The sequence below is a fragment of the Mirounga angustirostris genome, unplaced genomic scaffold, assembly GCF_029215605.1.
Source record: "Mirounga angustirostris isolate CCGP_5_RB_7025 unplaced genomic scaffold, mMirAng1.0.hap1 SCAF_3, whole genome shotgun sequence".
NCBI lineage: Eukaryota > Metazoa > Chordata > Mammalia > Carnivora > Phocidae > Mirounga > Mirounga angustirostris.
The window spans coordinates 130,984,186-131,113,563 of record NW_026991711.1 but is presented as its reverse complement, the minus strand read 5'-3'; the positions used below and the strand labels follow the sequence as shown (position 1 = coordinate 131,113,563).

General features: G+C 36.0%; 1 protein-coding gene across 3 annotated transcripts; it reads left to right on the top strand.

Annotated features, from left to right (window-relative positions):
* The first annotated feature begins 36,052 nt into the window (after nt 1-36,052).
* On the top strand, nt 36,053-122,607 carry SCN7A (sodium voltage-gated channel alpha subunit 7). Of its 3 annotated transcripts, none has more exons than XM_064586643.1 (25): nt 36,053-36,359; nt 54,850-55,085; nt 57,869-57,981; nt 58,336-58,425; nt 59,728-59,856; nt 61,486-61,577; nt 67,237-67,443; nt 70,553-70,622; nt 72,344-72,485; nt 82,932-83,138; nt 89,738-89,828; nt 90,554-90,792; nt 92,118-92,291; nt 93,753-94,109; nt 99,209-99,646; nt 102,665-102,770; nt 104,761-104,915; nt 107,219-107,392; nt 109,618-109,725; nt 112,132-112,410; nt 113,394-113,447; nt 114,233-114,370; nt 115,926-116,030; nt 116,579-116,849; nt 119,550-122,607. In XM_064586643.1, exons 1-25 carry the CDS (start codon nt 36,350-36,352, stop codon nt 120,614-120,616), a joined length of 5,052 nt encoding a protein of 1,683 aa, XP_064442713.1. In that variant the 5' UTR covers nt 36,053-36,349; the 3' UTR covers nt 120,617-122,607. The 3 variants fall into 3 exon arrangements, with proteins under 3 accessions (XP_064442713.1, XP_064442714.1, XP_054362129.1); XM_064586644.1 differs by lacking the exon at nt 36,053-36,359 and adding an exon at nt 36,481-36,589; XM_054506154.1 differs by lacking the exons at nt 36,053-36,359; nt 54,850-55,085; nt 57,869-57,981; nt 58,336-58,425; nt 61,486-61,577 and having other exon boundaries at nt 59,782-59,856.
* The last annotated feature ends 6,771 nt before the right edge of the window (nt 122,608-129,378 follow it).

The window sequence follows — 129,378 nt, the reverse complement described above, 5'->3', positions numbered from 1 at the left end:
TTGAGGTGTTTTCAGTGCCAAAAGGATGGTTTTATGAAAGCATTGGATAGGACCCGTGGGCAGAAAGAGCTGTACTGGGGTTGTGAGGAGTAGCGCTGTTGTTGGGAGAAGGTCATTTACTACTGTCTAGTAAAATCTGTCATGAGACCCTTCAGATGTATATCAGTGGTCCCTATGATGGCCAACATATAACTTGCAGGGTAGAGATAAAGGAAGTTTCCAAAGGAATTTTTATATGTTAAAGGAGACTCACAGGATCCTGGAGGTCAGGCTAATGTTAAGCTAAGGTTAACTTTTGCCCTTAGCAAAGTATTTTTTTTTTTAAGATTTTATTGATTTATTTGAGAGAGAGCACACAAAGGGGGCAGGGAAGGGGCAGAGGGAGAGGGAAAAACAGACTCCTCCTTGAGTAGGGAGCCCAGCTAGGGGCTGACCCCAGGCCCCTGAGGTAATGACCTGAGCCGAAGGCAGACGACTGACTGAGCTACTTAGCCACCCAGCCCTTAGCAAAGTATTAACATCAGGGTAGTTGAGTTCCTAGAGGAAGATCACTCTCCCAAGGACTTGTCTCAAGGACTTGTCAATGGGCTGTAGGTTGTAAGGATATTTAATTTTTTTTTTCTTTTGCCTTTGTTCTCCACATCAGATTAGATGTACAACAAATGAAAAAAGATAAGCATCTATTAATTAGATACAAAACTGAAATTAAATTTTAGGTTATGGGTAAATTAATAGAAGACTGTATTCTAGTAGAAAGTATATAATTTGAAATGTGAATTGTAGTTTAGGGTGTGGATAAAAGGGAGTAATTAACACGGGAAATTGTAAACATTGCTTCTAATTTGCTAAAAAAGTTTGGTTTGAACAGTGTAATTCCAGAATGCCTTTTAGGTAGTGAAGTTTGTATATCAAACAGTTACATGCTTGGATTTATATCATTAACTCTCAGGAGCTATTGTTTTTTTTCCTCCAATAATCAAAACAATGGCATAAAATATGTGGTACTTCATGAATAAAGCACATATCTAAATCAATGTCTACAGGTATTTACATTTACATTGCCTCTTCGCCTTCTCCCACTATCAATCTCTTACTCCTCCAGGGGTAATTCAGTTTTGAAAAACTAAGATACACTGAAGCCACTTAAACCATCTCGGAAAACAAAACAAAACAAAATTGGATTTCTTTAGAATATTCCAAGAATTGCTTTAATTCTCTGTCCTCAGCAATAGCAAAATAATCGACTCTTTTAGGTGAATCAATACTAGTTCTTTTTTCCTTTGCCAACCTTAAAACAAAACAAACAAACAAACAAAAACCAGAGTTATGGTCATACCATAGGGGTATTAAATTCCTATTGCTGTTGTAGCAAACATCACAAACACAGTGGCTTAAAATAATACAAATTCATTATCTTCTGGTATGGAGGTCAGAAGTCCTAAAATCAAGGTGTCCGGGGACTGCATTCTTTTTGGAGACTCTAGAGAAAAATCTGTTTCCTCATCTTTTCCAGCATCTGGAGTCCTCCTGCATTCTTAGGTTCATGGCCCTTTCTTCTATCTTCGAAACTATCTCTGATTCTGACATCTTGTCTCCTTCTTATAAGGACTCTTGTGATTACATTGGATCCACTCAGATGGAGGGGTAGTCTCCCCAACACAAGATCTTTAATTTAATCACATCAACAAAATCCCTTTTGCCAGGTAAGGTAACATACTGACAGGTGTTGAGGATTGGGACATGGACATCTTTGGTGACGGAGGAGGATGTCATTCTGTCTACTAGAGTAGCATTTAGAAACTTGAGTCTAAATTTAATGTGGTCTAGAAAAGAGAAAATAATAGAGATGAAAAAGAGAAAAGCCTTTTTTGAAACAGTTTAACTTCCTTCCTTATCACTAAAACTACAATGAAAGAGGTCAATGTAATTTCTATGGGATATTAAATGGGAAATAAGTTCTGTTAAGGCAGAAGCTGGCCTTTTTTCGACAGTAATTATGTAATTATTTTAATCTGTTTTATGAGATAAACAATTTGTAGATGTAAATTGCCTTCCCTTTCCTATTATCTGCTTTATCTGTCCTTCTACAGTTATGTAAATGGCAGTCAGAGAAGGAGTTGAAAAAGAACATCACATTTAAAAATTTTGTAAAAGGTATCTATCTGACCAGCTTCATGATTATACTCTAGTCCAAGCCCCCAAACTTCACACGTAAATTATTATGCATCTAGTTAGTAGTGTTTTTTTCAAAGCTGCCCCCTACAGCCTATCCTAAATATTCTCTTTAACACATGCTGCTTAGGGAATCACTGTTTCTTCAACACCTTAAATCACTTACCACCTGATGGAGTGATTCGTTAATCAATTCCTTCATTCATTAATTTATTCTACTGATTTTTATTGGCTATTTTCTAGAGTATGTGAAACTGGGTGCATGAGGGAGTGTGTGACAAGCAAAAAAAAAAAAAAAAAAAAAGGAAGTGCAAGCGTTTTCACTGCCTTTTCCAGGCTCACCACCTCTGTGAATTATTTTGTGGCTTTAGGGAGACCATAGCATACTGGTTAATGATGAAGATCATAGACAGTAGACTCAGAGTTTCTAGGTTCAGACAGGGGCTCAACCATTCTCATCCTTCTGATCTTGACAAATTACTAACTCCTTTGTGCCTCACATTTTTCCTCATTAAAATAGAATTCTTTTAGCCCTTATCTACTGGGTTTTTTGAAGTTTAAATAAGCCAATCTATGTAAAGTGCTGAAACCAGTGCCTGACACATTGCAAAGCCCTCAATAGATGTTAGCCATTATTTCCCTTTCCTTACTTATTTCTATAAGGAATATCTCCTAACCAAGGAGCCCCATGCTTGTTCTAATAGTGAGTAAAAGGAAAAGCTGGAGAAGAGAAGGTGATAAGATTTGCTTTGGCTGGAGCACAGGATTTCTCTTGGGAGGAAATAGAGGAAAGATGGAAAAGAAACAGATGGCCAAGAGATATAAGAAATATTGAAAGTGAAATAAAGTAGGGAAATGATTTTTAAGAACATGCCTTAGTAAGATACTAAGCTTTTAGAAATTTTAAGAAGATTCAATAGAAACTAAAATTGTTTTTATTTTTTTTAAGGTTGCCAGATCATTTTTTCTTCATTAATTCATTCAGCAAATTATTAATGGAGCTAGAACTATATGTTCTATCTTGTGCTAGGTGCCTGTGATAGTCATGAAGAAAAAAACAAACTAGGGTTCTGTCTACATTTAGCTTTTGTTCAGGGAGATGACAAACATTGACTGAATAATGAGACATAGAAATGTTAAATTATTAATGTTGCAATTGCTGTAATTGTAAAAGTAGGGGAGTTTGATCCACTCAGGATGGTCAACAAAGCTTTTGTTGGTATCTGAAGGATGATTAAGGGAGGGAGCTTGGCCTGTTTTACGAAGGGAAGGAAGGGGTGTGGCACAGTGAGTGCTTGAAGTAAAAGGGGACAAGGGATAGAAAGATGTCAGACCATATAGGGCCATGTGAATCTTTCTATGTGTGTGTGAGTTTCCATGTGAGGCTTAATAAAGATTTTGGTTTTTGTCTTTAGGAGAAATGGGCTGATGTAATCAGTTTTATATTGTGAAAGGATTTTTCTTCAGAGACTGCTTGGAATAAAAGATATATGGACAGACCAGTGGAAGGCCACTGCATTCATACTGAGGAGAACTGAGAGTGGCTAGGATAGGGTAGTGATAGCATACAGGTGGATGAGTTTATGGATTTAAAAGCTGTTTAAGAGTGAACAAGTTCCACTAATAATGACAGAATAGGTGTGAGGTTCAAGGAGAAGGTGTGACAGATGACTTGTAATTTTCTGGCTTGACTAACTAGTTGGATAGATAGCAGCTGCATTCCTGGGAAGACTGGAAGAGACTAGAAATTGTGTTGGATTTATTTTTGACTCTGAAAAATCTTTCCCCAAAGTGAAAACAGGGTTTATCTAGAATTAAAATCATCACCCTAGAGATGAGCCAAGAATACTGATGAACTATGAATGTGTGATTTTGAAATTTACTGTTAAAAGATACGCAAAATGGGGCACCTGGGTGGCTCAGTCATTAAGCATCTGCCTTCGGCTCAGGTCATGGTCCCAGGGTCCTGGGATCGAGCCCCACATCGAGCCCCGCATCGGGCTCCCTGCTCCGCGGGAAGCCTACTTGTCCCTCTCCCACACCCCCTGCTTGTGTTACCTCTCTCACTGTGTCTCTCTCTCTCAAATAAATAAAATCTTTTAAAAAAAAAAAAAGATATGCAAAATGACCAGACTTGAATTTTAATTTGGAGGAAAAGGTATTAATCAAGGCAGAATATATAAAATATTCTGTTTAATGTTTGGTTTTATAGTGTTATTTTAGTTCCAGGCATATAATATAATAATTTAACAATTATGTACATTTCTCAGTGCTCATCAGAATAAGTGTACTATTAATTTCCTTTGTCTATTTCACCCATCACTCCAACCACCTCCCCTCTGGCAACCACCAGTTTTTTTCTCTGTATTTAAGAGTCTGTTTTTTTGTTTGTCTCTTTTTTCTTTATTCACTTGTTTTTTTCTTAAATTCCACATGTGAGTGAAATGATATGGTATTTGTCTTTCTCTTACTGATTTATTTCACTCAGCATTGTACCCTCTAGATACATCCATGTTGTTGCAAATGGCAAGATTTCATTCTTTTTTTATGGCTGAGTAATATTTCAGTGTGTGTATGTATTTATATCTCACATCTTTATGCATTCATCAATAAATGGACACTCTGGTTGTTTTCATATCTGGACTATTTTTTTTAATTTTATTTTATTATGTTATGTTAATCACCATACATTACATCATTAGTTTTTGATGTAGTGATCCATGATTCATTGTTTGCGTATAACACCCAGTGCTCCATTCAATACATGCCCTCTTTAATACCCATCACCAGGCTAACCCATCCCCCCACTTTCCTCCCCTCTAGAACCCTCAGTTTGTTTCTCACAGTCCATAGTCTCTTATGGTTCTTCTCCCCCTCCGATTTCCCCCCCTTCATTTGTCCCTTCCTACTATCTTCTTTTTTTTTTTTAACATATAATGTATTATTTGTTTCAGTTGTACAGGTCTGTGATTTATCAGTCTTACACAATTCACAGTGCTCACCGTAGCACATATCCTCCCCAATGTCTATCACCCAGCCCCCCCATCCCTCCCAACCCCCACCACTCCAGCAACCCTCAGTTTGTTTCCTGAGATTAAGAATTCCTCATATCAGTGAGATCATATGATACATGTCTTTCTCTGATTGACTTACTTTGCTCAGCATAATACCCTCTAGTTTCACCCACGTCGTTGCAAATGGCAAGATTTCAGTTTTTTTGATGGCTGCATAATATTCCATTGTATATATATACCACTTCTTCTGTATCCATTCATCTGTTGATGGACATCTTGGCTCTTTCCATAGTTTGTCTATTGTGGACATTACTGCTATAAACATTGGGGTACACGTACCCCTTCAGATCACTACATTTGTATCCTTGGGGTAAATACCCAGTAGTGCAATTGCTGGGTCATACAGTAGCTCTATTTTCAACTTTTTGAGGAACCTCCATACTGTTTTCCAGAGTGGCTGCACCAGCCTGCATTCCCACCAACAGTGTAGGAGGGTTCCCCTTTCTCTGCATCCTCGCCAACATCTGTCGTTTCGGGACTTGTTAATTTTAGCCATTCTGACTGGTGTGAGGTTGTATCTTATAGAGGTTTTGATTTGGATTTCCTTGATGCTGGGTGATGTTGAACACTTTTTCATGTGTCTGTTGGCCTTTTGGATGTCTTTTTTGGAGAAATGTCTGTTCATGTCTTCTGCCCATTTCTTGACTGGATCATTTGTTCTTTGGGTGTTGAGTTTGACAAGTTCTTTATAGATCTTGGATATTAGCCCTTTATCTGATATGTCATTTGCAAATGTCTTCTCCCATTCCAAAGGTTGTCTTTTAGTTTTGTTGACTATTTTCTTTGCTGTGCAGAGGCTTTTTAACTTGATGAAGTCCCAATAATTCATTTTTGCTTTTGTTTCCCTTGCCTTTGGAAACATGTCTAGCAAGAAGTTGTTGCGACCAAGATCAAAGAGGTTGCTACCTGTGTTCTTCTCTAGGATTTTGATGGATTCCTGTCTCACATTTAGGTCTTTCATCCATTTTGAGTTTATCTTTGTGTATGGTGTAAGAAAATGGTCCAGTTTCATTCTTTTGCATGGCTGTCCAATTTTCCCAGCACCATTTGTTGAAGAGACTGTCCTTTTTCTATTGGATATTCTTTCCTGCTTTGTCAAAGATTAGTTGACCACAGAGTTGAGGGTCCATTTCTGGGCTCTCTATTCTGTTCCACTGATCTATGTGTCTGTTTTTGTGCCAGTACCATGTTGTCTTGATGATGACAGCTTTGTAATAGAGCTTGAAGTCCAGAATTGTGATGCCACCAGCTTTGGATTTCTTTTTAACATTCTTCTGGCTATTTGGGGTCTTTTCTAGTTTCATACAAATTTTAGGATTGTCTGTTCTAGCTCTGTGAAGAATGTCATTGATATTTTGATAGGGATTGCATTGAATGTGTAGATTACTCTGGGGAGTATAGACATTTTAACAATATTTATTCTTCCAATCCATGAGCATGGAATATTTTTCCATTTTGTTGTGTCTTCCTCAATTTCTTTCATAAGTGTTCCGTAGTTTTTAGAGTACAGATCCTTTACCTCTTTGGTTAGGTTATTCCTAGGTATTTTATGGGTTTTGGTGCAATTGTAAATGGAATCTATTCCTTAATTTCTCTTTCTTCTCATTGTTAGTGTATAGAAATACAAGTGATTTCTGTTCATTGATTTTATATCCTACCACGTTGCTGAATTCCTGTATGAGTTCTAGCAATTTTGGGGTGGAGTCTTTTGGGTTTTCCACATAAAGTATCTTGTCATCTGTGAAGTATGAGAGTTTGACTTCTTCTTTGCCAATTTGAATGCATTTTATTTCTTTTTGTTGTCTGATTGCTGAGGCTAGGACTTCGAGTACTATGTTGAACAACAGTGAGGAGAGTAGGCATCCCTGTCATGTTCCTGATCTTAAGGGAAAAGCTCTCTTTTTTCCCCATTGAGAATTGTATTCGCTGTGGGCTTTTCGCATATGGCTTTTATTATACTGAGGTATGTTCCCTCTGTTCCTACACTTTGAAGAGTTTTAATCAAGAAAGGATGCTGTATTTTGTCAAATGCTTTTTCTGCATCAATTGAGAGGATCATGTGGTTCTTGTCCTTCTTTTATTAATGTGATGTATCATATTGATTCATTTGTGAATGTTGAAACACCCTTGCACCCAGGAATAAATCCCACTGGTCATGGTGAATTATCTTTTTAATGTACTGCTGGGTCCTATTGGCTAGTATCTTGGTGAGAATTTTGGCATCCATATTGTGTATCTATAAAATGTAAATGTAAAAATGAAAATTTAAAAAAGACTTAAAAACAATGAGTTGATAAAATGAGAAACTAGTTGAAAAGGGGAAAAAAAGGAAAAACCAAAAGAAAATTTTAAACTGAAAGACTAAAGACTCTTGAGGAAAAAACCTCAAATTCTATCTAGTATTTTCCCCTAGTGCAGGAGTTTTTCATTTCTGAGTGATCCATAAACTTGGTATTTGACTGATGTTCCTGCGGGTCTTCTGGGGGAGGGGCCTGTTACACAGACTCTGGGCGGAGTCTCACACTGCCCCTTGTCAGGGGGCTGGGCTCAGTGTAAACTGATTCAGGTTGCTCTTTGTGGCTTTTGTTCCCTGAAGGCTTTTCGCGCCACTTTAGAGGGTGAAAAAAAAACAAAAATAGCAGTGCCCAGATCTCCAGCCCGGACCTGAAAGATCAGGGCCCCCACTCTTCAGTGCACCCTCAGGGAACAGCAGTCAAGCACTTTTGTGTGCACCAAACTCTGCAGACTTCTGTGGTGCACACCTGCACCAATCCTCCCAGCGGAGGTGGGCGGGGAGGGGGTGTCACCTCAGCCCTGCTGCTTTCTGGGCTCCTACTCCGGGAGCATTTGCCTGATTGTGTGCCACTATCCTGATTTTTATCACCACAAATTACTTTTTCTGATTGGAATAGTACTTTATAGAAATAGAATTCTGAAACGTGCTCTTTTCTATATATCTTCTTTGGCTGAATATTATGATTTTGAGGTTCATCCAGATTATTGTTATTTAGCACTAATTTGGATATACCATAATTTATATATCCATTTGTACTATCCCAAAAGAGTAAAATATTAATTTAAGATAGACTCAATAAATCAAGGATCCATTGTGTAATCTCTGGAAAATTCATCCCTCCTCCTCCCAAAAGAGTAACACAATCTATAGGGAAGTTAATATAAGGGAAAATAGAAATATTAAAATATGTATTTGATTAATTCTTATTAAGTCAAGAAAGAAGAAAAAGGAAACGAACAGAAGGGAAAACTGGGGAAAAAGCATAAGCTAATAGATGGAGATTCAAATATGCCAGTGATAACATTAAGAGATGAAGATTTTCAGTCTGGATGAAAATAGACTTGACTATTTTCTAATTACAATAAACATACCTTAAATATAAGTAAAATAGAAAGGGGTGCCTGGATGGCTCAGTCAGTTAAGTGTCTGCCTCTTGATTTTGGCTCAGGTCATGATCTCAGTGTCCTAGGATTGAGCCCCATGTGGGGCTCCACACTCAGCTTGGAATCTGCTTGTCCCTCTCCTCTGCTCCTCCCTCTGCTCCTCCCCCAGCTTATGCTCTCTCTCTCTCTCAAATAAATTAATTAATTAAATCTTAAAAAGAAAAGAAACATTGAAAGTAAAAGGATACAAAAAGATATACCATGCAATATTCACCAAAAGAAAGAATGTGTAACTTTTCTAAAATCAACCAAAAATACTTTAAAACAAGAAACCTCAGTAGAAATAAAATGGTATTTCATAATGAGAAGAGGTTGAACCTACTGGGAAGATATCAAAATATTACATCTTTGTATATCCAAAATCTAGCTTTAAAATTAGAGAGCAGAGGCACCTGGGTGTCTCAGTCAGTTGAGCGTCTTCCTTCAGCTCGGGTCATGATCCCAGGGTCCTGGGATTGAAGGAACCCCACATCATCCCTGCTCAGTGGGAAACCTGCTACTCCCTGGCCTCTGGCCCTCCCCCTGCTTGTGAGCCTGTGCTCTCTCTCCCAAATAAATAAACAAAATCTTTAAAATTAGCAAATACTGAGAAAATTATATGAAAAATACACACATCCACACTCATCATAGGATATTTTTCCAAACCTCTTTCAGTGACTCATAAAAGAAGGCAACAAAAAATCAGGAAACATATAAAATATTTGAACAGCAGTATTAACAAAAGTAACTGACGTATAAAACATTCTACCCATTAACAACAGAATACACTTTTCCCCCCAAGAGCACATGGAACATTTAAGAAAATAGCTCAGGGTCTTGGACCATAAAGCTCAAGGTTTAAAAATCATACAGAATATTTATCTGACCACAGTGGAATTAAGCTAGTGACAAATAGCAAAACAAACAAAAAGGAAATCTCAAACTCTTTAGCAATTAAATAACGTACTTCTAAATAGTCCATTGAACAAATTATCAGTAATATTTGGGCTAAATGAAAATGAAAAAAGGAAACAGAAACTTATAGGATGCAGCTAAAGCAGTGCTAAGTAAAATGTATAGACTTAAATGCATATTGTGGAAAAGAAGAAACCTTAAATATGAATCGTTGGAGAATCCATCTAAAGAAGATAGGAAAATATCAACAAATCAAACTAAAATAAAAGAGAAGAAAATAAATAATAATGTGCACAAACAATAGAAAATAAATGAATGAGAGAAGTCAATAAAACCAAATTTAGTTTTTTAAAAACTTAAAAATTAGAAAAAAATAAATGACAAGACTAATTAAGAACAAAGGAAATTATCAAATAAAGAATTTAAAAATGAGATATTGTTACATACCCTGCAGGTATACAAAGGTAAGAGAGAGTATGATGGACACCTCTATTCCAATAAGTTAAACATTTAAATGAAATGGACTGGGGCGCCTGGGTGGCTCAGCCGTTAAGCGTCTGCCTTCGGCTCAGGTCACGATCCCAGTGTCCTGGGATCGAGTCCCACATTGGGCTCCCTGCTCGGCGGGAAGCCTTCTTCTCCCTCTCCCACTCCCTCTGCTTGTGTTCCTGCTCTCGCTATCTCTGTCTCTGTCAAATAAATAAAATCTTTAAAAAAAATAAAATAAAAAAATAAATGAAATGGACTAATTTCTTAAAAATTAGTAATTTTCCAAATTTGGCTTGGGAAGAAATGGAAAATGTGAATAGTTCAGTACCTATTTGAGAACTTGATTATGGCATTAAAGCCATTGTTTCACATGTGAACTTTTTTAGACATATACATAAACTCCTTCAGAAAATAGAAAAGCTACTTGAATCCTTTTATGAGGTCAAAATAACCACAAATCTAATATCTGATGAGGTTATTATAAGAAAGATAAATTATATGCCAATGTCTCTCAAAATCATAGATGCAAAATCTCTAAATAAAATATTAGCAAATCAAATCTAATAATACATGAAAAGGATAATATGCTGTTATCAAATTATATCTGCAAGGATGTAAAGGTAGTATGACATTAGTAAAGCAGTTTATTCCAAACTCTCTTTTCCAAGCCAGGGTTCCTTCTCTTAGCTGAATTCTGAACCATTTGCCTCTTTGCTTCTTTATTTTCCCAACTTCAGTTTTTTATCTTATGTTTTCCTTTCCCTTGCCTTTCAGAAGTCTTTGTAGTCTTTTTTTGTCTTTTTTTTTATTCTTATGTTAATCCCCATACATTACATCATTAGTTTTAGATGAAGTGTTCCATGATTCATTGTTTGTGCATAACACCCAGTGCTCCATGCAGAATGTGCCCTCCTCAATACCCACCACCAGGCTAACCCATCCTCCCACCCCCCTCCCCTCTAGAACCCTGTTTGTTTTTCAGAGTCCATCATCTCTCATGGTTCGTCTACCCCTCCGATTTTCCCCGCTTCATTCTTCCCCTCCCGCTACCTTCTTCTTTTTTTTTTCTTAACATATATTGCATTATTTGTTTCAGAGGTACAGATCTGAGATTCAACAGTCTTGCACAATTCACAGCGCTTACCAGAGCACATACCCTCCCCAGTGTCTATCACCCAGTCACCCCATCCCTCCCACCCCACCCCCCACTCCAGCAACCCTCAGTTTGTTTCCTGCGATTAAGAATTCCTCATATCAGTGAGATCATATGATACATGTCTTTCTCTGTTTGACTTATTTCACTCAACATAATACCCTCCAGTTCCATCCACGTCATTGCAAATGGCAAGATCTCATTCCTTTTGATGGCTGCACAATATTCCATTGTATATATATACCACATCTTCTGTATCCATTCCTCTGTCGATGAACATCTTGGCTCTTTCCACAGTTTGGCTATTGTGGACATTGCTGCTATAAACATCGGGGTGCATGTACCCCTTCGGATCCCTACTTTTGTATCTTTGGGGTAAATACCCAGTAGTGCAATTGCTGGATCATATGGTAGCTCTATTTTCAACTTTTTGAGGAACCTCCATACAGTTTTCCAGAGTGGCTGCACCAGCTTGCATTCCCACCTACAGTGTAGGAGGGTTCCCCTTTCTCCGCATCCCCGCCAACATCTGTCGTTTCCTGACTTGTTAATTTTAGCCATTCTGACTGGTGTGAGGTGGTATCTCATTAAGGTTTTGATTTGGATTTCCCTGATGCCGAGCGATATTGAGCACTTTTTCATGTGTCTGTTGGCCATTTGGATGTTTTCTTTGGAAAAATGTCTGTTCATGTCTTCTGCCCATTTCTTGATTGGATTCTTTGTTCTTTGGGTGTTGAGTTTGGTAAGTTCTTTATAGATTTTGGATACTAGCCCTTTATCTGATATGTCATTTGCAAATATCTTCTCCCATTCTGTCGGTTGTCTTTTGGTTTTGTTGACTGTTTCCTTTGCTTTGCAAAAGCTTTTTATCTTGATGAAGTCCCAATAGTTCATTTTTGCCCTTGCTTCCCTTGCCTTTGGTGATGTTTCTAGGAAGAAGTTGCTTCGGCTGAGGTCAAAGAGGTTGCTGCCTGTGTTCTCTTTAGGATTTTGATGGACACCTGTCTCACATTGAGGTCTTTCAACCATTTGGAGTCTATTTTTGTGTGTGGTGTAAGGAAATGGTCCAGTTTCATTCTTCTGCATGTGGCTAGAAGTCTTTGTAGTCTTAAATTGGGGTGCCTGTCAACTACAATTCCAAATCTCCTTCTAGAAATATTCAGGCAGCCTTGAGTTGGGCATACAGTGTTGGGGATACAACTCTCCATATTGGAGAATTTCTGGATTCCCTAACTCAGGCTTCCCTGGTGAAGTAGATTTCATATGACTTTCCATACCTTCCTCCAATGGGAGCTGAATAAACTCCTTTACCCATTGAAACTTGCATTAGGACTAAAACTGTCCTAAATTAAATATTGCTCAGCCAGCCACATCGTCTTAGATAGGATTACATAAAAATAGAATGTGAAGTAAAATCTTGTTTACCTGATTTTTATTGGTGATTGAAGTACCATGGGAGCTGAGTTCTGAGGTACTACAGTCACCAACAGGGCATAAGACAATAGCTTTTGCTTCAGGTTCTGATTTCTATAAAAGGGAGAACAGATACACAGGAGTGCTTAACTGAGGCAGGCACAGCTCTGTAACAAGGATGAGCTATTGCTGTGTCTCGCTGGATGTTTTCAGAGAAGCAGATTGGAACTACCGCATCTCAAATAGTCCAAGCCAGGAGGAAGTTCAGAGGGAATTTATTCTGGTTCTCTCTGGACCTCTATCCCTCATCAAAGTTTTCCTCATGGAGTATTACTTTGCCTTCACTTCCAGGTGTTTCACCTGGCTGGGTCAGCTCCCATCAGGAAGGTAAATCCCTCCACCTGCTGCATGGAAATGTCTTTGTGTCAGAAGGGGAAGGAGGAGCAAGCCTCACAAAATTTAGCATTAGGTTGTACTGCAACATTTGGGACAAAGTCCCCATAAAGTTATCAGATCTCCAGCAACTGGGACCAAAGAACTGGTCTCGGGAACATAAATGAGTTTGAGAAGCTGTGGTAGAAATAAGTGAATAGTGCCAGACACACCCCTATTCCCTGAGTTTGCCTGTTGAACTCAGAAATATATTCCATACTTCAAGGGTTGCCTTTTTAATAAAAAAATTATTTGCTAGTTTTCAGTTTGATACTCAAGAACACTGTTAGATTGAATCTCTGAGCTTTTGCAAATTCCGAGCTACCACATTTTCAAGACGTGGGACACACATCCTACCAGAGCATACCAGGTTAATATCCCCCAAGTAATTTATCATTAGAAAAATAAACTGTACATTGAAATTCAGAATATATTAATAAGACCAATGTTACTAGCAAGCTTTAACAATACCAATAATTTTACCCAGGTATATTTTTGTCTCATAGTTTCATAACACTTCTTAGAGCATTTCATTAGTTGTGTTAACATCTCCTGCATCCACTCTGTATTTGTCAGACATTATAAAACTTGGTGTGATGACTAAAAATGGATCCTGTTTATATGGTTATAAATAATATTCACTGTAAAACAAATTTAGAAGTACCTTTAAATGGGGCACCTGCGTGGCTCAGTCATTAAGCATCTGCCTTCGGCTCAGGTCATGATCCCAGGGTCCTGGGATGGAGCCCTGCATCGGGCTTTCTCCTCGGCGGGAAGCCTGCTTCTCTCTCTCCCACTCCCCCTGCTTGTGTTCCTGCTCTCGCTGTCTCTCTCTCTGTCAAATAAATAAATAAAATCTTTTAAAAAATAAAAGAAATACATTTAGAAAAGAATGAAAGTAGAGAACAGGTGATTAGAAGTAAAGAATAAAAATGACCAATATGCTCATTAGTTTTACAAGTTGTTTAACATTTCTCTTTTATTTATTTATTTTTAAAGATTTTATTTATTTATTTGACAGAGACAGAGACAGTGAGAGCAGGAACACAAGCAGGGGGAGTGGGAGAGGGAGAAGCAGGCTTCCCTCCGAGCAGCGAGCCCGATGCCGGACTTAATCCCAGGACCCTGGAATCATGACCTGAGCCGAAGGCAGACGCCCAATGACTGAGCCACCCAGGCACCCTAACATTTCTTTTATATCCAAGTTATGATGAAACTGGAAATGATGTTATTACCATAAGAGATTACTGCTCCCTTCTTTCCATTCCTTTTAGCATCTCCATTTAATCATGTTTAGAAGATGGATTAGAATTTAACTTGTCACTTATGGCTTTTAGTAAAAAGCTTGGAAAGAGTTGCTTTTCAACACTTTCTCCTCAGCAGTCCCAGTGGGCCTGTGAGGAGTATTATGTTCTTCCAACTCTTGGCATAATATTCTAAGAAGATGCCAGTGCTTAGTCAAAGCAGTTACATTAGGAAAAGGGAATATTTGGGAGAAAACAGAGCATCCCTAGGAAGGAGTTTGGCTGGTGCTGGGCAGTAATGTGTGGAGGCAGCTCTTAGGAGATGAAGGATACTAAGTGGAGAAGATAGCTCCTCCAACTGGTAGAAAACAAATGACTCACCATAGCACATACCCTCCTCAATGTCTGAGTGCTGTGAATTGTGTAAGACTGTTGAATCACAGACCTGTACCTCTGAAACAAATAATACATTATATGTTAAAAAAAAAAAAAAGAAGAAGAAGAAGATAGCAGGAAGGGAACAATGAAGGGAGGGAAATCAATGGGGGAGACGAACCATGAGAGACTATGGACTCTGAGACACAAACTGAGGGTTCTAGAGTGGAGGGGGGTGGGAGGGTGGGTTAGCCCGGTGATGGGTATTAAAGAGGGCACGTTCTGCATGGAGCACTGGGTGTTATACGCAAACAATGAATCATGGAACACTACATCAAAAACTAATGATGTAATGTATGGTGATTAACATAACATAATAAAAAAATAATAAAAGAAAAGAAATAGAGTAAAAAAAAGGAAGCAAATGACTGATGCTCATGGGTACCAAATGACTCCATTATTATATTCATGATCACTGCCAAGCCAGTATAGCACAGTACTTTAGTATATCAAATCCTGTGATCTGGGCTGCAGTTAAAATGTAAATCCCTGGACTCCATCCACATCTTCTAGTTTTGCAGTAAGTTCTTTTTAAGCTATTTTTTTATGCAAATAGAAGTTGGAAAACTATAAATTGGCTTAGAATCTAAGGGTTAAGAGGTTATCCACTAGGGATTGAGAACATGGACCATGGTAGGGGTGCCTGGGTGGCTCAGTCGTTAAGCGTCTGCCTTCGGCTCAGGTCAAGGTCCCAGGGTCCTGGGATAAAGCCGTGCATCACATCGGGCTCCCTGCTCAATGGGGAGCCTGCTTCTCCCTCTCCCACTCCCCCTTTTTGTGTTCCCTCTCTTGCTCTCTCTGTCAATAAATGAATAAACAAATAAATAAATAAAATAAAAAAAAAAAGAACATCGACCCTGGTATAAGTCTACCTGGACTCACTACTTATGTTCAGATGATAATCTTACTTCCCTTAAGAGCCTTTAGCTCAGCATATAATTTGGGCTCCATGAATCTTGGCTGTACTAACAGTCATCAGGGCAAAGCTCCGTATTTTCAGTGCCTTTGTTCCTTTTGTGCTGCCTTTTAATAAATTCATTTCACCTTTAAGAATACTCTAAATGATCATTTTAGCTGGACTTCAAACCTGCAGAATTGGGAATGTTTTTAATTTAAAAAAATGGTATTCTGCATTCTTCTGGAGTCAGGGGCCTATTTATTTATGGTCTAGTTACTTGCCTACACACAGGAAAGCCTAGAGTTACCTAAGTACAGGCATTATCGTTCAACCATGTTAAATGTCAGAAGAACGTAGGCTGAATTGCCCCCCAAATAACTGAGACCCAAGTAAGAAATTTAGGATTCTTTGAAGTTTCAAAATGAGTAAAGTATAACCAGATCTTAGTTGGACAGGGAATGAAGGAACTGGGTGAGGAGTGAGGAGCCCCACTAAAAAGAGAATCTAGGCTATTTTCAAACAAACAAATTGTTGGAAAGTACAATACACTGCATTATTCACATACTCCATTATGCCTCTGACTTCAATAAATAATTAACCCCCCATGAAATGAATATTGTATGTTTGAGATTGAGCTAAGAATGTATTATATATAATATTATCAATAAAATTTTCAACTATATATATATTTAAATAACTCGTTTTAAGTAAAATGAAGATATTATGTTTCAGATGTAATTGTGAGTTCTCAGATAATCATAATCTTCTTAGTCTCAAAGTCCCCAAAACTCACAGAATTACCTAAGCAGTAATATATTTCTTACATTATCTTCACTCTCTAAATGCATTTTTAGTTTTTCTTCCTTGCTCTTGGACTATTGAAAATCATTACAAAATGCAGCAAGACTAATTTTTGTGCCATTACAAATACTGATTCCTAATGACTATAAGGGGGGAAGCCAAAAAGCAATTGCTATTGATTATCTGCAGAAAATTCTTTTAGTCACAATTACAGCATTTGTATAAATTTCAAAATCTGCAGTTGTAGATGTCTCAGAAGACAAATTCTCAATTATCATTAAAATACAAAATATAATTTTCTAAAACAAGTGTTTTTCTCTTAAACAAGATCTTGATCTTGTAACTAATTCTGCCCTACAATGTTCTTTTTCTAGATCCCAATATAAATGGTCACTTTTTTGCAATTACCCTTCGCCAAAATATATTAAAAGTTTCCTTGTATTCTTTATTTTATTAAAATAAAGTTTGAGCACTGATTTTATATAAATTCCTTATTCTCTCTCTGGAATTTCAAATGTGATTCTTTCTCTGAAGCACTTTAGTGCTATTTTTTTTTACTGAAGTGATTTAAAAACCTTCTAATGTCCTTTCTGCCACCTTACCTGTTTCTCTTCTTTCCTAGCTTTTTCCTGTGCTTGGGTTTAGGAGAGCCTCAGTTATTTAATCAATGGATTCTTTGTTTTTCTTTTCTCTTTACACATCAATCCCTACTTCTAAACAAATACGGTCTGCAGAAATATAAATTCTTTGCTCTTATACCTCATGGCCAAATTTCTTGTAGTTTCAACCAAACTGACTTAAGGGGTTGTCAAAACTGCTGCACTGGTCAAAGCTTAGCTGTCACTTTTGACGAGAAGTGTTTTTGATCTTTGTCATCTAGAGCTGGAACAGTTTTTTTTGATCCCCCATATAATACCTTCTATTTGTTCTTTTAATGCACTTAGCACATTGTACTGTAAGTCCTATTTATTTGTCTGTATCCTCTATAAAACTATATTTTTCATGAGGGAAAAAAGGGGTCTGCCTTGTGGCTAACACAGTATCTGGCACATAATAGGTATCCTACAAATATCTGCCTTTGAGGAATTAAGAATGAAAAGGCCTGAGTGGGCAGGACATCTAGCACTCTATCATTGACATCTGTTATCTTCAATGTCCTTTATTAAATATATCTTAAATTCTACAATGAGAGAGTTGAACTAGATGCTATCTAGAGATCATTGTCAGCTCTGAATATCTAATAACATCTGATTTTTGCTGTTCTTTACAATTAATCTGAACAAGAAAAAAGGAAAGCTAAATGAAGGTGGGCATCACAGCAAATGTGTGGAAATGTATATATAAACTGAGTAATGAGAGGGAGAGAGTAGAAAAGGAGTAAGGGAAAGAAGGAGAAAAATAATGAGATAAAGAGAGCCAACACAGACTCTGAAATTTGATTTTAGATAGGAATTATTTCAGATATACCAATTGAATCAACTCAAACATATCATGTATAATTATTAATTTCACCAAAGTCACAGTTGCAATAAAATAGATCTATCTGAATCAAAATTTTCCACAACACCGTACCTCCTATAAGAAAAAGCTTAATAAAACCATGGGGATATAGGGTGGAGGGACATCGACTGTGTAGCATATAAGGCTTAATTTGAACAGCAGGGGGCACTAGGGCATTTTCTTAAAATATAATGTATCTAAAGGAAAAACTTAATTTGAAACTTTTTTAATCAGTCACATTTACTCAAATGCCCACCGTATGCAGATCTTTGAAAAATATATTGAGGAAAATTCCTTAAGAAATAATGTACTAGTTCATAACTATTTCAAATGGAATAATTATTAAATTAAACATCATTCCTGTGTTATCATATTTAAGTCAATGCTTACTAGTTCAATTAAAACAGACAGCTAATATATATGCCTCTTATAATAGCAAACTATAATTTCTATAATTTCTTCTTTTAATTGAGATACAATTGACATGTAACATATTTGTTTTAGGTGTATAACATAATTATTCAATATATGTATACATTGAGAAACAATTACAATAAATCTAGTTAACATCCATCCCCACACAGTTACAATTTGTTTTCTTGATGAGAACTTTTAAAATCTCTCTTAGCAACTAAATTACAATTTGTGGCTTTCCATTTCCTTTGGGCAAATGCTGTCTGAATAAATGCCAATAACTGAGTATTTAAACTGCTTCAAGGCATGAAAAGGAAAATCTTTGGGATTGATGTTTTTAGGAAATCATTTTCTATGAGAAAAAAACACAAGAAAAGATTTAGAGGTAGAAAGTATCATTGAGACCAATTGTTCTGACCCCTTTACTTTTGCAAATGAAGAGACTGAGAAAAAAATATCTTCTCGAAGATCACACTGTTTGCTAGCACTACACTGTCCACTATGGTAGCCACTGACCACATGTCACTCTTTGAATTTAAATCTATGGCAATAAGCCATCAAAAGGAATGAGATCTTGCCATTTGCAACGATGTGAATGGAACTGGAGGGTATTATGTTGAGCGAAATAAGTCAAACAGAGAAAGACATGTATCATATGATCTCACTGATATGAGGAATTCTTAATCGCAGGAAACAAACTGAGGGTTGCTGGAGTGGGGGGTGGGGTGGGAGGGATGGGGTGACTGGGTGATAGACACTGGGGAGGGTATGTGCTCTGGTAAGCACTGTGAATTGTGCAAGACTGTTGAATCTCAGATCTGTACCTCTGAAACAAATAATGCAATATATGTTAAGAAAAAAAAAAAGAAGAAGAAGAAGGTAGCGGGAGGGGAGGAATGAAGGGGGGGAAATCGGAGGGGTAGACGAACCATGAGAGACGATGGACTCTGAAAAACAAACTGAGGGTTCTAGAGGGGAGGGGGGTGGGAGGATGGGTTAGCCTGGTGGTGGGTATTGAGGAGGTCACATTCTGCATGGAGCACTGGGTGTTATGCACAAACAATGAATCATGGAACACTTCATCTAGAACTAATGATGTAATGTATGGGGATTAACATAAGAATAAAACAAAAATAAATATAAAAGTAAAAATAAATAAATAAATAAATAAATCTGAGAAAAACAAACAAAAAAATCTCTTGCAATAAAATAAAATTTTACAATGTGGTTTCTCCATTTCACTAGCTGTATTTCAAATACTAGCTGCGTATGGCCAATGACAATTTTTATTAGACAGGCAGATATAAAACATTTTCATCACTGCAGCGAGTTTCCTTTGGATAGCACTGGACTAGAAAAAGAGCTGGAATAAAAACAGATCTCTTGAGATGATGTGTGAGAGAAATTGAACCAGAAAAGTGTGGTGTCAGCAAGCACAAGGAAAATTACAGTTTCAAGAAGGAAATAATACAAAAGAGGTGGTGGCCAAATAGAAACTGAAAAGTGTCCACTGATTCTGGCATTTAGTGATTTTTCTTACAATTGTATACAGTACTTTCCCACTTCCAGTACCTAATATGACACCATGATTTTCCAGAGGGAAAAAATTGCAACAAAATGAAATTACTGAATTATAAGACATGATAATACACAATATCAGTTAATTGGCATTAAAACATGTACAATTTTAACTTTTGTAGTGTAAGCTTCGAAAAATATTTGTGAAAATATAAATTAAAGGAAAGATAAACTAATATGGCAATTTATGGAGACACTAACCACTACCTGTGTGTCTTCCGCAAGGTATTTTATTCATATAAGAGGCTCTTATTGGTGACCATGGCAAGAGCAAGTGGGAGAAAGAGCCTAAAACCAAATTCCAGAGTAGAATGAAAGAATGAGTGGAGAGGAAGCAAAAACATCAAGTATAAACTGTTCTTTTGAGAAGGTGGCAGAGGAAAGAGAATGGTAGCCTATAGTCGACCAGGAGTTTGCTTACTTTCAATTAATAAAGGAGCTTCAAACTGGTTCACAAATCTTATGAAACTAACTGTAAAACTTTTTTTTTAGTTTACTTATTTATTTATTTAGAGAGAAAGAGATAGCATGAGCGACGAGGAGCAGAGGGAGAAGGAGAGAGAGAATCACAAATAGTCTCCATGCTCAGTGTGGAGCCTGATGCAGGACTCAATTCTATGACCCCAAGATCTTGACCTGAGACGATTTCAAGAACTGGACACCCAGGTGCCCCTTAAGTTTATTTATTTAAGTAATCTCTATGCCCAACATTGGGCGCAAATTCATGACCCTGGGATGAAGAGCCTCATGCTCTATTGACCAAGCCAGCCAGACACCCCTAATTGCAAAACTTGTTAGGTTTGTGCATTTGTGTCTTTTTCTGTAGATGAAATGTGTAGCATATCTATAAGTTAGTCTAATGAGAGAATTTGAAGATGGAGAAAAAGATAAAAAGTGATTGATCAAGGTCCCAATAAGCAGGTAAGAAAAAGAATCAGGAAGAAAGGAGAGAAGTACGTCTTAGGAAGGAGTGAAGACCTCAATTTTGGTCATAATAGAGAAGAAAGCCTGGATAGAGAGAGAGACAGTCTTGAGTAGTCATATTAAAAAGTTCTGTAATACTGCTTCAAACTTCTTGGTTTCGAGGCACCTGGGTGGCTCAGTCATTGAGCGTCTGTCTTCAGCTCAGGTCATGATCCCAGGATCCTGGGATCGAGTCCCGCGTCGGGCTCCCTGCTCTGTGGGAGGCCTGCTTCTCCCTCTCCCACTCCCCCTGCTTGTGTTCCCTCTCTCGCTCTCTCTCTGTCAAAAAATAAATAAAATCTTTAAAAAAAAAACAACAAAACAACAAAAAAAAACTTCTTGGTTTCACCCAGGCTTTTCCCAAATATTTTTGCTAAATATGACTTCTATGTGGAAAAATTTTTCTGTTATATAATATATTACATTTTATGGAAAATGTGTAAGAACAGTGATTATAAACTAATTTAGCAACAAGTATTAATTAAGCAGTTAACATAAGCCAATTATGCTCAGTACTATGTTTTAATATTCTTACATAATATCTACTCGTACCAAGACCAGAAATATGCAAAGAAAGACCTAACTTTATAGGTATAAAACTTTAATAAGTATATCTTTAATAATTTTAGAAGAGGAGTGCAGATACCAACGTAAGGAATTAAGAATCACAGAAAATCAGGTAAATATAGCACCACCAAACTAATGAGGCTGCTATAATCAACTCTAAAGAAACAGAGATCTATGAAGTATCAAAGAATTCAGATTAATCCTCTTAAGGAAATTTAGTAAACTACAAGAAAACACAGACAGACAACTAAATGAAATTAGGAAAGCAATGCATGAACAAATGAAAAGTTTGACAAGGAAATAGCAACCACAAAAAAAAGAAAGAAAAGAAAAGAAATCCTCAGGTTAAAAATGCAATAGCTAAACTGAAGAATTCAATAGAGAGTTTTAAAAGTGGAATCAACCATGCAGAAGAACTAGTTACCTGCAGGACAGGGCACTGGAACTTACCCAGTTAGAGGAACAAAAAGAAAAAAGAATGAGAAAGAGTGAAGAAAGCCTACAGGCATTATGGCATATAATGGAAAGAAACAATATTCACATTATGGGAATTCCAGAATGACAAAAGAAAGAGATGGGGCAGAAAGCATATTTAAAGCAACTGTGACTGAGAACTTCTTAAATTTGGGGAGAGAGATGGGCATCCATATCCATTAGGCCCCCCAAAACCCAAATAGGCTAAACCCAAATAGGGTAACACCAAAACACATTATAATTAAATTGTCAAAAGTAAAAAGTAAAGAAAAAATTTTAAGAACAGCGAGAGAAAAGACAACTTACATACAAGGGAACCCCCATAAGACTACTGATAGATTTTTCAACAGAAGCTTTTTAGGCCAGAAGAGAATAGGATAACGTATTCAAAATGTTGAAAGAAAATAACTGTCAAATGAGACTTCTACAACCATCAAAGCTGTCCTTCAGAAATAATGGAGGGATAGAGATTTTTCCAAACAAAGAAAAGCTGAGAGAATTAATCACCCCATACTTGCCTCACAAGAAATGTTAAAGGGAGTTCTTTGAGTGGAAGTAAAAGAATGCCAATTAATGTAATAAAAGCATAAAAAGGTAGGGGCACCTGGGTGGCTCAGTCAGTTGGGCGTCTGCTTTTGGCTCAGGTCATGATCTCAGGGTCTTGGGATCAAGCCCCTCCTCAGGCTCCCTGCTCAGTGGGGAGTTTGCTTCTCCCTCTCCCTCTGCCCCTCCTACCCTCTCAAATAAGTAAACAAAATCTTTTAAAAAATAAACCCACAAAAAGGTAGTGTAAATATCACTGGTAATGGCAAATAATTTTAATACATTTAGTACATTTGGGAATCTTTTCTTTCCTACTAATCATGCACAATTTGTTTTCTGCCAACCTGTCCAAATCCTCATTGCACTTTGCATTAAGTAGTCACAATTACTAAGAATGCTGTCTGATTGCAATATGATGCTATTCCTTTAACCTGTCTATATTTATTTTACTCTAAAGGAGATGTTTGGAAATTGCATTGTTGTTCTGCTATTGTTCTAATTGTTCCTTAATAATCTGTAGTACAAAGTTGAATAACAATAAAATATAACATTTATTAAGCAATTACTATGTCAAGAGCCTTATATTCGTTGCATTGTTTAATCGTCCTAATGACTTTAGACATAGATATATTATTATCTTGTTTTACAGTAACACATGCAACAATTCTTAAATCTCCAAAGTCCTACTGAGCCACAGTGGAAAGCACAGTATGTTCTCTGATTCCTTGGGTGTTACATTCTGGAAATGTAGATACATACATGTAGATATATCTAGGAAGAAGATACAATTGAACAAATAGTGACACAACTAATAACCTAATTACAGTAAGTAGTATGAAAGCCTATAGCTGGGGTAGCTATCTCTATCCTTAAAGATTTAAAAACTGAAGAATAAACAGCTGAAGGGAAAATAAAGCAAGAGGCAAAATGGTTTGAGATACTGTTGGGGCAGAAGCTGACTCAGAATGAAATGATAGTTAATTCTTTCTGTTTTGAATAACATGCTGAGGGGAAAAAAACTGATTTCGTCACCATTTATAAACATTTCAGAATGCTGGATTCGGATGGTTCATCTCTTTACCTTAGCTGATGTTTGTTGCACAAATTGAGACAGTGTTGGCAGGATATGAACCTTCCTAAAATGTTTCATTGCAAGTTGACTGTTGGTTCATTCAAGATTTTTTCTATCCATCAGCTGTGATTTTGGGGGCAGGGGTGGGGAGCAGGGATCCCGAAAGACAATTGCATTCTGTTTCTGCAAGGGATGCAATTACTTCTGGAAGAGAGTTGCCAACAGAGGGGAGGTTAGAACACGGAGTCTGCAGACAGGCTCCACTGAATGTGGGGGTGGAGTTTGAACAGAAGTATAGGTGAATTTCTCAGGATATGGCTTTAAATGCAATATTCATATAACAAGAGAAGAGCCAAATTAAGATTTGGTAGTTTTTTGGAAGTTCCTCTCATTTTCCCAGATGAGAAGATGGAGGTGCCATCTTTTTGGAAATTCATCTCATGAATAGTTGTTTTGTGAAATCTCTCATTTCAAGTCTGTTTGTTTATAGGGTAAAGAGGTAAAACAGCAATGGGCAGAGAGAAAGGACATTGTTTATATCTTCATGATAGTATCATAACTTCCTGGGAAATTATGTATCAACTTATTTTCAGTTAATTTTGTTTTATTAATGTAAAACATAAACATAGTGTAAAAAGTTAAACAGTCTTAAAAGGCCCAAAACAAAACCCACCCATCTTCTTAACTTTTCTTCCCAGTAGGCAACCCTTTAAATCATTTTAGCTGTTTTTTTTTTTTTTTAAGATTTATTTATTTATTTACTTTTGAGAGAGGGGAGGAAGGGCAGAGGGAGAGAATCTTCAAGTAAACTCCCTGCTGAGCGTGGAGCCTACTGCAGGGTTCCATCTCACCATCCATGAGATCATGACCTGAGCTGAAATCAAGAGTTGGATGCTTAACTGACTGAGGCACCCTGATGCTATTTTCATATATAATCTTCTACCGAATTTATACATACTATATAGATCCTGCTCTCTTTTATTTAATCAATTTTAAATATTATGTATCACATTTCTACTATGGAAAAATTAGCATTTTCCCTCTCTTTCATCCCCTTTCCATGCAAACATCCTGCCAATGTGGCTGTATCACACTGATTAAACCCACATTGGTTGCTTTCATAATATGATTCTGCTAGGTCAAGGAGAGTACTGTGATTGTATGTCCTTACATATATGCACTTTTGTTTTTTGCAGAGTTAATATTTGAATAACTTTTAAAAAAATTTTAGCCATTGGTTAAGTTTTTCACACCCTTCAAAATCTCTGTAAAATGCCTCCATGTACTTCAATGTACCTTTTCATCTAATCTGGACTGGGTGCTCCTGGGACGTGCAGTGCATCTCTCACCCTGGCACATTCCTTCTCATCATTGGGAAATGCCCCTTTGTTTTGAAACCTGTTTATTGGGTCCCAGGAGCATTTTTGTATTGTTTCCTTCTTGGAGAGATCACATTTCTCATAATTTCTTAAGGAAGAATGCATAGATGAAAAAATGCATGGAAAATAAATTTTGAGAAGTCCAATGCCTGAAAACCATTTACATTCTTCTCTTATATTATTAACTGATGGTTTGTGTGTAAAATACTAGAATGGAGATCATTTTACTCTAGAAATTTGAATTTACCACTCCATTGCCTTCTAGATTCCAAAGCTGCTACTAATAAACTTATTTATAGCCCAATCCCTCACTGTTGTTCTTAATCTACAGAATCTATTAGAACTTCTCTATCTAGTTTTCCCACCAATGTTATTCTACTGCTACAGGATGTAATCCAGAATTCCACATTATATCTACTTGTTGTGTCTCCTTAGTCCCTATAATCTATGACATTTCCTTGGTCTTTCTTTGCCTTTAGTGACTTTGACACCTTTGAAGAGTACTGACCAGTTATTTTGTAAGACCATCCCTCAGTTTGGGTTTGTCTTGTGTGTTCTCCTGATTAAATTGAGTTTATGCATATTTGACAAAATACCACAGAAGTGGTATTGATGTCTTCTCAGTGCATTTTATCAGAACGAACATGATGTTAGCATGTCTTATAACTGGTGATGTTAATTTTGATCATTTCATTATGTTGGCCTCTGTCAGGATACTCCACCGTAAAGTTGCTATTTTTCCCTTTGTAACTAATACCTATTCTCTGACTAGGTTCTTTGAGATTATGGGAATACCATTGCTCATCATACTTTCATCCTAAATAATACTTTGTTATTTACAGCAGTTTTAGATTTACCAAGGAACATTTTTGAGAAGAAAATGCAGAGTCCCCACTTACCACTGCCCCTACTCTTCACACAGTTTCCCCTCTTATTTGCATCTTAAATTAGCATGATATATTTGTTATAATTAATGAACTAATATTGATACATAATTATTAACTAAAGTTCATAATTCAGATTTCTTTTGTTTTTTAACATAATGTCATTTTTTTCTGTTTTGATATCCCATCCAGCTTACCATATTTACATGTAGTTGTCATATCCTAATCTTCTTTTGGATGTAGCAATTTCAGAGACTTCCTTCTTTTGATATTCTTAACAGTTTTAAGTAGTATTGGTCAGGTATATTGTAGGTTGTTCCTCTATTGGACTTTACCTGATGTTTTTCTCTTAGTCTGGGGATATGTGTTTTGGGAGGAAGATGACAGATGTGAAGTGCCATTTTCATCAAGTCATATCAAGAGTGCCTACTGTCAACATGATTTATGACTGTTGATGTTGACCTTGATCACCTGGCCGAGGTAATGTTTGTTAAGTTTCTACACTTTAAAGTTACTCTTTTCCCCTGTTTTCGTACTTTACACTTTGGAAGGAAGTCACTATGCCCAGCCCACGCTTCAGGGGTGAGGAGTTATTCTCTCTCTCCTTTAATGTGGTTTATCTACATAAATTATTTAGAATTCTTTTGCATGGGAAATTTGTTTCTTCTCCCACATTTATTAATTTATTCAATCATTTATTTATATCAGTATGGACTCACGGATATTTTATACTTTGAGTTATAATTGAACACTACTTTTTTATTTTGTTGCTCAAATTGTTCTAGCTTTGGTCATTAGTAGCTCTTTTGGTTGGCTTCCAAGTCCCTTTGCTTTGACACACCCCCATTAATGTGAGGTGGGTTTTTTGTTTGTTTTATTTATTTTTTTTAACATTTCTTTATTTTCTGGTGCTACAAGATGCACCAGATTCATCATGTATATTTCCTGCCCTAGTCCTAGAAACAGCCATTTCTCAAAGGAGTCCTGGTTAATTTTATTGGACAATGATATGGCACTCAGGATTTGGGCAGTAGATATACTGAGCATCCCTTGCTCTTAACTCACTTTTTTCTGTCTAGGAGTTTTAAAATCGTTTCTTTATCCAAAGATTATAATATTTTATGATAATTTTCTTTCATTGAGGGATTATTTTCATTTAAACTGATTGGCTTTCTGTTGGTCCATTCACTTGGGAGACTTAGGCCCTTCCATTCAAAGAAATTGGTTTGTATTATTTATTTAACAATTTGCTCTCACTTATTCTCTCTGCTCTCTTCTGGAATTCCTTTCAGCTGAAGGTTGAACCTTTGGAATTTATTCTCTAATTTTATCTTTAATATACTGCTCTCCATCTCTTTGTACATTTTTGGTGGTTTCCACAATTTTATTATTCAAGCTCTTTCTACATTACCATCATCATCATCATCATCATCACCATCATCATCTGTCATAGATATAGATTCCAGGAGGTCATTTATATATTGTTCCTTTAAAGTAGGGCATCCTATTCTTTTTTTTTTTTTTTTGCATCCTAGTCTTGTTCCATGGATACATCACTCTTATTTCTCATGTTAATTATATTGTCTTTGAATTTTCTTCTATGCTTTGCTCTGTCTCTTAAGTCCACAGAATTACTTCTTTCAATAGATTTGTTTCAGTTCCTCTCTGCCATGCTAAAGACATTCCTCAGATGTTCAATGATTCTTGTTTAGTGATCCCTAAGTAACCAAATGGATACTCTATACATTTATGTATGTGTCTGAGGGTTAAGGGAATAAATCCTGTGGAATAGAAGGCTTTATTCTAGGATGATTCAGTAATCAGCCAACTTTTTTCTTGAGGACACCAAAATGCCAGAATCCATGGGTCTATCCTGTGGGAAAAATCAGGTTTTCTAGTGGAAGATCCTAGAATCTCTCTTCTGAAATATAAAATGTAACTACTAGAATTCTGGGTGTTGGTTAAGAGAAAGAACCTGGAGCAGAGGGGAGAGTCTTATCATTGAGAATATAAATTTTTATTAATGTTCCTCTTTTCAATCCAGCACCTCTCTTCATTCTCCTCTGTGTTTAGTATCCCAGATTTCAAGCCACTGCAATCCAAATTTCCTTGAGAACATATCTCCTACCATGATTGAGGAAGAGGGCAGTTAGCAGAGTGGGCTAGAGTTGGACCTCTGGTGGCCTAAAGATTTTCAAATAACTTCCTGTTTATAGCACCCAATCTTGCCCATTTGTATGATAACCAGGTCTCTTCAATTCCTGAGATTTTCTAGTTGTCTGCAGAAAGGATTAGTTTCTCTCACCAGGATCAGTCTTTATAGGCAACTAGATTAGACTTTCTTTGTTTCACTTTACTAAATCATTTATTTTAATTTTCCCATCTGCATTTCTCTTCATATATTGTATTTTGATGTTATAAATGTTTCATTGTTTCACTGAAGATTCTGTTAGCAATTTCTGGTTTTTGTACTCCCTGTTTTGAAATATTTGGGAAAGGAAAAGTTGTAAGAAGAGTTTTTGAGCTGGCATTTTATCAAACCAAAAAGTGTTAGAAATAAATAATGTAAAAAAACTATGAAACCTAATGCATTGGAGGAAACAAACTAGACTCTATAACTATTCGATTAGTCCTTCAATCTGAATTTCTTGCCTGACAATTGTAGTTTAGGTGGGGAGAAATGTTTATTGATGATTTTGGCTATGCATTTGTAAGTTCTTTAATCTTTAGAAGTCATAACATTTTTTTCTAATTTGCTGTTTGGCAGGGGCATGAAGTCTGAATAGAATGCCAATTGTAGATACAGACACGGCATGGAAGAAGTTGCTGGTCATCCCACAATATTTATTCTTACCTTTCTCTGTATTAGTAGAAACCTCAACTTTTGACTCCCAACTGAATAGAAACCAGAATGAATATCACATTTCTTAACCTTCCTTGCTACCAATTGTGTCTATGGGGTTAAGTTCTGGCTAAAATTATATGAAAGCAAGAATGTGTAAAATAAAACTTCTAGATTGTAATATTTAGTGGAATGGGCATGAATTCCATTTCTTCTATTCCCTTTTTCTACTGCCTGGAATAAAAATGTATTGGTGAGCCATCTGAATTATGTGAATGAGGGTTTAATACACTAGAGATAGCAAATCAACAAAATTGAAAGAGCCTCATTCGGGGATATTTTGGACTGCTTATACCTGGATTATTAGGTTTGAGAGAAAGAAAGTCACAGTTATTTTAAGTTTCCGTTACAGCAGTCAAATCTGACTTTTACATGTGACATGTATATACTCAACTATTTCACATATATATACCTAAATTATAATGGGATTTCTAGATAAATGACAACAAATTGCAAATTTGTAATTATCTTTATTTTCTATTTTATTTTTTCATTTGAAAATATTCTGGGCTTCTGCCAAGCCTGGTTAGGAATTAGTTGATACATGATTATTGGATACAAAATTGCAAAATGGAATGCATTGTGATCAGGAACATTTTGAACAGAAACATCAGATATATCTGTGATCTTTGTAATCTGATTCTTAGGACCGAGACAAACTATAAAGTATAGGTACAAAATGACCCACCATATACTATATGAGTGTGTGTTTTCCATATGAGATATTTGACAGTTTTCTCTGCTGATTTCCAATATTTATTTATTTGTTTACTTTTAAAGATTTTATTTATTTATTTGACAGAGAGAGAGAGAGCGCACAAATGGGGGGGAGGGGCAGATGGAGAGGGAGAAGCAGGCTCCGTGGAGGAGGGGCTCAATTCCAGTACCCTGAGATCATGACCTGAGCTGAAGGCAGAAGCTTAACCCACTGAGCCACCCAGGAACCCCTGATTTCAATATTAATATGGCTTTTTGCTGATATTCTTTATTTTTATTTTTTTTTTAAGATTTTATTTATTTGACAGAGAGAGACAGCAAGAGAGGGAACAAAAGCAGGGGGTTACAAGGGAGGGAGAAGCAGGCTTCCCGCTGAGCAGGGAGCCCAATGTGGGGCTCGATCGCAGGACCCTGGGATTAGGACCTGAGCCGAAGGCAGACGCTTATTGACTGAGCTACCCAGGTGCCCCGATATTTTTTATTGACTGTGCCTATCTTTGGAAGATTTTTGGAAGGAGTCAAATTGGGGCTATGAGTTTATATATATGTGTGTGTGTGTATATATATATATATGTATGTATATATGTATGCATATTACACATATATGTATGTGTATTACATATATATGTATGTATGTATGTCTTTATATATATAAACATATGTTATCCAGGTGTGTATGTATATACATCCAGGAAGCTAAGAAATTGAAATTGAAATCAGTTTAGAAAGTATCAACTGATAAAATGTTATTCTCCACCCTTTTGTAGAGGAGGACAAATAGCTTTAACCATCAATGGTCTATTCTTTCATTTCTGAGAATCCCTAATAAGCAAGCCATTTATTGTGTTCCTCTGACACTGTTAAATAACTCTCTATAGTTTTATTCATTGTCCAGATTCTTACAGTTCTGGAACCTGGGATAGCGTGGAAGACTATGGCGAGATTTTCTTAGAATACTTTTAAAGAACTCAAACATATAAATAGAATGTTATACATTTAAAAATAGTGGTAAAGGAACTGATTCTGGCTTTGCAGTACTGTCTTTCTGTAGGTATGTGAGGATGACAAAAAGTGAAACAATAGGAGTGCCTGGCTGTTTCAGTCAGTAGAGCATGTGAGTCTTGTAAGGGTTGTAAGTTTGAGTCCCATGTTGGTGTTGTAAGTTTGAGTCCTATGTTGGATGTAGAGATTATTTTAAAAAATAAAGTCTTAAGAAAACAAGCAAGTATTATGGATGGACTGTTTGTAGCCCTCTCCCCCACATGCACCCAAATTAATATGTTGAAACTCTACTCCTCGGTGTGATGGTAATAGGAGATGGGGCCTTTGGGAAGTGATTAGGATTAGACCAGATCAAAGAGTGGAGCCCTCATGAATGGGTTTAGTGGCCTTATAAGAATCATGAGAGAACTTGCTTCTTCTCTCAGCTCTTCACCATGTGACGATACAAGTAGAAACCAATAGTCTGCACCCTAGAAGAGGGTTCTCACTGGAACCTGACTATGCTGGATCTCTCATCTCAGACTTCCAACCTCCCAAACTGTGAGAAATCAATTTCTATTGTTTAGAAACCACCAAGTTTGTAGTATTTTGTTATAGCATCCCTAATTGACTAAGACAAAATGGATTCTAGGTATTTTCCTATGATATTGCACATGACATATGGAAAGCTAACTAACATTAGCTAAAAAGAAAAAAATATGAAGTCTTGGGGCGCCTGGGTGGCTCAGTTGGTTAAGCAACTGCCTTCAGCTCAGGTCATGATCCTGGAGTCCCGGGATCGAGTCCCGCATCAGGCTCTCTGCTCGGCAGGGAGTCTGCTTCTCCCTCTGACCCTCCCCCTCTCATGCTCTCTCTCTCTCTCAAATAAATAAATAAAATCTTTAAAAAAAAAAAATATGAAGTCTTAAGAACTTTAAAATTCAAATGATTCAAATCATTCAAATGACTTTCTGCAATATGATTTATATTATATTCACTCTGAACGATATCTAAGCCTGGATTTTGACAACAAACCCAAGCCAACGTCTATTCCTTATTACACTAGAATAAGGGTAGGGGAAGTTCCTCTTGGATGCTGAGGGCTTTAGTTCCTTGAGTGCCTTGGCATTCCCTATAGATATCATTGGATTTTCTTGTTTTTACCCTTTCTTTTCAGAGAGACCTGTGCTTTATATCAAGATTCTGCAACCAGGGGAAATTTTCCTACCTATATATTACAAAAGCATTAAAGTATATAAGTACCAGAGATTAGACAGAATGAAAGCAGATCAACAATTCTCATGTTCTTCATATTACGTGTGTTCTATGATCTATTTCTATGGTGAATCACTACATTTTTCTGGGAAGCACACAGTGGGTTAGGGGCATGCTTGGTGTTCATTCCTTTAGCAAATTTACTGGATTTGCTACATTACAACCCGTGTTCTAAGTGTTACCTCGTAGCAGGGGATAAACAAGTATTGTCATGCAGCCTTCATTCTGGTAGAACAAAACATAAAATAAACAAATAAGCAATTGATATTTAGCATGTTAGATAAGTGTTATGGGGAAAAACAAAGCAGTTGCTAGCTATGACAAGATTCAAAGTGTGGGAATTATAGCTGAGGTGGAGTGGAGAAAGAGATCCTCTATTAGGGAGGAAATCAGAAGCTAGGCTATTAGATGTTTCATCCAAATGTTGTTGGTATACAAATGGATGGGAAAGTTATTAATAATAGAAAGAGTCTGGGTAGAGGACAAGACTGTCAACCAGAAAGTAAATCCTTAATAAATAAGAATGCCCATAAAGTTAAAAGATGAATGCTGGGCTAGGAGAAGAAAAAGATGACACAGCTAGACACACATATCTTCAAAAAAGGAGTTTTGATTTGTTTGCATTTTGGGAGAATTGTTTAAGGTTTTACCAAACCTGGACGTGGTGAAATGGAGTGAGAATAAAAACAAGAGTCCCATCCACACTCCTGACGCTGACATCTTTGAGGTTAGAATAAACAACCCCCACTTAAGCAGGCTGCAAGGAAAATAATTCCCCTAGGCGCCTATCAGGTTTGAGTGTAGTGTGATGAAGCAGGTTTTTCTTTTCTTTTTTTAAAATTTATTTTATTTTATTTAAATTCAATTAGTTAACATATAATATATTATTAGTCTCAGAGGTAGAGTTCAGTGATTCATCAGTTGCATATAATACCCAGCGCTCATTACATTACATGCCCTCCTCCTTTATGCCCATCATCCAATTACCCCATCCCCCACCTCTCATCCCCTCCAACAACCCTTTGTTTCTTATAGTTAAGAGTTTCTTATGGTTTTTCTCCCTCTCTGATTTCATCTTATTTTATTTTTCCCTCCCATCCCCTATGATTCTGTTTTGTTTCTTAAATTCCACATATGAGTGAGATCATATAATTGTCTTTCTCGGACTGACTTGTTTCACTTAGCATAATACCCTCTACTTCCATCCACGTCATTGCAAATGGCAAGATTTCATTTTTTGATGGCTGTGTAATATTCCTGTGTGTGTGTGTGTGTGTGTGTGTATACACATACACCACATCTTCTTTACCCATTCATCTGTCGATGGACATCTGGGCTCTTTCCATAGTTTTGCCATTGTGGACATTGCTGCTCTAAATGTTGGGGTGCAGGTGCCCCTTCAGATCACTACATTTATAACTTTGGAGTAAATACCTAGTAGTGCAATTGCTGGGTCGTAGGGTGGCTCTATTTTTAACTTTTTGAGGAACCTCCATACTGTTTTCCAGAGTGGCTGCACCAGCTTGCATTCCCACCAGCAGTGTAAAAGGGCTCCCCTTTCTCCATATCCTCACCAAAATCAGTTTTTTCTTGATGAGGTAGGACATGCAGGTCTAGAGTTTCCACCTTCTGAATATGTACTCAAGAAACACAGCTTAGAAAACATGATTATAAGGTTCTTCTTCTTTTTTTTTAAATTTTATTATGTTATGTTAGTCACCATACAGTACATCATTGGTTTTTGATGTGGTGATCCATGATCCATTGCTTTCGTATAACACCCAGTGCTCCATGCCGTACGTGCCCTCTTTAATACCCATCACCAGGCTAACCAATCCCCCCTCCCCCTTCCCCTCTAAAACCCTGTTTGATTATAAGGTTCCTAAGGCAGAAGTGTGGAAAACAAAGAGCTTCCCTCTACTGAGCAATTCAAAAGAATCTCATCAACTCAGTATTAGGAGCATAATGATCGCCAAAATTTGTCAGATTAATTTAGTAATATTATCTAACAATGGTGGCAATGATGTAGGAAAAATGTTAGTGTTCAAAGCCGATGGCCAAGAAAGAATTCTTGAGACGTCTTTGGTACAAAAAGGTGGTTTTATGAAAGCACGGGGACAGGACCCGTGTGCAGGAAGAGCTGCACTGGGGTCATGAGGAGTGGCCCATGATATACTTTCAAGTTGGGAGGGGATTAGGGAGAGCATAAATCTCTAAGGAATTTTGGAAACAAGGTTTCTAGGACCTTGAGGGGGCTACCTGTTGTTGGGGAAAAGTCATTTATTACTGTCTAATAAAACTTGAGTCATGAGACCCTTCAGATATATACTGGAGGGTCATATGCTTGGGGGATGATTGCCAACATAAGATAAAGGAAGTTTCCAAAGGAATATTTATATGTTAAAGTTACAGGATCCTGGGAGTCAGGCTAGGGTTTTCTTTTGCCCATAGCAAAGTATTAATATTGAGGCAGCTGAGTTCCTAGAGGAATGTCACTCTGCCTGTTTCAAGGACTTGTCAGTTGGCTGCAAGTAGTAAGGAAATTTAATAATTTTCTTCAGCCTTTTTTCCCACATTAGCAACATATTTACTCCAGAAAAACAAAAAATGATTGCCCAGCTCAGAAGATCAATCCAACATCATTGGTTTCCCTTCTATTTGTCTCTTGTTTCTATTTTTGGTTTGCACAGCATCTTGTGTTCATTACACATTATACAAAGCAGTTTATGTCAAGTATATTATTTAAGCTTTAAAACATTTAATATTAAATTTGTTAAATGTTTCTTATGTTTTAATGACTGCAAGATGCTTAGATTTTCCTGGGTGAAAAGGGATGCATAAGTTGGATTGCCCCAAAAGAAAGTTCTATGCACTAGAACATTCACTTGTACTGCCATCACAAACTGTGGGAAAGAGAAGACGATAATCTATACATTTTTTTATTATGTTCAGTTAGCCACTGTATAGTTTGTTAAAAAGAAATCAAGTGGATGTTTGACACTATGAAGTAATTGTTAATTTTTAGTTACGATAATCGTACTGGGTTGTATTGAAGGGGTTGTATTTTTAAAGATCTTATTCAGAGTCTTAAGTTAATATAATTTTGGATAAAATATTATGATGTCTGGACTACTTTTAAGCTAATCCAAAGTGAGGGGGCAAGTATAGATAGAACAAGATTGGCTACGTGTTGATAATAGTTGAGGCAGTGTGATTGAGGTGGAGTGATGAGTACAAAGGAGTTTGTTATACTTTCTTTGTATTTTCGTATATGTTTGAAATCTTTCATAACAAGAGTGTAATTTAAACAAACAAAATACATGTAACAAGGCCTTTTCTGTGAGTCATGGAGGAAACATGCAGTCCCTGACATGGTTTGCATAGAACCAGTGTTAGTTTCGTTCCTCTTTACCCTTCTGTCTCATGCCTTGGAATATACAATTAGAGCTTCTTACAAATATACACGATTTCTTTTCCCTTTTCCTCATTTTTGTTATTTTTCTTGGTGTGTTGTAAAAATTTTTTTTCTTTTTTTTTATTACTATATTCAGTTAGCCAGCATATAGTACATCATTAGTTTTTGATGTAATGTTCAACGATTCATTAGTTCACCATTTTCAAACAAGATAGGGTTATAAAATGAGTGTTCTGTGGTGTAGCCAAGTTTCCAAACTCCCTTTGGGAAAGAAGGTCCAACAGCTCTTCTTTTCACCCCCAAACTTGATTGTTGCACCCAGTTTTTCCAAATATGCATGATTTTTCCTCTGCCCTTTGTATCTCAAGTTACCAGAGTGGGAAAGAAATCCAGAGTGAGGTTGTAATAGCTCCAACCCATTCACACCCATCCCCGACCCCCACACTCCTAAGCAATGTTCAGATCTGAATGCTGCAGGCTGACAATTGCCCCTGACAAGCTCTACTGGGACAGCTCGGTAAGGGGAGAGAGAAAGCAACTGGAGGTGAAGATCTGAGTTTGCCGCCTTCCTCTCTTCCTCTCCCCTCCTCTCTCTCTTATTCCCACCCCTCCAAAACCCTTAGCTGCATACCCCCTCTTCCTATCCTCTCCATCTTTTCATGCTCTTGCATCAGCTCCCCCTCCTCACGGATCCCCTCCTCTCGCCCCCTCCCTTCTCCAGCAGCTGTGGAGGAGACCCGAGCGGAGCAGCTGCCGGTCAGGCCTAAGCGGTGGCGGCTGCGGGTCTCTGTCTCCATCACCCCGCCCACGCCCGGTCTGCATGGCCAAGTCGCGCACCGGCCTGGGGATGAGGGCGGGGGAGACGGTGGCGTGGCCGGGAGATGGGAGGGAGGAGTGGGAAAGACATAAACACAGCATCAAGGCGGCAGGCGCGGCTCCACTGCGCATCTGGCCAGGAGGGCTCTCTGGGCCAGTGGCTGGGCAGCCACCCCAGGGACCCGGTTTCTAGCTGGGAATCCAGTGGGGCCCATTCACCGCCGAGCCGTCGTGACCTGTAGCATCAGCTGGTGAGGAGAGACGCCAGCCTAGCAGCACCTCCTAAGCAACCAGAACTGGGAAAGCCAGAGAGATCCGGGAAGAAAAAGAAGCCCAGGAGGAGAAAAGGGCTCCAGGGAGTTCTGCTTCTCAGAGTTCCCTCAGGTGCTGCTGGAGACCCGTCACATGGTAGCAAGTAAGTGCCTTTTCTTGCTGTGTGCCCAGCCCCAGGATGGTGAGAGCCGCCATCTGCTGCCACCCTTTCCCGCCCACCCCCAGCCAGCCCCACCCCATACACACCCTTAGAGTCTTGAGCAGTAGATTTAAGATTCTGGACCTGAATTAAGAGAGCTACTTCAAAGGCAGCATTGGTGTGTGGATGTTTACTCTGCACTGTGTCCCCGGTCAGTTTTCTCATCCCACCCGGTAAGCTTCTGAAGCCAAGATGCTTTACACTAACAGAGCAGAAATTAAGAGTTTCTAATTTCTAGAAACCCTATATGGCAATGACTTCTAGGTTACATGACACAATGATAGAATAGAGGGAATAAAAGCTTACTCAGGATGGAGTATACTTTGAAGGAATCTTGTCTCTTATTTTAAATAACTTAGTGATTTTAAAATTGGTGCTTTTCATATGTGAATCAACAGTATAAAATTAGAGGCATGGATTAAAAAATTAAAAAAAAACAAAAACAAAAAACAGAGCCATAGATGTGATGGGAAATGGTGTGCCCAGTTTAAATGGCTGGGCATTTTGGTATTGTTTGGATCAACAGGTTTGTTTCTGATTTTGTCTTGGTTAGCCTGTAAACTGAATACCTTCTGGAAGTTTTCTTCTAGAAGTGATAATGTATTCATTGTGACTCTTGTTATATGTTGCCTCCAATACTTAGGATATTGGTCAAAGCAGGACAAATGATAAAAATATGTGGAATGACACACTGATATGCTCCTTTTATTAATGGAAATGATGGAGTCAAATTTGGATATTGGCCAGAAAATTCTCTTGAAATGAGAAGTTTGGGTGGTATTTTTTTTTTTTTAAAGATTTTATTTATTTATTTGACAGAGAGAGACATAGTGAGAGCAGGAACACAAGCAGGGGGAGTGGGAGAGGGAGAAGCAGGCCTCCCGTGGAGCAGGGAGCCTGATGTGGGACTCGATCCCAGGACCCTGGGATCATGACCCGAGCTGAAGGCAGACGCTTAACGACTGAGCCACCCAGGCGCCCAGTTTGGGTGGTATTTTTGTGGATACTTTTCTTCCTGGCTATTGTTCAAGAGAGTAGTTTTTGGCAAAATAGAAAGAATCTGGGCCATGTAGTAAACAGAGTCTTGTGCACCATACCTGCTATTTTCCAGCTCTAATTAAAGTTTCTAAAATCCAGCCACTAGTTTTACAAATCAAGAAGATAAGACCCATAGGTAATCTGCTGAGGTTGGTTGGCTAATCAATACTAAGCTGAAGTCCAATAAAGACTTTGAAATTTAGAATTATAAAAATTGATTTTCATTTTTCAAAAATGAAATGAGTTATTTAACTTTTGATTAAGTTTTATTCTTCTTATTTGTAAATGACACATCAAAAGCTTACATATCCTGATAAGGACTGAACAACACAGATTACATGAAGGGTTTTGTAAATGTAATATCGTGTGTAACTGTTGCTTGTATAAGGAATTGTTTTGTGTTTTTATCCACTTCCTTATTCTAGCTCTCATTTTATGTTTATATAAAAATGAAAGGGGCTTTGACAGCCTCACTACAGTGCCCTAAAGGAAAAGAAATTCAAATCCAGGTTCTGATCTCTTGGTACCTCTACAGTTTAAAGTATATTCTAACCTGTGAGACTCCATCTTCACAAAATTGTGTGCCATGGTTAATAATTCATATTTAAATACTTTTGAATATTCTCAAAATAAGCTCTACCCTCTTCCTCTTTTTAGCTTTAAATTTTATTTTAGGTATGTGGTCATACTTCTTGGGACGTAAGTAGATTGGATATTGCTAAATTTATTTGGCCCATTAATTAATGTAGGAGAAAAGAAAGTTTAGGTATACAATATTCTACTCTTAACTGCTGGGATTCACTGTAATCCTGGACTCAGGGAAGAGGTACTGTGAGCCCCTTCTTTCCAGTCGATGTGTTTGAAAACAAGAGGAGAAAAACCTGAAATTGGATGTAGGCTCAAGAAAAGGGACGTATAGACCCCCAATGACATAGGCAGGCCCCACGACCTGCTGCAGTTTATCAGTCTCCACTAAGGAGCAGAAGGGAGAGCCAAACATCCTGGCATTCTGTCTCACAGCCTCCTGTGGAAGAGGCTCTGGTAGGGTAGTTGATATACACTCCGACTAATTTTGCCCAGGTAGGATGAATACAGCTTTAAAGCACCCTGGGAATGAAACAGCAATATTTTGCTCAATACCTTACTTAGGGAAGAAGTATCCTAATACATCTCAGTCCTAGATCTCGTTAGGATAGGATCTGTACCACAATGCGGCTACTCAAAGATTGACTGACAACCCTATGGCTAGCATCATAGACCCTCTCTTAAAAGCTTATGGTGGGGGCATTAGTATAAAAGCGATGTTCTTGATTTCTGGGACTCTTGTCCCACTATTTTTACTAACCAGTATCAGTTTGGTCAGCTGTGAGACGATATCTGTAAGTCCCACCCACACTGACTAGCTATTAACGATGTAGCCATCCACCATCATATGAACTTGTACAGATCTCATTTTTCCTTGAGTTGGCCCCTTTCTCTTCTATTAGTGTGGGTTGACCAAGGCCAGGTAAGTAAGTCATCACCTCTGCAATGCTGAAGGAGGAAACCTTTAAGGCTGAAGAGTAAGTTTTCACCTGAGGGCTTCTAGGGATGTTTTTCAGCTGGTCTGTATCTCTTAGCCTATCTGGGATCATAATTTCCATGGATTTGTTCATTCATTGCTATTTATAAATCAGGCTTATTCTAGTTGTACTCCATGCCAGTGGGAGATCCCTCCTTTGCCTTGCAAAGAGTTATCCCTGTTATATACAGAGTATTCCTGACTGGATTGACTCAGCCTATTGCTAGCTGAAGGTAACCACTCTGTGGACAGCTGTGGACACCACAATCATTGTGGTGGCAGGCAGGTGCCACACTGACTATATCAACATCAAACAAAAGGTTGGTCAAAATGCTGAAGCTAGCACCCCTCACCAACACCCCCCCAACCCGGGCCAGAGAAATTATGACTTTAAAAGTCCGAGATTAGTAGGACAGAGCATTTGGTTTTAAACTAGAACCAAAGGATGCTGATTTAGGAGCCACAGTACCTGGTTGAATATATGGTGCTGAGTGGAATATTTCTTCCCTTCTATTTCAAATGCCAGAGTGAGGCAATTGATCCACCAGTCTTTAATTCTCTGAGTTGTCCCAGAGGTTGCAGGGTCCAAGCACCTGATTATAGGCTCTAACTTTGGCTCTGGTCCATATCCAGTCTCACCCTAATGTTTCAAAGTTGCTCTTCAATATGAGAAGGAGTTGAATATCTATGTGTTTGGTTCTTCATTTGAAAAGCTAGAGTAGTTTTGAGGTGGGAGTAGATCCTGGAAAAGCAGACCAACTCTTTCAGAATGATCAGAAGTAGAGGTAAGTAGCCAGTTGTAAGAGACCTCCAGGGTTCCAGTAAATGTGACAGTTTTGGAATTTTTTTTTAAATTTTGTGTTCCATAGATCTAATTGCATCTAAAACCATAGGCGAAAAGGCCTCAGGATTGCTGATGGGTATAGAAGTTACATATATAACAATCTCTCCTTTGTATTACTCTAGCAGGGGCAAGAATTCATTCCTCCTTCCTGAGCTCTTAAATGGACTCTGGCCAGTTTCTTCTGGTCAGGGGTCTGACTGACTAGGGTCACAAGAACAGTTAGTTCTGTAAAGATTCTGGCATTTCCCCAATATTCTTGTTTTGGTGGGCTGGACAGGCACAGCTTGGAAGTTGTTATTGTATCCATAGAAATAAGTGAAACATGCTAGTGAACCATAAGGCTGCCATAGAGAAGTTCAAGTGGGCTTAGTTAAAACTGAGGGAGCTTTCCTTCATGTTCCTGGAAGCCTTCCCTGCCTCCATGACTAGTCATAATGGCTCACCCTGGTGAGACTCCATTTTACACAGTGACTTACTGTCTTGCACCCACTCAGGGCTTTCAAATGTCCACTGAGCTTTCTTTGGGCTAATTCTGGTAAGTGAATTTGAGACCAGACACTAAGATTTTGTCACATGATACCTTTGTCCATATTTCTTCTCTTCAGTATAAATTGTACCACTCTGAATGTATATGACCTGCACTCCTCCACCCTGGCAAGAAAATACTTGTGAAGACCTCAGCTCCTGATTATTTTAATGAACCATTACTAGAATCCAAGATTACTAAGTTTTGGGGGGGAATTCAGTCCTCAAAAGAGATCTTTTTATTTGAGGGACAGTTGGGACCTGTCTGTTGGGATTTTTGGTGGTACTCATTTATTTACAAGGGTGTTTTCCTAGTTTTTGAATCCAGAGGAATTCCTGGATTATAATTCTTAGGGACTATAATCAAAACAAAATGGCAATGCATACGTATGTTTCTGAAAGTTACTTATTTACCCTTTTCCTCTGCAGGATGATATATTCTAGGAATACTTGGCTGAAATTGTCAGAGGGAGTTGAGTCAGAATTAAGTGGGTATATTGAAGCCAAAATACACTGACCTGGGATCAGAGCAGGGCTACAGGAAGAATCCAGGTCCAAAGACAAAGGAGAAAGTCAGGCAAGATAGACTGTATGCTCAGGAGAGGTAAAAGTAGGAACAAGATCATCAAAACTAAATAAGAAGTAAGCAGCTGAAGTGGAAAAATAATCAAAAAGCAGAACACCAAGTCAGTTCAAGTCCAGAGGAGAGACAGCTACCAAATTCCAGGTGGATTGGTGCCACTCTGGTCAATCTGTTCTTTTTTCCCAAGCCTTCAGTGTGTAAACTCTCCATTTCTGGATTTTGGTAGTACATATACATGGTAAATTAAGTTCAAGTAGTATAGAAATATTAACCAGAAGGTGACAAAATCCCCTGACACTTTTACAACCCCTCTCCATAAATGTAGCAACTTCCTTCCTTCCAGAGGGGGATCATTAAGCATTCACTAGCATATATAACACTATGTATGTAATTCTTATAAAATACTTCAGTCAAAGGTGAACAATGCAAGCCAATTTCAACATTAGGTTTTTCACTAATTTATTTTGGGAATCTTTCCATCTGAGCACAGACATATGTATCTCATTTTTCATTATTACTAAATAGCATTCCATTATAGCAACATTTTGAAATTTATGGTATCGATTTCTTAGGTTAGACTATTTGGTTGTTTCTAGTCTTTGAAACTAAAAGTATAGTGTGATTAACATCTTTGCAAACATACTTTCTTCAAACTTCAACAAGAATATTCATAGGACAAGTTAATTGCTGGGCCCATGCAAAATTGCCAAACAGAAAAAATAATGTGCTTATTTACACTCCTAGATGAACTGTGTAAGGATGATGCCTGTTGCTTCCATATCAAGATTGCATCCATTGAGAAGAGTTTCAATGTTGTCTTCTAGACCTTTACTATAAAAATGATTGACTGTTTTAATCTTATCCATATCTGTCAGAATTTCATGAGCTTCAGTCATCTTTCCTCATAGCTTTCTGCTTCCTAAAAGACAATCATATTATTTTTGTACCCTCCATAAGAAAAAATCAGTGCCTCTCATATCATTTAAGCTGTAAACCCTGGAGAAAAAAAGGGGAGAGAGAGCTCTAAGGGAAAAGGCTCTATACCAGAGAATTTAGCCATCCCAGAATGTGGGAAAGATGAAATATAAACCATAATATATATGGGAAGTGCATTTAAGTGGTCTGAGTGAACAAAAATGTCAATCTAAATTGGTCACTTCACTGAAGCTGGTATGTTTCCTACACTCTCAACACTATAGATTCAGTTTAATGATCACATTAACTTTGTCTCCTTCACTTATGCATGTAGTACCTTCCAGTCTCTAGTTAATTTGTTGGATGTGAGGGCGATCTGGCTGCGACATCTGTCACCCCATTGATCGCCAGGGTTGATTTGGCTGATCTGGCTGGCTAGGCGGGTGTCCCCTTCCTCCCTCACCGCTCCATGTGCATCCCTCCCGAAGCTGCGCGCTCAGTCGAAGAGGACGACCTTCCCCGATAGAGGAGGACTGTTCTTCGGTCAAGGGTATACGAGTAGCTGCGCTCCCCTGCTAGAACCTCCAAACAAGCTCTCAAGGTCTAGTTAATTTGTTTATCAGCCTTGTCATTACTATCATTACTTTTTTTTAAAAGTTATCTGAATGTCATTGGTGCAATAGACTTGATGCATTGTCCATGTCTGATAGAGAAAATACTTTGGAAACTAAGTGAGAAGTCTTTTTACTCTTATCTCCTATTCTATGTCAGAGTGAAATTGGCATTTGGGATATTATCCTTATTCTGTGGATCCACTGTCTTATTTTTATTTTTGCTTCATTTTTCTTAATTTATATTATCTTGCTATCTGATCTACACCCTTGTAAGCTACTATAAATCTTTTTAGAAAATACATTAGGAGAACAAATATATATTATCTGGTATACAGTAGAACATCTCATAATTCTCTTTGGCAAAGCTACTCTAGCTCATCCTAGGATCAACTCCAGCTTCCCAGAAAGCATAAAGGTTGATCATTTAGATGCAGTGTTTCCCATTCCCTAAGGTGGGAGAAAAGTAAGGGAGCTGTGCCTGTCCTGGGCAATCATTTCCTACATGTGTGCAATCTGTCTCCCCAGCCTGACTGCATTATTGGCAGGCTCTACTTTGGGAATCAAACTAAGGGATGGGGAAGCAAGAGGGAATGACATAGGAGAGAGGAAAAACATTGACTTCTGGAATCCTCTTTCTTCCCTGTCCTTCATTATCTCTGAGAAGATGCAGCTGCAGTTGCCGATACAGAATTCTATCCACGTAGCCTCTTCCCTGGGAACTCAGCTAAAGAGGCTGAACGTTGGCTCACTGCTTGGATGGCGGCGTCATTCATCATCCCGCTAAAGATGATTTTGAAAAGGAAAAAGGATGTTATTAATAATTAGTTCTCAACAATAGGCATAAATCCAAACTGTCCTCCAAAACTGTGACTTTTGGCCATGCTACTTAAATATGAAATTAGATGTATTGGAAACAAGAGGAAGAGTAGAAGAAAAAGATAGATTCATTATCTTGGATGGAACTGGAAGCAATAGGATAAGGTGGATGTCCCAGTTGCATTTCTTTGATTTCAAACATTAGAGCTGTTTTGCCCCAGGACCTCTGTGGCAAAACGGCCACATCTGGTAAGATCATTGCCAAATAAACACAGAGAATGACTCTTTTAGAGCTGAGGGAAAAAAAACTACCCAAAGAGGTGAAAAACATATGGATCTTCTGGAGAAGTTATGTTCTAAAGCAGGTATTTGCCTTAGCAATTCTGGTATACCTTCATCTCTCATAGTTAGGAGCTCAGACAAGAAAAAAACAATCCCCCAAAATGTAATGATGTCTCGGCTTGCTTTATAAAGGTGGGTGGATGAAGCCTGGATATCAGCCAAAAGACTCTTTCTGTCTGGCAAGCTGCATTAGATTCATCTCAAGGGGCCCAAGCTCAAGATATTCTGATATTGTCTGTCTGGGTTGGGCTACTGCTTCCTAGATTTTCAATATTAGCACCAGGAGATTTCTAATATGCAGTCAAGAGCTGGTATAATTCAAATCAGCTGCATTAAGAGGATTTTCTTTCCATACAACTCTCACCTCTCACCTTCTCTGTCCTCTCAGAGGCCCCAGGATTCACATCTAGTCAGCTGCCCACGGTCTGGTACATTGTTCAAGGTCCTGTGCCCATCTCAAGCTAACCCAGAGCCAAACTAGGTGCCAGAGGTCTGTGGTTGGCCTTCCATGACAACTGGTTTTGAACTCTTCCATCTGGTCACAGATTTTGGGCAGAGTTCGTGGATCTCTGAGCTTAGTTCTACTGCTCAAAAGGTGGGCAACAATGAAGGTTCAAGGAAATCTAACAGTTTCACTGCAGGTTAAGAGGATGCTCATGGAGGTCAGCTAGTTGTGAATGTCCCCAAAAGCTCCAGGGAGAGTGCCAGTTTGGATTTTTTTAAACAGAAACCAGGGTCAAGTCTTGGAGCCGGTTGCATCAAGTACTTGAGGATTGAAGGCAAGTTATAGAATCTGGTTGCATGAGAGAGCCCCTTTGCATTCCTCTGGGAAGTAACAAAGGGTACTTTTCTCTCAATTGTTGAGCCCTAACATGGCCTCTGGTCAGAAATTTTTGGTCAAGGATCTGACAGATTGGGTTCACTATGAATACAATTCTAGGAAGATCCTGGCTCATTTACAACTTTCTCATTTTGTTGGAGTAACAAGGGATAATTCAGAAATTCTAGAGGTCAATTTCTCAAAGCAGTAGAAGTTTTGAGAACATCTGGAGAAATTTGGGGCGTTGAGGGGTTTGGAATGTTGGGTTAGACCCCTTTCACAGACTGATTGGTAGGGATCAAAACCTTTGTTGTCTTAGGAGATTCGAGTAGGAATATTTAAGGCAGAATCAACTTTACTTTTGTGTTCCTGGCAACCTCACTTTCTATTGTCTTTATCACTTTTATATATAGTGGCATTCCTTAGTGAGGCAGGAGACCCTCACTGAGATCCTATTCCCAGTCAGCTGCATCCATTCTTGGTGTTTCAACTGCCACTAAGTTTTCCTTCTGTTCATTGTTCTTCCTAAGTTTGCAATCAGATGCAAAAAGAGAGACTTTGTTATCTGACCCTGGTTATGAACTTCTAATTCTATTGTGTATATTGACTGTGTCATTCTGAAGCAGTCTGACTGCTCCTCTCTCAAGAAGAGAGACATTAATTTTTCTGAGATTATTGGAAATTTTGACATGTTGGAGATGATTTTAATTTCAGTCTTTGTTGCTCTTGAAGCTTAGTTTTCTTCTTTTTTTTTTTTTAAGATTTTATTTATTCATTTGACAGAGACACAGTGAGAGAGGGAACACAAACAGGGGGAGTGGGAGAGGGAGAAGCAGGCTTCCTGCCGAGCAGGGAGCCCAACACGGGGCTCCATCCCAGGACCCTGGGATCATGACCTGAGCAAAAGGCAGACGCTTAACGACTGAGCCACCCAGGCGCCCCCAAAGCTTAGTTTTCAGATATGCCCAAGATGACTTGGTTCTTATTTGTTTACAAGTCTGTCTCCCATTGTCCTTAAATTCAGTGACTATATTTTATTAATATCTCCAGCGCTGCTGTCTGGCACAGTGCTTGGCACCTAATGAGTATATATTCCACAAATGATTGCTAAATAAATTATGTCAAGAGCAAACACCATGGTTAAACTTACTGCCATAAATGACATATCAAAATGCAAAAACAGGTTTTAAAGAAAAATTGAAGCTCAATTTTTAAATATATCTGAAATTAAAATGGTAAAATATAGAATTATAAATGAAAATAAGAACATAGTTCTTCCTGCAAGATTACATATTCCAATAATGTGCTCCAAGGGGTCTGAGAGGGGTTAGGACAGGGGAACTAAGGAGGGATAGAAGTGAGCAATCGTGAAATCTGAAACCACCAAAAGCCCAGAACTGGGACCCAAAGTAGGTCAGTACTAGGTCAGACACACATATTGAGGAGCCTTAGCCGGAACTGACTAAACTCTGGGCAGAACACAATTACGGAGAATGTAAAGGTCAGAGCTATAAATCAAAAGTCATCTAAGTCAGGAAAGAGTAAATTCCAGGGGCGAGAAAAATAGTTGGAATGAAACAAAGTGATCACCAACTGGAGTGAAGAGATGCAAATACACAAAGAATCCAGAAATATAAATTAGCTATGCAATAAATAGAATGAAGCCTGAGCCAGTTTTGGAGACTGGAGCTTGTCTGCTTACAGGACTAGAAGGCTATTTATGTTATGTTAAGTCTGTCCGGCCAGCTGCCTTCCAATCTGTCCACTTACATAGAAATAGTTATACCCTTGGGACATTAAGTCATTGGGTAATAGTTGTGACATGATTTAGATTATACTTATGATAAAAAGAAATAGCATCAGCTTCTCCTAAAGCTGAGTGGAATCTAGGAATCTTAAGAGATGTGTGTTCTGCCTTATTTATCCAAGAGTCAATCTTCATCAATCTCAACCCTTCCAGCTATATCTCAGGATAAGAAAATAATGACACTTAGGGATAGGGAGGAGGGAGAAGTTTTATGAAGAACCAGAACTGTAAAGTTTGGTTGGTTGTCATCTCTAGCTTATTATAATGATGTTTACACCTAATAAGCTGGAGGCAATCGTTGGAAGAGGAAGCAGATAGAAGCAAGTAACTTGTAAGCAGCAGGAATAAAATCTAGAAGTCTGATGATAAAAGAGATACAAATAAGTAAAGCAGAAGAAAATGTAAAAAGCAGAACTCTTTGAGTTTTAAAAATTATTTAAGGATGTCATAGTATTGCAATTATTATAATTGAATATTATTATTACTTTGATTTATCAATAAGAAATTAAATAACGGGCACCTGAGTGGCACAGTTAAGCAACTCTTGGTTTTAGCTCAGGTCATGATCTCAGGGTCGTGAGATCGAGCCCTGCATTAGGCTCCACACTCAGCGTGGAGTCAATTTGAGACTCTCTCTGCCTTACCTGCTAAGATAATTAAATCTTTAAAAAAAAGAAATTAAATAACATTCTGCCCATTCTTTTTATAAATTCCATGAAATAATATCATAATTTCAATTAAAAAGATGGCTAAAAAATAAAATTACCATGCTTTAAAGGATTAAAAATAGTAATAGCTAGTATTTATTGTGAGGTAACCAGCAGACACTGTTCTAGGTACTTTATACTTACTTATCTCTCAATTCTCACATTCCCCTGTGAGGTAAGCACTTCCTATTCACATTTATGGTTTAGGAAACTGAGGGGTGGAAAGGTTAAGGGTTAAGTACTTTGCTCAAGGTCATAGTTAGAAAATGCTAAAGCCCAGGTTTGAATCCAGATAATCTAGCTCCAGAACCAAACATTTTTTCCAAATTTTTATTCTAAAAATATTTTAAACATACAGAAAAATTGACGGAACTGTGTAACGAACGCCCATACACTCAGAACCTAGAGTCTTCAATTGTCATTTTATAATATTTAGTTTATCATTTATCTATCTATGCATTCCTCAAGCCTCCTGTCAGTTCTTCATATTTCCATATTGCTTTTCAAAATAGGTTGCAAATACCAGCAGACCTCACCATAAACACTTCATAATTCATACATTTAACTAGAATTCAGTATTTGTTTACAAGCCTTTTGTTTTCTTATCTTTACTTATTTATTTATTTGGAAGAGGGCAGGGGGAAACAAAGAGAGAGAATCGTAAGCAGGCTCCAGGCCCATCCCAGAGCCCGATGCAGGGCTCCCTCTCACAACCCTGAGATCACAACCTGAGTTGAAATCAAGAGTTGGATGCTTAACTGACTGAGCCATCCAGGCACCCCTGTTTATGGGCTTTTTAAAGGTAAAACAAAGGAAAATGTACAAACTTTAAGGGTATCATTTGGTCAGTGTTCACAAACATGTACACCTGTGTGCTCTGACCTCCTAATAGGCTGTTGAACGTTATTATCACCCCAGAAAGTATATCATCCCTCCCACTCAATTCCTGTTCCACACCTAGAGATTAGTTTTGTCTGTTCTAGCACCTCATATAAAGTGGATCATGTAGTTTGTGATACTTGCTGGAAGGCTTCTTTCACTCAGTGTAATGTTTGGCACTTACTCATCTGTATGTCTATCATTACTTCATTTGTTTTTATTGCTGGGGTTGTGTTCTATTATATAATATGCCACAGTTTTTATTTTTCTGTCTATTCTCTTGAATATAATTATGCTTTATATTTTTTATAGTTTCCCACCTGTTTACCAATTCTCTTGCTCTTCATTTCTTCTTGAAGATCTAAATTTCCATCTGAAACATCTAAGAATATCTTTGTCTTCATTATTGGAAGATACTTTTGCTTTATGTGGAATTCTAGATTGACTTCTTTTTCTTTCAACACTTTAAAAACATTATTACACAGTCTTCTAGTTTCTGTATTTTTCTGATGAGAAGCCAGTAATCATCTTATTATTGTTTCCCAATGTATGCCACTTTTCTTTAAGTGCTTTCAATATTTCGACTATGATATCTCTTATTTCTTATCCATTTGATTTAAAACACTTATTAGTAGTGATACATATACTCACTTGCTTTATAAACTTTTTTAAATCACAAATGTTAAATGATAGGTAGATGCTTTTCAATGGGCTGTTCTTAATATCATTCTATAAAGAATTTCACATTTGCAAGTATACATAATCTATTATACTTTTTTGATTTCAACTATTTATATATCTATATAACCATATGACCATATTTGGTATATATATGTATATGTATACTAATATATACACATATATTTATGTGTGTACATAAAATATATACACACACATATACATTTTGTCTTTATTAAGCTCCAGATCCAAATTTCTAGTTAATATCTGAATTCTTGATTTTGGATATTTCAGATACACCTCAAACCCCAAAAATACAAAACATTACCTCTCTTATCCCTAATCTAAACTGGTACTTCTTCCATATTCCATATACCTTATATGGTATGACAGTAAGTCATATGATCCAGATATATATATGTGTGTGTGTGTGTGTGTGTATAAATATATTTTAGTAGCTGCACCTGAGATCATGTTGACTGCTTTATTCTTAGCTATCAAAATACTACTCTGAGCAATCTTATTCATAGAAATTGGTTTGAGGTCTACCAATGAAGTAAATTCCTTTTTTTAAAATATGTTCTCTAGAAAATACTGCTTTATTTATTTATTTTTAAAGATTTTATTTATTTATTTGTCAGAGAGAGAGAGAGCACAAGCAGGGGGAATGGCAGGCAGAGAGAGAAGCAGGCTCCCCACTGAGCAAGGAGCCTGATACAGGACTCCTTCCCAGGACCCTGGGATCATGACCTGAGCTGAAGGCAGATACTTAACTGACTAAGCCACCCAGCCATGCCCCAATGAAATAAATTTCTATTACTCAAATTGCTAGGATAAGGTATATACATTTTAATTTAGATAACTAGCTCCAGATTTCCTTCTAGAAAAGTTGTACTATTAACACTACCAAAAAAAGTTTATTAGAGTGCTTATTTCCCCAAATCTTAGCCAGTAGTTTGCTTCAGTAAATTAGGACTTCCTTTTTTAAATTATTATAAATATGTTCACTTAAGTTTTCTTTTTATAACTTTCATTGTTTAGATTTTTAAAAAAGATTTTATTTATTTATTTGACAGAGACACAGCGAAAGAGGGAACACAAGCAGGGGGAGTGGGGGAGGGAGAAGCAGGCTTCCTGCCGAGCAGGGAGCCCAATGTGGGGCTTGATCCCAGGACCCCGGGACCATGACCTGAGCCAAAGGCAGACCCTTAAGACACCCAGGCACCCCTCATTGTTTAGATTTTTTTAAACTTATTTTTCATTTAAATCACTGAACCATCCAAGTTTTATTTGGCTATAAGAAGTATATGGAACAAGGATAATGGACACTGCCCAATTCTGAATTTCCACATATATACTCCCCAAATAATACAGGATAAAAGAAAAACAAAACTACACAAAACCCACACCATCAGCGTAACCAGAAGGCAGAGAATGCCTGAACTTCAAAATGCCTATAATGAAAACCAAATTCATTTGCACACTCTTTCATGCTCCAAAAGCTTTATGGAAAGTAAGTTCTAAATTTGATTTAAAATGACTAACAGAAAGAGAATGCTCACCCTAATTGTGAAAATAATGGGGGGAAAAAACATTTTCCATGAAGTTCCCTGTATCAGTTATTTAATAACCTCTATTTTTCCATTCTTGTTTGAAGCAAACTATTTAGTTTTTATGTAGATTCTATATTATACTAATATTTCAAATTATGTTTAATGACAACAACAAAATTAGTCTGGGGAAAATAAATTCACGTGATAGATTAAAACTTAACCTCAGTAATACTAAATCTGGGTATCTACAAAAGAAAATAGGGGGAGGGGGCATAAGCAGAGTATACTAAGTCAGAGCCAAGATCACAGCCAACATCATAAGGCAGAACCAGGCCAGTGGGCATCGGAATACCTCTGCTCAGACAACCAAAAAGACAGCACTGGTCAATGATACTGCCTCTTTTGCTACTATCAACCCCAAAACTGCTGAAAGTTTCTGCTGAAATTTCTGCCTCTCTTGCAAAAAAGGGATTCTTCACTGCCTCTTTTATTTTGTGTCATTAAATCAAAATTAGAAATCTTGAGCTGATGCATTTGATTGGCTTGGCAAGGTCATGTTGTCATTCCTTAGATCCGTGAGACCCTGAAAAAGTCATTATCTACATTATCTGGTCCTTTCCACTTCTGTTGTAGGAGGTCTCCCACCATGATTCATACAATAACAAATTTTCTAAATCTATGTAGAAGATCACATGCTAGGCAGCACCTCCTCCCTTCCAAATTAATGTCCACTATGCTAGCTCACCTTCAATTTTCCAAAATTTTCCAAAATATTTGACTTTGACATTTACAAAAAAGAAAATTTCCAGACAATCTCACATGACATCAACTGGTCAGTTACTCAGTGAAACAAATTATCCCAGTAAGCCCACTGGTTTTTGGATATGTCTAAGGTAGCTATACAGAGATGTCGATTGTTTACACTTGTCTGAAAATTTTTAGCTTTTTTGTGGTGTAGTTTAAAGATACCCAAATTTAGATTTAGACATACCTGAGTTAGCATCTCCCTTCACCACCTAACTAGCTATACAGTGATGGAGAAATCATGAAACTCATCAATCTCTGCTCCCTCACTGGTAGAATGGTGACCACAAGGGTATGTGAGACTATGAGATCATAGAACTAAAAACATCTAGTTCAGTGCTTCTCAAATGGTAGTCACTCAGTAATTGTAACTATAAGTGAAATTGCCATTATTATTATGACAAATATTGACTTACTTCATATGTTTGAAATTTGTTTTAAGGAGAATATTTTTCAAAAGAATGCATCTCTTTTCCCCATACTGATGCCAGCTATGCTCCTTTCAACTGATGTCCAAGAGAATTGGCTTGTTTTTTAATCAACAATATAAAATATCAGTACAACTGGAACTTGTTAGAAGCCAAGTCTGAGTTGACTTTGATACAATTTTTGCCAAAAGCTTACTTTAGCTATTCAGTTTTTTAGAAAGACATTCTAATGGACAGATTAACTACTAATCTTTCTATATTTTTCAGGCTTTAGCATTATATTAAGATCACTCACAGGAAAGCAGTATGCTTTATAAATTCCCCACAGAAATGCTTTCACTGAATTATGATGTAATGATCAATAATTTAAAGTCTGCACTTAGCCATCTAAAAGTAGGATGCAAGCCAGTTCCATTTGATAAATGCTTGCCTTTCTTTGTCATACCGTCTAAGAGAATGCCCACTGTCTATTCATTCACTTAGTCAACAACCCAGAGTGGTTTCATTCAACCTTAAAATCATTACTAGAGATGGCTTCTGGGATAACTGACTGAGTTGGGAGAAACATTGGCAAAGTCAGTACTGTGGCCCAGGTTTTCTGTATACGGTCTGGTTTAATATTTATGACCTTGTGAGATACAAAAGGGATCCCAAAGTTTACATATGAAGAAAGTATGACAGGCTATGTTATCAAGGTCTCATAGCTAGTAGGTGACAGAATAAGGAACCAAAGATTGTTTTGCTATGTATGAGGTGATAACAGGAAAAAAAAAGATTATATTTGTACAATGGAATAAGAAGACTGGCTTGCAGAGGCACCTGGCTGGCTCAGTCAGTGGAGCGTGCAGCTCTTGATTTTGGGGTTGTGAGTTCAAGCCCAACGTTGGGCATAGAGATTACTTTAATAAATAAGCTTAAAAAAAAGGCTGGCTTGCAAATTTAATTTTGAGGTTTCAATGGAAAGTGTTCAAAAATATTTTCATTAATAACAGTGTCTTTGCAATAAGTTTGAACCTCCCTTTGTATCTACTTTTAGGGACAATATTCTTTACATATATAAGCTTAATAATATTTGTTAGCAGTAACAGTGGATCCTAAAAATATAAAATATAAGAAGTACTTTTATTGTAATCTGAAAAGAAAAAAGATGCTTTTGATTTTGTTAATTCAATGCTGCATAGGTTCAGTTTAGCTAATAGTTAGCCCAGACTTTTAGGTCATGTGATACTCTGAAAATTCAATCCAAAGATTTTAAGGTTGGAAAGTTCTAAAATTATAAGGTTGCAACCAATCAATATTTGGACCTATTTAAGTTATTCTACCCAACTGTCAAGAAGTGCATGCTTTCATATTGCTAGTTATAAAGAAGGATTAATGTCCAAATCGTCCTATTCTATGTCTTAACAGCTATTTAAAAAATACTTTATTATTTTAAGCCAAATGTATTCTGCTTCAGCTCAATGATCCTAGTTCATCTTTTCTTTTTTTTTTTAATAATACTTGAATCTAATTTCTCTTCTATGTGAGAATCATTGAGATACTTGGAATTGATAATGTTCCACTTGAGTCTTTTCTGCTTTCAACTAACATAGCCTTCATTCTTTTAACCGGTCTATAGATGGTGTGATTTGAGTCTAATCAACATTCTGATCCCGTTTGAAGACCCTTCAGTTTACATACAGGCCTCTCGGGTGTGGTTATGGAACGCAGCAAAATAAAGATTGCCTCCTCCATCTTCCTTCAAAACAGACAAAAGTTACATTAGGTTTTTTTGACAGAAACAAACCGGTATTGATTTATATTGCGATTATTATTAAGTAAAATCCCTTGGCAGTTTTCTCTGCAAAAACATATCTATTGAACATGTACAGATAGGTTGTTTTGGTTCAAATTTCAAAACCTTACATGTATTCCTGCTATATCTTATCCTATTAGATTTGGCCCATTATTCTAAGATATAAAATCTTATCACAATTGAAAATTCACATTTACTTCCCACCTATTGTGTGCCAATCACTGTACGTGGCATTTTCACCCATATTATTCTGTTTTATCCTTCTTTAACCTGAGAAGGAATCCCAATTTTATGACTGACGGGTTCAAGAACGTTAAGTAATTTTACTGAGACCACTAAGAACATTAATGACAGAATTTAGGATTTGAATGTAGGTCTATTTAATTCCAAGATTCATGAATTTTTTTTTATTTATATTAGTCTATAACCATGAGTCATTAAGAAACTATTTAATATGTATTTAAGGAATTCCATGTAAGGGATACAATTTTGAAAGCTTATTAAATATTCTAAAGGAAGATTTTATATGTAAGAGCAAACATCAGTTATCTGTAGCTTGTATTTATAAATTGTACTGATTCAAAGCGTTTTGACTTCCCTCAATAAAGTATGATATGTGAGGTGTGTTCAACAGGAAATAGGACGGAGAGAATCAGCAAAAGAACATATGTTTATGTGAGAGAATAAAATGAAATTCATGAATGGGGAATTGATGCATGAAATTATATTTAATGAAAACTAACTTCAGTGGCCTGTAGGATGACTTGAAATAGGCAAAGACTTAGAACTGAGAGAAACCTGTAGAGACTACTAGCACAATCCAGATATAGAATTATAAAGATGTCTACCTTGACATAGATATGTAAACAATGGATAATATTTAAATACATAATTGAAAATAATTGTAAGAAAATTATTTTGTGCAGAGGAATTGATGACAAACAAAAATGTCATGAATAATTTTCAAGGTATTAAGTTTGTGTATTTGTATGTGTGTTTGTTTTTACTATGGCTAAAAGGTTAAAGAACAATTCTAGTCATTCAGGAAAACAATGAATTTTGTTTTTACTTGTTAAATTGTTATTATTGGTGTAATTGTCACATGGATAATTGAGGGGAAGAGAGTGTTTTGGGAAATGGACTTGGTAAATATCCATGTACAGTAACTGAAATTCAGTGTTTGCCTATGTATTCACCAAAAACATGGATATAACAGAAAAGAAAGGCAGAATTTTAAAGGATATCAAAATTAAAATTTGGGAGAAAGAACTGAGTGAAGGAAGTAATCAGAGCGATAAGAGGAGACACAGAGGAATGGGGCCTAAAGCCAATGAAAATGAGTTTAAAGAAGAAAAGTTTAGTTAATGGTTAAATATAGCTGAGAGACAAAAAATTAGGTTTGGTCCCCCCAAATCTCTAGAGCTTTAGAACTCTTTTATTATGAGGGAGAAACTGATAAGAAGATTTCAATAAAACAAAGAGAATTCAGTGGATGAGTAAATGAAGTAGGACTGGTCACTCATGAACTTACAAACAAGTATAATATCAAGTACAACAAAACCTAGTTTAACAACTCCTATATCTATGAAACTGAGGAATTTTCTTTGAATACATGTATTCAGTTTGCTGTTCTCTTTTAATCATATCCTAACCATTTGTAATTTAAAATTTTTCTTTATATACCCAAATTTTATATAGAACTGAAGAAAATACATTTCTTGCAGGTACAAAATTGGAAATGGCTTCCCCAGAACCAAAGGGCCTTGTCCCCTTCACCAGAGAGTCTCTTGAACTTATGAAACAGCATACTGCTAAAAAGCACAGTGAGAAACAAAGAGATTTAAAGCCAAACGCTGACTTGGAAGTTGGAAAAGAGCTTCCATTTGTTTATGGGAATCTCCCTCGAGGAATGCTGTTGGAGCCCTTGGAAGATGCAGACCCATACTATAAGAATAAAAATGTAAGGATTAATTGAACTAATTGTGACTACATTTTCATTATTTTTTTTCAGATGTGCAAAAAGTCTAATTGGTATAGGATTTAAAAAGAATGAAGAATACGTCAAAGAGTTATTTTAAGTTATAAAAAACTGGATAAGAAATTTCACAAATATTTGGGATTTTTATCAAAACTGATTGCTTGCCTGGTAGGTTAGTTTGTTGGGAGTTACTCTACTTTTTTTTTTTTTTTAAAGATTTTATTTGTTCATGAGAGACAGAGAGAGAGAGAGGCAGAGGGAGAAGCAGGCTCCCAAGGAGAAGGGAGCCCGATACGGGACTTGATCCCAGGACTCTGGGATCATGACCTGAGCTGAAGGCAGACGCTTAACCATCTGAGCCACCCAGGTGCCTGGGAGTTACTCTACTTTTAATAGGTTATACTGTTATGCCCTAATGTAAATGACTTGTTTTATGGGAGCATGATGATTGGCTACTTAAGGTTATTGATTTTAAAATAACTATAATATAAAATTTTTATAATATGTACAATAATTTTAAATGTTCAACTGAATAAGCTTGTTCAGTAGATGGGAAAATAAAACCAATCTATATTTTATTTACCATTTTTATTAATTCATACATTCACATCCTGTCTTATCCCTGCAATGGCTTGAGGAGCCAACTAAATATTTGAACAATCCAAAAACAAGCACAAAAATGATAAAAATAAGAACAATCATGCTTAGTAAAGGCAAAGATCTGTGTGGGCTGACAAAGCTGGAAGAGTCTTCCTTAAGAAAAAGAATTTGAATTATAGCTTGGAGAGCACATCACATTTTAACAGTACAAAGGGAAGATCTTGATATTAATTGGAATAGGAAGAAACAGGGTGATGGTAGAACTCAACCCCTATTGCAAGTTGTGGGAAATAAAGGAATGAGGAAATGAAGATGTCAACATGGATTTAATGTGATGGCCAAAGAACTGATGTGATGAATGCAATGTTTAAGTAAGTTTAAATCTGAAGACCTCTAAATTACTATTGCATAAAAGAGATAGAGTCAGAAAGATGATATAGGAAAGAGGGTAATCCAGGCCTGAAGTCAAGAGGCCTGGATTATAGGAAGGTTTCAGAGGAGGGAAAAATTAACAAACCTGAGAAGAAACAACAGGATTTGAAGACAGACTAATAATGCCAAGAGCGTGGGGAAGAGGAGCACAGAGAGTCTTAAGCAGACTCCATGCTGAGTGCAGAGCCTGACCCTGGGCTTGATCTCACAACCCTGAGATCAGGACCTGAGCCAAAATCAAGAGTCAGATGCCTAACCAACTGCACCACCCCAGTGCCCCACACATATATTACCTCTTGTATGAATTTTGAGATTGTTCTGGAAAATAACAGAAAGCACATTTTAAATAATCAGATTTTGGGGGGCCCTTTTATTTTGTCTTTGCTTTTGAAATGGAAAGAGGGAAAATAACTACAATACATGCCAAAATGTCCACAGACTGTATATTGGAAAAGTGTTTTATTAAGGAGAATTATAACACAGTTGGTTTCCATTTAGAACATGTATTCATAAAATATCAATGCATATATATTTGTCTTCACTAATATATTTATATATATAGACACAAATATAAATGCCAATATACATTCACCATAGATACCTCTAATATATAATTATATATAACATACAATATACTTATGTATGTAATAGATTATATTTATATATATCATTTGGTATATTATATTGTATCATATTACATTGTATACTATATATTATATACTATATTATATTATAATGGGTATAATATTATATATAATGTATTTTTCCTCCATCATAAATGAATTTTCCAAGTGGATATGCATATACAGTAAAAGTGTATATCTGATATATATGCACACACACAAAGACATACACACACAGGTAGACACTTTCACATGTATCTATAATAGATACACACATATATACGCACACATATACACATATAACTCAGTTTTAGGATATTTCTGATCTTTCATTATTTCTGGATTTAACGCTTCTATATCCCAGTATATTACTTTTACATGATGTAACTTTCTGCTTTAGGTATGTTTATGTCAATGATAACATACAAGTGGGGTTTTATACCATAGATACTTACTAGTGATTAATAAAATATCTTAGTGAATTCGGTGATTTTTACTATTGTAATTGCATGCCTTATTTGCTTTGAAGTAAAATTAACCTTTTTTTATATTCATTAAATTTGAGTTTCTTTTTTTTTTAAAGATTTTATTTATTTATTTATTGGAGAGTGAGTGAGAGAGAAACAGCATGAGAGAGGAGAGGGTCAGAGGGAGAGGCAGGCTCCCCGCTGAGCTGGGAGCCCGATGTGGGACTCAATCCCAGGACCCTGGGATCATGACCTGAGCCGAAGGCAGTCGCTTAACCAACTGAGCCACCCAGGCGCCCTAAATTTGAGTTTCTTTAAATGCATCTTCATGAGCCTTTAGGATAATGATTTCTTCCTATTACATTAGTTCTGCAGGAAGACTTGAGGACTGGAGTGTGGCAAATGGCTTTGTTAGAACACTGGCAAAAAAAAAAAAAGTGGTAGATAATCCTAAATATCAGTGAAAATGTTTAAAAGAAGAAATCTTTCCATTTGATTTAGTCTGTAAAAGAATATCAAAATACAAGAAAAGTGTAACTGTTAGAATTCACAACTGAAATGATCATTGGCAATATGTTGCATAATGGATGAGATTATAGTTCCTACTTGTAATTTTACTTGATGTTCTTTTTTCATTTTACAGACTTTCATGGTATTAAATAAAAGTAGAACAATCTTCAGATTCAATGCCACGTGGTGTACATTTTCTCCTTTCAGTTCAACTAGAAGAATAGCTATTAAGATTTTGGTACATCCATATCCTTTTCTATTGGCTTTAGACTGTACTAATAACAAATGCAACTATTCTATTCAAATATTGCTGCAGTCTTTTTCTTTTTTGAATTGATATCTCATTTTAGGTCATATTGGAAACTGGATTATAACTGCACCAAGTGTTCCATATTTGAAAATACATTTAAAAATTATTTTCAAGTACACACAGCAGTAGTAAATATTAACAAATCTTAATCCTCCTTGATTTTCAATATGAATAGTATTCTTTTTGACATTTAAAAAGCTATTTTATCTCATGTATATACATATGAGCATGTTATAGAAACACATATTTCCAATATTATTTTTATCCATTATTCCTTGACTGTAACCTACCTTTTTCCGACTATTCATTTTAATTAGTGTCCTGACTGACTGCATATTTATGTCCGTGACTGAGATGCCAAAATGGGGCCCAATATTACAGTAAGTCAAATAATTTTATTATACATTATCTAATATATGATTATATCTTATATTTAACATACTGCATTATAGTACATTATATACTATATATTTAACATTTTACAATTTACTATTTATATTTAATGTATAATGTTCATTGTAATATAAACTCATTGTGCATAATATAATCTTTATATATATAGCACAACTAATGAATTTTCCAAGTATAACCAAATACACACATATATCAGTTAATAAATTTTAATGTTTTTCTGCCCTTTCATTATTCTTAGTTGGACTTTAAATGCTGCTATTTCCCAACATGTTAAGTCAACATGATATAAATGTTTGAACACTTAGCTATATGTTTATGTCTATCTATCATACAAATGAGGTTTTATTGTAAAGTTAACTAGTAATGATTAATATTTTATTTCAGTGCCTCAGATTTTCTTTACTATTGACATTCCACACCTGATTTGCTTTAAACTCAAATAACATTTATTCCTTTCCATTCTAAGAAAGTTATTTCTATTTCTTCCTTTCTGTTCTATTTCTCTTCTCTTTCTTGAGTGATGTGAATAGTTTGGCTTGCATTAGACCGCAATGATGGAAAGGTCCATTAAAAGTTCTAGAGAAGAAGCCTTTCTTTTTTTTTTTTTAATTTAATTTTTTTATTTGAGAGAGAGGGTGAGCATGAGTGGGGGTTAGGGGCAGATAAGTGGAGAAGTGGAGAAGTAGACTCTCCTGCTGAGCAGGGAGCCCAATGTGGGGCTCCATTCCAGGACACTGGGATCTTGACCTGAGCCAAAGACAGATCCTTAACTGACTGAGCCACCCAGGTGCCCCAAGAAGAAGCCTTTCTTGATGCTACATCTTAAGCTTTTATTCAATTCTTAAAACTAGTTAATTTTGGAAGGTAAATATAAAACTGATTCACCGCAAAATTCTTATATATGCATATAATAAAATTAGTTCTTTCATACTCTTGTAATTCAGTTAATTATTGTGTGATTTCCAATGTGGAATAAATTTGACATTTTGTATTTTCATTATTTACCAAAATATATGTAAAGATTATAACTCTAGCTAGGGCTTGTTGAAAAAAATTGATAGTCAAATTTCATGGTTAATGCTGTAAGATATAGCCCACCCTAAAAGCCCTAGCATATGGTTCAAGGAGCATAGACTTTTTGTTGTCTAGTTGGTTGGTGGATTGGTTGATTGGTTGTTTGGTTGGTTGCCAAACAGTTACCATAGACCTGTTATTTCTGACAATGCATTATTCTCACTTTTAACATTTATATGAAAAATTTTCTGCAGGAATACTTTGCTTGGAATTTACACATTTGAAATACTTATAAAACTCATTGCAAGAGGCATCTGGGTAGAACCTTTTTATTTCTTTGGTGACCCATGGAACTGGCTCGATTTCAGTGTAACTTTGTTTGAGTGAGTATTTCTTCAAATTACAAACAGTTTAATACCTTGCTAAGTAAATACTTTTCGTAAAGAAACATTAAGATTTACAAAGTTTTCTGCTTGCAAAAATTCTGTGAACAAAAAAATATTTCATAAATCATAGCCATAGTGACTCTCAGGCAGCTCCAACTGAACTAGCTCTCAGAATACGCAATAAAAATGAAAGGAATGGGGTATTATCTGTTTTCTATCTGAAGCAAAACAACAGAGGTTGAATTTTAGGATTTTAAGTGATTATTTTCAGTGCATAGAAAATCTCTTGGAGACTTACAAGAAGATCCTAACATGTTTGATTTCATCTCCAACCTACATTTTATTTAGCTACATTGCTTAAGACCAGTAAACACTAGATATCAGAATAAAATATCTTAAACACACTCACACACATTTTCGAGAGTGTTACACAAATTCTAATGATTTACATGAGTATTTTTTCAATGATTTCTATTTAGTGTGCTCTGTTTTATGGCTAAGGAAATGATCACTGGCACCAAACTCCTGTTAAATATAATTTAAAATGAAATGATAATCATTTTTAAGTTTGGGGTTGATTTTTTAAAGATTTTATTTTATTTTTTTTATTTATTTGAGAGAGAGAATGAGAGACAGAGAGCACGAGAGGGAGGAGGGTCAGAGGGAGAAGCAGACTCCCCGCCGAGCAGGGAGCCCGATGCGGGACTCGATCCCGGGACTCCAGGATCATGACCTGAGCCGAAGGCAGTCGCTTAACCAACTGAGCCACCCAGGCGCCCTGGGGTTGATTTTTTAAAACAAGAAATAGACTTCATAAAGCGCATAATCAGTGTCTGCCATGTTGTAAGCAATAAAAAATAGTAGCTAATATCATTGAAATTATTATCACTACTACTTTGATTACTACCATTATTTTGCTGTTGCCAGGACTGATAGATTATACTTAGCTAACACAGCTACTACTTAGCCCCGTGTGCCAGGTGCTAAGCTATGCACTTTACATGTATGAGCTTGTTTAATCCCGACAAAAAGCCTCAGCATTAGGAATTATTATCCCCACTTTAATTTTGAAGAAGCTGAGGCAAGAAGGAATCAGTAATTTTTGCATGTCACACAGCTAGTAACTTGGGAGCCTGGATTTCTACATAAGCACTCTGGCTACAGGCTGTGCCCTTAACCGCTATACACCCTGCCTTTGGCTATCATCACCGTCGTCATTACCATCAAGATCATCCTCATCATGATCATCATCAGAAGCTTAAGTACTTAAATCTCATTACTTAAAAAAACTATAGATTTTTCCTATTTTAACTACCTCTTCAGTGATTAAATAACAAAATATTTATGAACATAATATAGGGTGCCTGGTACAGAATTATGACTAATCACAGTGTCAAGCTTTTATAAACTATCATAATTTGTGGATTAATATTTACCTGGCTACCTTGCACTGTAAAAATCTTTGTCTTCCAATCAATAAGGCAAGTATTTGCAAAATGGAACAATGAGAGCAAGGGAAACGTTTGGATATGTGGTTTTAAAAATAAGTTTAAATAGTATAAAAAGTCAATGATAAGCAGCATAGACTCAGTATGACTTTTAAATAACTCTAATTTAATTCCACAGGCACATAACAAGATACTTAGCTCTCAACTCCATTACAATATTTAGAATTTCAAGAAATTTGAGAATTTTGAAAATTATTCCCCTAAACCAAGGTAAGAAATGGCATTTAGTTCTTGTCTTCATTTTGATTTATGTACTACCCTGTATTCTTTGGAACTCCCCTGTAATTGCTTGGAGAAATACTAAATTGAACAATGTTTCATCTTTGAAGTCAGCGAATTATCTGATCTATAAGTTTATTTCAGTCACTCCAGGAGAGCAAAAAAAAAAAAAAATCACATTTGACTGTTATTTATTTGAGATGGGTTCAATACTTAATGATAAAATATAGAGATTAATCAAAATATATTCTATTTTTTCTTATTTATCCTTCCATCTTAAATATGAACTTATAAAATTGTTCTTAGACTTCTGAGAGAGATAGCAATCTGGACAGATACCTAATATGCCTTCTTTTCTTCACTGCTTCTAAAAACCAGTTGAAATGAGCAAAGTAATATAAAATAAGATAAATTCCATTTTGCTCTGAGTGCTTGGATAGGGTGCATTCCACATGCCACAGAGTTAAAGGAGGTTCTGCTAAATAAGGTAGAGCTGTGACCACACTGATAGAAGATGCTGAGGACTAATTTACAGTTCCCATTCCTGAAGATATCCTAGAGAAGCCACCAACACCTTCTAATTTGTGTTAAGAATGGATTAAAAACAATCCGATACGAAAGAACTACACTCAGTGTTTTGGCTACTGAGTCAGAAGCATGAAATAGGTGGGCCAATAAACCCAGAGGCAAGTGTGATAATACCAGAAATGAGATCTACAGGCAATTTTTGTCCACTGCAACACCGTGAAGAAGGCCAGATATATGCATACCATGTACTTGGAGTCTAGCCTAGGCAAAACAGTGAAAAGATTGGATGATGGATGGTACATAGCCCTGTGGATATATTAAAACACTGAATTATACACATTGAATGTGTGAATTGTATGATTTATGAATTATAGCTCAATAAAGCTGTTTAACAACAATGGTCTGTGCATGGCAGCTTCACCAAACCCAGTGAAGAAAGCGCCAGCGAGAAGAGTTGCGGTGATAGGAATTCCCACCGTTCTACCTCCCTTACTACTCTCCACAAATTACTAGAACATAAAATTGTATCACCTGTGTCTTCAGCTTAGGCTCAGATGTGAAGATTATAGAACGAATCAGGTGAATCCAAGTCAATACAAGAAGAACATGTCTTAGTGGAGTTGGAAACAAACAGCCTGATAGAAATTGCTATTTTTTCAAGGGAGAAAATAATCAATGGACATACCAGCAATATAGAGCATATGAAACTATTTTGCAGTACCAAAAGGGAAACATGCTATTTAAGAAAATTAAAAATAATCCTCTTTTTTCTTTAAAAACTATGCCCTAAGGAATAGGGGCAAGCATAAGAAGTCATCTTTCTTGTAGTGCCTTCAAGATTGTATTTATTTATTTATTTACTTATTTATTTAAGAGACGGCACAAGCGGGGAGGAGCAGAGGGGGAAAGAATCTCATGCAGACTCTGCACTGAGCTCCACACGGGGCTTGATCCCATGACCCTGAGATCATGACCATGAGATCATGACCTGAGCAGAAACCAAGAGTCCATGCTTAACTGATTGAGCCACTCAGGCACCCTTTTGTAGTGCGTTCAGAAGAAAACCTAGACTCAAGCGAAAGATGAAAATGCTATAATAAAATAGACAAAAACACCTATCAGACAAAAGAGTGATAAAAATTATAATACCCAGGGTGCCTCGGTGGCGCAGTCAGTTAAGAGTCCGACTCTTGGCTTCGGCTCAGGTTGTGATCTGTAGGTCATGGTTTCTGTACTCAGCGGGAAGTCTATTTGAGATTCTCTCTCTCCCTCTGCCCCTCCCACTCCTGCTCTCTCTTTCTCTCTCTAAAAGAAATACATAAATCTTTTAAAAAATTAGAATTTTTTGGTGAATATTTGATGGTAATAGAAGCATTAAAATATGGTATTGTCTGTACAGTATTATGGTATGGTAAAACAAAACTGCCTGTGTGAAGAAAAATGAGGGAAATTCTATATCAATACAATAGAACCAAAAATGGATGGGTTAATGAAAAAGAGGAAACTAAGTTCCATCTTATGGATAGTTGGTGACCCTAAAAATGAGACCAGAATAAATGTAAAAGACAAATTATTCAAAAATACACTAGAAAATTTTTAAAAAATTTTAACTTGAGATTTTTCTCACAAATGGAAAAGGTTCATTTTTATAGTAGATAAAAAAACTAAAAGATATACTTAGACATTATAACAGTTTTTAAATTTAAACTTCTAAAAAATAAAAGTATTATAAAAATCCTACAAGCAAAAAAGCAATGAAAAATTGCCTATGGAAAGGTTATTTTTAGACCTCTTGATAATATTGAACATTAGTAGGCAGTGTAGTTTCAGAGCTTGGAGGAAGTGTAAACAGGAAGGTTATGAGACAAGTATTCTATACCTGTCTGTCATCCATATGTGAAGCTGAGAGGAAGATATTCTCAGTCATGCAAGAGTTCTGAAATTTTATATATGTATCTTTCCTGAATAACTGGTATGAAAACAAAACATTCAACAATGGGAAGATTTAATACCAGAAGTAATCACAGTGAACTCTGAAATCATTTCAACACAGAATGAATTTCAAATTAACTGTTGTTAGTGATATGTAAAACAAGATACAAATATTATAAATCCAAAGTAATAACAGACATGCCTAAATTAGAAACATATTTCATTTGTGTTTCAGAAAACTTTGAAATAGATGCCAAAATTATAAAAATCTAGTGATTTTTAACATTAAAACCTAAATTAATTTGGATGAATTCAGCATCTGCCTTCAGCTCAGGTCATGATCCCAGCGACCTGGGATCAAGCCCCACATCGGGCTCCCTGCTCAGTGGGGAACCTGCTTCTCCCTCTCCAGCTCTCCATGCTTGTGTTCCCTCTCTTGCCGTCTCTCTCTCTGTCAAATAAATAAATAAAATCTTTAAAAATAAAATGAAAATAAATCAGGCATATTCATCCAAGTCACCTCTGCTCCCCTTTTGCATGAATTTATGTTTCCTGACAAGCCATTATAAGGATTTGAATGTTACCTTTCCTGTAAATCATGAAAAATAATATGTAATGCAAAATACACAAATTGAACAATTATAATAAACTAATATAAACGCTGTATGTTAATTCAATTAAAAAAAGAAAATATACAAAGAACTCATGACAGTTGCCAAAGAACTCATTTGAGAGTTGCCAAATGAAAATATGTATATAAAATATACATATTTTGATGGGTATTAAAGAGGGCACGTACTGAATGGAGCACTGGGTGTTATACGCAAACAATGAATCATGGAACACTACATCAAAAACTAATGATGTAATGTATGGTGATTAACATAATAAAATAAAAAAATTTAAAAAATACATATTTTGGAAAGTTCATTATAGTAATCACAGAAATTACATTAAAGCAAAGTGATCTCATTTTTCTTTTAATAAATTGGCAAAGATTTTTTTAAACACCCCAGTTTTAGTGAAAGCTTGACTATGTATTTATATATTTGGTTTATACATTGGTTCAACATCTCTTAAAACAAATTGAACATAAATGTATTAATACTTACATATATTATGATACAGAAATTCTATTTCTAATATAACACTTTAAAAAAAGGCTTGCATATAGCAAAATAAAATTAATAGTACAACTCCAAGTGGCAAAAATAAGCTACAAACAAGTATTTCCATATGGTAGCAATTAAAATTTTATATTTAATCTAGATATCACATTTCTTTAACCACAGGAATAACTTTATTTCAACCTTATCCTAATACACTCAAGAAATCCAATCATCTGAAGAGGTCACTAAAAAATAGATTTTCAGGGCACCTGGGTGGCTCAGTCAGTTAAACATCTGACTCTTGATCTCACCACAGGTCTTGATCTCATGGTTGTGAGTTTGGGCCCCACAAAGTTAAAAACTCAAAAAAAAAATAATAGATTTCCAATTCTCACAATAATATATGAAACAGGTATTATTAGCCACATTTTAAAGATAAAACAGAAGCATAGTAATATTGATAATATCACAGAGCTAGTACATTCTTATCCATTGTTAAGCTGAACAGTTATTAGGATCCCAAATATAAACAGACCAACAAATAACAAGAGAGCAAGGGAAACAAGAGAAGAAAGGAAGGGAGAAAGTAAGGAACGGAGGGAGGGAGGGAGGGAGGAAGGAAGGTTAATACTGGTTTTATCTATGAAGTACAATTACATTATTTTTGTTTTTGTTTCTTTTTTTTTTGTTTACAGAATTGAGTTTTTTAAAAAAATTGAAGTGCAGTTGACACACAATGTTACATTAATTTTAGGTGTACATTGTGGTGATTCTACCAGTCTGTTATGCCATGCTCACCTCAAGTGTAGCTACCACTCTCACCATAAAAGGCTCTTACAACACACTGACTATATATCCCCATGCCTTTCATCCTGTGACTTAGTCATTCCATAACTGGAAGTCTGTACCTCCCACTCCCCTTCACCCATTTTGTCCATGTCCCCCACCGCCTCCCCTCTGGCAACCACCAGTCTGTTCTTTGTATATATGACTCCGTTTATGCTCTTTTTATTTGTTCATTTGGTTTATTTTTTAGATTCCACATATAAAGTGAAATTATATGGCATTTTCTTTCTCTGTCTGACTTATTTCACTTAGCACAATATACTCTAGATCCATCCACATTGTCACAAATGGCAAGATCTTATTCTTTTTTATGGCTGAATTATATCCCATTATATATGTAAATGCCATCTCTTTATCCATTCAGCTATGAGTGGACACTTAAGTTGCTTCCATATCTTGGCTGTTGTAAATCATGCTGCAACTAACACAGGGGTGCATATATATTTTTGGATTCGTGTTTTCTTTGGATAAATACCCAGCAGTGTAATTACTGGATTTTATAGTAGTTCTATTTTTAATTTTTTGAGGAACCTCCATCCTGTTTTCTACAATGGCTGCACCAATTTACATTCCCACCAGCAGTACATAAGGGTTTCTTGAACAGGTTTTATTTAATAAATAGAAAAATGAGTTCCTTAAATAAAGCCAGTTTTAAGGCTGAATTCTCAATTAGTAAGTGTTCTAATGTAAATACAGTCTACAGATATCACAATGGTGTGTTATTCTCATTCTTAATTCAAATTTGTTCATGTTTTATTTAATTAGCTCCAAAAGTTGAATTCTTAAAAAGTTAATGAAAGAATAGTATAGAATATTCTAGCATACTACTGTTATTTGAAACTATTTCTTGTTTCAACAACATTTGCAACCTATTTTGATTTATAACTCTACACTTATGTTTATAAACAGTGGTGGTTGGTATGAAAAGCAGTAACCACCTAAAAGTCTTATTCTTTATAGTAAAGAAAAACAAATAATTAATTTTAAAATTTGTGCCTGAATTATTTTAACAGATGTAATAAGCTAGCAATAATATAGAAACCTTAAAGTTCAGATTTTTATTTATTTTATTTTCTACTCATTTTACTTATTAGATCTAGATAATGGATGATGTAGATTATGAAACACAAAGCTGTTGATCTCAATGGAGTATGCATTTGCCATGGAGGAATTGTGCTAACAGCTGCTTACCTACGGTATTTTACTTTATCAAAAACAAACCTTTCTCTTTTTAGGTCTGAAGTCTCTCGTAGGGATCCTCATCCACTGCTTGAAGAAACTTACTGGTGTCATTTCTCTAACTCTGTTTTTTCTGAGTGTATTTTCTCTAATTGGGATGGGGCTCTTCATGGGCAACCTGAAGCATAAGTGCTTGCGATGGCCCCAGGAAAATGAAACTGCAACCCTGCACAACAGAACTGAAAATCCATATTATACCCGAGGTAAGACTCACTTGCCATCTATGTTAAAAAAGTTAAAATTTGGGGCACCTGGGTGGCTCAGTTGGTTAAGCGACTGCCTTCGGCTCAGGTCATGATCCTGGAGTCCCTGGATCGAGTCCCACATCGGGCTCCCTGCTCGGCAGGGAGTCTGCTTCTCCCTCTGACCCTCCTCCCTCTCATGCTCTCTGTCTCTCATTCTCTCTGTCTCAAATAAATAAATAAAATCTTAAAAAAAAAAAAAAGTTAAAATTTTTCTTAGCGAACAAGCAACCTTCACAGAAGTGTTGAACCAAACTCAACTTCAGAATGAACTTCTTGTAAATGCTGTACCTATACTCAAATACACATATCCCCTGCTTTTTGAAATTTCACATGTTGCCACTTAGCTTCTACTAAAGACCTACCGGAGTACCTGTTTTCTCTAACCAAAGGAAATCTGAAGATGATTTTCACTTTTATGATAGATGCTAAAAGTAAAAATAGCATTCAGCTTTTGTTTTGCAGCAAGCCATTATTAAGGTAGCATGCATCCTTTTAGGGAGAGTGGCAGGACCAAAGCTCCTTCCCCTGGAACCACACCCAGCCTCCCAGTGTCAAGCTGCCATAGCTCTGAATTGTGTCTGTGATCACGTATGCTTTATCTCAATTTATTTTGTGCATCTGTTAGCAAGATGTGTCCTAACGTATCAAAAAAGCTGAAGAGAGGTTATGTTTGGGGCCTAGGGATGCACACAAATTTTTCCCTATAAACTAATGGTAATTGCTTCTTTGCTTTAGGCCATTTCCGTTCACAAAAGGTTTCATTAGGAAGGCTCTACTTTCTGATAGTGGGGGAAAGCTGTGCTGATTTGGATCAGTTTCATTTATCAGAATTGCAAAATTCCAATCTTCAGACAGTTCAGTAAGGGAAACCTAAGTTTGAAATTGCTAAATTTTGCAAATTTTATCCTTTAAAATACGACCAAAGTCTTATTTGCAGTTGCATCAAAGTAGAATCCTCATACTACCTTTCTTCAATAAAGTTGTTTATTTAAAATATAAATTTAAGTTCACTCATTAGAAATTTTAAAATGACCTTATAAATAAAAAATAGACTACATTATAGAAATTCGTACTGTTGTTGGAGTTCAGTTACTGCTGCTCATTTTAAATGTTTTGAGTTATCCTTTGGTAAATAATAAACATACTTTAGGCAAATAGTAATAATGCCAGAATAAATATTGCTTAGCTCCTATATATAAGTAATCTGTATATAAGTAATACACATGCCTGATCATATATCTTCACCATAATCCTGCAGAGAAGTGAATGACCCCTGTTACAAACAGAAAAATGGATGTTCAGAGAAATTCAGTGAATGTTCTAGCATACTACTATTAGGTCCTTCTGACAGTATTTAGAAAAATATAAAAGTATATTTTTAAACTAATAAAAATAAATTGTTGATAAACCTTATGTAGTCCCCTTACATTTATTTTATTTGTATTTGGATATAATAAGTTCCAAAACAAATCTTAATGAATTTTACTCTTTAGTTTACCCCATAATATCATTATGATGCAAATAATACAAATTTATTGGTATGTGAGTATGTGAAATGTTTCCTTATTATATGTGTCTATTTCATGTTCTTGATTCTAGTGGTGAGGGCAACAGGAAATAGATGTTAAATCTTCGATTCCAATTGAAATACTCTTTGGTTTCTTTGGTTATAACAAAAATATACAAATTATAAAAAAAATAAACAATTTTTACTACTTCATTGTATTACTAAACAAAGTCCAGGTTCTTTTCATCTTAGTTAAAGTGTAATTTATATTATAAAGACATCACTTTTTAAAGATTACCACTTTAAAATTTGTCCAATTCTAGTCATTCCATTTCCTCTTAAAACGTGTTAGGACTTGCTGAAAATATTACATTTGTAAAATATTATTTAACCTAATTGCCACGTCAAAGTCCTTAAATTTAGAAGAATATTTGGGAGTACCTTTTTCTAGTAATGTCAAATTTCATTTGGTTTTTGACTGCCACTTAAAAGATCTGATCAATTGTTCCTAACTATGATTTAAAACTTCTAAAATTATTTTAGGTAACAAGTTAAAGTGACATTATTTGAGATTGGAGTAATTCAGTTGTGTGTGTGTGTATGTACATATGTATATGTATACAATTTTATACATACACACATACATTCAGGACTGATCTCATGTATTGGATCTCTGATTTGAATTCAGAACCTAAAATCAATGCTCCTAAGCATGCATGTTCCCAACCCTGGTAGCTCATATCTGTAAATACACAATTTACATTTTGAATGACAGCAGATAAGGATACCTAAATAAATTCTATGGGCTATGATTCAGATTAGTTGGGATTGTGGTGGAAATTAGGTGACATCAGGGTGAGTAACTGGCACTGGATTCTCAATGCAGAAAAATAAGCTTCGAAATAGGAAGAGAATGGCATTTAAACCTAGAGACAGAAATATGGTCTTCTGTTAAGGAAGATCATTAGCCCTTGGAAGAAAAGGTCCTCGGGGCGCCTGGGTGGCTCAGTCAGTTAATTGTCTGCCTTCAGCTCAAGTCATGATCCCAGGGTCCTGGGATCAAGCCCCGCATCGGGCTCCCTGCTCAGTGAGCCTGCTTCTCCCTCTCCCTCTGCCTGCTGCTCTGCCTACTTGTGCTCTCTCTCTCTCTGTCAAATAAATAAATAAATAATCTTAAAAAAAAAAAAATAAAGAGAAAAGATCCTCAGCTTTCAAACACTTTAGTCTTGGGAATTTTTCCTTCAGGGTTCTGGTCATACCTGGCTGGTTAGTATTCATTTCCCAGAACTCTAATTTTGAAAGTGATTCTCCTCTTTTTATGCTGGGGTTTATCACTTTTGGGGCAGTGAAGTAGGTGGATTGCCAGACATCTTTTGGCTTGTGCATCACATGCTGGGATAATCTTGTAGATTAAAAAAAAAAAAAAAAGGGTGGGCTATATGTTCCTTCCTTTTCACTATCGAGAGAGATGTTCATCTTCTATGCAGATCTAAATGGGTATCAGATATGCTCTTCACTCAAAATTAGATAATAGAATATAATTTCTGTCCTATTTTTCAGAAACAGAAAACTTTTATTATTTGGAAGGAGAAAGATATGCTCTTCTTTGTGGTAACAGAACAGATGCTGGGTAAGTGGTGTTAATGTTCTTGTATCAAGCCAGTATCATGGATCCATAGTATTTATTGAAAGATTATTGCTTTGGCTGATGTTTCTCATTTGATTACATTATCTCATTTTATCATTAAAACCATGCTGAGAAGTATACAACATGGAATACTATTACCCTGATTTTATAGGAAAAAGCAATAAACTGACTACTTACATGATTTATTCAAGGTCATGAAGTTAGCAAATGGCAAGGCTGGGACTTAATAAAGATCTGATTTTTTGTTTTCTGTGTACTCCAGAGCTAGTGGGAATTATCAAGAAAGATGATATAATCTTTTCTTGGGCCAGAAGCCTTTGAAGAGAAGAGATAGGAAAGATATGCTGTTATTTCACTTATTTTATAGCTTGTAGATCTTTTATGACTATAATTTACATTAATAAAATTCTTATTGCTCTTAAAAATTATACTTATAAATAATTCTTCAGTGATATGACAAAACTCTCAAGTCTTACTGTCCTATAATTTCAAATGAAGATAAAAGAAAGTAGAAATACAGTTCTTAGCAGTACTAGCATTCCCGTAATGCCTTATGTGACTTTCCTCAGATGGCAATGATTTGATGCCCACTGTAGACTCTGCTCTTTCTTAGGCTCTGGGGCCCAGATTAACAAAAGTCATATGGGGGTAGAGGAGCATGAGTTAATGTAGTTTATATATTCATGTGATTTAGACATTTTGTCTCTTGTTCAACGCTGCCCAGCAGTGGGCTTCCATTCTATTCTCAAGTCAGTATTGTGAACCCATCTCATTGTGTCTGCCACATCACACTCCAGCTAACCCTTTTCATGGACATCCCAAAATCAAATATGACCTGAAATGCTTGTTGAAATTATCTGATCGTGGATAATCAGAATCACAAGGATGTATTTCAAGATCAGAAGAGAAAGTCATGCAATGTTTCGCCTGTAGCCATCATACCTTGCTGCATGGTAAACAATCCCAAAAGTTAGTGCCTTAAGACAAGAAGAAAATGTATTTGTTCAGATTCTGTGGGTCAGCAATTTCACAAGCTTGGATGCACAAGTATATTTGAAACCTCTCTTTGCATCCCATTTGTTAACTATTAACAAAAGTCCAAAACAAGTCACATGGCCAGAATAACATTGGCAGAAACTACACAAGAGTGTGGATAGAGGGAAGCATGATTTATTTGGCCACGCCTGTAATAACCAATCACAATACTCAAGCCCCAGAAGATAAAAGTATGAAAAGTCCATGAAAGGAAATGAGATAAATCTTTAATCTGATCTTTCTACAAACATGCAAGTGCTGCTTATAAATTATCAATGTGATAAGTGTTTTCCCACCCTTAAATAATGGGATCCAAGGGCTTGAGGTGAGAGCATTTAAAAATTAAACCCTCAACGACTGTAGCTTTGTTTTATGACTGTTATTTCCCATCACATATGCTTTCACTTTGGTACTCTGTACCAAAGAAATCTTTAACAAGGCTTGGCAAAAAAACATTTGTGAGGCCCTTTTTCCTTCTAGATTACTAGTTCACTTATATTAACTTAAAATCTACCTCATTGGCTGCTTTTTCACTGGGCTTTGTTTAGACTAATTCCTGTGGAAGCAAGAGCTCTTTAATATTCATGGGTGGGTATTCTGTATTTATGATTTGGCCATAATCTGAAAGTTACTTAAGAGTAAGCAGTTTTTCTTTTCTTTGTCTTTAGTCAGTGTCCCGAAGGATATGTGTGTGTGAAAGCTGGCACAAATCCTGATTATGGCTTCACAAATTTTGACACTTTTGGCTGGGCCTTACTTGCCCTGTTTCGGTTAATGACACAGGATTACCCTGAAGCACTTTATCATCAGGTAAGAACAGAGAGAATCTGCAGTGCACATAAAAATGGTGCCATGCTCCTCCCTTTTAAAATAATGGTCGAATGTAATGTGGTTTATTAAATTTCTGTGGGGAGAAGAATTTGAGGACAGAAGAAAAGAGAATCAGAATTACTGAATGTCAAACTGTGTGCTAACACTGTGCCCAAGTCTGTGCCCTTATGTATATCTCATTTAATCTTTGAAACCATCCTGTAAGACCAAACTATATATGCTTTTTATGTGAAGACACTGAGATCAGAGCGGTTGGGTAACCTTTCCCAAGTTACAACACGCGTATCTTCTAGAGATCACTGCTCTGCTCTATGCTATCACACATTTGATATTAACTAAGGAAAGAGCATTGGTAAGTACTAATTCTTCAGTCAAAAAATTTGAACCTGTGAGATTACCATGTATTAAGAAATTGTTTATTTAATGCCTACAATGTGTATTTCACTTCAACTCTTCTATTTCTTCTCACATCCCTGTAATATTTAACCACGCTCTGATTACAACAGAAAGTTTGCCGTTATGAGACTTGAAATCAAATTCTGAGAGTCTCTCTTCATAACTGATGATTTATTTGCCATAGTTTCTCAGAAAGATATAATACACATTAGAATGGTGATTTGGTTTTTCTAAGAGAAGTTTCATCACAGTGGAATATGCAATGTTAGTTTAGCAGCATAGTTAATATCGAAGTATATTAAATAAAATAAATTACTTTAAGTTTCCAAAGTATGTACAGTTGAAGGAGAACACTCTTTTTTTTAAACATGTACATACACTCTATACTTTTTGTGATTGGATAGATAAATTATGGTGTTCGTGTGTGTGTAATGACCTGTACAGGCGATTAACAATGATAGGACTTTTAGCACAAAGGTGCGTGGTATGTTATTAAATGAAAATCAAGTAACTAAACAGACATGCAATACAATTATATTTCTAATAAAAGAAATACATGAAAATATTAAAATGACTTTTTAAAATGCAAACTATATTTTTCTAATTTTATAAGATGAGTATTTATTTATATTGTTATTTTCCAAACTGACAAGTATCAATGCCTCCTCCACAACACTAGGGACTTATTTCTAAAATAATCTTATCATGTTATCTTACTTCTAAAAATCCTTCAGAGGTTTCTGCATTCCTATGGGATGAAGTTCAAAGTCCAAATGCATGTTCTGTAGTGCCCTTTAAGATCTAGTTTCTGCATAGTTCTCCAGATGTATTTTCTAATGATATCCCAATATATACTCACTCTCTGCTTTATTTAAGCATAGAAAAGGCTTGCTGTTTCCTAAGTGAGCTTTTTCCCATAATTTCTTGTTTCAATGTATGTTGTACCCTCAGCCTAAATTCAAGTTTCTATCTTCAGTCTCATACCTCAAATTCATACCTCAAACCCAGAAGAAATCTTGAGCTTTTCCCCAAACTCTCCTTTCACAGCTAGGCAAGTCCTACAGCAGAATACCATGGCACTGTATAATTGCCTCTAATTGTAGTTATTTTATTTTATTTATTTATTTTTGAAAGAGAGAGAGAGTGAGAGCATGCACGCACGCACGCACACAGGAGGAGAAGGGGAGGGACAGTGAGAGAGAGAATCCTAAGGAGGCTCCATGCCCAGCATGGAGGCCCCCACAAGGCTTGAACCCACAAGACTGAGGTCATGACCTGAGCTGAAATCAAGAGTCAGACGCCTAACCGACTGAGCCACCCAGGCGTCCCTAAGTGTGGTTATTTTAATTTCTTGTTCAGTAATTTCTCACACTGGAGATACGCTACCTGAGAAGAAGTTTTTTTATCTCATTTTAATTTTTGAGTTCTCAGCATCAAACACATAGAAATTGTTAATGAAATTTTAATAAACAAAATATAAGTGAATATTTATAAATTGTATCACTTTATGTAATGTTTTGTTTTTTGGTTACAGCCCTCTAAGTATGTTAGCTAATTTTCTTGTTAGAATTGGTCTAAAGGAAATCCTTTCCCACTAGTAGTGAAATGAAAAATCAGTGTGGGAGTACCCTGGTGGAGTCCACATAGGACTTTCATCAATATTGTACTCTTGTTATTGACCAGTGTAGAGAAGATTTGCTTTGATTTGGATTGGATTTGTGCTCTCAGCATTGCCCCACACTGAGCTGACTATGGCTAGGGAAATTCAGCAATTATTCCCAAAGAATGTAGCTTATGTTTTAGAGAATACAATTCTCTATTCATTCATCAAATATTTATTTGAGGGCGCCTGGGTGGCTTAGTCGGTTAAGCGACTGCCTTCGGCTCAGGTCATGATCCTGGAGTCCCGGGATCGAGTCCCGCATCGGGCTCCCTGCTCGGCAGGGAGTCTGCTTCTCTCTCTGAACCTCCCTCCTCTCATGCTCTCTATCTCATTCTCTCTCTCAAATAAATAAATAAAATCTTTTAAAAAAATATTTATTTGATCCAAATATTCTTTGATACACCATGGGTACAGAAATGAACAAAACAAAGTGCCAGTCCTCATGGACATAAACATAATGTTATGTTTAACAATAGTTGACCTTTACTGCATTTGCCTTAGACTGCATCTTCACATGCACTGCTTCACTTGATTTTCATCACAAACCTAGGCTTTGATGCCATAATTACCCCAATTTTAAACTAAAATATACTAGAACCAGAACGTGTATACTTTTCCATCATCATAAAAGTGTATTCTTTTATCCTCCACCAGCTTCATATAATAGGAAAAGCAAAAGTTTTGGATTCAGGTCTTTCTCCATAGCTGTCAGATCTTTGACTTGTCATCTTGCCTAATTTTCATCTTCCTTCTGCATATAAGAAATAATAGTAAATACCACATAAATGTGCTGCACAGAATTAATGAAATAATAAGCAAAGCATGTATTAATGTGCGTGGTGGGCAGTATATCCCATAATATCTATTACTGACTCTTGAATGTACTACTGTAGATGATAGCTAGTTCAGTGGGAAAAATATTTAACCAAATCTTAAATAAGTGACTCTTTGGGGAAATAGATTTATTAAAAATACCTTTCAAGATAAATATACTATATATTAATAAGAAATTATTTTTGATTGAATGTTAGAACTTACTAATCTGTAAACATTTTTAACTTTGTTGTGTCAATATAATATTTTCTGTAAATAATACTTATCTATTGATTCAAGTGGATACTTAAAAATTAACACTAGTCTCATTTGAATTTTTTAGATTTTGTTTGTATACTTTTAATCAATGACGATAAATCAGTGACCTATATTACTTATATAGTGGGCTGTATAAATTACTTAGAATTTTTCAAAGTTTTAAATTCTCTCATCTATCTTAGGTAATTATTATGAAATAAAAGCTAGTCAATGCTCAGTTTTGAAATCTAAAATCTTGGTTTTTTTCTATCCATAAATGACTGCAATAAGTGAATTATATGACTTTCCCATGTGATTTGTCTAAATATCCTTCACCAAAGCATGTATTCTGACATGGAAAAATTTTCCTGTTTCAAACCTCTTTGAATAGACCTAAGTTTATGCCTTGTTATGATGTTTTCATAAAGTAATGATAAGAAACTAATCTCTAAATATTCGTTCTCTTTTACTAAGCTTCATATATTTAAAGATTTTACTGTAAAGGAAATAGTCTTTTTTAATTTTTTTTTAAGATTTTATTTATTTGACAGAGAGAGACACAGCAAGAGAGGGAACACAAGCAGGGGGAGTGGGAGAGGAAGAAGCAGGCTTCCCGCAGAGCAGGGAGCCCAACGTGGGGCTCGATCCCAGGATCCTGGGACCAAAACCTGAGCCGAAGGCAGATGCTTAATGACTGAGCCACCCAAGCACCCCTAAAGGAAATAGTCTTTACTTTAGACTGTCCAGCTTTCTTAATTGAGAAATGACAATGTTTTCCTTTCAATATGTTTTCTCTGTTAGTGAAGACCTAAAAGCCAGATGCCTAACTGAATTCTTTTTTTTTTCCAAGCTTCAGAGTGCATCTTTTATTCATTCAACAATCGTTTGATCAAATATTTTTTTTTAATTTTATTATGTTATGTTAGTCACCATACAATACATCATTAGTTTTTGATGTAGTGATCCACGATCCATCGTTTTCGTGTAACACCCAGTGCTCCATGCAGTACGTGCCCTCCTTAATACCCATCACCGGGCTAACCAACCCCCCCTCCCCCCCTCCCCTCTAAAACCCTGTTTGTTTCTCAGGTCCATAGTCTCTCATGGTTCATCTCTCCCTCCAATTCCTCCCACCCATTTTTCCCTTCCTTCTCTTAATGTCCTCCATGTTATTCCTTATGTTCCACAAATAAGTGAAACCATATGATAATTGACTTTCTCTGCTTGACTTATTTCACTTAGCATAATCTCCTCCAGTCCCATCCATGTTGATGTAAAAGTTGGGTATTCATCTTTTCTATTGGCTGAGTAATATTCCATTGTATATATGGACCACATCTTCTTTATCCATTCATCTGTTGAAGGGCATCCCGGCTCTTTCCACAGTTTGGCTATTGCGGACATTGCTGCTATGAACATTGGGGTGCATATGGCCCTTCTTTTCACTGTATCTGTGTTTTGGGGGTAAATACCCAGGAGTGCAATTGTTGGGTCATAGGGTAGCTCTATTTTTAAATTTTTGAGGAACCTCCACACTAGTTTCCAAAGTGGCTGTACCAACTTGCATTCCCACCAACAGTGTAAGAGGGTTCCCCTTTCACCACAACCTCTCCAACATTTGTTGTTTCTTTCCCTGTCCATTTTTGCCATTCTAACTGGTGTAAGGTGGTATCTCAGTGTGGTTTTGATTTGGATTTCCCTGATGGCTAATGATGATGAACATTTTTTCATGTGTTTGTTAGCCATTTGTATGTCTTCTTCAGAGAAGTGTCTGTTCATTTCTTCTGCCCACTTTTTGACTTGATTATTTGTTTTTTGGGTGTTGAGTTTGAAAGTTCTTTATAGATCTTGGATACCAGCCCTTTATCTGTAGTGTCCTTTGCAAATATCTTCTCCCATTCTGTGGGTTGCCTCTTTGTTTTGTTGACTGTTTCCTTTGCTGTGCAGAAGCTTTTTATCTTGATGAAGTCCCAAAAGTTCATTTTTGCTTTTGTTTCACTAGCTTTTGGAGATGTATCTTGAAAGAAGTTGCTGTGGGCGATGTCAAACAGTTACTGCCTATGTTCTCTAGGATTTTGATGGATTCCTGTCTCACATTGAGGTCTCTCATACACTTTGAGTTTATCTTTGTGAATGGTGTTAGAGAATGGTCGAGTTTCATTCTTCTGCATGTGGTTGTCCAATTTTCCCAGCACCATTTATTGAAGAGACTGTCTTTTTTCCATTGCATGTTTTTTCCTGCTTTGTCAAAGATTAGTTGACCATAGAGTTGAGGGTCCATATCTGGGTTCTCTATTCTGTTCCATTGGTGTGTATGTCTGTTTTTGTGCCAGTACCATGCTGTCTTGGTGATCACTGCTTTGTAATACAGCTTGAAATCGGACAACGTGATGCCCCCAGCTTTGTTTTTCTTTTTCAACATTTCCTTGGCGATTCGGGGTCTTTTCTGATTCCATACATATTTTAGGATTGTTTGTTCCAGCACTTTGAAAAATGTCATTGGAATTTTGATCGGGATGGCATTGAAGGTATAGATTGCTCTGGGTAGCACAGACATTTTAGCAATGTTTATTCTTCCGATCCATGAGCATGGAATATTTTTCCATTTTTTTATGTCTTCTTCAATTTCTTTCATGAGTTTTCTGTAGTTCCTAGAGTATAGATCCTTTACCTCTTTGGTTAGGTTTATTCCTAGGTATCTTATGGTTTTTGGTGCTATTGTAAATGGAATCGTTTCTCTAATTTCTCTTTCAACAGTTGCGTTGTTAGTGTATAAGAAAGCAACTGATTTCTGTGCATTGATTTTGTATCCTGCCACATTACTGAATTGCTGGATGAGTTCAAGTAATTTGGGGGTGGAGTCTTTTGGGTCTTCCACATAAAGTATCATGTCGTCTGCGAAAAGAGAGAGTTTGACTTCTTCTTTGCCAATTTGAATACATTTTATTTCTTTTTGTTGTCTGATTGCTGTTGCTAGGACTTCTGGTACTATGTTGAACAACAGTGGTGAGAGTGGGCACCCTTGACGTGTTCCTGATCTTAAGGGAAAGGTTCTCAGCTTTTCCTCATTGAGAATGATATTCGCTGTGGGTTTTTCATAGATGGATTTTATGAGCTTGAGGAATGTTCCCTCTATCCCTATACTCTGGAGAGTTTTAATCAGGAAAGGATGTTGTATTTTGTCAAATGCTTTTCCTGCATCAGTTGAGAGGACCATATGGTTCTTCTCCCTCCTCTTATTAATGTGTTGTATCACATTGATTGATTTGCGAATGTTGAACCACACTTGCATCCTGGGGATAAATCCCACTTGGTCGTGGTGGATGATCCTTTTAATGTATTGTTGGATCCTATTAGCTAGGATTTTGTTGAGGATTTTGGAATCCATATTCATCAGGGATATCGGTCTGAAATTCTCCTTTTTGATGGGGTCTTTGCCTGGTTTGGGGATTAAGGTAATGCTGGCTTCATAGAATGAGTTTGGAAGTTTTCCTTCTGTTTCTGTTTTTTGAAACAGCTTCAGTAGAATAGGTATTATTTCTTCTTTGAATGTTTGGTAGAATTCCCCAGGGAATCCATCAGGCCCTGGACTCTTGTTTTTGGGGAGGTTTTTGATCACTGCTTCAATCTCGTTACTGGTTATTGGCCTATTCAGGTTGTCAGTTTCTTCCTGTTTCACTCTTGGCAGCTTATACATTTCCAGGAAGGCCTCCATTTCATCCAGATTGCTCAGTTTATTGGCATATAGTTGTTGATAATAATTTCTAATAATTGTTTCTATGTCCTTGGTGTTGGATGTGATCTCTCCCCTTTCATTCATAATTTTATTAATTTGGGTCCTTTCTCTCTTCTTTTGGATAAGTCTGGCCAGTGGTTTATCGATCTTATTAATTCTTTCAAAGAACCAACTTCTAGTTTCGTTGATCTGATCTACTGTGTTTCTGGTTTCTAATTCATTGATTTCTGCTCTAATTTTAATTATTTCTCTTTAATGCATGGCTTAGGCGTTGTTTGTTGCTTTCTCTCTAGTTCTTTAAGGTGTAGAGTTAGTTGGTGAATTCGGGATTTTTCTCTTTTTTTGAGTGAGGCTTGGATGGCTATGTATTTCCCCCTTAGGACCGCCTTTGCAGTATCCCATAGGTTTTGGACCGATGTGTTTTCATTCTCATTGATTTCCATGAATTAAGTTCTTCTTTGATTTCTTGGTTGACCCAAACATTCTTGAGCAGAGTGGTCTTTAGCTTCCAAGTGTTTGAATTTCTGCCAAATTTTTTCTTGTGATTGAGTTCCAGTTTTAGAGCACTGTGGTCTGAGAATATGCAGGGAATAATCTCAATCTTTTGGTATCGGTTGAGACCTGATTTGTGATCCAGTATATGGTCTATTCTGGAGAAAGTTCCATGTGCGCTCAAGAAGAATGAGTATTGTGTTGTTTTAGGGTAGAATGTTCTGTAAATATCTATGAGGTCCATCTGGTCCAATGTGTCATTCAAAGCTCTTGTTTCCTTGTTGATTTTCTGCTTCGATCATCTGTCCATTGCTGAGAGTGGAGTATTGAGGTCTCCTACAATTAACGTATTGTTATCAATATGACTCTTTATTTTGGTTAACAGTTGGCTTATGTAGATGGCTGCTCCCATGTTGGGGGCATAGATATTTACAATTGTTAGATCTTCTTGTTGGATAGACCCTTTAAGAATGATATAGTGTCCTTCTGTGTCTCTTATTACAGACTTTAGTTTAAAATCTAATTTGTTTGATATAAGAATTGCTACCCCAGCTTTCTTTTGAGGTCTGCTCGCATGGAAGATAGATCTCCATCCCTTCATTTTCAGTCTGGATGTCTCTTTAGGTTCAAAATGAGTCTCTAGTAGACAGCATATGGATGGGTCCTGTCTTTTTATCCAATCTGCAACCCTGTGCCGCTTTATGGGAGCGTTTAGGCCATTCACGTTGAGAGTGATTATTGAAAGATATGAATTAATTGTCATCATGTTGCCCGTGAAGACGTTGTTTTTATAGATTGTCCCTGTAAGTTTCTGTTGTAGATCACTCTTGGGGTCTTTCTCCTTTTATAGAACCCCCCTTAATATTTCTTGCAGGGCCGGCTTAGTGGTCACATATTCTTTCAGTTTCTGCTGGTCGTGAGAGCTCTGCATCTCTCCATCCATTCTAAATGACAGCCTTGCCGGATAAAGTATTCTTGGCTGCATGTTCTTCTCATTTAGTACCCTGAATATGTCTTGCCAGGCCTTTCTGGCTTGCCATGTCTCTGTGGATAGGTCTGACATTATTCTGATGTTCCTCCCTCTGTACGTAAGGAATCTCTTCCCCCTAACTGCCTTTAAGATGGTTTTCTTGGTTCTAAGATTTGCAAGTTTTACTATTACCTGCCGGGGTGTTGGCCTGTTTTCCTTGATCTTGGGAGGTGTCCTCTCTGCCTCTAGGACTCTAATGTTTGTTTCATTCCCCAGATTAGGGAAGTTCTCAGCTACAATTTGCTCAAATACATCTTCTAGCCCTCTCTCTCTCTCCACTCCCTCCAGGATTCCAATGATTCTGACATTGGAACATTGGACATGGAATTCTGACATGGTGTCACTTATTTCTCTGATTCTATTTTCATGGATTCTGAGTTGTTTTTCCCTGGCCTCCTCTTTTCCCTTTTTATCTATTATACTGTCTTCCAGATCGCTTATTCTCTCTTCTGTCTCAGTTACCCTAGCTGTTAGATTATCTAGATTGGATTGGATCTCATTGATAGCATTTTTAAGTTCTGCCAATTCCCCTTTTATTTCTGCCCTTAGAGACTCTATGTTGCCATTAATTGATTTCTCCTTTCTAGCCATTGTCTTCACAATTGCTAGCCTGAATTCCATCTCCGACATCTTGGTTATATCTGCATCCATTTGTAAATCTGCAGCATAAGTCATAATCTCTGAGTCTTTTCTGTTTTGGGGGCTCCTCCTCCTAGTCATTCTGTTGATGGGTGTTTGAGGGAATGTATAGAGTCCAAATTATTGGCCAGAACCCAAGCAAGATGCACCTGTTTTCTTGGGACCTTAGGGTTGCTGGCCTCTTGTTTTCCCAGCCTGTCTTCTGCGGGAGGGGCCTGCCGCGCTGTTACTCAGGCAACCCTGTTTGGGCGGAGTTGCCCTGCGCCCCCGTGGCGGGGGATGGGCTCAGTGGGAATCAGTCTTTAGGGTTTTTGTTCTCTGGCGTCTTTCCCTGGCGGCTTTCCGAGTCTCTTCCGTGAGTCAGAGCAGAAGAGACCGTTTCCAACCCTCTGCCTCAGAGCAGAGAGACCTCAGTCTGTTCTTCAGTGAGCCCTCCAGGCCACACCGTCTCCGTTTCTGTCCGTGCTGCTATAAACTGCAGCGTCCTGGGTTGTGCGCCCCTCCGCAGCACCCCCAGTCCTGCCTCCAGGTCGGGGCACGTCTCTGTCCTTTGTGCTTCTAAAACCACCAGCTCTCCACCACTAGGGGTCCTGTCCCGGGGACTGCAGTTCGCGTGCGCAGGACTCCGCCGCTCGGGGTTTCCACCCCGGAGGTTGCAGTTCACCGGCGGGACCCCAGCGCACCGGGTTTCTGTCTCAGAGGCTGCAGTTTGCGTGTGTGCAACCTTCGCTCCGGGTTTCTGTCCGGGCGGCTGCGGTTCGCGTGCGTGCAACCCCGCCAGTCTGGTCCTCCACCCCGGGGGCTGCCCTAAAGTCCTTTCCCTGCCGCTACTGGTCTGCGAGTCTGTGCCCGTCCGCAGCGCGCGAGGCTGTCACTCACCGGCGGTGTAGGATCTGATCCCACGGCCAGGCGCCCTCCCGCTGCCGTTTATCCTCCGATATCTGCCCGCAGAATCTCGGCTCTCTGCTTCGTACCTCACAACCAACCACCTGCGATATTCTGTTTGTAGAGATCCAGATCTTCTTACATCTCAGGCTGGTTTCGTGGGTGCTCAGAGTGGTCTAGTAGATATCCAGCTCAATTCCGGGGACCAGTTGAAATAGGGTCCCCTACTCCTCCGCCATCTTTCCCCCCTCCTCCTCTGCCATTTTTCCCCCCTCAACTGAATTCTTTCTTTGGTTTTGTATCATGCATTTTTATATCTTACATATATATCTAAAATTGAAGAGCTTTTCTCTTATTTCTCCAGGTAGAGCCAGTAAAACTGTCCTGTGATTACATTCCACTTACAACTAAATTATTTTAATAATAAAAGTTCATTTTTTTCATTTAAAATAGGAGATTACAGGAAGACAAATAATATTTTCCTCTTTTGTCTTGTTTTCCAACTCTCCTTAGATCCTTTATGCTTCTGGGAAGGTCTACATGATATTTTTTGTTGTGATAAGCTTTTGGTTTGCTTTTTACATAGCAAGTTTGTTCTTGGGCATACTTGCTATGTCCTATGAAGAAGAAAAGCAGAAAGCTGCTGAAAAAGCTAAGAAGATTGAGCTAAAATTTCAGCAGACTTTGAAAGCACTTCAAGAAGGAGACGAAGCAGCCGAGGTATAAATTTTTCTTAGTACTTCACAGAATCACAGAATTTGAGTTATTTTCTCTCTTCGGAGTGTATTGCTTTCTACTTGGTGCTCAGTATCTGTGTGTCGTACATGGTAAGAAGATCAACGGGGATCTTTTGTTTTATCATTGTTTTTGTTTTTGTTTTTAAAGATGTTATTTATTTGACAGAGAGAGAGAGAGAGAGAGCGAGAGCAGGAACACAAGCAGGGGGAATGGGAGAGGGAGAAGCAGGCTTTTTGCCGAGCAGGGAGCCCAATGTGGGACTCGACCCCAGGACCCTGGGATCATGACCTGAGCTGAAGGCAGACGCTAAACGACTGAGCCACCCAGGTGCCCTCAACGGGGATCTTGATAAGTGGGCTCACTTTTGCTATTCAACATTATTTCCTCGGTGCACTGTGTTAAGAGTGATCAACATCTTTAAATATTTCTTTAAGACAGTTTTTGTTCCAAAGCGTGTATTACTACTGCTGATAAATGATGGATATATTAGTTTTCAAACTTGACTTCTCTTAATGCAGGTTTAGTTTATTAATTCAACTTGCTTCAGATAGTACATCAGAATTAACTGAAAAATTTCAGTATTCAACTCAAAAGTGATAATGCCTTCCATAATTTAGAAATCATGAAGTACTGAAAAGATGGATTTAAAGTATAGTACTAAAGTTGTAAAAAGAGCAAACAAATACACTTACTGTCTTTCTAGCTCTTCCGAGAAGAAATGCACTATGTATCTTGATATAAGGAATTATTTATCCATGGAATAATTAAATCCATGATTAGTAAAACTTAGTAAAGTTTTACTCTAATTTTCAATTATTTTAGTGTTGTTTTTTGAGTTTATTTTCAGATTTTAGCTTCATAACGAAAGATTCAATCTATGAATCTAAAAATATTGACAGAAGTAACATTAAAGAAGTTGTAGAAATTATCTTTAAAAAATCAAAGTTGTGCCATAAGTGTATTAAAGAAGAGGACCCAGGAGAGCAACCAGAAGTAGCTTTCTTATATTCAGTAGGACCTGGCAATCTCATACTTCTTTCTCACCTGGGGGAGGAATAGGTTTAGCCCAGTCTCCTAATACCCCTACCTGGAGCTGTAGAGGTGTATGGTAGGCAGGAGCCAAGTGGCCCAGGGTAGGTTACAGCCCCTGCCTGTTCCAGGTGTTGGTCCCTTCCCCTGTGTTGTAAAGAACCCTCTTGCCTAGGAGCTTGGTCTTTGGAGGGTGCTGGGCCCAAAGTGGCCACAGTCAAGTTGAGTGTTCCTTGACTGGAGTGGCCTAGTTACAGGACTTCACTTGGGAGAGGGAGCCATGCCCTGCCTCCTTTTCCATTCCACTCTAGATTTGTTACATTTTGCACTCTCAACACCTGCTCATAAAGATTGTTTACACTGGAAAAAAGAAGCAAACTCGATGGTAAAATCACAGACTAAAGGAACAGACAAAGGATAGAAAGAAGCTATACTGAGACCCTGTCATATGGAAGAGGATAAAAAGAGATGGGGAAAAGTAAAGAGCCAAGATACACTCAGGCATTAAGTCGAATGCATAGTAAGGCTGGCTAAGACGTTCATTAATATCAAAGGTAACTTCTGGGTCAAAAGGGGGAAAATGTTAACTTTCCTACATATAAAACTCTTTATTGTCATCATCAATGAAGAAGCTCTAGAAAAGTAATTCTACTAAAAACGTGGGAACTGAACAACATAATGTAGGATCACACCAATTATCTAGTATCTATTGATAGATGCTGTGTCTGCATGGTTCATAACATGCATACCACTGAAACAAGAAGCAATTATAGACAGTATGAAGAAAACATGTATTAAAAAAGGCTATTGAGTACAGCCATTATACCACCCATGAGGAAGTCACAGAAAAAATTACAAAAGATTTCTGTCTCTAGAAATGAGTGTGGGGTCCTTCTGATTGAATGATTATGGTCTGAATGATATGTTGAATGTGTAATTTATTTTGAAGTGGTATTTCAAATGTCAAGGGCTACACACAAATGTATCCGAGAGCACAATACTTCTCTTATCCCAAGATGAGATGCCCTATTAACTCTGCTTAGGAAGAACTTGAATTATTTCCCAATTTCTTAATATCTCCATTCATTTGGATCACATGAAGACTTTCTGGTTTTAATTAAAATCTTTCAATTGTAAAGGATTTTTTTTCATGGAAGAGCACTAGAACATTTTGTCATGAAAAACTTTTTTGGGGAAGTAAGAGTGAAGGTCATTTTCACAAGATTTACTTTCTTTTCCTTTTTTATTTATACTTAAGAAAATACTGGAAAGAGAAGAATTTAAAATGGCACATATTGAGGACCCTTGAGGTGACTTATCTGATTTAAGACTAATCAGGTTCTAATTTTGATGCTGGAATTACTGAGAGATTACTTAGATGCTTCATATTCTCACATTGTAGCAAAGCAGTAGATCATATTGGCTAAAAGCACAGTTTTGCAGTCAGATAAAAATAGATTTCAGTCTATTTTAGCCACTTAATAGATGTATGATATTTGCCAAGTCTGTTAACCTTTCTGAACTTCATCTTCTTTATCTGCAAGATGTATATAATTGTAGAATCTGTCTCAGAGGTTGATGTGAGATTCAAATGAAATAAATTCTTTTTTTTTTTTAAAGATTTTTTATTTATTTATTTGACAGAGAGAGACACAGTTAGAGAGGGAACACAAGCAGGGGGAGTGGGAGAGGGAGAAGCAGCCTTCCCACGGAGCAGGGAGCCCGATGTGGGTCTCGATCCCAGGACCCTGGGATCATGACCTGAGCCGAAGGCAGACGCTTAACGACTGAGCCACCCAGGCGCCCCAAATGAAATAAATTATTGTAAAACACTTGGCAGTGCTTAGAGTATACTGAGCAACTGAAAAAAAATGTAAATGGCTAATCATAGGAAACACAAGAAGGCACAGCAGTACATAATGGAGAATACTCCATCAACATAAAACTCTTAAGTCTTTGACTATATCCCCCTTTTAGGGGCAATTAAAATAATAATAATGATAATAGTAATAATAGTATATAATATTTATTGAGTGTCGAGTATGTTCCACACATATGATAAGCATCTTCATGAATCCTCAAATTTTATCTTAATTGAGGAGTTCCAGTTGCAAAGTTTGACTTGTATTTATTGGTATCTGATTTCTCAACACTTTACTTCATTTTTCACTATTTTATTACATCAAATACACAGGTGGCAGATGAAACTTTCTTAAAAATTGCCAGTCGCTTTCCAAACCTCGAGAATCAGATATACAACTGTAGGAATATAAGTATTTTTTAAAATATTGGCCCATCTAAAATGGCATCCTTATAGCTCATCTACCTAATTAAATAAGACATTATTGACAATCTACTCTATGCTAGGCACTTTACTAAGCATTGGAGATTTTAAAATGTTAATAAATACAAATATAGTATCTATCTTCATGAAGCTAATGGCCTAATGTAGAGATAGACCATAAAATTATCATAAACACAAAATTTTACCTCTCAGACTACCAGACATTGTGTGTTTCCTGATGTTATGAAACAGGAGACATAAAACACCACATACAATGTATTCTTGCCATAATCTGAGCTAAGTCTAGTAAGCCTCTAGATCTGTCTTTTTCTAGAGACTATAAGAAAGAGAAGAACACATTAATTTACGCTAAAAGGACACAATCTGCCAAATCAAGAATGTGAAAAATTCTACAGTTATAAGTGATCCATTATCATCAACAAATAAATCATATAGAAGAAATAAAGTCACAAGATAATCAGTAGACCTGTGAACAAAATACAATATGGGGATCTTTTTTTTATTTGATTGGAACAAATAAAATATAATAGAAAGTTTCTGAGCAATGAAAGAAAATGGAGCATGGTCTGAGTATTGGATAATATTAAGGAATTACTAATTTTCTGATTGTGATCCTAATGTTGTGATTATGTGTCTTACAAAGTTTATTCTGAGAATTATATGATATCTGAAATATTTTTCCTGAAATATTTTAAATAAAGTAGGGTGAATAATACATGAGAAATGAAGGGTATAATGTTACTAATTTTTAAGCCTGGATATTGGGTACCTGGTGATTCACTGTATTATTCTCTACTAAAAAAAATAAATGAAACCATGGCAAGTGCTATAAAAGTAAGAAACATGATGTTTTGAGAGCCTATAATAAAGGATTTCCCTGAGTAATAAAAGGGTTTTCTGAGAAACTGACGCTTGAACTGAGATCTAAAGAATGAGTCCATGCCAAGCAGGGGGACGGAACAGAGTAAGTCAGGATTAAAAAGGCCAGTGTAGCTGCAGTAGAGAGAACAAATCTGAGTCCAAGATGAATACTTCAGGTATTCATTGCTAAATGCTAGAAATACGACTGGATTCTTTCTTATTTGTATCTCCTCTCTAGAGAAAATTTAAACCAGTTGTGAGAACAAGAATCCCAGGTCCTTTTTCAGTCTAATTTTAACTTTGGATATGCCCTATTAGCTCTTAAATTTCCAAACAGGAGATTACTGAGTCACTGTCTTCTTAATTTGCATTATAAAATGGTCCTTTCCTTAGTAGTTGGCCAACTTGTGGGCATTCATTCAATATTTTTAAGAACTCTGTTTAGGTAACTATATTACTAGACTGATATGGAGTTTATTCATTTTATATTCTAAAATATATCCACAGTTCAAGCCAAGTAAGTAGAGAATTAAATGTGACTACATCAACAATAACATTGTTACTCTCCTCACTCTACCCACTCCACACAGATGATCATCTTTACTAAATTGCTTCTTGGGGTGATTCCATCAGACATTGTCATTATTAGAAACATCTCTAGGAGAGGCAATTCCTTTATATTAGGACTAGTAGAGGGTATTATTCAGTATATCACCAAGTATCATCTTTATGAAGAAACACCTGGGAAATCCCTGTTAGACCTTAATAACAGAACAATTATGCTTCTGTTGGTTTTTGACTCATGGAAATTTGAAATTGTATAAATTATAACTTGTATCTTATGTAACCTTGTAAGTCAGTTAAAAAATATTTTCTGGAGTAAGTTTAGTTAAGGTAAATAAATTAGCCTCACATCCTGAGTTTTTAGCTTACTTTTTCAATAAAAAAAATAATAATGAGAGAACAGAGATCTGTAGACCTGAAGAATCTGTCATTTTCATGATGGAATCAGTATAGAATAGAGTTGGTTTTTTACCTCCTCTGACTCTAGTATTTATGAAATTAGAGGGAACTTGACTGATACTGAATGAGATAAATATGATGATTCCTTGATATCTATTATGCCACTTCAGAAAGACCACAACAGAACCTGCCAACCAGGGTGTGCTGGGTATCTGTTATCTTGAGCCTCGATCACTAATCCCTTCAGTGTTGGTGAAGCAGCACCCCCATGCCATTTACCTCTGTTCCAGAGCAGCCTTGCCTATTCAAATCTATTTACTATTTATTTCACTTATTTAGCCACACCTATTTACCAAGTTAACAAACATACAAATATCATTCTCTTGTATGCCAAATGAAAAATCTGTTGGGAACCCTGTGGTGTAATATTATCTACCCATTGTCAGTTTTTTTTCTTTTGCATGTGCACACACACTCACACATACACACATGTGGAGAGGGGAGGGGCAGAGGGAGAGGGAGAGAGAGAATCTTAAGCAGGCTCCACACCCAGTGCAGAGCCCAGTACAGGGCTCGATCTAATGACCCTGAGATCATGACTTGAGCCAAAATCAAGAGTTGGACACTTAACTGACTGAGCCACCCAGGTGTCCCACTATTGTCAGTTTCTTAGAGTTTAAATTCAAATATAAGTTTTATACTTGGTCACTAGAAACATCTGAGCTCTATTTGTGTAACTATGATGGTATAGATGTTGTAATATCTACATCAAACCCTAAGAATGTGTTTCTAATGCAGGACTTCTTTGGAACTCTGTGTAACCGTATCGGCAAAACAGAATATCTTAAAACCATTACTCAAGAGACATGACAGAAAGAGTTGATTCCTTTATGGAATTATCTTACATGTTCTAGCCAAAACAACTCTTTTAAATCCATTCTTTTACCTCATACTATTCGAGATTATTTCATTATCACAAAACCAAATAATTTTGATTTTATCAAGAGAGTTTTTTTCGAAGTTATAAAATACCCTCAAGGAAAAATTTAAGGTGTTTGAGAAATACTATTATTCAGTAGCATGATTGCCAGCTGGATATTTTGCAATAATCCTAAAGTATACATTGAATGGTTTGTCAAATATGAGTAATAAAACCAGTATTTTCTGATTTCCTCCTTTTATAGTTGACCTCATAGTATGAAATGATTTTGTTGAGTTGCAAGTTATAAACATTCATTACACAAATGATCCTGTATCAGTTTAATACTGCCTATAGTGTAAAGAGTAGCAAAAGATGAAACCCAAAACGGTTTCTGGAAGTAAGAATCAGCATTTTAAAGAAGGTTATAAACCTTCTTATAGTTACAGTCTTGTAGCTACAAAGGGAAGAAGCCAGCACTAGACTCATCTAATTTCTTTTTAGACCAAGACCACACAAATAGAAATGAAGAAAAGACCACCAACTTCTATGATCTCTTCTTTGAATATGTTGACTGCTATCAGACATGAGGAAGGTAAAGTAAAAAATATTTAGACACTATGACTCACTTTTAAAGGAATCCTGCAATTTCTTTAGAATTTTAGATGATAACTAATATTTAAGGAATAACATAAGAATATTAAAATAAGCAATTCCATACACATGATATTTTAGACATTGGAAAGGAAAGAAAGGAATATGAAAATGAGCAAGTCCATACATATGATATTTTAGACATTGGTATTTTAGACATTGTTAGCACTCACCAAATAGTGCTAAGAAATTTTCTTTAACATTGAAAGCAACAAAGAAGTATTAACTTATAACTGAAAGTAGAGGTTGGATAATATAACAGTAATATATTAAGATCCTTTCTGTACTATCTGCTTTTTTATATATAACCAGTAACTCATTATCATGGACAATATTAAAAGGTATTATTTTGTAAGCATAAAAATCTAGAAATTACAAATCATAATACTCTCAGCTTTATTCCATATTTATTTTCTTGAGAGAAACTCCTATGTTTTGCTTCTAATACACGGTTTGTCTTATTTCATTTGTCTAACTCAGAAAGCATGAACAAAATAGAGGAAATTTGCTTTGCTCTGATTTTTATTAGTACAAAATATTTCTATTTGCTAATTCCAAATCAGAAGTCTAGTTTTAAACATCTCTTTGCATGCAAAAGTCAAATATTTTATTAGTTAGAACTTAAACAATTTGCTAATGTTTAACTTTTTTATTCCTTCATTTCAGAACCTAAAAAATCCAGGAAGAGATGCCCATTGTGTTGGTATAGATTTGCTAAAACTTTCTTGATCTGGAATTGTTCTCCCTGTTGGTTAAAATTGAAAGAGTTTATCCATATGATTATAATGGACCCATTTACCGATCTTGTCCTTACTGTATGCGTAATTCTAAACATATGTTTTTTGGCCTTGGAATGTTATCCAATGAGTGAAGAAACCAACAATATTCTCAGCATTGGAAACCTGGTAAGGCTCTTGTACATCATTTTCATTTGCGATTTCAACTTTTCTTCAGTCATCATAATCCCCGTTATTATATTTTATAACTCCAATATGTTACAAATGCATTATATGCCTATCAGATGAAGTATTATGTTCATACTTCCACAACCAACCACCCCCAGCTCTGCTTTGTAGGTGTTCTTTTTTTTTTTCTTTTTTTTTTTTTTTTTTTTTTTTTTTTTTAAAGATTTTATTTATTTATTTGAGAGAGAGAAAGAGCACAAGAGGGGGGAGCAGGAGAGGGAGAAGCAGACTCCCTGCTGAGCAGGGAGCCCGATGCGGGACTCGATCCCGGGACTCCAGGATCATGACCTGAGCCGAAGGCAGTCGCTTAACCAACTGAGCCACCCAGGCGCCCTGTAGGTGTTCTTATCATCGAATAGGTTTGTAGCTAAAGTTTAAAATTCTGCCATTTAAGTCTGAGATTCTAGTCAGTTGCTTGACAGTTAGGTTAAGTGGAAATATTATTTATTTCCTCTCCCTTCCCAAACATATCCTTTCTTGGTACCATAGCTCCATAGATCAGAGCAGGGCAGAGGTGAAATAACAAATACAAGTTCCTCACTGACACCTGAATTCTGAATCCTGACTATAACCATACCTGCCCTGTCTGCTCTAGCCACCTATCTTTGCCTTAGATGGGAACTTATCCTTTTTTTATCAATACAATGCAAAAAGCAAAACAGATTTCTGTGAGTTTAAAAACAAGTCACATTCAAGAAAATATACAATGTTTAATTTTCTTTGTTTTTATGGTGGTTGTTGCTTATTGCTGGGTATTAGTATAAATTGCCAAAGTGTTACCCATTTTGAATTATACATTTACTTGGTAACAATACAACAATTTAGTCATTTCTGCCAGTATAGTTTTCAAGAGACAGTGTTCATAGGCTTACTTTGTTTTTTGTTTTTTGTTTTTTTTTGTCCTGGTTCACATATGTACTTTTTAAATTCTTTTGCAGTTTAAAAAATTAAATATCTTATCATGTATTCCATATCCCAAAAGGAACCATTCAAAATGAAAAGATTTTCATCTTTAAATATTCTTTTGTTGTCTTTCAGGATGGTTTTTATTTAGTAATTGAAGATTTTGTATACAATGTTTGATGTTAGACTGTTAAATTAAAAATGTTTGAGTCTATCCTTTTAATACAGACTCCAAAACTAATCAGATCTTGACAGAGGAACTGTGAAGAATGTGTCAGTGAAAAGTTATAGCTTTTGTGTATGAGGGTTCTGATAGTGTAATTGGAAGCATATTCTCATCTATGTGTTTTGTTTTTGTTTAGATTTTTATTGGAATTTTCACAGCAGAAACGATTTTGAAAATAACTGCAATGCATCCATATGGGTATTTTCAAGTAGGTTGGAACATTTTTGATAGCCTGATTGTGTTCCATGGTTTAGCAGAGCTTTATCTAGCAAATATTCACGGGATGGCTCTTTTTCGAACATTCAGGGTGGTAAGTAGAATCCAAGATCTAAATTTTATTTTATGAAAATTTATCTCAGCTTCCTCAGGCACAACATGGGAAAAATAGTAATACCTGTCCCATTGGGACATTTGGAGTAATAAATGAATTAATTTTTATGTAAAGAGCTTAGAAAGTGCCAGGAAGAATAAGCATTTTCCAATGCTGTCATTTGACCAAAGCCTCAAGGGAAATAATCCACATATGTAGCAAGTTTAAGGTCTAGTTTTAGAAAGCAGGACCAGGGTTGCTGTACCCCTGGAACAGGATGATGTGGAGTCCCAGAAGCTGAATGCCAGTGTATGACTAAGGAACTGGAATCGGGTATTTCTAACTGTAGAGTTAGAAAACTTTATAAAAGACCAGTCAGACCAGGGAAATGTTATTATGAAAATTATTAAGAATGAGTATATGTCTGTAATGTAGGGTGGTAGTAAGAGTTAGAAAACTAGCCAAGGAAATAATGTTATTAGAAGAGTATGTATGGAAATGTTACGTACTTGATAAGTAATATATTCTGGTAAGAAGTGAAGGAATGTAGCAGGAGTCAATACAATTAAGTAGATTTGATCTCATCCAAATAATTCTTCAGAACACTGTCTTACGTCCTCACCCGTAGACCTATCTAATCAGTAAGATAAACATATATGAGATGTACCTATCATATTTATGGATGAAACAAAAAAAATATGATAAAAGATAGTATCAAAGTATCTGAAAGGCTAATATGGACTGAATAGAAATGATTCAGTTTTACATGGATAAAAGTGAAGCCCTACTCTTGAGTCCAGAAAGCCAACATATACTAGAAAAGTTGGGGAAGGTATAACATATATAAAAATGATGTTTCAGTTTTAGATGATTAAGTTCACTGTAATATGGTGACAAAAGTTTAAGGTAATCCTATCCTGTATCATTAGAAATAAAAAATCTAGTGAAAAGAAGAGAAATATTCAGACTAAACCTAGACTGCTGAGTTTGGTTTCTGATATGTTACTTTAAAGGAAAATACATAATAGAAACTTCAACGGAATTTAATGGGACCTAACAGACTCTTTTCAATATCATCTATATGTCAGAATGTGGGAGAATTTCCTATGTGTTGTGAAAAGCAAAATGAAGAATGGATAGTTGCCCTACCAGATATTAAAACATAAAACTAGAGTAGTTATAATCATATAATATTGAATGGAAATTGACAGATCAACAGAAGAAGATATGTATGGGATCTAGTGTAAAAAATACAGAATATGTATGATGTATTAAGAATTGTATAAAAATTAATTTTCAGTGGTTAGTATTAATAATACTTAAAACTGAGTATTACACTAAAGACTGTATGTGTATGTGTATAATGCTGATAAAAATTTTAAATGTACATCATAATAAATAGTGACCAGGTTTTTTGTTGTTTGTTTCTTATTTTTGTTGTTTCTGGCATTGCTGTATTAGTTGAGAATTTTCAAGTTGGCAAAATACTGGCTGACATTTAAGATTCTGATGCAGATTCTTAATAACTCCTTGGTGGCCCTGAAAGACTTGGTCCTGCTGTTGTTCATGTTCACATTCTTTTCTGCTGTTGTTGGCCTGACGCTGTTTGGTATGAGTTATGAAGTATGTGTCTGCAACATAGACAAAGACTGTCGACTCCCACGCTGGCACATGCATGACTTCTTCCACTCCTACCTGAATGTGTTCCGGATTCTCTGTGGAGAGTGGATAGAGACTTTGTGGGATTGCTTTAAGGTAGCAGGCCAGTTTGGTTGTATTCCTTTTTACATGATGGTCATTTTAATTGGAAACTTATTGGTAAGTAATCCATGCTTTTAAATTTTCCTTGAAAAACTGATGCAATGTAGTCTGGTATTTTCATGATATGGTTTTATGGGATCCAGGGGTCTATTAACTGTGTTGTCCAACATGGTGGCCTCTAGCCCCATGTGGCTGTCGGTCACTTGAAATATGAGTGGTTCAATTTGAGATGTGCTACCAGTGGAAATACCCACTGGATTTGAAGTCTAAAAGAGTGTAAATTATTTTATTAGTAATCTTTATATTGAATGAATTTTAAAATGATGACATTTTTGATATATTTAGTTAAATAAAATATGTTAGTAAAATTAATTTCACCTGTTTTTATTTATGCTCTTAATGTGGCTACTAGAAAGTTGCATATGTGACATGCATCATATTTCTGTTGGATAACACTGTTTTATAACCTTGCTACTCAAATAGCATTGACATCATGTGGGAAATAGTTAACGATGCAGACCCTTAGACCCCATCCCAGACCTACAGAAGTAGAAACCACATTTTAACAATAACCCCAGGTTATTTGTATGCACATTAAAATTTTAAGAAGCACTTAAATGTAACACTGGTTGTCAAACTTGGCTGCACATTGGAATAACCTGGGGAATTAATAAAACTATAGTAATGCCCTGGATCCATTCCCAGAGATTCTGATTTTATTGTTTTGTGGACATAGTGTGGTCATCAGGATTTTTTAAAAGTTTTCATTTGATTAAATTGTGCAGCAAAGTTTGAAAATCATTGGTTTATACAACTATTGTGCATTAACTAAGAGAGGAAGCTATCACTTTTAAATTCCCAGTAATTGAACTGGTGTTACATGGATTGAGTAAGTAGCTTTCACTTCCAAGAAAAGGGAATGGCTTATAAAAGAAATCTGCTCTTACAGGAAAAAAGAGGATTCAACATTTGGTTTTTATTCATAAAGTCATAGAGATAAAATACAGTTTCCAAAAGACTGAAAAAAAAAATCACAGGTTAGACTCCATTGTATCTATTGGTGACCTTCCTCGTGGCTTCTGTTTCACCTTGGTTATAACCCTGTCCACTTAGCACTGCTGACATTATGTTTAATTATTGATGTACTTATCTCAACCTTCCTTATTAAACCAAGCTCCACAAAGGAAAGGATCAAGACCATTCTCTATATCATCCAAGCCTAGAACAGGGTCCAACATGTATAAATATTTCAATGCCCTCTGTCTCTGTAGCTATCAGTACACTTTCAGATCCCACTGACATAACCCTATTCTTACTGGCTGAAACAAAAATCAACATATGTATCAGCATGCATAACTCAAAATGTCAGAGATAGATTTCACTTCAGTTGTGGTATGACACATATGTTCAAACAAGGTCATTAGAGACAGATCTTTGCATATCTCAGATTTGTCTTCTGTATGCCCCTTGCTGGCTAGTGGCCTCTGGTTTTTTTTGTGTGTTGTTTTTTTTTTTTTAAGATTTTATTTATTTGACAGAGAGAGACAGCCAGAGAGGGAACACAAGTAGGGGGAGTGGGGGAGAGAGAAGCAGGCTTCCCACAGAGCAGGGAGCCCTTTGTGGGGCTCCATCCCAGGACCCTGAGATCATGACCTGAGCCGAAGGCAGACGCTTAACGACTGAGCCACCCAGGCGCCCCTAGTGGCCTCTGTTTTATCAAGATGGCTGCTGCAGTGTAAAGCTTCATGTGTTCATATCATGTCAAGTCTAATAAAAGAGAAATTCTTGTTTCTTTCCTAGAAGTCACAGCAAATTTCTCCTCTTATCTTATTAGCTCTGAGTCACATGTCTATTTGTAAACCAATCTCTATTGCTCAAGGTGTGGAATACATTTATTATTTATTGTGCAGAGTGTAGAATATATTAATATATTATTATGTTAAGCTACTCAGAACCCTGTCCTGGAGCTGGAGTTGGTATCATTCCAATCATACAACTAATAATGAGATAAGGGTGATTTCCCAAATGAAATATAAGTTTCTGTTCCCAAAAGGAAGGGCCATTGTTGATGGCTATTGGCATAAATAACACACACACTTCACAAAGAAACAAAAATGCTGAGGCAGTTATATAATTGTACTTCTGTTTCTTTGTTTTTGAACTCCACTCTGTTTCTTATTTTTCTCTTTCCTACTGATCAGAAACTTGAAGTCAATAGACAGAGGGATTTCAGGGTAAAATGGAGTTACACGAGCCTCCATTTCCAATTGATTGGTCATTATATTGCTTGGCTTACTGAATCTTTTAAACTTTATTCCCCTCAACAGTCATCCACGTATGGGACATCATGATAATAACACTAGAGTAAATACAAGGGGAAAAAATGCAAGGAGAGAATCTGTAAGGCTGTAGATCTTTTCCCCTGTACTTCCAACTCATTTCATTATAGCATTGTAATTTCACACTAAAACTCAATATTGGTGTAAAAAGAAGGTATTTTGCATTTTTTAGATTTAACTTTATCTTATCTGCCCAACAAAATTCCAACAATGATTCAGCCTTAAGTGGAAACCTTAAAACATTATCATATACAAAAGCAAGTATTTAAGTGGTTTTTAAAATAGTTATATGCAGTGTTAAGTTGTAGAAAATAACAGAGTTCAGATCCAAGAAAACATAGGTTCAAATTCCAGTTCTATCATTTACTAATTAAATGGCTTTGTGCATATTACTCAGCGTCTTTAAGCCTGACAATCTCTAATAGGAGAATGAACATAACAATAATATATGCTTTATACAGTTATTGTAACTTAAGTAATATTAGCTAGCACTCTATAAATATTCAAAAATGTTTGTTTCACTTTCTTTAAACTCTAGAAAATTATAACTCCTACATTTATAGAATTTTGTTAATTAAACATTATTTAGAAGTTTCAGTCATGCAAACCCTCCAAGTGTTTTTACCTGCAATTTAAGTAGTTGCCACCAAGTGAATTGTGGTCTCTGGTTGAGGGATAGAAACACAAAAAGAAAAGAAATAGAAAACAATATAAAATGCAGTAGCTTTTTAAAAATAAAAAATTGATGATAAATATGTATGTTACTCAACATGTTTACATATTCCCAAATTAAATGTGTTAAGATATAATTTGACAATATTAAAATAGAATCTTCACGTATGTTAAATTCCTTGATTACTAATCAAATTATTACTTGTACTTTAAAAATACTTGAAAAATAACTACTTAAATAAGTCTTAAATCTTCTTTCTCTTCCCTACTACTTTATTTTGATAAGAGTTGCTCAATTCTCACCCAACAGATAGATATGCTTGAGGTAAGGGGGAGGGCAAATTTCAGGGGAGACATTTAAATGTTTTGTTTTATAAACATTATTTTATCTTTTATCTTTTAACACAAAAACAAAAAAAATGTTTTGAATCTCTTTATAAAAACACTATGACTAGAACAAATTTACTCTAAACTTATGTAATATAATCTTTGTTTCCCCCTTCCTTCTTTATTAATGCTCAAATAAGAAGTAGTCAGTCCTCTATAGTTTTGTTCATTTACACATTCTCTTTTTCCTTTTTATTCCTTTAAGAGACTACTTTTAATTCAGTGCACACTTGAACAATACAGTAGCATCTTGTAGTATTGCAAGATTTTTCTTTATGCCATAGTTCAGAGCATTTTGAATTTCATTTTCAGCCTTTTAACATTTTTACTGTATATGTAAATCTGCAGGTATTGTGTGTGGGGTATGTGTATCTAAGATATAAGAAATCTTAGATTGTAAGCTCTTAAAAATACAACCATAGTAACAAAATTTTCCTTGTCCAAATCCTATCACAAAATCTATTCTTTCATTCATTCTATAATTAATTTTGTCAACAAATATGTATTTATCACTTATTTTGTGCCTAGCACTGTGTTAGTTGTCTACTTAAGAGAAAACTTGGTTCCTGCTCACATGAAGCTTATAGTTATGAAATTCTTACCTAACCTCCTTTCCTTATTTCTCACCATGCTTAATAACCAAAGGAAGGAAAAGAAACAACCAATAACCTAAAATTATATTTGGTGTTGCCCTCCTAACATCCTGAACTCACTGTCTTTTAAGAATGATAGAAATGCTAATAATGTAATTCGTACAAGGGCCATAGAGCCTCTGCCCATATTATCTGTAAGTAAATTTTATCTTAGCATATATACATATTATTTATATATATATTCTTAAACATAATTCATGTCATTTGAACTGTGCCCGTTAAAAACAATATGTAAAACATAAAAGAAATTAAATCATAAAAAGCTCAGATATCCAAAGAGAGGCAGAAAAACTTCCATAACAAGCAAGATGCTCAAATTATTTTTTTAAGTCTAAGAGAATTATCAATATGAATCTCCAACTCTAAACTCCAAAAATATTATCTATGTCTTACAATTACAAACAAGATAAAAATATGATTCTCTGGAAACTAAACGTGGCTTGATCATATCTTTCAGTGATAATAAAGGTCAAAATATACACTGTCCTTGAGTTCAAATAATTTACAACTATTAGGAATGATTCTTCCCTCACTCATCTCTTTCTTATCTAACCAAATTTATTACTACAGAGAATCAATTAACCTACCCAGTCCCTGTGCTAGCATGTTGCAAGAAAATTTAGATGCAGGCTTCAGAGCCAGGAATAGCTTTCTCCCCGTGATATTCCTTGTGGGTTTGCAGAACTCGTGAAGATGTCATTGTATGTATTCCTGGGATAGTGCTGAAGTGGACAGCCACCTGAAGAGGCAGTTTGTTTTATCATCTTTGAAGAGGTAGCCTGGCTCAGTGAAGGAAAACAAGCTTTGGAATGAGACAGACTTGAGTCCAATGTATATGACCTTTGATATTTGACACCTGTAAGCCTTGCCTTTTTCATATATAAAAGAGAAACAAATGATAGAATGTTGTGACCCTAAAATGAGTTCTGGCTGTACAAACTCTTAGCACAGCACTTGACCCACTGTAAGAACAGTAGAGTTTACATAGCATTGTAGTTCGTATTCTGTTTGCAAATCTCAGGTTAGCTTTTTAAAAAAGATGTTTTATTGTTTAGAAGGAAACAAAAAGTGAGATAAACTTAACCTCATTTACTTCCTCACTTAGATAATTTACCTGTTCCTGGCATTGGTGAGCTCATTTAGTTCATACAAGGCTACAACAACTGAAGAGGACGATGAAGCAAAAAATCTCCAGCGTGCAGTGGCAAAGATTCAGAAAGGAATAAACTATGTGCTTTCTAAAATGTTATGCAAAAATCAAAATGTTTCAAAGGACACAATGGACAATGTAAATGCTGTATATGTTAAAGAGACTATTTCTGACCATACCCTTTCTGAATTAAGCAACACTCAAGATTTCCTCAAGGATAAGGAAAAAAGCAGTGGCACAGAGAAAAACACAATGACTGAAAATGAGAGTCAATCACTTATCCCCAGTCCTAGTGCCTCAGAAACTGTACCAATTGCTTCAGGAGAATCTGATATAGAAAATCTGGATAATAAGGAGGTTCAAAGCAAGTCAGGTGATGGGAGCAGTAAAGAGGTAAGATGTTTGAATATTCTGATTGCTATTGTTGATTTGAGGCATTATTGGTAAGAAAGTGAATTAGTGTTGAAGTTGCAGAGTTAGAGAACCCATTCGATCCTAGCTATAGCACTCCTTGCTCCTGATTGTATGCTCCTGATCAAGTTAATTTACCTGTCTAAGCTTCAGGTTCCTTCTCTATAAATTCAGGTAAAATTGAATCTATTTCTTAGGGAGGATAGGACTGAGAAAAATAGTTCAATGGTGCATAGAACAATGTCCAGTCTATAGTTAACACTTAGTAAAATTAGATAATATAATTGCAAAATTTGGTAAATTAATAAGCAGGCAGTATGGGATGATGAAAACATATTGAAGAAAACTAAGTTTTCAAAATCAATGTGTGTTATGAGAGAAATCATTAAACTCTCCTGGGCGTTATCATTTTTGAAATGTGAAACTGGACTACAGGAAAGCTAAAATACTTTCTTACTTGCTAAAATTATAGGATTCTTGTCACTTTATTTCTGCAACATTTACTATAACATATATAATTGAGTTGGCCTAAAAGAATAAAGAAAACCCACCAGCTTGAATTGTGAGCAGTGTGTAGCTTTATCAACTCCAGGACAAAACAAAGCAAAACAAAACAAAGCAGCAACAACAACAAAAAACACAACACATTCAAAGAAGTATAGATATTGCTGTTAACTTAGCTTCTAAAATGTACACCCTACTGGAATCAACATCAGTAGGAGGTGTAATTTAATAGAAAGCTACATCTACAGGGATCACATCTGCTCTGTGAGCTTCTTGCATTGTACCTCAGTAGGGAACCATCTCAGATCATTCACAGGCACTGAGTGGGGGAAGACAATGTCTCTTTCCACATCCCCAGAAAAGTCTCTGGCACCATCTTGTTGCCCAGATCTCTTCCAGCTTGGCAGCTGCTCTGCAATAACTTCTCAAATTGGCCTAACAGGAGTTGAATTGCAGTTATTCAAAATCCTTCCAGCTCCTAGTGAAGGCATCTATCTTTGTGTTAGAGAAACACTTTCACTCCTTAGCATGCCCAATATTTTTAGGTTCATTTTCCCTTAATTAATACCAGTTCTAGAAAACAGGGAAAACTCTCCTCCAGCTACACTTACATATCTTCACTTACAACTTTGACTACCATCTATTTCTGGGTAAAATTGCTATTTATCACAGCACATCATGTTGAGATGCTCCGGGAAACTTCTTGCCAATCTCATTAGAAAGTCTGGGATATGAACATATATAGGAAGGATGACACTAAACATAATTGTAAATGGTGAGGTTTCAGGAGTTGTAATTTATGCTGCATAATTTGCAGCAAAAAAATCAATGCTCCTGTTGATTGATTAGCTACTCATAGGTTTATTCAGTTATCTGTATATTTAGTTACATTTTTAATTTAAACACTTTAAAGATTATACAACTCATGAGTGCTTTAGGATGCTGATCTACCAAAAAACAAAGAATATAAAATCACATGTGATTTGATAATTCTGAGATACATTCTCTTCTTTCTTTGGTATTTAAACTTTCAGCCATTTTTTAGTTGCAACATAACTAAATTTATATAGTCATAAAAATAACATCGAACTTTACATTGGATTTTATAACTTTTGATAATGTAACAGTATAGCATGGTCGCTTTCTCATGCTACTAAGTAGTCTTCTAATAAAATTATTTATAATTTCGAATCCCAATTGATTTATTTTTAAATTTAGAATAATACATACTAAAAAACGTTTGGAAAAATGACATCAAATAGTTGATGTAAGAATTCTAAAATAACATAAATATAAGGTGTATGATTTTCAATTATTGAATGTTCAAGTGCTATATAATATTCATTTATTTATTGTTTACTTTCAAATCAGTACCTTGCTAGAGCCTTTATTTCATCAGAAATAAAGAAAATATGAGGAATTGAAATAATAAAAGCAATTTGTTTAAGAGTAATCTCCTGATGGATATATTTTTTTAATTGAGCACCAAATGTCTTACTGCAATTGACCATGTAAGGTCTAAGGCAAACAGAGCTTCCTAATTAGATATCCTTGACATTTATTGTGGATAAGACCAATCGGTAGGACACAATACTTATAATTTTCCTTTTGATATACTTTACTTAGATCTTTCCTTAATCTTTAAGAAATAAGAATGTTTCTTCCCATATGTTTTAATACATTTATCTTACTTTTTAATTATAAAATAATCTTCCTTATTAACTTTAGGATCTTGGGCATTTTAAAGGATGATACGTTGTATATTTATTTTAAAATGAAGTAAAATAAAGCATTGTGAGAAAATAATCATTTCAAATAAAAGCCATGCATTTCACATGCATTATTACCACATATACAAAGTCATGGCTATCTTATCCTATACAGACTTGAACTTCAGTCAAGAGCAGAGTGAGAAAGAATGTCAATCCCTGCAAATAGCCTCTCTCCATAGGGCTGGTACCACTTTCCCAGGTCTATTCCTGACCCTTATTCCTTGTGCCATTTCTTCATTTCACCTCAGGATAACTTCACATCAGTCCTATCCTGTGATGGTAAACACAAGCATATCTGGACTAGATTGTACAATACAAACTAAGTGCACTCTTGTCTACCCATCTTTAGCATCAAGGGGTAATATTCTGATACTGCTCATCTAGCTGAAAGGGCATATATGGAACCCTTGTGAATAACTTCAAGAGAGCTTTGAAACTCAAATCCTTTTGGGTACTGGAGATACAGTATTCTATACATCTTTAAGGAGAATGGTTTTATGAACTGAATGTTAAATATTTTAGCTTAAATGAATTTTTAATTAATTTTTTAAAACCTCAACTCACAGAGATATGTATGCATTTTAATGTCAATCCTGAAATTAGCCTGAAAAGTCTTTAAACCTGATAGAAGTCTTTCTGTACACAATTTTTCTTATTTCTGAAAATGACATGAACTCCAGTGAAGCTTTAATCACAGCTTTTTTGGTGGGACTTTACTTTTCAGAAGGTAAAGCAATCTAGCTCGTCTGAATGCAGTACAGTCGACATTGCTATCTCTGAAGAAGAAGAAATGGCTTATGAATGTGAGAAGCCAAAGCATCTGAAAAACGGTAAGAAAAAAATAAGTTCCTTTGGGGCGCCTGGGTGGCTCAGTCGTTAAGCGTCTACCTTCGGCTCAGGTCATGATCCCAGGGTCCTGGGATCGAGCCCCGCATCGGGCTCCCTGCTCCGCAGGAAGCCTGCTTCTCCCTCCCCCACTCCCCCTGCTTGTGTTCCCTCTCTCACTGTGTCTCTCTCTGTCAAATAAATAAATAAAATCTTTAAAAAAAAATAAGTTCCTTTGATCATTATATTGAAATTAGACTAAATTTCTCTTAACCTAATACTATTGGATATATTTTAATTTTAGAGAGTTTATTAATTTGGTTAAGGAACACACACACAAATATATGGTGCATACACACATGCCCATATGAATCCTGATAAAATTTATAGGGAATGTAAATAAAAAAGTCAACATTTGGATAAGAGGGAGAGGGCCTATTTCCTAGGAAGTTTAATACAGTAGTTAAGAGCATTGGCTCTGGAATCAGATAGCCAGAGTTCGAATCCCAGCCCACCATCGACTAGCTTTTACTTACCCCTCTCAGGCTCATTTCCTAATATGTAAACTGAGGATAATAATAAAACTTACCTCACAGGATTGGTAAAAAGATTAAATAAGTGTATGTGTATGTGTGTGCATGCATGTGTGCATGTGTTGTGTATTTTTATGCTTCATGGGATACAGTCGATATTCAAAATACTCATATGAAAACATCCTTTATCTTTCATAGGAAAACAAATCATGTAATGGTGATCTATTTTTATCTCTCATATGAATATGAAGAAATGTATAAGGCTTCAGTCATTTGACTTACGAGATATGTAACATACATGTCTTGATGACTTATAATTCAAATTAGTTTCCTAGAAAGATTAACAAATAATTACAGGTTCTGGACATTGGAAATCACTGGAAATCAGAATGATAACTGCTAAATGCTCAAATTCCTCTATTCAAAACAAGAACTTGCTCTCAGTAGCTCAACTTCTAGGACTTGTATCATTCAAGACAAAGGGGGAAACATATCCTATATATATATATTTTGACCAAATATGTATAAAGTGACAGTAGGTAAAATTCTAAAATGAAATGCATTGACTTTAAACTCCACCCACCCCTGTTTCTTTGTTTTCTCACCTGTTAAGCACTGTCTTCTCAAGTCTGGGGTTTTATAAGCTAATTCTCTTAACCAGAAGGTAGAGTTCAACCCTTGCACATGCATCCTACCCACAAAGTACTCTGTAATCCAGGGGAGCTCCTCAGATAGTCTCAATCAGAATCCCATTCTCATGCCACCTAAGACCTGACATCAATTTAACTGACTTAAATAACATTATACTTCTTAATGTTTCATAAATATCTATGTACTTAAATGAGAATGATTATTATGCCATGTGAATCTTCAGAGAATGAACTTCCAGACATTATACCAAAATGTGGTATGTAAAAGATGTTGTATGTGTTTTTTGTGTTTGTTTGTTTGTTTTTGAAGGGTAGGGGATAAAGTCTATTCTCAGACTCTGTCCCACAAGGCTAGGGGATATTCTAAGTCATCTCTGCCTTTCACAATTTCTTTCCCTGTACTGTTCCCAAACTACTCACAAGTTAAGTTTTTCTTTTCTTTCCTCAATGACTGCAGTGGTCAGAGCAGCAGGGGTAAAAATCAAATGTTTATAAGTCAGAGAGCACCTCTATTAGATTCCGTAAATATGGGAGAAAGTTTGAGATGTTTACTTTTTTTTTTAAAGATTTTATTTATTTATTTGACAGAGAGAGACACAGCAAGAGAGGGAACACAAGCAGGGGGAGTGGGAGAGGGAGAAGCAGGCTTCCCGCTGAGCAGGGAGCCCGACGCGGGACCCGATCCCAGGACCCCGGGATCATGACCTGAGCCGAAGGCAGACGCTCAACGACTGAGCCACCCAGGCGCCCCGAGATGTTTACTTTTTCATGATTTTTAAGATTCTTCTTCTTAGCAGTTTCATTCTTGACAGATTATAGACAAAGATCTTCATCTGGCCAACTTAGTAGAGAATCCAAGAAAGGAAAAATTTGGCAGAACATAAGGAAAACCTGCTGCAAGATAGTGGAAAACAGTTGTTTTAAGTGTTTCATTGGCCTTGTCACTCTGCTCAGCACAGGTGCTCTGGTAAGTAAGTATGTGAGGCTTTTATGGGAAAAAATATACCTGAAATCTGTTACTTAATGTCATCATGCTAGTTTTCCCTGGAAAACTTTTTATAGCAGCAAAGTTCATATTCTGTGATTTTACCTTTGGAAGACATACATTACAGTTTCTTAAATTCTGTATATGCCTCTTCCAATATTAAATAAGTAAAGCAATTTTGAAATATATGAATGACAGTGGGAAAAATGAATGTTAGATATCTAATTCTTACTTTAATAAAGTTTTATGTATGAGACAAAGTTTAATAATATGCACATACATACTGTCTACTGTGCTAGTGCTTTGATACCAATTCAATCAGGAAAGAGAAGTACTGTCTATGCTTTCAAACAACCTTTGAACCAAAAATGTATTTACTCATTGACCCAACAACCCTAATTCTAGGAAAGTATCCTACAAATATCTGAGCATGTATTAAAGGCATTTACAAGGCTATTCACTGAAGAATTCTTTGTAATAGAAAAAGATTGAAAAGCAAAAACAGTCCATAAGTGATTGTTTAAATATACTATGGTGCAGTCACACAATGGGATACTGTGCAGCTATTTTAAAAATACAAAAGCTGGGGTGCCTGGGTGGCTCAATGGGTTAAGCCACCAGCTCGGTTTTGGCTTAGATCATGATCTCAGGGTCCTGAGATCCAGCCCGAGGTCAGGCTCCATGTTCAGCAGGGACCCTGCTTCAGGATTCTCTCCCCCTTCTCTCTCACTCTCTCTCTCTAAAATAAATAAATAAATAAATCTTTAAAAAAATACAAAAGCTGTATGCATGCTGATATTTCAAGATATAGTAATAAATGAAAAAAGGAAGATCTAGAATAAAGTATATCTATTAGATATCTATTAACATTCATGTTTCCTACGGTCCCTCATGTATTTTGAAATTGTTTTATTTATTTCATATTGAATGAGGCATGCTACATTTTACATAGGAAGTAAAGAAAAATAAAATGTATATTATTTTCTTATATTTGACTGAAGATCAGAGAAGGATACACAAGAAATAGTTAATTGTGAAATGCACAGAGAAAATGGAGTCACAGCTGGGAACCAGACTTTGTACTGCGTACATTTTTTAAATAAACTTTATATTGATATTTAGCACACATACTGAAAACCATGGAAATTCTAAGTGTATAGGCTAAAGAATTTTCACAAAGTGAATGCACCTGTGGAACTGTCACTTAGCTTGAGGAATAGAACATTACATGGACTCCAGAACCACACACTCTGACCCCTAAAATTACTTCCACACTCCCCGTGGGTAGCTGGTATGTGGACTTCAACTGCCATAGATCAGTTTTACCCATTCTTTGTGTTTTTTTTAAATTGGAGACTTTTGTGTATCTTTTTATATTATTTTGCATTCTATACTATTTAATAAATAAATACATGTAATAAAGTCCTTTATAATCATTTTAGATATTTATGATTTAGTTATACAGACACTTTTACTCCGTAATTGGTTCAACTGAAAGTCAGTAACTCTACTGTCATGTTATATTTTCTTTTATTTAACATTAGACTTATAAGAATCACACCATTATTTGCATACACTTATATTAATCCTTGATTACTTTTTGACCTTTAATGCACTTTGATACAGGTCTGCCTGACGTTATTGGTACTTTATTGCCTTTTTTCAGTGCCAAAATAAAAACACAAAATTGCTTTAAATGACATTGTCAGACTTGGCATCCTCCACAGTAAAATTAAGATTAACCTATTAAATCTGAGAAGCTTTGGAGAAATGATTATAGTTTTATTTCATATTCATGTGCTTCCACTGGTTTACCTGATTATTTCTGCAGCAGAGCAAGTCTTGTGACTTTTCTTTTAACAGCAGTGTGGATATCTGAAGACACATTTTAGAAAAAATCTCTACTTCTCTATTAGCAACTAGCATATATCTGTGAGTTGGCAACATGGAATTAGAGATAAGAACCAGTCAGATGTGAGTAAAGGTTTCACCTCATATATTTAGTGTGATTAACTGATTTGAGAGTTTTTTGGACCACTGTGCCAAGTTCAGTCTGTATAAGAAGAAGTTCTGGGACCGATTAATAATGTCTGCTATGGGCATGGGATCAGAAAATGATACTTATGGATTATGTGAATAAATCCAAATAAATTGAACCAACCTTTAAACTACAACCTATGACTTTGCTCACCAAGTGCTTACTAGGGAGGGTATTTCATTCCTTTCTATGCTGAAGATTTTTTAGAAATTGCATGTATACTAATCCTTAAATTTTTTATCCACAGGCTTTTGAGGATATATATATTGACCAGAGAAAGACTATTAAAATCTTATTAGAATATGCTGACATGATCTTCACTTACATCTTCATTCTGGAGATGCTTCTAAAGTGGATGGCATATGGTTTTAAAGCCTATTTCATTAATGGCTGGTACAGGCTAGACTTCATGGTTGTTATTGTATGTATTTTAAAGAAAAATTTAAAAGTTTATTATTTGATTTTCTTCTTTACTCTGATTCTTACTTAAGTCTTGCATTTACTTATATCCTCCTCTCTCTGTACATTTTCAGTTACCAAAATTCCCTGTAATGTAATGCTTAACAATTGTCCTTTTCTTCTCATCCTAATATTTTAAAAATTCAACATTTCATTCCTGGATTATTCTAACAATCACCTGTGAACCCATTACTAACAGAACAGGCTTATTGCACATCAATATCCTCAAATATTTAAATTCTGTTGACTCAATTTTTAAATCATATGTTCAAAATTAGATTACTTACCATAACCTTCACCCTCACCACACTGATCCAAGTGCCAAAAATTCTCATTTGGATCACTGAAACAGATTTCAGCCTGAGATCCCAGCTTCCACCACTGTATACCTTCATTCTGTTTTCCACAGAGCAACCACATGCATTCTACTGTTGTAAAATAGAAGCAGCTCAAGTCTCTTTTCTTCTTGAAACCCTCCAATAAACACCTCATTTCACTCAGAGTAAAAAGCTATATTCTCTGCAATCAAAGCCTACAAGTCTCTACATGATCCAGTCTTATCTCCTCCTACTGTCCATTTCCCCCATCCCAGTCAACAGACTGCTCCACCAACACTGACCTTCCTGAAGTTCTTCAGGTATGCCAAGATGACTTCCATCTTAGTGCCTTTGCACTTATTTTTCCTTCCACCTGGAACTTTGGATGGCTCACCTTACTTACATCTGCTCAAATAAAAATGCTGAAGTTAGGTCTTTCTGCACTACTGTATGTAAAACTGCATCCACTACAATGCTCCCTTTTCCTTTCTCTGCTTTCTTCATCTCCATAGCACCTATTAATATTATATATTAATTGATATTCATTGTTTATTCATTATGATTGTTTGTTTTCCCCCACTGAAAGGTTAGCTCCTTTAGGGAAGAATTGTTTTCCCAATATGATTCTCTTCTTATCCCCAGTGCCTAGAACAATTCATGTATCATAATAGGTACTCAGTAATTTTTGTTCAATGAACAAATGGCTCCTATCCTATAAGCAATGAAAGTACAGAATATATGAAGATATTATAAAAGTTAATCATAACTCTACCATCTTGCTTGATTTCTATTAACATTTATTAATCCTGTTTGGTTTTTTAAAAGATTGACTGATTGATTGATTGATTTTATAGAGAGAAAGAGAGCAGGGGGAGGGGCAGAGGGAGAGGGAAAGAGAGAATCACAGTCAGATTCTGCACTGAGCATGGAGCCCAAGACATGGGGCTCAACTTCATGACCCCGAGATAATGACATGAGCTGAAACCAAGAGTTGAACGCTTACCCACTGAGCCACCCAGGCACCCCAACCCCGAATGATTTTTATGCATATGCTTACTTTAAAAAATCACCTTAGCATCTTTTTTTTTAAGTCTCTAGTATTTTATTTTTATTTTTATTTTATTTATTTATTTAATTTACATATAATGCATTGTTTGTTTCAGGGGTACAGGTCTGTGATTCATCAGTCTTACACAATTTACAGCGCTCACCATAGCACATACTCTCCCCAATGTCCATCACTCAGCCACCCCAACCCTCCAACCCCCCTCTACTCCAGCAACCCTGTTTGTTTCCTGAGATTAAGAGTCTCTTATTCACCTTAGTATCATTGTATACATTTTTGTAATTTGTACTTGGACTTAAAAATATTCATATCCTCCTTGATCCTCTTCTCTGAAATCCTATTCTATTATCTTAACCATATTTATGTTTGAATTCATATGTAAATATATTCCAAATTTTGCTTTTATGAATACATAGTATACTATTACTAGATTGCAAAAAAATCATGAAACTGATTCTTAATCTAATTTCAAACTAAAAATTGATATAAAGTATGTCAAACTAAAAATTGATATAAAGTATGTCAAATATACAAATTTTTGTTTATCTCAATAATATATATTCCTACTACCAGAAAATATTTGTTTTATCTTTTTTAAAGTAATTTTAACACAGTTATTTTCTTATACATTTCTATATGTCATTGTTAAGATATATGGAAGTATACATTAAATCTTTTGCATATTTCTTGGTAAGGTTTGACTTTTTATCTTTTTTGTAATAAATACAAAGTTTATTTTGCAGATTTTTTTGATTAAGTTAAAATTAAACCCTATTAACTCTTTTTTTCCTTAAATATATTTAGGTGTTTTGTCTTAGCTTAATCGGCAAATCTCGGGAGGAATTAAAACCACTTATTTCCATTAAATTCATTCGGGCACTCAGAGTTCTATCTCAATTTGAAAGAATGAAGGTAAGAAAAAAGTTTCTAAGCTAATGTGTAGATTTTTATTTAAGATTTCTAAACTTCTACAAATTAAATCTTCATAGTCTTCTCATTTGCATCCTTAATATTAATGCAAAAAACTTATATTCTACTATTTTAATATATAGAAGAAAGATATATTAGTTATACTTACTAAAATATTAGGTCTTTATTACTCAAAAGATATGAAAAGTCATAAAAATAAGAAGAAAGCCCCTAATAGTTGTGAGAAAATATAAAGTTTCAAAAACTAATACCATTCTAGCCCACATGGATATCTATGAGTATTAATAAAATTATCTCAATGTTAAAAATACAACTGACAGAAAATGAAACTTTGATCACCTAGTTGTTTAAAATTATAGGAATATTGTACACACTAAGTAATTATATTGAATAAAAGTGAATTTTAAAATAAATTAGTTTTTTTTAAGTCACACATCACAAATTATGAATTCTTGTCCTTTCTCCCTCACCAACATGTTAAAACCTCTTCTGAACAATGTGAGAAAAACTAATAGGTTGAGCCACATAAAACAACTAATGTTCAATCTTTTGGGCCTAAAATAGAAATCTGCTCCCTATGGCTTGACCTAATTAAGAAAACAGAGTTGATGACCACCAAACACAGTATAATTATGTAATATACAGTGCTCAACTATGTGCAGAAATGGCAGAAAAAATCTAATTTTACCTTTCATTTCATAATCACACATCAATGTTTTCTTGCATTTTTCATTTACATAGATTATCATTAACCTGCCTATTTGCTTAATATTACAGAATGCCACATAGTCAGTATAGATAGGATCCAATAAGAAAATTATCTGTGTTTAATGGTATAAGAAAGTGTCCAATTTCATTCTTCTGCATGTGGCTGCTCATTTTTCCCAGCACCATTATTGAAGAGACTGTCTTTTCACATTGTATATTCTTGCCTCCTTTGTCATAGATTAATTGACCATATAAGTGTGCGTTTATTTCTGGGCTCTCTGTTCTGTTCTATTACAGATTCAGATCTTAAGCTTCATCTCAACCTCTGGAAGTTCTGTAGTTGAATGATTTCTGAAAATATGTCATTGAATATATAAGGAGTCACATGATTACAAAATTAATGTTTTATATATTTAATAAGCTCCAGTCTTGGGTGCTCTGATTACTGAAATATTTGTGTCAAGTGTATCTACTTCTTTTATTCTTCCATAAGTATATTTTCTGATAATCATAGCATTTTTTTCTTTAGAGGTATCAGTGAGCCTCTCAAAATACCTTAAGTGCCAACAAAGGATCTGTGACTTAGTTTTAGAAATAAAATGAAGTGTTACTGAAAGCACAACTAAGAGTTAAAACATTTATTCAAAGCCAGAAAACTAGGAATATCAGCAAGGAAATACAGCAAAAAGAATATGTATCCAGTAATGGCTGAGGGAAGGAAGGATAGAATGGTAGCAAAGAGAATCGATGGTGCCTCACAAAAAAAAGAGAAAGAAATGAGGTTGGGGGAAAGCAGTCAAAAGTGTAAATGCTAAGGGAAAGACAAAGAAATAGCAGAGTGAAAATTTCTGTTGGCTATAGGAACTGGTTTACATTTGCTGTAACAGCTATAGTGGAGGGATGAGAATGAAATTCTGATTATAATATTTCAGCATGTATTTATTTACCATTTATCTATCTACCTCTCTCTCTCTTTCTATTTATACTATTAAGTTGAGGAAATGGAGACAGTGATTCTAGACTATTACTGTTATTCAAGTCGAGGTTGTAGATTTCCTTCCCACACTTCCCGCTCTGGAGTGGCTCACCTGTGACATAGAGTGGTGAAGTGAGGAGGTTTGTGATTTTGCAGGCTCCAGCTGTTCATTCAGTGTTTCCTGATATAGCCTCTTGCCTTGACTTCATTGATCTACGATCTTTTGGTCTTCCTCTTATTTCCCCTGCCACTTCAGTGTCTGCTTTGTAGGCTAATCCTCCCAAAAGTTAGAATCACCAAGATTTAGATGTAGGCCTATTTCTTTCTCATTTTATGTACTTTCTAAATAATACGTACACATATATTCACACATGTTCAGATGTCTTCCCCGTTTTTGGCACAATACAGGAAGTTTGATACACATGTTAAATCAGTGAAATAATTATTTTGCTAATCAACTCTGTTGCCTCTTAGTGATTATTTTAGTACAAAAATTTTGAGAATGTCTGGATTTTTAATGTATATTTTTTCATTGAAATTTATTATTTATGTTATTCAAATACTGGCATGTGACCTATTAAATCTTTATTGACGGCCTTTTTTTTTTTTTCGTTATTTCTATATGACATTACATTTAGTATTTCTAATTAAAGTGAATTCACGTTTCTTACCTAAAGTTTACATGTTTGTTTTTTAAATGCCAGGTGGTTGTGAGAGCTTTGATAAAAACAACTTTACCTGCTTTGAATGTGTTTCTGGTCTGCTTTATGATCTGGCTGGCTTTTAGCATCATGGGAGTACACTTATTTGCTGGCAAGTTCTATGAATGCATTGACCCAACAAGTGGAGAAAGGTTTCCTATATCCAAAGTCATGAATAAGAGTCAGTGTGAAAGCCTTATGTTTAATGAATCCATGCCATGGGAGAATGCAAAACTGAACTTTGATAATGTTGGAAATGGGTTCCTTTCATTGCTTCAAGTAGTAAGTTCACTTCTGATTTTTTAATCAATGTTTTTATATGTTCATTCATATTATAGGTGGACATAAAGGACAAAATGTGGATGATTACTAGAGTTGGTTGTAACATATTTTAGCAATTATTAGTAGATACATGTTATGGGACATGCTACACTAGGCTTGTTTGGAAAGACAAAAGTGAAACATAGACCCTCCTCTGCTGGGAGAAGTTTCTAAGTACAGATGAAGGTAGGATTGACAGGGGAGATGGCAGGTACTGGAAACCTATTTCAGCCATCATTGATGAGGTAATAGGGTCACAATTTTTGGTCCAGCTCAGGGTACTACTGTTTTGTTTCTACTTAGTGCTTTGGCTCCTCAGTCACCCAACATCTAACAGAAATGAGGAGATAGGGCGCCTGGGTGGCTCAGTTGGTTAAGCGACTGCCTTCGGCTCAGGTCATGATCCTGGAGTCCCTGGATCAAGTCCCGCATCGGGCTCCCTGCTCAGCAGGGAGTCTGCTTCTCCCTCTGACCCTCCCCCCTCTCATGTGCTCTCTCTCATTCTCTCTCTCTCAAATAAATAAATAAAATCTTTAAAAAAAAAAGAAAGAAATGAGGAGATAAATCATTCATCCTCGTCTTACCTCCCCCAAAGAAAAGCACATATATAGCAGTTAAAAGTAAAAATAACATTTCGGCAGCATGTATTTATTTACCATTTATCTATCTACCTCTCTCTCTCTTTCTATTTATACTATCTTACAATATTTTGTTATCAACTACAATTAAGCTACTACAATGAAGCTAAGTGGTTTTCAATACTTGTTAATGGACAATATAAATGCAGTAATGAAAATGATAAAGATCTCAATTACATGGCAAATTGAAATGTGGTCAGCCTTACTAATCATGTTTTACTATATTAATCACAAATTGAGTTTTACATTTTATTTGCCATGAAGCTTAAGATTTCCATAAGAATTAAATACATGCCATTTTTACAGGCAACATTTAATGGATGGATCACTATTATGAATTCAGCAGTTGATTCTATTGGTGTAAGTACAATATCATCTTAGAGCCATTGCTAAGGTTCAAGCAAAGTTATTTTCGCAATTCAAGAACAGGGTACCAACAATAACAGGATAAATAACATGATAAAAGTAAATGCTTATGCTAGACAGAAATTAAATACATTTCAGATTGCATATTTCGCAAATGAAATGAAAATGAAATCCTTCCAGGATTAGGTACAGTGGTTGAAGCCCAGTAGGCCCATTTGAAGGATTATCAGACTTCATAACAGTGTTTAAACCAATGCAGTAAACTTTAAAATCCACATAAAGCAATGATATCACTTCACCAAAAACAAAGAGGAAACATTACCTCACGTAGAACTGTTAGTTTTTCCTGTTGTAAATTGTTTCACAAATCTTATATTTTAAAAAGTTGGTGTATCAATATTTTGCTTATTTTTTCACTTTTTAATTTATTTTTATTTTTAAAGATTTTGCTTTTTAGAGCAGTTTTGGTTTACAACAAAATTGGGAGGGAGGTATAGAGATTTCCCATATACCTACTGTTCCCACTCCATGGCCTATTATCAGCACCACTCACTAGAATGGGGCACATTTTTACCAAGGATGAACCTACATTGACACATCATAATCACCCAAAGTCCATAGTTTACCTTAGGGTTCACTTGGTGTTGTACATTATATGGGTTTGGACAAATGTGTAATGACATATAACTATCAATACAATATCATACAGAATATTTTCACTGCCCTGAAAATCTGCTATGCCCTATCTTATTTTGCTTATTTTTTAATTTAACTTTTAGGTAAATAGGCAACCTAATTTTGAAGACAACATCTACATGTATTGTTACTTTATCAACTTTATTATTATCGGATTATTTCTTCCTTTGAGTATGCTGATCGGTGTTATTATTGCTAATTTCAACAAGTACAAAATAAAGATAAGTACAAATATTCTTTGTTCACTAATGCCTGAGAAAATCAAGCACATTTATAAAAATGTCCTGCTTCAAATAATTGGTTTGGGATTCAGCTTAATGTCATTTTTATTTAGTACTTAGCTAGAAAAAAACAGGTTGATATTCCTACATATTGGGAAATATTGATAAAATGTTCATCTTTACATTGTTTTCTATATTCAAATGTAAATGGGCAAGTTTAAAGGTTAAAAGTCACAAGTGTTTCTATATATATGTTTGTAAAAAATGACATGCTGACAAACAAATAATATTGTGGTACATCTGCACAAATATGTGAAGAAGTTCAAGAAAAATAAGCTACACATTTTTACTCTCTGATATGTTCAAAGCTTTAGAGTCATAACCAACATAGACATCTTTGTCAGCACAGTAGCTTTTCCAGCTAGAAGTAGAGAGAACCCTAAATCCTAAATATATGGCCTAAATAGGAGTGCTTGAAACAAGTAGGAGACAATTCAGGGACAGAACCAAACAGCCCATTTGGCGCCATATCCACCCAAAGATTTCCTTCAGGGCTTCTGCAAATGCAAAGGCCTCAAAAGTCCTTTAAGCCTGCTTATTTTAACCACAGAGACCTATTTTCTAGAGGTGTAGGAAAGCCTTCTAAAAAATCAAAGAAAAAAATAGTCTGTTTTGAAATTCTATCTTCAGCCATGTCATCAAAGTTCAGCCATGTACAGAATCTGGTAAACAAACCGCTCTCAGTCTCTGCTAATCAAATGGGATTAGGAGAACAGTGTTCAAATATGCATTTGATTGGATGCTTCAGCTTCTTGGGACTTCAACCCAATGGGATAACATCCTAGGATCTGCTTCTGGACTTCAAATTGGTGACTTGTCAAATTTAAGTGACTAAGTTCTGACTTGGGGCAGTAATAATTCCTAATCTCTAGATTAACAAAACATTAACTGTTTACCTCTTATTCACTTTATATATTTTGTATAAGATATTGAAATTAGCACTAGGAACACAAAGATACATAAGCTCTAGAAGGTGCTATGAAGATGTAAGCACAAGGTGCTTTAGTGTAATAGTATAAAAATATCTTCTGGTAAGTATTATTTGGAAAATTAAGTAATATATGAACTTATAAAAACACATAAATGACCAATTCTATTTTTTCCTGCTTATTAGGAGGTACAAACCAATTTTACCTTTGGCTTTTGAATTCAATTTTTCTTAGTAAACCTTTCCATTTATCCCCCACTGTTTCTCCTTTATCTCTGTTTAACATGAGGTAGGCCTCAAGAGCCTGAAAAGATAAAAAAGTTGACTACCCACAAGAAAGTGAACCAAAAGATAATTGATATCAGTCATTACCATATATTCTACGTGTGTTTAGTGTGGATTTGTGTGCAGAAAGTCAGACGTGGTTAAATGTGATTTAGATCATTGCCTTTATGCCCTTTGTAAAATATCAAATCAGTAATTACCAAGCTTTCCAAAATGTCTATTAATGGTAAGGTAAAATTTAGATTCAATGTGATTTTAAATCTTTTTCTTTCATTTCTTTACCAGGGAGGCTCAAATATCTTTATAACAGTCAAACAGAAGAAACAATCCCGTGCACTGAGGAGGCTGTTGTGTGAGGACTATCAAAAAACAATCCGTCGCCCAGGAGTAAGAAAACCTCTAGATTTGTTTTTTAAGCTTCAGGAAAAAAATTCTTTTGTATATTCTCTTTTAAAAAGGAAAATGTGTTGGGGCACCAGGGTGGCTCAGTCGTTAAGCATCTGCCTTTGGCTCAGGTCATGATCCCGGGGTCCTGGGATCAAGCCCCACATCGGGCTTCCTGCTCGGCGGGAAGCCTGCTTCTCCTTCTCCCACTCCCCCTGCTTGTGTTCCCTCTCTCGCTGTGTCCCTCTCTGTCAAATAAATAAATAAAATCTTTAAAAAAAATAAAAAATAAAATTAAAATAAAAATGAAATGTGTTTTTGAAATTCTTCACAAATGCTTTTGACAAAATTTAAAAATATGTTCCTTAACAAAGTTTGGATGGTCTTTTGTTTTTTTGACTATATGCAATATAATTATAGTTTGGTAAAAACTTAGGCCCTCATGTATTTTCCTGTTTATGCTAGGAGGGAAATTATAAACATACAGACAATATGTGTGTGTATATAACCTATTAATAAGGCTGTTATACCTTTCCTTTTTTCATCCACAGAATAAATTCCAAGGATTCATCTTTGACTTGGTAACAAATAAAGTTTTTAATGCCATCATTATAGCTCTTATCTGTTTTCAAGCAATAACCATTATGATACAAAGTGATGAACAGAGTCAAAATATGGACATTGCTCTCTGCTGGATTAACTTAATTCTTATTATACTATACACTGGAGAATGTGTACTGAAGCTCATCGCTTTCCATTGCAACTATTTCACCATCGGATGGAACATTTTTGATTTTATGGTGGTCATTTTCTCTGCTACAGGTAAGATTTTTAGTCAGATTTTCTTTTATAGTAATACTAATTCAGGCAAGTTCTTATACTAAAAGTGTCCTGAGATATAGTCTCTTAATAGGCAAAACAGAGAAGGGATCCTTCTTATTCCAATTGGAATGGCTTATATTTTTGCATTCATACATGTACACTTACCTGGCAGCTATAGGTATTCAAAAATACTTGTTGAATTAATACATACACTTTACTTCAGAGGTCATCCCTTCAGTGTATCACATACAGTATTTTCTAGGATGGCCCTAGAAGGAGCTTTTTATGTCTTAGCATGATATAACCTTTCACGGTCCCTATTCTTCTTTTTTCTCTAATCTCTAAAACTGTTTACAACTTTCACAACACTAGAGTGTTAGGCTTTAATAAATTTATCACCAGTTTTCTCTTACCCGGGAATCTCCATCTTTTATTTAACAAATATATTTGATTATCCCCTTTGTGAATAGACATTATGCTATATGCAAAGAATCCAATAGTAAACAAGGTAGGCATAATCCCTGTATGCACATAGTTTACAATCTAGTAAGGGATACAGATGATTAAATAGTACATATTTAATGTGCTATTAACATTGTGATAAGGGAAGAAGCACAGGGTATTACAGTGGCACAAAAGAGTGAGGGGAACCTAACAGTAAGTAGAGGTCAGAGGAAACTGCATGGATGAAGAAAATCTAAATAGAGACAAGGGGAAAATCTAAATAGAGATAAGGGGATAACCAAGTAAAGAATCTAGAATAAAAATGTTTTAGGCAGGGAAAAGTTTGTTTATTGACTGCCTCCACATAAGACACATACTAGAATGTAAGCTCCATGAGAGACAATATTTAAATGTTTATTGTGTCAGACACTATTTTATATAGTTAGTAGTGAAAATGTGGACAAACTATCTGCCCACTTGTGCTTCCAGAAAATTCAACCTATTCATTTGGTAGTAGAAGCAGTCCAACTATTGATAGACAAGCACAAGAAGCTTGAAAGAAAAGTACATAAAGGCAGGAAGGGGCTGATAGGAAGAAAATAGAGGAATATGGAATTAAAAAGCCCTTTGGGATGAAAGTGAGAGTTACTGAATCAGAGATCTTGAAGGAGAGCAAATCACGGTCAGACAGAAAGCTGTTTGAATTTGAAATCTCAGAAGGTGAAGAATCCTGGGTCCAGAATGTGGCCATAGCTGCATATGACTAAAGTTAGATGATGGAAATTATTACAGTTAAGAAAGTCAAAGAAAAAAAGACTGGCCTTTCAATGAGCTGTTGATGGTAGGTATTGGGGTGGAAAGAGCCACAGTGAGCCAAGTACTAAGTCTCCAATGAGTGTAAATGAGGAGGAATAAATAGATCATAGAGCCAAGAAATGGTAGGCGATAGTACAGTTCAGTGGCATGATCCACAATGTGTCAGGACAGAAAATTCTTTTTTTTCTTTCTAAAATTGACTTAAAGTGTCTGGAAATCACATTGTAAAGAATGAAAGATGCTTGATCGTTCCATTTTTCTACCCCGAGAAATATGGAGCAGGAAGAACGAGCTGTCTGCGTTTGACAATGTCCCAAGGGAGATAGTGTCCTCAAGATAAAGTCAGATTTTACTTAAGAAAGGAGGTGAAGAAAATGTAGTGAAGAGGATGTAGAAAAAATTGTCTACAATTAAATAGGTATACCTCTGGCATAATGGAAGAATTTGGAAGATTGTGAGGACAAATGAAAATTTGAGTCAGAGCAGAAGATTCACTAAAACAATGTGGAGATGAAGATATAGGTAAGATAGAATGTCAGAGAGAATGTCATCACCGACAATGACCAAATTGAATGGAAATATGAGACATGATCCTTCCCGATTCAACAAATATACCATCTCATTTAGAAGCTTCATGGGATTCTTTCCTCCCCACCTTCTCAACTCAAAATGAACCTCACTCTCTCCAGTATTTCCAGAGAACATCCCCTATACTTTTAGGGTAACTGTAATTTTACCTTGTTTTATTGTTATGTCTCTCACTCCCATAGTCCCCTCATCTACCCACAACTGCCACAAAAAAAAAGTTCTAGGCCAAGGCTCATTTACTTAATTCGATTTAAAGCTGCTAAGGGCCCAAATACTATTTATGAAATAAATAAATTAAATTATAATCTGTGAATCACTGAATGTCAGACATTTTTGTAATTATATTTATCAACTAGGTCTTCCTACCTTGCATTATAATTACTTTAAATATCTACCTTTACTCTCTAGATTATAAGGTCTTTGGGAACAAAAGTCAGGTCATTCACTTTTGCATATTTGCATGACACCTTTATTAGATATCCAATAAAGACTGGATTGAACTAAATTTCTTTATACAACTATACCATCTGTGATTCCACAAGTACTTGACCAATAGTACTCTTAAGATGATGATACATGTAATTCTCTCCCAAATTTTGCTAGAGACCCTGAAAATTGCCACAATTAATATTTGGCTAATTCCCACTTTCAATATGTTCTGTTGTATGGGAAGGATTAATAAAATGATCTTAACATATAGAAAAAATGATATAATAATACTTGAAACAATAAATAAATAGTTGAAATAAATAAGTAATTGAAATAATAAATGAAATAAAATAATTTATATTCCTCTAAATACAATCATATTTAAATGATTTTATTGCCTGTTTTATCTTCTCCCACACCAAGAACTATTTCTACCTATGACGATAGGATACTACCTTGTGCCTCCTTCCATTATGGAACTGATACGACTCTCACGGATTATCCACATCCTGCGTCCTGGGAAAGGACCAAAGGTATTCCGTGATCTACTGCTCCCTTTGATGTTGTCTCTCCCAGCATTATTGAACATCAGTCTTCTCATCTTCCTGGTCATGTTTGTCTATGCCATCTTTGGAATGTACAATTTTGCCTATGTTAAAAAGGAAGCTGGAATTAATGATGTGTCCAACTTTGAAACCTTTGGCAGCAGTATGCTCTGTCTTTTCCAAGTTACAATATTTGCTGGCTGGGATGGGATGCTCAATGCAATTTTCAACAGTAAATGGTCTGACTGTGATCCTGATAAAATTAACCCTGGGACTCAGGTTAGAGGAGATTGTGGTAACCCCGTTGTTGGGATTATTTATTTTGTCAGTTACATACTCATATCATGGCTGATCATAGTAAACATGTACATTGTTGTTGTCATGGAATTTTTAAATATTGCTTCTAAAAAAAATGGCAAGACATTAAGTGAAGATGATTTTAGGAGATTTTTTCAGGTATGGAAGCGGTTTGATCCTGATAGGACACAGTATATAGACTCTAGCAAGCTTTCAGATTTTGCAGCTGCTCTTGACCCTCCTCTGTTTATGGCAAAACCAAACAAGGGCCAGCTCATTGCCATGGATCTTCCCATGGCTGCTGGAGACAGAATTCATTGCCTTGACATCTTACTTGCTTTAACAAAGAGAGTTATGGGTAAAGATTTGAGGATGGAGAAAATGATTTCAGAGATGGAATCAGGGTTTGTATCAGCCAACCCTTTTAGGATCACATATGAGCCAATTACAACTACCCTGAAACGAAAACAAGAGGCAATCTCAGCAACCATAATTCAACGTGCTTATAAAAGTTACCGCTTGAGGCAAAACGACAAAAATGCATCAGATATTCGTATGATAGATGATGACAAGGAAGTTCAAGCTACTGCAGGAAATGCCTATTTTGACAAAGCTGAGGAAAAGCTAATTATTCAAGGCCAAATCTAATCCCACTTACCACCTTTTCACCTTCTAAAAATGTTAGAAGTTTGAATCAGAAACAAAAAGATCAAAGAAGTAAAGATTTTACTTACCAGTTGTCTACAATCCATGGAAGTTAAGCTTGTGTTCACAAGACTCCATGTCAAGTTTACTTTTTACCGTTGTATATTCAGTCTAACCAAGACAACCCCTTAAAATCACTTTCGTGAGTTAAAATGCCTTAAAATTGCCATTTGATAATCCAAATGGCTTGTTTTCTCTATCTGGCTTTTATGGGGTGTGCTTCTCCTAGAGGATCGGGGAGGTGATAGTAGAGACTAGTAGCAAAAGGGGCTTCCTCGTATATTTTATGTCTACTTTATGGGATTCAAGGACTTAGTTACAAATAAGCAAGTACAATAAGTACTTTCTTAAGGTGGGATAGTGTTAAAAAATACAGTGCTACAGGCCATTAAATCATTAACTTGCCTAGACAGATGCCAACTGGGGGAAGAAAAAAAAGGCAGTTCTTAGAAAGTTCCTTTGAGATCAACCACAGATCCTCTTGGGCTGATCCAAACCATGTTTGTTTGACTGGAGCCTTGGTTTTGGTTTTTGTTTTCTTTTATTTTTTTACAGAGGATTAATATTATTTGATTGGTTTTGGATTCCTGGTTTTTCATCTCTTTGGCTAGTTCTACCTAAGCTCTAGCTCTTCAACAGAATGGATTCAGAGAATGAGAAGCACAAAGAGACCTAGAATTATGGCCTATATTTTCCTCATTTATACTTTTTTAAAGTATACGTTTACTAAAATGATATAGAAACTGTTAGTAGACTCATGTATTATCTTATCATAAGACTGATATATATTATACCATTTATCCATAATGGAACATCTGAGGTCTGGCAAATGAAAGTCATAATATGAATTAGAAGAGTCAAGGGTTGCCATTATGTCCAGGCATTTTCAGAGTCTTGATCCTTACTTGGGAAACTGGGTCCACTTTGAAATACTTTTCACTATTCTTTATGATTCTCTGTAACTTAGAGGAAGAAAATGACCACTGAAACTGTGAGGACACCGAGTAGGAGATCAAAATACAAGTTTGTTGTTGGTAATGTTATGTAATATTAGTGTATACAAATTAGTTTTCACTTATTTATCTTTCTAAATTTGTTTTTGCTGTTTTTATTCTAATCACACACACACTCTGTAAAATTTTTTGTGTTTGGAAAACTTGAAAATCCTAAACATTAATTTTCACTATTAAAATTATCTTTAAAAGGTACCTATCTTTGATAGGTACAAATAGTTGTTTTTTGACATAATCATAAATGCAGCCACTTGCATCCATGTAATACAAGATTCTGATATTTGTTCCCTTTGTATGAAGATTGATTTCAATGTGCCTACAAAATCCTAAAGGATTCAGAAAGAAAATATGTATACTGTTGACTTAAATGGCAAACTTTAAATATGTTGTATGACATTCAATATCACTAAAATGTCAGTAATTATATTTTATTATGAATGCATGATCTTGAGCCTTAACTATTATAACCTATTTCTGCTCCTCAGAAATGTATTAACTTGACCAAGATGCCTTTGGGGGAAACCCTTAAGTAAATGTAATTTCAGGATTCTGTTTCTTTCTATAAGTGTTCCTTCCCTTTCTCCTCCCATTTGTCATCATGTGATGGGGACCAGTGAGGAACTAGTGTTAACTTGGTGACATGGTGACAGCTGGTGCTTTATCTAAATTTCTTGGTTTTCTATTTCTTGGAAATGCTTTAATGTAGAAACCGCTTCAGATATTTAAACTTAACCTTAACTTGCTTCTGTAAAATCAAGACCATTAACTGATTTTAGTTTGAAAATTATATCTTTTACTTGTAAACCATGTTTGCCACTAACCTTCCAAAAACTGTGTAAAGAATTATTTTTAACAAAGTCTTACAATATATTCTACTTTTTAGAAACTATAGAAAATAATAAATACAACCTGTTAACCACAGTAAGCTTTGGGTTTTTTTCTTTGATAAGTAAGGTCGCCTACTTTGTATGATAAAAATTTTTTCAAATGAGCCTAATTACATTAAAGCTTATTCATTCAGGCTCAAAATTCAAAACTGGCAAAACTGTGCTTCCTTTGGGTTAAAAAAAATTGTAAAATAAATTTTAGTAAGCTTAACAGAGACGCTTACACATTGACAAAATTTACAAAGTACTCCTCCTATCAAAGTCATAAGTTTATTATGTATATCTCAGTATTAATTAGAATTTGCTTTATGGAGGATAATGCTAAAATTAAACTGATTGGTGTGCTATGATTTGTCAGTCTGCTTCTTTAAAAATTTTCTGTCTGCTCCTTTAATAAATATAATGAATATACTTTAAAATCATTTTAAAGATACTGGAAATAGCTACCGTTTATTGAACAGACTATTATGCCCAGCCTTGTTCTAAGTATTTGTCATGCATGAACAAGGCATTCACAACAACTCATGAAACAATGATAATTTTCATTTTATAGATGAACAAAATAGAAGGGTTATAAGAGCTTCTATATGGCACAGAACTTGTAAACAACAAGGCCAGAACCTCAAACCAGGTCTAGTTTTAGAGCCTTAATATCTAACCCCTATCTACGATAACTGTCTAGTAATAAATGACCTAGCTAGAGGCAGAAGTTTAAGATGAATTAAGTTGTTGAAGAGAGATAAGTTCCCTCTCTTTCTCTCTCTCTCTCCCTCCCCCTTTCTCTTTCTCAATCTCTCCTTTGGTGGAGGGAATTTTAAAAGTAGAGACAACCCCTGGAAAAAGGAAAGACACAAGGAATAAAACTGTAGAAGTTTTTTCATTCAATATTCATTGTATGCTAGGTACTAGATATAAACCCAGAGCCTGTATAGATACTCATACATAATACATAAATACAAAGATAAATCTGAGACTAGAGAACTTGCTGACTACTGAGGGAAAACAGCTAATTATAATATATGGTAATTTTTATACTATTGGTGTAAATCCCAATATGTATTCAGGAAAGAATGATGGGTTCTACATTGAAAATTATAGGTAAAGTTAGTAAAGTGGACCCTAGAAGAAAAAGAAAGATTTTATCAATTAGAGAAGAAGGTAACTGTAATCAACACAGAGACATTTTTAAGAAAAGGAGTCCATACAGAGATGATACCTAAGGTTCTGAGCTTTTGGTTCTTCCGGCTAGACTATAAAGAGAAAGGGGAATTAAAGACAAGATAAAAACGTGTACTCCAGAGATTGGATGGAAAATTAGAGCAGAATTACTCTGAGCACCCTGATCCCTTCCCAGATATGCTTTATTTTGTCCTTTTGTTCTTGAACCCTCTCCTTCTTTAATTGTTCTTTCCAGAGATTCCAGGTCCACATTCTCAATTCTAACAGTCAATATAGAACTCCAGTGAGTGATGGGGTCTTCACTCTCCAGGTGGGGACTTTCATCTTTTATGTTAGAGAACCTAACACTGTCAGGGTCAGACACTTACTCATCTCCTCATCTGTAAGTGAACCTCTTATCTTCTTTGACTTCAAAAACACATGTGAGCTCAAAGGATTTTTCTCTCAATTCCAGCTAGTTAGTTTATGAACCATCCAGAAGGCACAACACCCCTAGTCCTAGATTCTGTGACTACATCACATAAGAGTAACTTCTTAAAATGATCCATAAGTTCAGAGTTCCCAATCATATAAAATCTCATCATCAATCTTCCCTTTCTCTCTCCCATTTTTGTTTTCATAAGATTCTGTTCAACACCTCCTACCTATTAGACACAACAATTTAGAGATAAATAAGGTTGTCTTTATCCTTAAAAAGGTAGTAGTCAGGATTTTCCAGAGAAACAAAACTAATAGAACACACAGGTTTCCCCCACTATCCAATAGTAGAGTGTTCCTATAAAACCTTTATAAGCTGAAATGACGTAAAGTAAAGAAGTAATTACCACTAATTATGTGAAAAAAAATTTTATCATTCCTAAACCCAAAAAAACCTCTTAGGCTTTTCTGATACCTTAGGACACAACTTGCTAATAAATACACAAAATATATCAAGATGAAGTATGGATGCTCACAAACACAGTTCAAAGCTGTGGCAGTTTGAGCACTTTTTCATGTGTCTATTGGCCATTCAGATGTCTTTTTTGGAAAAATGTCTGTTCATGTCTTCTGCCCATTTCTTGATTGGATTATTTGTTCTTTGGGAGTTGAGTTTGATAAGTTATTTATAGATTTTGGATACTAGTCCTTTATCTGATATGTCATTTGTAAAACTACTGGGTATTTACCCCAAAGATACAAATGTTGGGATCTGAAGAGATACGTGCACCCTGATGTTTATAGCAGCAATGTCCACAATAGCCAAACTGCGGAAAGAGCCAAGATGTCCATCGACAGATGAATGGATAAAGAAGATGTGGTGTATATATATATATACACAATGGAATATTATGCAGCCATCAAAAGAAATGAAATCTTGCCATTTGCAACAACATGGATGGAACTGGAGAGTATTATGCTGAGCGAAATGAGTCAATCAGAGAAAGACATGTATCATATGACCTCACTGATATGAGGAATTCTTAATCTCAGGAAACAAAGAGAGGGTTGCTGGAGTGGTGGGGGGTGGGAGGCATGGGGTGGCTGGGTGATAGACATTGGGGAGGGTATGTGCTATGGTGAGCACTGTGAATTGTGTAAGACTGTTGAATCACAGACCTGTACCTCCAAAACAAATAATACATTTTATGTTAAAAAAATAAAAGAAGAAGATAGTAGGAAGGGGAAAATGAAGGGGGGGGGGAATTGGAAGGGGAGACGAACCATGAGAGACTATGGACTCTGAGAAACAAACTGAGGGTTCTAGACGGGAAGAGAGTGAGGGGATGGGTTAGCCTGGTGATGGGCATTAAAGAGGGCATGTATTGAATGGAGCACTGGGTGTTATATGCAAACAATGAATCATGGAACACTACATCAAAAACTAATAAGGTAATGTATGGTGATTAACATAACATAATAAAATTAAAAAAAAAAAAGGTGTGGCAGTTTGATGCTGAGATGCTGAGTGTAGGTCCAGGCAAGGAGCTTGGTGGGGCCGCTCTCACTGCCTGGATAACAGCTTATGGCAAAAAACAACAAAACAAAAAACAACAATGCTATTTTCACTTTTCCTTTAATTTTTTCTTTTCTTTTTTTCTTTTCATAAAAGTGAAAATCTTCTTTGGATTTCTTTTGGTTAGCGATAACGGGTACTAATGTAGCTCTTTTGTAAAAGCAAAGTGGTGCGACTCAAGTTTTCGAAAAGCGAGGGATACCTGTATATAGATTTATAAGAGGATCTTTATTATTATGGGAAATGTTTCACAGGATTAAAGAAGCTGAGATATGTGGCAATATACAATGTGCAAGCTGGAGAATCAGGAAAGTCGGTGGTATAATTCAACCCAGATCCTAAGGCCTGAGAACAAGGGAGTCATGGTATAGTTCTTAGTCCAAGGCAGAGACCAAAGAATGTGGGGAGGGGCACAAGACCTGGAATTAATCTTAAGACCCAAGAACCAGGAACTCCAATGTCCAAGGGCAGGAGAAGATGAATGTCCTAGCTCAAGTACAGAGAGAGAGAACTTACCTTTCCCTCCATCTTTTTGTTCCATTCAGGCCCCCAGTGAATCGGATGATGCTTGCCCACATTGGTAAGGGCAGTCTTCTTTTTTTTTCATCCTCTTACTTTTAACAGACAGATGTCATTGGAGTTGAAATTAGTTTCTTGTAAGCAATATATAGCTGGGTCACATTTTTTAATCCATGTTTTATTGATGTATTTAGACCATTCACATTCAAGGTAATTATTAATATGTTAGCACTTAAGGTTTCTGTTTATTTTTTGTTTTCTATTTGTTTCTTCTGGTCTCATTTCTCTATTTATGATTTCTCTGTTTCTCTTTTCTGGCCTGCCCACACAAAGCTTAAATATGTTTTAGGATTCCATCTTGATTTTGTTTTTGAATGTATCTCTTGTATATCTTTGGTATATATATGTATGTGTATATATATATATGTATATATATATATGTATATATATAGTAGTCATTCTGAGTATTACTAATCTGTCCCTCTATCTATGTATGAATTATACCGTTCACTAACGTCAACATTTTACCACTTTGAGTGAAGTGTGGAAACCTCATTCTTATTTATATCCCTTTGTCTTCCTTATTTTTAAGTATCATTGTCATGGGAATCAGATGATGCTATAATTTTTTTATAAAGATTTTATTTATTTATTTATTTATTTATTTATTTATTTATTTATTTATTTAGAGAGAGCATGCACTAGTTGAGGGAGTGGCGGAAGGAGAGAGAGAGAATCTCAAGCAGACTCCATGCTGAGCATGGAGCCTGTCATGGGGCTCGATCGATCTCATGACCCTTAGATCACGACCTGAGCTGAAATCAAGAGTCGGATGCTTAACCACCTAGATGACCATGATGCTATAATTTTTGTTCCAATCATCAAATATGGTTTTAAAACTCATGAGTAAATGAATGGTTCTTTGAATGTACCCGTATTTCTGCTCTTTGCCTATTCCTTCTTCCTTCCTGATGCTCCAGCATTCTTTCTTTTATCAACTCCTTTCTGTTTGAAGAATTTTGTTTAGCCAATCTTTAAGAATAAGATATTTTATTCCTCTTTAATATTTTTGTACTTATGTGTTGAAATGATAACATTTTTGATATACATTTTTGGGTTAAACAAAATATATTACTAAACTTTAAAAAAGAATATGTCTGCTAGTAATACATTCTTTTAGCTTTTCTTTTTCTGAACATATTTTTAAATCTCTTTCATTCCTCAAGTATGGATTCACAGAATAGAGAATATGTGGCTGACAGTTCTTTTATTTCAGCACTTGAAAAATATGGTACCATTTTCTTCTGGTTTCTATGACTTCAGATTTGAAATCCATTATCATTTGAATTGGTATTCCCCTGCAGGTAATACTCATTTCTCTCTAGTTGCGTTCAAGACTTTTTTTTGTGTTTACTTTTCAAAATTTTAACTGCGGTGTATCTTTGGCATGGATTTCTTTGTGTTTATCTTGCTTAGTACTTACTCAGCTTCTTGGAATTACAAGCTTGTGTCTTTTACCAAATTTAGGATATTTTTCAGCCAATACTTCTTCAAACAACTTTTCTATTCTTTTCTACTTTCCTTCTGGGATTGTGTTGCATGAATGATGGCTCTTTTGTTATTGTCTCATAGGTCCCTGAGGCTCTGTTCATTTTTTTTCCAGTCAATTTTTTTTCCCTCTCTATTGTTCAGATTGGGTGAATTCTATTGTTCTATATTCAAGTTCACTGATTTTCTCTTGTCATCTTCGGTCTATTCTATTAAGCCATCTATTCAGTTTTTTATTTGTTATTGTATTTCCAGTTCAGTAATCCATTTGTTTTTCTCTTCTAAAATCTATTTCTTCAGAGATTTTCTGTTTTTTTAATTTGTTTCAAGAGAATTTATAATTGATTGTTGAAGCATTGTTATAATGGATGCCTTAAAATACTTTTCAGGTAAGTCTGACATCTGATTCATCTCAGTATTGTGTCAGCTAATTGTCTTTTCTCCTTCAAGGTGTGATTTTCTTAGTTTTTAGTATGCTGAATGATTTTTTTTTTTCCATCATACTCAGGGAATTTTTCTACCATGGTGGGAAATACTGGATCCTATTTAAGTCTTTCATTTTAGCAGGTAGTCACACTATTTAGGCTTAGCACATAGGTCTTGATCTGTTTTTGTGAGCTGTGGTTCTCTGGTGGCTTAATTTTTCAGAGGCTTTGTGGTGCTATTTTGGTCTTCTTGGTTTATCTGGTGCAGCTTGGACTCCCACTGGTTTCTGTTGGTGCTGCCTAAGGGACTGGAAGAAGTTTCCAAAGGTCAGGCAATCTGGTTTTTCTCAGTGATGGTGGGGGAAAAGAGGAGAATCCCTCTACTTGTAGCTCATGAGAAAAGGAAGCTCTCTGAAGTAAGCTACTTGTGGCTACATCCTCCTTGCTGGCTCACCCACCCATTATAGTGTCTCTGGACAAGGAAGGAGAGTCTTATGCAGGCCCCTGGATCAAAGAGAGACTTTCTGGATCAAAAAGCCTTTCTGGATCAGACCACCTTTTGCAGATTGGTCTCTTTTGGCCAGTTCCATCCACCTGCTTCGCTAGAAAAGGGACATCTCAGGCACAGCCGAAAAGGAGAATTCTTCCCCAGTCACCTTATTTTTGGTAGGGCCCTCAAGAAATTCTTGTCAGTAGTGTAGGCTTGTCTAAAGTTGCCAGAGGGACTCTCTTTAGATTCGGGGGAAGAATAAGCCTACTTGGACTACCTTCTGTTTTTAGATCAAGGGTGGGTGGACTTCTGCTGTTGGGTGTTGGGATGCAAGATGCCTTTCACTGCGCTATGTCTCCACTTGTGGGGTCTCAAATCAGCTTGCCTTCTTTTTACCACCTTCAGGGTCCTTCTTTGGTGGTGTTTTGTGCACTGTTGTATTTAGCAGAAAAGACCAGAGAAAATATGGTATATGACATCTTGTCTCAACCAAAAGTCTCATAACATATTTTTTAAAGGTCTGTTAAAACTGTTAAAGGAGGGGCGCCTGGGTGACTCAGTCATTAAGCCTCTGCCTTCGGCTCAGGTCATGATCCCAGGGTCCTGGGATCGAGCCCCGCATCAGGCTCTCTGCTCAGCGGGAAGCCTGCT

Coding starts and splice junctions, on each gene's coding strand:
- SCN7A (XM_064586643.1), top strand. Junction 61,578..67,236: donor AATTATTCCCCTAAACCAAG/GTAAGAAATGGC, acceptor TTCTCTTTTTAG/GTCTGAAGTCTCTCGTAGGG. Junction 99,647..102,664: donor GTGATGGGAGCAGTAAAGAG/GTAAGATGTTTG, acceptor TTTACTTTTCAG/AAGGTAAAGCAATCTAGCTC.